At 39.3% G+C, this 142,104-nt stretch overlaps 1 protein-coding gene across 1 annotated transcript; it reads right to left on the reverse strand.

The window, feature by feature from the left end:
• Window positions 1-15,756: 15,756 nt before the first annotated feature.
• LOC123977805 (cadherin-7-like) lies at window positions 15,757-121,396 on the reverse strand. Its single transcript, XM_046060822.1, has 12 exons — window positions 121,192-121,396; window positions 115,917-116,487; window positions 75,146-75,440; window positions 63,232-63,351; window positions 48,124-48,291; window positions 46,133-46,320; window positions 44,226-44,479; window positions 42,914-43,050; window positions 40,870-40,991; window positions 28,769-28,886; window positions 24,427-24,675; window positions 15,757-16,375 (listed from the first exon to the last, which is right to left on the reverse strand). Exons 2-12 carry the CDS (start codon window positions 116,151-116,153, stop codon window positions 15,861-15,863), a joined length of 2,403 nt encoding a protein of 800 aa, XP_045916778.1. The 5' UTR covers window positions 116,154-116,487; window positions 121,192-121,396; the 3' UTR covers window positions 15,757-15,860.
• Window positions 121,397-142,104: the final 20,708 nt, after the last annotated feature.

Below are 142,104 nucleotides of genomic sequence, written 5' to 3' on the forward strand. Positions count from 1 at the left end.
AAAGTTCTATTTTTGTTGTCTGATACGATAGTTGTGGAAAGTAACTAAATTTACTCAAGTACTACACTGTACCGCAATTTTGAGGTACTTGCACTTTACTATATATATTTAATACACAAGATAATAACTAGTGTGCATAAGAGAACAAAAGACTTTTACATGTAACAAAGTACTTTTACTTAAGTAAAGTATTGGAATACTTCTTCCGTCTCTGTCAATAGTATCATTGGGTTTTGGATGACGATCAATTATCAATTATCAATTATCAGTTAATTGAGAAAACAATCTGCAGATTAAACGATGAAGAAAATAATCGCCGGTTGTTGACCCAAATTTTACATAATTATTGTGCTTTATTAGCAGTTTTTCTCTTTGTGTGCTTTTATTTTGAAGGGGGTTTGTTACGTACAGGTGGCTCATGTAGACCAGTCTTTCTTTAGTGTATTTGACCCTGTATTAAACCACAGCATAAGAATATAATGTGTACAGTGTGCACATGTGTGTGTGTGAGCATTTTAGTGTAGTACAAGCAAGCAATTTTGGTAATAACTACCAGGCCGGCCACCAGTCTGTTCTTGTATTTTGGCTGTCTGTGTGTCTCCATTGTGTATGCACATATTGTGAGGAGTGTGAGTCAGAAAAAAAAGCCATCGATGCAGTCCTCAGAAGTAGCACATCATTAATAACGGAGGGACCTTTGAAGATCCTGCATAAATGTCTAATTAGGTTTGGTAACCTTTAGGAAACTCAAGTGGGTGAATACTAAACAGGCCTGGAGATCTTGTACTGCATGGCAAACTAAGCACTCAACATGTGGGAGAGAGCTCTGACATTGAGGAGGTTTGTTCCCCTGCCTGAAAGGGCATGCAATTTAAGCCACATTATAAGCGCGTCTGAACTCATTGGCCAATTTCTAGCCAATTTATCGTACTTAACCATCCTGTGTATACACGTCATCACGGAGGTGGAACAAAAATATGCGCTGTTTTTTTTTGTCCTGCCCTTCAAGCTGTGTGGATCATTGTTCTGCATAACTGTGACGAGCCTGCGTGGCATTTAGAAGACCCTTGAGTCTGAAGAGTCGAGCCACCAGCCATGTTCGGACTTATACAGTGTTAAAAGGAAGTGACTTAGAAAATATTACTGTGAAGAAAGCACTGGGGCTGGTTTACACAATAAATATGATAGATTTTCTCCAAATTTAGCAATGACATGATTCACACGATTGAATATATAAATATTTTCAAATGTAAACATCCATTCATCGTCAACCGCTTATCCTGTGTATAGGGTTGTGGGAGGCTGGAGCCTATCCCAGATGACATCAGGCGAAAGGCAGGGTACACCCTGGACAGGTTGCCAGTACATCGCAGGGCCACATATAGACAAACAACCACTCACGCTCACACCTAAAGTCAATTTAGGGTCACCAATTAATCTAGCACATGTCTTTGGACAGTGGGTGGAAGCTGGAGCACCCAGAGAGAACCCACACAGACACGGGGAGAACATGCAAACTCCACACAGAAAGGCCGGGGCAGTTGGGGTTTGAACCCTCAACCTTCTTGCTGAGAGGCGACAGTGCTAACCACTGTACCACCGTGCCGCACTTTCAAATGTAAATATTTATTTGTAAATATTAAAAAGATATTTCTGTATATAATTTTAGAATTTTGTATACAACGTATATGGTTTGATAATGTAAATATAACAACATGTGATTTAACCCATTGAGTCTTCTGAATGCAAATGACATCAAACCACTTTTTTAAATAGTATATATGTTTAGTAATACTGAGAAGTAATAGCATTTCTGAGCAGCCTAAAAAAATAAAGGCGGTGAAAACAAGCAAAAACAGCTTCTGATTCAAGAGCTTAAAACAACTATATAAACCTTATGTTTTATAATCTATAAAAGATTTATGGTAACACTTACGGCCCACAACATCCAGTATAAACACATTCCCAGATTGTTTCCTCCTTATTCCTTAACTTCACATCTTGTTCCCATGTACCTTCATATGTACTGCACTAGTACACTGTTATTACAAGAAAATACACTGTATATTGGGAAGAGTTATGCTGTATCTTGCGGCTGTGGTCTAAAGCGTTACATATATATAAATATATATATAAATATATCTTTGGAGTCTCCCCACAGATTTCAGGCTGTCCACATTTTCTAAAAATAAACACAGACTTTCCCGGTCGTGACACCTCTATAGCTCTTTGCTATAAAGCAATGTAAACATACACATCCCAAGACATACATCACAGACTTACTCACGCAAACATATTTATTATATGCACCCACAGACACGCATGTGGAGGCAAATACACACACACACACACACACACACACACACACACACAGAGTTGTCAGAGCACAGTGTAAAATCAGAGGGGCTGTTAATGGAGGCGGACAGCTTGGCTGCTGTTTTATCAAAGTGCAGAGGAAATGCAGATCTGTGTCCTGCAGGATGCAGGGAATTGGATCAGCTTCCTTCTGTCTGCTGAATTTGAAACACATACCAGCAGGGATTAGAAAGCCTTTACCGTTGAACAGTGACTTTCTAATGGCCGTCCACGGGAAATATTTACTCACTGTCTCGCACGTGTTGATATGCCCATTAGAAGCCAAAACATGTCCCCTGGCCAGATAGCTTTATTTAGCTGCCAGCTATGTGGCAACCTGGACAATATTTCCCTTATTTGATTGATACAAGCAGCCCAAACTTTTCTTTCTGAGGTATCTGGTTTATGATAATGGCAGTACAATGTAAAAATAATACTACTGGGTCTGTAGCATGTGGCAATGCTTTTCACTAAGGCTAGTTGATATGAGAATACATACAGTGTGAGAAGTCATATCATTACATTGTTTAGACTGAGGTATTTTATCTTCTTCTATTTGGGGGTGCATTAGACTATTATGGACAATGTTGCAATCAATGAGCAGGACTTTTTTTATTGGATCTCTTTATGTAGATGTTTGCATTACTGTCATGGACTATCCTTCCTGTCTGTTTATTTTATCCACAAACAACAACTTTTCAATTTATTTTCCAGACCAATCACATCAGTCACAATATAAAATTACATTTATAATGATCAAAGTTTATCCTTATTGTCCACTCCTTATGTGTACAATTTACCCAATGTTGTATTTGGCTTAATGGCTCATGCTTAACATTGTTTTGTCATACATGAGTATGTAAAGTAACATGATGATGTTGCTTGTGTTTGAAGTTTCATCAACTCTATCTGTAAAACATGGTTAAATACGGTCAGTTTTCATGTGTTGTATACTATAGTTTTATATCTGTCTATATTGGTGTTGACAGTACTTTTTATACAGTACTACCTCTCCCAATTTTGTCTGTTTATATGTAAAAGTTTATTTATAAGAAATCTAACAAGGACTTTCTGTGTGTCAGGTCTAATTGACCCCAAACATAAGTAACGTCACTTTGGAGGATAACATATTGAACTTTTCTTTCTTACATAAACATGAAATATTTTCTTACATATTACATAACACATTACATAACTTTATTGTCCTTTCTATATAGTGACACCTTCATCAAATGTACAAGATAGTAGCATTACCACTTCAATACTATCTTACATATAGTAATTGAATAAGGTTAGAGCAGTGCAACTTTGTAAGGGACAATATAGCAGATTTTTTCATTATCATTTTTACACATAGAGCAGTGGGATGAGTGAGTAAGTAAAGCCAATATCCATAAAACACAAGTGTTAATTGATTAATGGTTCAGTTAAAAAAAATTTTAGAAAACAGTGAAAATTACTAGCCAACAGCCCCCTAACACCAAATATATTCAAAGTAAATCCTGGCATTTACTGTAAGAAGCTGGAAGTAGCAAATGTTTGGCATTTTTAAATAATGAATTCATTTTCTAATTTCACTTACAAAAAATAAAAAATATAAAGTATTTCTCTTCCTCTAAACTCTCTATTAAAAAAACAACCAAAAATTATAAACGACCATTTTAATGCTAATCACAAAATGTTTTTCTTTTATTACCTTCCCACTTCAACTATTTATCCCAGAGTGGAAGAAAAGGCAGAGAGGAAACATTTTTGTTTACAGTCTTACGTTTTGACTGTCAGGTTCAGTTTTTACAATACAAGTGGTAAATGTGAACCTAAATGACAATAATATTGTTATCAACTCTTTTGTGGTATTTTGTGTTTCTCGTATTGTTAATTGAGATTCAAGATTCAAATGTAATCTATCTAATTCTCATATGTCTCAATATGTGCAGTGAAAAACAGTAGGCTATATGATATATGAATGCAACATATAATAATATATACATCATAGCATTAGGATGCTCCTTTGTTTTCCAAGTTATGCTTACTTGGTATTTCAAAAATACAATTGCTGTGTTATGGAAAACCCCAGTATATCCATCTATCAGCCAGAAGCAAAAAGGTCTTTCAAGTTTACTACATATGCAAAATAATACATTGCAATAAAGTAAATGAAACGATGTGAGGATTATTTATGGGTTTATTAATGTGTTTAATTAATGTGTTTATTTACTATTTTCACTAGTACAATAATGAACACAAATAATTATGTGCATGAGAAATGTGAGAAAAAGATGATGGTCATCAACCAAACAGTGACCTTGCAGGCAAATGCACTTTTTTTGAGCCACCGTTCTCCTGTTAGACAGAGTAATTTGTGGCGCTGCATATTTGTATTCAGATTTAATATTAACCTCTAATTACCCTGGAGAAGAACAGCTTCACTTTACAGAAGCTACCTATTTAGGGTGTGAGACAACAACAAAAACAACTTTCATGCCATTATAGATGTCAAAACAAGGTATTTACTAAGACTAAATGCTGGAGCTACAGCAATTCCATCACAGTGCAGGAACAATCTACCAGATGTTTTGTCATTAGGGTATCAAGGCAGCGCAGTCATCTTCACCATTCAACAAGGACAGGGTTTTTACAATAGCATTTAACGAATCACTTTAAGGCTGATGTTATTTTAGGAGAATCCATGTCAGCCCTCGGGAACCATATATGCAATTTTATCACGTTCCACAATCTGTCAGCACCATCTTTTATACTTCAAGGTTAAGGTCAGAAAAAAAGCGCCAGTTATATTCTTTATGAACAGCAAATTATGTTCCACCGACTGCAGCCACAAATACAAAGTTTTACAAATGAATATAATAAAGAACCACCTGAAACACCATCATTACTCCTGCGCTTATTTTCATTTCGCTTTTCTCTCCTGAGAACTACAAAGAGAAGGTGTCAACTGGTTTTGCCATATTGATGGAGCCACGGGGTCTACAGAGACCTCTAATTTTCTGAGTGAACGGTCCCAGAAAGAGCTAATGATATGTTAATGCTGAATGGCAGACATTAGGGAGGCCAAATGACGGCAGTCCCAATTACCTCGGAGGGACATGCCTTGTGTGGTTTTGTCACGCAAACAAACTCAGCAAACACAAATAAAGTGCGGAACATTGGCTGAAAGGACTCAAGGGTGGTTGACAAAATGTCATTGATCTGAGAGAAGAATAGAGGTACTGGGGACCATGCAACTTATACTCCAACAATGATTACGCCTTCGCTCTGAAAAAATTGAAATAATTAACTTCACCTCATCATGAGAGATTTACACCCTTCCTCTTCTATGAGAACAATTATTCCGGTGCACTTTTTGTCTTTCCAAAAATGTCATAAAACTTTGTTTTGATATTCTTTGTTTTGAGTATTCCCTTTGTTTGTCCTTTCGTAACTTTTCTGCCACTGATGCAGACTCGGGTTTGGCAGGAACACGGGAATATCATTATGTTTACTTCAGTAGCAGTAGCTGCGTGGGGTGGAAGCAGTGGGAGGAGGTTAGTTTTGAATGGCACAAGATTTGAACATGCCACAGCAGATTTTGATTTCCCAAGCTTTCCCACTTGTACAATCCCCTTTTTTTGTGGGTTTACCTGTGAATGTATCTGTTAGTATGTATGTGTTCCTGTTTGGCTAGGCTTAGCTGGAGATTGCTTTTCCCCATCCCCTCCTCTAATGTGTCCCCATCCCCTCTTCTAGTGTGTGCAGCATATGGCCATTGTGATGGAGGGTAAAAGGAAATGACAGGCCATTTGAAGATGCTCTAGTTCCTGCATCATGAATAATGCAGAGGGTGCAGCGAGCAGGTTCTCAGCGCAAGCTTCAAAGTTTATCGGCCTCCCCTGTCTCCCTGGGAGAGAGACTACTGTGCTGCAGGGAGATTAGACCGACACCGAGCAGGGACCTGGTCAAACTCAATTAAATACAACCAGGATAATTCCATCCTCTCATTGTGCCATTCGGTTTTATTAGGAAAATAAACCTGGCGTGCTCACACCTTGAAATGACAATAGAAAGGGGGAAAACAGCCAGTGAATTATTAATCAGGAGTCGGCTCCTGGCTTATTTGCTTCATGTAAAAATGTGTAAATTAGTGGATAGCAGAAGACATGATCGATGAATATTTTCATCAATTATGTCAGAAAAACAGTGTAAGATCAGCAGAGAGAGACATGCCAGGAAGCAACTTTCCACAGAGGATTGAGACTCGTGACCATTTACGTCTTGGACTCACAATTTACAAATATCAGCTCAAGGTAGTCTAGATTTAAATACAATGGTAGTACTTAACTGCACAGAAGTGGTGTTAAACCTGTGTTGATGGGCTGTAATGGTCCCTCTGATAGACGATTTATTAGTCATCTTGATTCAAATTTATAATTCAGGTGAAGATGACTAAAAGCCCCCCCCAAACACCTCCAGTAGATCTGTTCCTTCCACAGTTTCCAGAGTTTTTTGAGATCTAATTAGCCCTGAAGCCCCTCCTGGTGGCAGATGTAGTCCTACAGAAACCCCCCTTCCCCTCCCCTCTACTGAGGCTGTTGTAGCATGTAACTATTTTCTGTGTCTACATGATAAACAAACACTTATGCCACCCACACATTCAGCGCTATATCAAGCTTGGCTAATGATGATAAACCTATGTAAAAGTACAAAGTGCTGCTAATTAGGCCTATTTCGATTATGGCTCATTAATGCTGATGTTGCCCTGACATGTTTTGCCAGTCATCACTGGAGAGGACTCCTGTGCATCATTTTCTAATTACTTTAATTCATCATTGTACTGATGCTCTAAGCATGTTCGTATGGGCTCTGTGGTCACATTTTAAATGTGTTTAAATGAGAATTAGGGAAAAAGTGACCCGAAATGAATGAAAACCATGGGTTGTGTGTTGTGCAGAGAGTTGACTGTCCTCTCTTTCTTATTCTATTTTGTATGAGACATTGCTCCAAAAGATTTTCTTTCAACGCATCCAAGCCAAAGACATTTGCTGATGTAATAAGTTTGAAGTTTCTTTCTTTCAAGGGTGAGATTTCAAAGGTTAAAAATGTAAAAAAAAAAAAAAAAAAAAATAGTCAAAGAGGCAGATAGCAAAAAGAGAGAAAGAAAACTAGATTAAACTAAATGTTATTTTTCAAGGATCAAACACAATCCATATCCTTGGAACTGTAGCATATGTCTATGGTGTGTCAAGCTATTAAACGTGCAGTTACATTTTTATGAAGCTGAGTAAACCTTGCCTCTAACATGAGTGAATTTTGAATGAGTTGCCTGTTTTCACAATTATGTTGTTGTTTTGACCTTTCTGAGGCGAGGAAAATGGCAGCCTTTGAAGGCTGGACGATTTGCTCATCCTGATGATCATAGTTCATATTTTCTCTGTCAAATTTTGCTCCACTGGCTAGTTATATACTATACCTCTGGCGCATTCCGTTGGACATGAATGTGTGAATGATGGATCCACCGTGAGTTATTTTCCAGTTATTATCCTAAATTTCTCTTCTTTTACACCCTATTACCCTAATCTTGCCACTTTGACCTACTTCTCGGCTCCTTGCGTTCCCCAGGCATTCAAGGAGCAAGCTGTTGCACTCCTACTCACACACATACCTCCCAAGAGAATTATTTATATAGCCCAGGTCTGGGACCAGTCTAATTTGTGTGGAACTATAGAATACACAAACCTCAGGTCTGACATTTTTTTCTTGCTGAAGGCAAGGCGAACTGTGAGCGCTGCTGAGAAAGACAGAGAATAAAACATGGCGCTGCAATGGCCTTTGATCTTCCTTTCCCCCCTTTTCTCTTTTTCAAAGGACCAGTGAGGAGTCGTCCAGCTGATGCCTGAGCAGGGGCCCCATTGCTCTGCCACCAACAGGCACCCCAGGATGGACGGCCAGCGGATTATTTATTTTTATTTTTGTTCTGTCTGAGAGTGAGAAAACGGAGCCAGACTTTCTTTGGAGTTTTGTTTCATGCTGGGTAATCGCAGAAATAAATATTCACCCGCATGAATAAATATGCGAGGACTAAGTCCCCAGTTGGCTTAAAGTTAAGCTTATATTTCATCTCATTTCTCAGCCTCTGTGCTAGAGAGCAGGGCAACTTATACTTGAGGTAAACGTCTTTAACCCTGACAGAAAGATGTACCTAAAGCACATTTTTTCACCTTAATATCTACAATGTATTCTTCTCATGATTAACTTCCACAAATCAAAATGCTTCTGTTTGTGGTTGTTTAGTTAACACGTTGCAGTCTGGCACAAACACAAACATCACACGTGCTCCTAATCTTTTCTTCCTTAAGGTTTAAAACTACACAGACACATAATTAAAGAAATTATGCTGCTAATCACATAAAGGTGTTAATATTGCTGCTATTCACACTACACTATAAATAGATGAGAGTAATTGCATGATAAATGATCTCAGACACCTGTGCTACACGTGGAACCAAAAAAGCTACTGCAAAAAATTTTTTCTTTAACAGGCAGCCAAGAGGTCAAACTCTATTAGCAATGTTCCAGTAGACAATCTGAGGAAAAGCATGTTCCTCATCTAGTGGAGAGTCTCTGAAAATGGGCACCTCTTTGTCGGGGCAATTTGTTGATGATGCCTGGTTATGATAACAATTGAGTGAAGAGTCTGTAACTGCCCAGGGCCTCCTAAGCCAAGGCGCTGGGCCTACACGTGTAATCAGCCGAGGTGCAGATAGAGCCCCTGATAGCAGATGGTCCCTGATTGCTCATAAGTACCCCCAGGTATCAGGCATTTAAGAGACTTTCTGCTGATTTTGATTGACAGCTGGTCAATCCAAATCATCATCTGGTCGCAGCCGTTATCAGTGCTGGAGTTTACATCAGATGCCTGTGTTCGAGCCACTGTCAATCTACTTAGATATAAGAGATGTGATCTACCAGCTGCTACAATATCATTAAAATATGTATTGGGTTTACAAGTCGAACTTTTTCATAAAACTCAGAAAACAAATGGCTTTGGAGGAAACAGAAGAGAATTTCACTATATTTTTTTTAGTATATAGGTATTGACTATAAGTTTTAAAGTGTTGAACAGTTACGGGTTAATGCTAAATGCTAAATAACCGTTTCAGTCTTTCGCAAAAATGCTAACATAGTGTTACAGTAGCACAAGTAAAGTTTCAGCCTATGGTTTCAGCACTACATATGTAGAATATACGTTTTAAAGCGAGAGTATGTAAAATTAGCGACTACTGTGGCTGCACATGGCAGTTATGGGTTATTGCTAAAGGCTAACAATTGGTCAGTGATTAGCTAAAATCCTAAAGTATTGTTATAGTAGCAAAAGTGGAGTTTCAGCCCAAGATTTTTAAAGCTAGAGTGGATGGACTTTTATAAATGAATGAACATCCGTTACATTGAAGCCCTTGTCAAATGAGTTCACACAATGCATCCTGGCCTCATTCCTAAATGAAAAAAAGTGTCCCAAAACTGTTTTCCAAAACAGCATGTAAAAGTATTGGTAAGTACTAGTCCAGCAACAGGCTTACTGGATCTTTAGTACGTTACTTAAGTCCCGTGACTTGTAGTTTGTTTAGGTTTAGATAACAGAACTACTTGGTTAGGTTTAAGAAAAGATCGTGGTTTAGGTTGAAATGAATCATTACATAAGCCTTGTGTTGTAAGTAGTAAGTCACATGACAAAACACGTTAACTTTGATTATCTTTCAAATGAGAACCTCGTTATCCTTAGTGAAAGTTCTGAGTTTACTTGACCCTCCTTTTCACGCACTATGTCGCTCTACAACATCTTCTGCCACTAGAGGTCACAGCTAAACTCAAAAACTTAAATATGGGTTGTAATAAACAATATAATAATCTTGCGAGGATGGTCTGCACAATGCTGATTAAGCCTATCACCCCCAGGCCAATCAATCTGTATTTGGAGTATAAAATAGTTGTTAAACCTTGAGTCTGTGGTGACATTCTAACCAGAAATGACTGGTTTGCCAGAGCTGAAGGGGGAGCATCCGTAGCAACAGCAGCAACTCAGTATGGCAGAGCCTATAAGCATGTGTCGACAGTGTTGTGTAATTACTATCAGAAAAGGGAGACAAACGTTCTGTACTTTTATTGCAGATGATATGCAGTGGTACATTTCTTTTGATCCTAATGATCTTAACAGACTATTGATTCTCCATGACTGCACTTTAATATTGACAAAACTGAGGTATGAATCATCGCTCCAGCTCACATTGGCAATCAACAATCCTTTGGTTCTAGATGGTTATCTAGTGAGTACCAGTGTGCAAGATTTTAGAATTAGGATTTGACTCCAGTCTATGTTTAAACAGCCACATCACAAAACTGACCCCGACAAGTTTCCTGCAGCTCAGAAATACTGCAAAAATTAGATCCATCATTACACCTCAAGACAAAAAAAAAAGCTCCCGTTTAGACAACTGTAATGTTCTTTTTTCTCAACTTCAACTTACTCCCATTTTAACTTCATTACAGTGGCTCCCAGTTCATTACCCAGTTTGTTTAGAATCAATTTAATTTAATTACCTATAATTTATTACATGATAAAGCCCCAGAATACACTGTAGAACTGTTACTGTTAGTGCCCTTTGCACTATCTGAGGTCATCAGAGCAATGCCATCTTAAAAAACACAATCAATATATTTAAATCTAGTTTGAATTATGGTTTGGCCATTTTGCAGTAATTAATTTTATTGTAATTATTGCACTGATTTTGTATTTAACATTGCCTTTAGCCCTTTTTGTTGTTGTAATGTTGTAATGTAATGTTTTTATGTACTTTTAATTTAATTGTTAAACACTGTGTAAACCTTTGTTTTTGAGAAGTGCTATTCAAATAAATATTCTTTGTAGTACAATGCCCTTTATAAAGTTTGGTAAAATTAACTGCCATAAGATACAGATTATACCAGACCAAGTGAGGTTAAAGCAACAAGCACACAAAAGTGTACTGAATACAGCAATGGTGTTTTATTGTATAGGAATTCAACTTTTTATTCTTGAAAAGGATGTGTTATTTTTACTAATGTATTGAACATTTTACCTTTTTTTCAGGTTTCAAGGTGCTTTAGAATTAAAGTATTATTAAGTATTTACAAGAAATTATTGTATGTTCAAACTTCAACCAACTCTAAATTTCATCCAATTCCACTTCAAGAGTTTTTCATCTTCTGATTACTACAAGAACCCTTCTACTGTCTTTGCTATGTCTAGCTCTTATAAGTGATCTTTGTGGTTTTGAAAACGCTATGCAAGAGGCTATCATATACTGTAACCTGTGAATATGTAAGAAAGAACACTTTCCACATCCCTTCCTGTAGGTTTGTGTGAACTGCATCACAATGAGCACAAACAGTGACCTTGGTTACTCCTGACTCGCACTTAAAAAATCTCAGATGTTTTGTTTTTGCCAGGTTCAAAGCTTTGGAAACTATGTCAATACCTGTAAGGAGACGACATATTTACCAAGCAAAGATGCATAACAAGTTCATTGCAATCTCTTGCATCACTGTGAATTATACTGTCAGTTGTATTCATGAACCTCTGTGTGCTGTCGAGATGCAGCAACAGCTAAGAGACATTAGTTGGCTAACAAATTTACATTGTTGTGGGTCATCACCTGTGTTAGATTTGCACACTTAACTACAGTTATTGCTTGAATTTAAAAGTGACATAATGGAAGAACCAGTGCAAATTGATTTTGGATTTCATATGTACTCTGCAACAGATTTTAGCAGATATATTTTTGATATATTTCCAGATATAAAGGAAATGTATTTACCATCAAAAGATGGATCAAAGCAGGTCATGGTCCAATTTGAGCTCATGATACCATGTCAAGACCAGCAACAACGCAAAAGAAAGGAGACAAAATGTTGTGGGTCTTCCTAACTTTCTCCCAATTTGTAACGTCCAATGCGCTGTGTGGAATACAAACAATACAGTAATCCTTACTGGCTACCTTCCAGTTACAGTAACATGCTGCTGTGGACCATATATTTTGTATGAAAGTTCACTTACAGGAAAACTATGGTATAGTAATTAACAGTTAACCTATATTATATTTACCATGGCAAATCTAAAATATTATTAAAATTTAACCTACTTTTTTGTTCCAGTACGCCTATAGTAAAAAATGTCTTTAGGGCTGGGGGAGTTGCACTGTTGGAATTTGCCCCCTGACACCAGTATTTCTAAAATTCAGGAGATCTCCCTGGTTAATTGGTTGGCTTAAATGGAGACAGTGTATCACCTGCATATGTTGGTGCAGTGGGTGTACCAACACATAATACCCCAAACATTCATTGACAAGGGCCACAATTTTTGCATCCAAAAGCTGAAGTATTACAGCTTCATTTCCAACTTAAATGGTTCCCAAACTGTCTTAGAGGTGTAATAGTCGATTTTGACCCGACTGAAATTAGAGGTACAATTTAAACTGCTGGTTATAGATCTCATCTGGAATCCTCATGTCTTTTCAACATTGCTGTCTTGAATTAATTGACCGGGGTACTCCATAGGCAAGTCTTCTCGTCAGGGCCGTAGGTAGACATGGAGCCCGAGGTGTTGTCTCTTGAATTTTGGGGGCTTTGTGAGGAAGAATTTACATTCTGTTGTTACACATTTTTAAGGCTTATTCAGATATTTCAAATGGGCGGCCATATTCTTGAATTTGCACGCTTCTAGGCCAAAATAAGGTCTTTGAAAACCCTGAGCCTGAAATATGATTGGCCACCCAAGGTTCCACACCATTATCCAAAACTGTGATTGTCTGTGACTGCCTGGTCAGAGGTGGGACATTATTTTGACCCGTTGGGTCTGTAATGAGTATTTTTGATTGTGCATGGTTTTCTTCTGTATATAGCCTACTTTTGTAGGTACACTTTCTCAAAGAATAAAGCATGACAGCTTTAAATAACATTTGTAACGTTGCTGCTCTGTTGTGTAGTGATTGGTAGGTCTATTCATCTTTTAAATAAAATTCGTAACACAGGAATGTAAGATACTGTTATGTTAGCAATTAAAGTACATATGAGAAATGCTAAATTAATGCTATTCCGACGTGTGTGTGTGTGTGTGTGTGTGTGTGTGTGTGTGTGTGTGTGTGCAGACATACCATACGCCATCCCTACATAAGTCAGTGCCCCACTTGGGCCACCCTAGTCAAAAAAGTCTGGACATGTCACGTCATGTTAAAACAACATTTAATATTCTTTAAAGGAGATAACAGTCATAGAAAATACAATGTTAAATAAATATAGAAAATGTAAAAAAAATGACAATATTATGAAAGTTTGTCAGGTGGGTGTAACCATAAGACAGAGAGGACATGTCTTGGTTGTTGTCTGTGGGATTTGGGGGATTTGAATAGCATGAAAGAAGAAGTGTTAACACTTTGCAATTACACAAAAATTACACATGGTGTGTTTTAAAGGCTCATTCAGATAATCTTAAAGAAAATATTCTTAAATGTTGCTATTTAAAGTCCAATATAAATCCTTTGAATCAACATTTAGCACCTTGCAAGGAGATCAAATTTTCAGAATATAAAAAATAAAACTGTTAAATAATAAAATGTGAAAATATAAGAACATTTTATAGACCTTTTTGGTTTGTTAAACATTTCTTAGGTTGTACTGTCATGGAGCCCTGGCTCAAGTCAAATGAAGACAGTGTACACGTGTCTTTGTCAGGTGTCACATTAGGTGCAGTATTTGAATGCACCTTTAAGGGAGCTTACTGTGATTGAAGCAGGCCTGACTAACTTGCACAAGGTTCCTCGGATGGCCGAAGGTGAGCCTCGCAGTCATCACACACGCCTCGGTGGAGCGTCGGTGCTTTGTCTGGATCAGGCCTTTCAACTACAAAAGCCTCATCAAAAATAGTCTCCCCATCGCTATTTAACCCCCGTCTAGTTCCTCGAGCTCATCACATGCACATTGTGAGGCACCATTTCTTTTAAATCATTGATTATTATTGTCAGATGTTGGCTGTTTATTATCAGTCAAATAACCTCTTTTCATTTACTTACTTCTCTCTATTCAGATGGACTGAAAGAAATCATTTAAGTCTTTAAGGAACTGAATGTCTTTTATTTTCAGCAAAAGGATAAAAACATCATTTGCACAATTCTGCCTCTTCAAAATAAATAATAATACATATCGGTTGTACATGTTGACTCCCAATTGTAACATGTAACTTGTTTAAGCTGGATAAACAAAACTGGCACAATGCGGCACATGATTATTATCATACAGTATGTCCTTTCACCATCAATAAACAAACCATGGAAATCAATGATTTCATTTCTGAATGACAATATATGCTGGACTCTGCAAACTACAGAAGCAAAATTCATTTACTTACAAACTGCAACTTCACCCAGTTACGGACTGTCACTTCAGAAACAAGTAATTTTTTCTAGAGTCTAGGTGGCGTGAACCTCGCTATCAAACACAACAAAGACAGATCCTTCAGCAAAGCTTTCTCATGTAGCAAATGTTCCCAGCCCCCCGCCCCCTATACAAAAGCAGAACAACTGAATTATAGCTCAGAAATCATACATATTGGACTTGGCCATAGAAAGGCGGAAGAAAAAACAGACTCAGACAAACACTACATTGCAACATCTGCAAAATGTATTGTTAGAATAAGAGAAATGATATGCTTTCCTGTTTTACCCAGTGGAGACATCAAACTGTCGAGCGTGTCATTCTTTTTATTATTTGCACAACTTATGTCTTCACATCACTTCCTTAGCACATCAACTACTTGTTTATACTGCACTTTTCATATAGTGTTGAAAGGTTTGACAGAGTCCATGAATAATGTTGCTCCGTATTTAAATGTTTATGAAAAACAGCTTCTCAACACCCCCCCTCCCCCGGAACCCCACAAAAAAAAGAGGAAGAAGAAAATAAAAACCCATAGAAATCGGCAAATTTTATATGAACAGTCAAGTGACTGCTGATTAGCCGCCAGGGAGACAGCATTTCATGAGAAACGTTTATGTTTCTTTTAGCACAAAGATAGCAAAGGAATGCATCAAAGCAAGAGTGCTGGGCCCGTGCCCATCGCTGGAATGAAAGGACAGGTGCCTCCCCATAAGAATGCTCCAACATGTATGCATTCTGCAGTCAATAGTTGGACTGAAGCCCAAAATCTGAAACCTTTAATGTCTTTTGCACACAAGGTTTCCTCCTCAGTCAAGCCACTTTTGAAGTCTGTGTCAAAACTCACCATGGCACGCTTTTGAAAATCCATACAAGGAGGTAAACAAACTGAAAACCTTTGAAGTCAAAGTGTTTTTCTTTCAATCTCGCTTGTGTTGTCTTTGAATCTTCCTCCAATGCACTAAGGCAGACAAAATCATTTTCTCTGACAATATATTATTCTTATTTTTTTTATAAGTCCAAGAAATGTTAGGAGAGAAATTTAGGGGCTAAGAGAAGACACTGGTGCCGTCGCTGTTGCCATACAGGTCGGCCAGCTTTTTGAAGCGTGGTCCCCAGCTGCTGAGATAGTCATAGTTCTGATCTGAGTCTGTACTTAGTGACTCCAGTGAGCTTAGCGACTCTGCTACAGAGCCGCTGCCTTCAAACGCATATGTCTGCAGAGAGTCATATGGGGGAGCTGACGGGTCCACATCAGCATCCTTAAGTCGCTCCCAAATAAACTCTCGAAACACCACGTTGTCCGGCAGGGATTTATAGGCCGGGCGAGTGGTTGATGGGTAATGAAAGAAGGTGGGAGTATCTGGTGTGACATCTCGCCGCACGTTGGGGTCTCTGATGACGTTTAGGTTGCGGAGGGCAACCATGTCGAAGGCCTCTGTGTCCTCCTCGCCCCCGCCCTCGTCGTCGTAACGTACGATGTTCTCTCTGATGTCCCTCTCCTCCTCAAGAATCAGAGGCTCCTTCCTCCTCCGACGCATTGTCACAATTAGCAGGACCATGACTGCAGAGAAAGGGAGAGATGTCTGAGTCAATATTGACTGGCAATGTGCATCTTTTCTGTGCAACTCAGCTAAAAAGGTACATGGTACAAGGTAGATTTACTTATACATATATATCAGGGCTGACCCTGAATAATTGAAGATTCGATGGGTTGAGCCTGATTCGACTGTCAATCTCACAGTCGAAGCTTCGCAGTGAAACAAAGATCATGCCATTTTGGCAATATGGGGGTGCTCAACATCTGATTTTACATAGAACTACCAGTTTTCTGACAATAACTTAATAACGTTACAATACACATTTCAACATTTAATGCTGTAAATTAACATGTAAAAAGAAAAATAACTTTCAATAAATGTTTTTAAAGTGCGTGAATAAATCCTAAATTGTAACCCTAACCTTGGGTCTTCAGTGCGCATGTATAGGTATAGCGTGTATGTATGTGTGTAGTGGCAGGAGGAACACTTGCTGAAGAGACCGAGCCTCAACTTCACTGGTGTGCCGAGTTGTCCGCACCTCGCTGGACTTTTGGATAATTTTTCACCACAAAAAGAATATTATATCGTTTTTAAACAGCTGGCTACTTGAAATAGACCCGGGAGGAACCGCAACGTGCATGCAGTTGTTGGTAGGCATGTATGCAAAACTCTGACCGGTGAATGGCAGGCGAGAGAGAGAGAGAAAAGGGTCAATAAGCTTCAGTTTAGCTTCAGCTCGCAATCGCCATGCACAAAAACACACATGATTCCACTATCAGTCAACTACAGGCAGAACTTGATGATTCTGATTCGACTATGTAAATCCTTAGTTGGGGACAGCCCTAATATATACACACACACACACACTTGAAATAGTTAGCTAACAGTAATGGATACATGGTTGAAATGGTTCAGCTTAAAGCAAGGAGGCTTAAACCACCCACACACTGATAGTACAATTGTATGGAAATATTATTGTAGGCTACCAATATCCACTTTTATATAGACGACAGTGTTAAATAACATCCTGTTGAAAATCAGTTCAAATGAATACATTTGAAACATGACAGGTGGTGTCAGTGAAGGGGTGTTTGAGTTCATCTAGCTAAAAAGGTTGGGGCAGGTCTGCACTATGAATCTAATCAGGGTTTACTAAAGTAAACCTGCAATGTAATATGTTGTGCCCCTCCGTGGTTTCCACCACCTACATTTAGTTTTAAGACTTCCACCCAACTGGAATCTGTGGCCCTCTGAGATCTTAACAGAAGCCCTCCTCCAGCCCCCGTTCCCTCTCCCATACATTATTGCTGAAAATAACTCTACGCCCAAGCAAACTGGCAAATGTCTAATGATCCTCTATCCATCAATGTCAAGCTGGTGCCAGTGAAATATCGTTCCGTGGGCCCATATTTCTTTTCCTTCTCTGTGTTGAGCTACTGCAAGCAGCAGAGAAAGAGGCCCAGGAACCAAATTCAAACACCACTTCACAACGTCTAATAAGGGAGCAAATGGAAGAGATGGAAGGGAGGAAAGTGTCACATTGAAAGGCTGCGGGAGATGAATGGGTAGCTCTCTGTTGGGTATTTGGTGACTGCTGGTACCCTACTACAGCAGCACAAGTAACACCACTCAACCATTTTTGTGAAATATTTAGAATTGTCCTCCCAGTCTAATATCCACTACTGATATCCATGACACCTTTTTTAGTGCTTTAAGACAGAATGGCAAATATTTCTGTGGAAGATTGTTTCCCCTGATTTTAGTAACTCAAGTCATTCTAAATTCTATTCGATTCAGTCGTGCTTCTCCAAAGTGAATTGCAAAGTGGCACATTGAAATAGAATATTCTCAGTGCTTTCCAGCAAAGCTCTTTAGGGTTTAATGCCTAGAAGGCAACCACGATGCGTCACAGACTGGAAGCGGGCCAACATCCAATCACGTCCTACTAGGATGAGCAGGTGGGTCGCCGAGCATATAAATAGTCATTGTCAGGAACCAAGGGCCCTGTAAGAAATGATTTCCAGCCCAGACAGTTTAGCAAACACATAACCATAATGCTATAGGAGCCCCACTCTTCATAACACATTTACTGATGATGTACACTAAATGAAAAACAGAGATCAATTTAGTGTTACAAAGGCTTTTGCTGTAATTGAATTGTTTAAATGATCTACCCCGCACAATCGATAGTGAACAAGGTGAGTTTTCTGTGTTGCCCTTTTCTTACCAGCATGCATCAGTGAATGTGCTTTCTCATCAGAGTATTTGTTCCCCCCCATGCGCTGTGTGATTTTGGTGAACTTGGGACTGATTATTCATTAATTTTATCACCCACACACTTCCTATGTCGCTGCTCTACTGCAGTGCAATTTCTAAGAAAGTTATCAATTGGCAACTGAGACATTGTCTGACAAGAAAGGAGGCTTTTTGTTTAATACTAACCAGTGGTAGGAAGATTGTTTATTAAATAAATAAACCATCCTTCCCAAATGTTTAAAGGCCCTGAAAACCTGTTGTTGCTTTTAAACTCTGATCAAACCACATGCACACAGTCTCAGTGAAGCACATTATCTGAGCTTTTCACTGCTAAACTCTTAATAAACAGTACATTTTTTTTAAACTTTGATTGTTGCTTACTTAGTCACAACTATGCATTGATATAAGAAAGACGTTTTTAGCGGTTTTAAAGCATACAGCGCTTGCTGAGGTTGAACAGGATGTCCCCCGATACATTGCTACATCAGTGAAAGTGACTAAAACTCTAAAAATTGTTACTGAAAGAAATGTAAAAATAATAATAATTGAAAAAATTCTGTCTGGACAGAGCATGCTGCCACAGTTTAGCTTCTGATTAAAAGCTTGATTTGACGGGCAATTAATTAACCAGCTGTTCAGTATCCACTGTACATATAAAAACAGCATGGGATATTTTTCATAGCCAATTAGTACACAAAGCTGGACAGAATATTTTAACTCTGAAGGACTTGATATAAATTCTTCTCCCATCTATTCACAGCTATACCCCGCCCACATATTCGGTTTCACTCATAACATAAATAATTAAATAAACACTTTCAATGCCATTGACTGACAATAATAACAATTGAACTTTGTTTTTGTTTTTTTAACAGTGTGTCATTGTTGATTTGAAATGCAGTTCAATTAAAAGACTTAGTTTCATCATTGTGAATAGACTTATGGCCTTTTCACACCCAAAAGTAATATTTTTGTTACATTGTATATGTTTGATCAGGTCAGTTTTGGTTTCACATTGCACTTATCTTGCACACTAAAGAACTATACATGACAAATTTGATTCAACAGATTTATATCGTTGCCACAATATTATTATAGCAGTGCCAACTTCAAGTGTAGTAGATTAGTTGCATCCATCCATCCATCGTCAACCGCTTATCCTGCGTACAGGGTCGTGGGGGGCTGGAGCCAATCCCAGCTATAGATGAACCATGGTTCAGTTTGATCTGTTGACCTCTTTTTGTCAAACCAAGATTCAGCTGTTCATTCCTCTAATTTTGGTTTGGATCAAACTGAAAAGTCCAAAAGTCTTGAACAAACAAGGTAGGTGTGAAAGGACCCTTAGAGATTTCGGGAACACCCCACATTGTTTTTCCTTTCTAAAACACTTTGTAACTACAAGGGCTGCTACAAATGATTAATTTCCTTACCAATTAATCTTGCATTGTTCTGTTTATAAAGTTTTGGGCTGTTTGTCTGACCAACAGCCCAAAACTCAAAGATATTCAGTCTAAAATCACAGAAATGGTGAAAAGCAGCTAATCCTCACAATTGAGAATCTGGAAACAGGAAATGTTAGGCTTTTTTGCTTAAAAATTATTTAATTAATTAATTCTGAAAGATTGTTCTCTGTTGCATTTTAGCTCTAAAACGTATAACTATGAGAATAGTGAAGAAAGCAGGGTTTAGACTCATGAGGAGGTCTCATGCATCCTCATCAACATGACAGATATCACTCTCCTGCATGGATGATATTGCAACAAACGCATTCTGCACCGTGACTTGATGAAGGGCATAGGAACAAACAGAATGAGCCGACACAAAACCTCCATGTTATTGGCTAAGAGTGCTACATTTTATTATTTGTCAGTGCTGCTGTATGTCTGCTGCAACATTCAATAGATTTTATGGTTTCTTTGTTGTTGCTGATGTTATCTATCCCACTTTTTACTGTGTATCTGTCCACAATATATGCCTGTGCTTCTTTACTGTCTTTTCAACATTTCTGTCTTTATTTTGTTCTTTGTATCTTTTTGCAAGCTGTCCCTTACAAGAGTTCTTTTTAGCTTTTGCCAGGCTGTCATTATGGAGACAAATCTGCTGTTAATTGACTTGCTTACTAAAACAAAAAAGAGAGGGGCTGATTTCCATTTCTTCTTTTTTATTTTATTTTTAGCACGTCAACCAGTGTTGTAGTGATGCAAATAATTACACAGATAAAGCACACAAATCTGATGCAGCCAGTTGCAGGTTCCAACGTGCGCAGTCGAGCTTAAAGATCACATCTGAAAAAGAAACTGTTCGCTGTCTGAATAAAGACTTATAAATAGAGACACAGACAGAGGGCTAACAAGGGAGACACACCGTAAAATAGGAGACTGATGAATGGCCACAAAGATTTATAGAATGAGTCTGATAACCAATACTCAGACAGAAATAACTGTCTGGAGATTTGGAGTGCTACGTAATGTCCTAATTGGCCCTCTGGAGGATTGAGCAATACCTGACCTGTGCTGGGAAAAAAGGCACTGGATCTTAACAAGATAATGATCGTCTCAGTAGTTTGGATGTATCATCCAAAAGTGACTGTGTCATAAAAAAAAAGGTTTTTAAATGACATTTACAAAAAACATAGTTGTGCCCTGGCGTTTTCAGGCATATTACTGCAAGGAGTAGAGGACAAGCCCAGTAATTAAATCTAAAAATATCAACCTATGATTAATGACCACTTAGCTTATGAGCACGTTGAGGCACAGCTAATGCACATACAGCTCGGTGTGGCTTAAAGGCAGGCAGGTGGAAACTGCACACTTTGCATCAACTGTTGTGATTGAAGTTATCAGACACAACTCTGAAGAATCCTAGGACAAGGCGTATTAGGAGTGGCCCTCTGAAGGGCTCTCCACGAGCAGCCTGCATTGTAGTTATTAGACATGACAACAAATAACTACAATCAGTGTGTTGCTGGTAGGACTGTGCGTTCCTTTCACCTGATGGGAAAGAGAGAGTTTGATGGTGGAAAGGGAGGAGAGAGGGAAAAAAAGAAGCAGATTTAAGACTGACAGCACCTGAGGATGATGGCAGCGAGATGCAGCTCAGGTCTTATTCCGGCTTGTCTCTCATCCAAAACAACACAATCACACGCAATCACAGCCTCAACTGCTTCCTACAGATTGAAAGAGGTCTTGATGGAAGACTATCAGGGAAGATCAGAATAAAGGACTGGGCAGAGCAGTCGCGCATGGGCTGTTAATAGAAAGGTAAGAAAAAGGGGCTGTGAAGGGGGGGTTATACACAAAGAGGAAACACAGAAGAGAAGAAAAGAGGCTGATCCAATTGAGCAAAAGAGACTGAAGGGGACAGCTAAGACACACACACGCACGCTCACATGCACACACACACACACACACACACACACACACACACAAAAACAGAGACAAGGCGACTTGGAGGTATATTAAACTGGAGGCCATTAGTTCTAAGCCTGTGGCCTGAGGCCATGCTGTGCAGAACAGAGACAGCTTTCATTAGCGATGCCGGGTTCAGGGTTGTGTGGCCACGTATTTCCCCTTGTTGCTCTTTTGAAGTTTTCATTCATCACAAAAAGTATTCTCTCTTGCAATAAGAATAAGGCAAACTTCAAGGGGACTGGAATAAAAAGCAAAGTTTGACCCCATCAAATAAGTCATTTCAGTTATTGTATATGCTGTTTAGATCCTCCTCAGCTTTCAATGAAGATCATCCGAGTGTTAAACTACGACTCTGCCTTGATGGGGTAACACTTTGTCTGTGGGCTTTATGAGCAATAATACAGCCTGGAGGTGATGGCTCAGTGCGGCATTATCTTTAAGGTTATTTTAATGAATTCCCATTTACTAGTATCCCACACTAACATCTTAACTGAAAAAACAGAAGCAAAGGAGTGTCTGTTCTTGAAATGCAGTATTCCATATATATGTATCTGGATGACCTTCATGAAATATTATAATTAAGTTTTAATATATAGAATATATATACTGTATATATATAATACCTGGGGAAAGCTGTCATGAGAGCTCCTCCTCTAAAATCTCATCACAGACTGAGGCTGCCTTCAGGCACTGCCTTCTCACTGAAACTGCACATCATTACATTTTATTTTTTAGTACAGTGTGCTCAAACCATACAGTCTATGGCTCAAATGCAGGAGGAGCACTGTCACATGATTAAAATCATGAAGACCCTTGTGTTAATTTATGTGTCCAATCAAGTGAAATAATCATATTCTCTTACATTTCTAAATGTTTGGACAAACAGAATTAGATGTTTTAAATAAAGTCAAGGTAACAGCCTTGGGTGACCTCATATTCCATCAATTCTTGACTCTGTTTAGCGAATGACTCACATGAATCATTTTACCATCTGATGCAGCTTCACGCTCAGGCCAAATAAAAATACTCCAAAATTCAGCCAAAACCCAGCATACCAGCTCTAGTTAATTGATCCTGTTTCCAGATTTGTGTGGTATCTTACTTACTACTATTCAGAGCTGGCTGACCTAGGTCACATGTATATATACCAAAGAGGAAATATGAGGGGAAGATTACTCCCCCCTGGTTTGACATGTACAAGACCTCAAGATGCAACTCTGTTCTAGCAAAGTTTCTCTCTCACATTCAACTGCCTGAAGAATGCATATCAGCGAAGCAGTGTTTTGATACGCAGCACTGCATATCTACATTAGTTTCACTTAAAGCTGAACTTAAATTTGAACTGCAAGGCTGTTAGCTTAAATATATTTCAGCTGCAACTTAAACAAAGCTAGTTCATGCAATGTGATTCTATATGCTAGAGTCTATTTAAGCTGCCAATGTTCTGCCCACTCTTTTGATTTTCTAAGGGACTGCACAACAATGCCTCCCTTTACCCCCTTTTGCTGAAAGGAGGGTAGTCCGGATTTTATCAGAGAGCAGGGGAGGGTGTTTTAAAAATTTCTCATCCTAAATTAACTCTTCCCTTGTGAGATTTTAAAGAATTAAAGAATTTAAAAGAAAATATAGAAATTATTAGTAACGCTAGGAAGGGTCTTGCTTTTATTTAAAATTAAATCTAAGATTCAGCCCCTTCTCCCCACCCCAATCATTTTCCTAAAGTCCCTATAGTGATGCTGCTTCTGCAATGCTCATTTGCTTCCTATCTGTAACTGTGCTGCAGAAACATTCCGCCATCACCGCTGCAGCTGTTCACACGCTCACATGCAAACAGTCCAACACCAAGAGTTCAAGACAGCTTTGTGGAGCCATAACAGTGTTTACTTTCTGCTGCTACTTTCTGGCATTCAGTGATTTGGTTTTGGTTGTTGTCTGTCATATTAGCCATTATGGCTACTCGACTTGACTATAGTTTTCTTGACGTTCCATTGTTAGAAATTTGAGACTGCAGAGACTGTTATATAAAATTGTTCAAATTTCTTCCAACCACCAATGGAATAAATTAAAATATAACACTGGTGGGGGTCATTTTTTTGCATACTGAGTGCTTTTTGCAGACTGTACATTTACTTAAGTACAGTTATGAATGCAGGAATGCAGAAATTTTCCTTTACAGTGTGGTATTGCTACGGCTTCTAAATACGTCTTCAACAACTGCCAGCAAGGAGCAACTGCAAGCAACACCATGATCAGACAAGCTGGAAACAAACCCTGAGTTTTACGGTTTTCTTCATATCTGATAGGAATCGTGGCAAAAATATCACCACTACAATAATGATAACTCTGAGCTTTCCAGTAGTTGTAACACGGACTTAAAGCTTCTGACACTGAGGTCATGTACATCTTACCCAGAAGTGTGATGATGCAGCCTAAAATAGCCAGGAGGGCGCCAGTGCTCAGGCCGGTCGCAGTGTAGGCCACAGCCCCACAAGATAAGGCAACACCATCAGAGTCACAGTCGCACACACGCACTGAGAGTGTGTTTGTGCTGCTGAGAGCAGGACTTCCACTATCCACAATCAACACAGGCAGCCGATACACAGGTTGCTCCCGTCTCCTGAAACCCCCTCGCTTTGTCAAAATGGATGCTGTGTTGTCTGCAAAATAGAGTAAAAGCATACATCGGTCATTTGAAAGCTGCATTTAATTTGCACATTAAGTTCATTACATTAAATTAACAATGAACTGCATGTATATGACTAGCACATGGCTTCACTTGATTGCTGTGGTTTGGTTGTGCAGTTTAAAATTATTTTACAGTATTAAAAGCAGGAATTTCAACAGATGGTGTCATTAACACAATTCATTATGTGACATGCTGTGGAGTCTCTTCCTGATCTTGACCACCTGTTGGCTAATAACAGCTTTGGTTTGATGGTAAAATCTTATATGAAATATCAGGGTATGACAGAGAAAGAGGCCGCCAGGAGAACAATATGCCATTACACCAGCTAAAAAAAGCCATTTCATGACAACTATTTCAATAGATTGAAATGCACTTTCATATTGAGCAGTCACAATTGAAATGTAGATTTTCGCCTTGAAGGACAACTCTTTTGTTTTTCTGAGCGATATTCAGATTACTCTGCTTTGCTCTCAAGAGTCTTACAACAAGCTAAAAATGAATATAGAGATGGACTGTCTTGTAAATGCCACATTAGTCAAATCAGCTAAATGTTCTCACGGCTGAGGAAAAACACACAGTTGGCTGGTAAAAACGGTTGAAAATAAAACACTTAAATTGTTAAATAAATATGCTCTGGTTCTAAATGTGATACTATAATTTGTCCTCAAGGGACATCTGCATGCAGCAGAGCAGAAAACACATACAAGTAAAAATAAGACGTTGATGTATTAAGCTACATGGCAAAAGTATGTAAGCAGCAGAACGTAACACTTATGTGACTGCTGAATAATTCATTCCAAAACCATGGGCTGCTACAACAGCCTCTATTCTTCTGGTTTCAGGCTTTCCACAAGATAGTGGAACCTGGCTGCAGGGAATTGCTCCCATTCAGCCACATGAACATTAGTGAGGTCAGGTAATGATACTGGCTCAAAGTCTGTGCTCCAGTTCATCCCAAACATATTGGATGGGGTTGAGGTCAGAGCTCAGGTCAGTCAAATTCTACCATAGCAAACTGGGAAAACTGTTTCTTTGTGCTTGGGGGCATTGTTGTGTTTAAACAGGAAAGGGTCCTCCCAATATACAAGCCAAGCATCCAAAGAAATTGTGCTCCAGTTGGATGATTGCGCACAATGCCAGTGCACGAAGTAGTGTGCCCTTTCTGTAGCAAAGCGGAGAGTAAGGGCGCAGAGATAGAGGTGGTGGACAGGTGTGTAGTGTGTCCAACCATCACAGACATGCAATTACTCCTATTCCCAAACGCTAGCCCCAACTCTTCCTATTCCCAAACGCTAGCCCCAACTCTAACTTAAAGGCCTTAAAAATTGATAAAAAACAAGAAACCAAACCAGCTTCTTACAAAAGTGACATGAACAAACTATGATCTTAGTTTTACATTTCTTGTTTTTCTTAGTGGTCAAACCACACCCACACAGGCAAGATGATTGTGAGGGTAAAATTTTTAAGATATATTAGGAAAAGATGTTTTGTTTTTAAACTGTTAGCTTAGCATAAATACTAAGTACTACTCTCAAGCAAAGCTTACTAATTAACATGACATGTTTGTTCCAGCTGTACAACAAAGGAATGTAAAAATTAAGTTTTTGTTTAACAGGAAGTTACCCATTTCTTGGCGAACTACAGTGACTAAGCTAACGTCTCCTGGCTCTAGCTTTGTGCTTAACGGAAAGATATGACAGGAGGATACATCTTCTCTTCTAACTCTTGGCAAGAAAGTATAAGCATGTTTCCCAAAATGTTGAACTATTCCTTTACATCTACCCATGTTTTTTTTTTTTTGTTGAATAACCTTAACCACAGTTTATTTACCATTACCCCAATCTTTCCCTAACCTTAACCATGTTATTGCCATGTGCTAATATTGTAGAAAATATTGGAGTTAAATGATAAAATGACAATCTAACAGAATGTTAGAAAAAAAAAATACATACACTCAACATATTAAAATCAAGGTAAAAACCATTTCACATAGAACCTTTCTTCAACAAAACTAGCAAACACTGTTTTCCAGCCAAACTGCTTGTAATCTTTTGAGAGGTTACCTTAAACATCATGTAATACAGGTCTGCACTCAATTGGATTACTGTGGCACAACTTGGCGGCTGCTTCTTATATGTAACGTGGCAGCCTTAGCCGAGCACCCACACGTGTGAACAAAACACTCAGCACAGGGCATTACCTTCAAGAGCGTGTCAGCTCTGCACATACTTTTTTACAGAAGTGGGTATTCATGTAAGTAACTGATGGTGGCGGTTAACCGCAGTTCTCATTTCTGTAAACCTATATGCAAATGAACATTTATGTTATCCTTTAGGAGAAGCAAAATTCTTCTTTCGCCCACAGCTTTGTTTGTGTAGGTGGTAAGCAAATCATAAAGGCAGTTTTCAGCCTGTGCGTTAAGGTTAAAGTTATTCTCTGATGTAGTACATAGAGACCTTGCACTAAGCAGAACAAGGCTGTGGCATGGTGCATTGTGGCACAAACCGAGTAATCTCAGATGTGCTCCAGTTGCAGCAGAGAGTTTGTTCTTGCATTCAGTTTTGATGAACAATTACAAAAAAGTGGGGGCATTGTCATAGCAGAATTATGGTTTCATTTGGCATGGCTGGGCATGCCGGGAGGCACCAGTTACTCTGTACTTGCAGAGTAGATTGTGTCCAGCCGGAGTGAACAATGGCCAAAGTGTCAATCGCATTGCTGCCAGGCTCAATTCGAAGGAAGTAAGCAGCAAATAGCCCGTACCTAACTTGACCAACACCTTTTACAGACTTCGACGGCCACTGGCAATTTTGTCAAGGGAGTTTTTGATCTAGCAGCGGTATGCAACAGGGTTGATCTGACAATTGGTGCTTAGACAAGGATGCAGACATTTAGTATAAGTTTAAATTGGTGACTGACTTCAGGGTTTCTGTATAGCTCAGAAGTTAAATTTAAGCCTTGTTAAGACCATATAGAATGACAATAGAATTAAATGCCTGTTTTTATGATCATAAGTATGAAAGCACGTTGGGAAACCAGTAGGTATAATAGGAACTATAATTATTTATTAAGCTATATCACTTCAGTATTTCCCAGAGGTTTATACCAATAATTTCTAATTTTTACTTATTAAAGTATGGGTTCACCATTTTTCAAGTATGAACACCATATGAACACCGTGTAATTGTTCCTCCAGTTCATACCGCCCAGTCAAAGATCCCTTCCTTATGAGGTTTCAGTGTAAGTGATGGATTCATCATTTTGTGTAGAATTGTAAGTAAATGTGTCTGTAGCTAATATGAAGCTTCATAAGTGATTCTTAAGTGATATCTTCCAAAGTTACAGTCTTTTCCCCGCTTCATTGATCATATGGGGGATCTTTGAAAAAGTAAAGGGATGTTTTAATGTCTGGTATGAACGGGAGGAATGATTACAGCAAGAAGAATCTGTTTCGATGTCCATATGGGCACCTGACTATTACTTTAAAGACAATTTGTGAATCTTTGCTTTAATGTTATTAAGGCAACCTGGACCGGTAGAAAATGAATGGATGTATTACTCTATGAAGAAACATGTAGCTAAAATTTACCGTTGTGAAACAACAAGCTTCTGTACCTGGTAATAGTGACAGTATTTGCTACAGGTCTGATGGTGCTGATTGAAACTCCACTAAAGAGGATTTAACAGCCTCTTGCACACACAATCAACTGTCAAAACAATCCATTTTCACACACAATCAACTGTCAAAACAATCCATTTTCAGTTTAGGTGTATAACAGCTCCCGACAGCCTGCAACCAGATAAAATAACACTTAATAACTCATGTAACTGGCAGAAGCAGGCAAGAGAAAATATTTAGTACTTTGTTAATTAAATTTAATATGTGTTAATACTTTCTAAGGCCTTTTTTTTGAGGAAACTGAATGCAACGCTTGTTAACACTTGCAGATAACCTGTACATGATTTTTTTTCTACCAGAGAGAAACCTTTCTACATTTTAACCCACAAATAATCCCAAAGTATCAGGGAGCCTAAAGGCAATGTTAAAGAAAATGTTTTCACACCTTTGTTATCTCGCAGGGTGAAGTTGAGGTTGCCGGCAACAGGTGCAGCCAGGGCAAAATAAAAGCGGTGACCGCTCAGAGGCTCGTCCTTATCCACCGCGCTGATGGTCTGGATCACCTGAGGACAACAAGAACACCCCACAAGAAAAAAAAAATAAGCAAAGAAATTCAAGATTAGTTACCTTGCTGATCTTTATCTAATCTCACTGTCTGCTTAGGTGTTAACCAAAGCTATAAATTGTTTAATGTGTGCATGTAGTAAGAGCTCTATGAGGGCATTGTCTTTAAACCTTTGTATGTGCATCTCTTTTCACTCTGTCTGATTTATGTACATGGAGGCATAAATCTTTCTTAAAAGGCCAAGCAACAGTGTGATTGAACTGGGGGAAGTCAGCTTGATTCTGATTGATGGAAAAGATTTGTTTTATAATGTTTGGCTTTGGTTTTGTGTCATTTATCTCTTGAAGTGCAGTAAGTGCTTATTTGGCAAGAGCTTGGCACTGTATTAGGGATGAAGTGTTTTCTTTTGGGAAGTGATTTCTCCAAAGCAAATTGTTGTCCAGCGGCTATTCTCTCAGTCCCAGCACCCAGACCATAACATCCAATGGAAAAAAACAACAATGGAAGTTATTTTTGTGTAATTTTTTGCATTTCAAATCACTTTTTTCAACTGACCACACAGTTTTCAAATTTTGAGCCTCTACCAAACAGTGGAGATGTCCTTTTATGGTAAACATGTATCTCTACCAACCCATTGTGATGTCCAATTACAGTAAAAGTACACTTTTGACTGATCTACATTAATTTGTCTCCAGTTTTGTGAAATAGAAACACGTCTTTTTATGGAGCTTTTCAAAAAAATTCATAAAAAACCCCACAAAATTAAATAATTTGCCGTTCAGTATATGTAGAACTAGCTCAATTTTGGGTGGGCCAACATTACAATGTTTACATAAGTATGTCCTATACACTTCAGTTTGTGCTCACCCTTTGGTAAGGAGTTGTACCACCTCCAGTGATGAGAGAAAAGTTTGTCAATAGCCAACTGTTATTGTGCGTACATTGGGCTTTACGGATCATTATTACCAATATGATCAGTATCAACCTGGATTTATCTTCATTTAAAAAACCCTCAAACAATCATACTAATATGATAACCTCAACAAATGTATAATAAAATAAGAAAACTTTTTCATACTGACATCAGTTTATAGTCAGAAAGAGGTTTCAGTTTTTAAAAAATGATTACAAAACCATCAGACATTTGGGAGTTGTGCATTTACATCCTCTAAAACTAAACTACAGCGAATCGTAAAAATACAATTAGTTATGAAAACCCCAATCAGGATACATGCTAAGAGGGATTTTCCTCGCTGCTAACCTGGAATGAAGTCAGCTGATAAGGTCTGGTTTTAAAAACTGCTGTGCACCTTGGTTTATATTTACATATATCAAGTAAATGCATATGCTATGCAGTCAGCCGTTCCTATTTCATTAGTATGAAAGTGACTCATGATAAGAACTGCTCTTGCTTGAGGCAATACAAGACAAGCATTCATATCTGTGAGTTAAACAAGTGAATGCTATTTGTTTCGGCTCACTTTATTTTGCCTCTGAACCCAAGACTAAACAGAATCTAGCTCCCTTTATTATATAGCAGTGTTGACAACTATAAATAATGCAGGAAATCAAATTACCAAATAAACCAATTTATTTACACCCACCAGCATGTGCTGTAATGATTTTTTTATTCATACAAACGTGGTATCCGAAAATCAAGTTATCTCTTTTCAGCAAAAAAAACCCCACTAAGCTTTCATTTCAGCGCCTTCTGTGCGACTCTTACTCAGTACATGCTGTACAGCAGAAGCATATCACACACAAACATGCCATATGGACGACAAATGATAGCCACCATGACGCCCATCAAAGTGGGTGTTACTGCAGCAGTGTCCTTATAAATTTAGATCAAGCCTCCTGAATCCTTTGTAGCCAATCTAGAAACTCAACCCTTTGACAACTCACACCCATGGACGGGATCCAAGAGATTCTTAAAAGCAATTCTCAGTAAATTATCACATCTCCCAGCCCCAAACAGCTCTACGCCGAACATCAAGACAAAAAACTAAATTAAAGAAAATAAAAAGGGGCGAGGAAGAAGAAAAAAATTACAGCCAATGATCCATCAGTGCTGAGACATGGATTATCAGTTGTCAGCTGTGATTAAATGCTGCTGGTTACAAGCTGTCAGGTATTAGGGGTTGGTGTAGGTGGTAAACGACATCCTGCCAATTATTAAAACTGGCAGGCGGGGTGAAAATTCATGAATATTTTACTGTTTCTAAACAAAATTAAAATAGTTGCTCTTTCATCAGCAAAAGTAATCACAAAGTATGCTTTTTTTTTTTTTTTACTGTTTACTGTTTGGTATTGCAGCGCAAGGGAAATTTATCTGGGAAGCAAGAAATGCAAAAAGGTTATCTGCTCTGGTTCGAGAACATTTGGGATATCTGCATATACAGACAGAAGAGATGTTTGTGTCAGCACCAGATCAGTGACAGGTAGACGCAACAATTGAGCACCTAAACATGCAGTGTATGCATGCTCGGCTGCATATCATGAAAGCTGCCATTGATTCTGGGTTCATAATAACTCACAAGCCTCTCACTCTGTTATGGAAATTTGTGGTTCTTACACCGACACCTCATATACACAATTTGAACCTTTTGATGTCCTTTGAATATTGCAGATGGATTCGGAGCTTATCTCTAGGAAGGTTTCCATTCCTCGCTGCTGAAGGAAACGACTGTAAATCATCCTTAAATCAAACACTTTGTAATGTATAATGCCTTTCATTAGTGTGGCTCTGATGCAAGGCATTCCAGAGAACTCTTGGTGGGGAATTCTCTAATGGGTTGAGTAGCAGACAGGAGGAGAGAGGCATGGATGTCGGCATAAATTCTCACTGAAAGACATTAACAGCAGCGGCAGACTGGTGCCTGTCGCTAGTCAAGACTGAGGAGGCCTATGAATCACAGACTTAAAGGTTTTTTCAGTTTACACATGACTGCACGTCAGATCAAAAAGGATATAAAAGGACAAAGGCGTCTCTATTTGTCGCTTCGCAGGAGTAGGAGAATGTGCAAACAACAGAGGCAGGCATGCACACACATATGCAAACGTTTTCATTGCAAAAAATGTGAGGATAGTTGTCAACTTGCAGTGACTCGCATTCAATTTTCAACTTTAATCTTAAATATAAGGATGTCTGCTGTCTGGGCATAAAGTTCAGGCAAGAAAACAAAACAATTACAAATGGTGAAAAACTTTTGGGGGGCATAAATTGTGTCCTTAAACAATGATTCCGAACATTTTTTACCTGTGGCCCTTTGAAAATGATGCACCGTCCACTCTAGCCCGACCCATACTGGATTATTGATATTTTATGATATCTATTTTCAATATCAAATCTGATAATGATATTTTAGCCGATAGTAATTTTTTATTGTGACCAGGATACACACTGAGCGAAACATTTACAGTTGACAAATATACTAATAAGTGCTCTCTAGTAGAAAAACTATTCTATGGTTTCCAAATTACGTCAAACCTAGTTTGGCATTTCCGTACTGTAGTTTTTGCTGATGCTAATATACTGGTGCATCTCAGAAAAAAATAGGAATATTGTGAAAAAGTTATTTTTTTCCAGTAATCTATCAGTCAAAAAGTTAAACTTTTTTATATTCTAGATTCGTTACACACAAAGTGAAATATTTCAGGCCTTTTTTTGTTTTGACCTTGATGATTTTCCTTACAGCTCACAGAAATCAAAAATCCATATCTGAAAATATTAGAATATTAGAATAAAGAATGTATAATACAGAAATATCAGCCAGAGAAGAGCCATTAATCTCTCAGTCTGGAAAAAAACACTTGTTACACCTTGTTATACCAACGCTGTGATGTAAAATGGTAAACAAATGTACCGTCTACCTCGTACCACCAATTTTGGCTTGGGCTTGAGACTCACTTAACTTTTTAACAGAAAACAAAAGGGCTTGGAATTTGAAAGCAGTATGTATTTAGGAGGAGTGTCTACTGAAATACAGTATTTAGCTGCATTATAGCCACTGTTTATGGAGACAGTCTGACAGTCTGAAGTTGTTTCACCTCATTGTCATCAACTAATATGTAAAATAAAAAGTGACTAAACATCTGAAAAACAGTTAACATTTCTCATCAGAAGTTTAATTACGGCAAATGCCACATTTTTAATGTTGAACCATAGAGATGAATATAAAATTAATGATATGATCATTAAAAAGGAGCATCACAGATATGAGCAGGGCTGGATGGAAATGTATCTGCACCAGCATTCTAGCATCTAAAAAACCTTTCTAAATCAGCCTATATATTAGAGCCTTATTTAGTTTCACATGATGCAATGGGCAGATTTAATAAAAAATGTATGTATATATAAATAAATGTATAAATGTATTTTCTTCACACTAAGGTATTGGTATGACTCAGATATAACCTCAGATATACTGATAAAATTTTTTAAACGATTTCCAGCCCTATGAGTTTCAACCATAATCAAAAAACACACTGTTTTTTAATCCAAAGCCAAATACTGAGTCTGTACTTTTTGATTGAAGACTTGTGATTTAGATGCACATTTCTCCAGACATCGAACCACCCAGGTGATTAAGCTGAACCTTCACAGACCAAATGCTGACTGTTCACCCAGTACTTGCAGTCATTCCACAAATAACATCCTGCAAACCAAAATGTATCTGTTCTCACCAGTGCACAGTTCAAACAATCAAGATTTTATTCTCCCAAACACCTGAAGTATGTTAGTTAACTGCTATGACCATAATTCACTGCTCCTATGACACAAGGCATCTGTGCTCCTTTGAGACGCATTGCTAATTTAGACTCTCACTGCAGACACAGTTAGGACTGTGGCCTGTATAATGAGGAAAGTAATGCCAGCTAATGTAGCATGGCTAGACTGAGAGACTTTGGTGTGTGAAGAAATCTGAGAGATAACAAGCTTCAATAACACTTTCACCCTCTTTCACAACAGCAGAATAAAAATGCATCGCATTTTCAGAATCTACTCCTTCAGCTCTCTAAAATACAAAGTCTAGTCTAAAGTATTATATTGTCTTAAACATCTAATTATCAGATAGTGAACCAGATGAGTCATGTGATAAGATCAAGCCAGCCTCTGAAAGTTGAATTGAGAGTATAAATAAGCATTGCATCAAATTTGTGGCGCTCATTGCCATGGCAATACGACATCACCACGGGAGGAGTGCATCATTTTCAGGTTCATAGTTTAGTATTTAGAGTTTCTTCTGGAAAATGTTTAAATGCTTTTATGTGGCCAACTTCCCCAAGCACAGAAGGGGGGCGGGGCTTAGCGGCACCACGCTGATATAAGGCCTGCTATGTGGGCTCACTGATTACTGTACAAAAAACACAAATTTATTCTCTGGTTTTACTGAAACTGAATCAGAGTTGATGTAGGAAATACTGTGCGGTTTTCCCTCTGATGTCCTCCGGCTGCTCTGCCTCCAATTTTGACGATTTATTTATTTATTTATATGTTACTGGTTACTTTAGCAGCTAACTTTTGCTATCAGCAGCTGCTAGTGCTACTAGCAGTTAGCAGTTAGCTTCTCAGTTAACTGTGCAGCTAACTCTTTTTATTCATCTATGCCAAGGGAAATATTGTTTTCCATTCTACGGCACCTTTAAGGTAAGGACTTGTGCACCATTCATACTTAAGCCCTGTATGTTTTGCATCTACGTGTAACTTCTACGTCTAGTATAGAGCAGGTGTAAGTTGGAAAGTCAGACTATTATACATGGTTACGAAAAAATAATGATCACACAACAAGAAAAAAAAACCACGATGGCAGCACCTCTTGTTTACAGAATATTTACTTTAACTGTTGGGGCTGACAGCTCTATAATGTCAATGCCATTCAATCTTGTAAAAGTGAAGGAATCTTCATCACTGGTGCTGTATATAAAGAGCCTAAGTCTCTCCCTTTCCAGTAGACCACCACGGGACCTGATTTTGGAAAAAAATATGTTTGTCAAAGAAAAGATGATTTTGTATGTAGTTGTATGTGATGTCAATACTTTTTCTGTCATTGACTAAAGCTAACGTCACTGAAGCTAACGTCAAAGAGCTTCCATGTGTAGATGATGTGATGAAAGGAGCAGAAATCGCTAAATTAGACAATAAATCAAACACATCAGGTGAGATCCATTTAGGAACACAGCTAAGTAACCTAGCTATTAGCAACACAATGAAGGTTAGCAAGCATCACAGCGCTAACATGTTGGTGACGTATATTGTGTGAGACGAGAAATGTTGTTCACTGAGCAGCTTCACACAAAACTAAAGGTTTAGTTACTATTTCTTGACATACAAAATTATCTTTAAATTTGACAAACATCATATGTGTGATTCAGGGCACAATTCAAACGGGATCCAAACATTTGTTGACACCATTGACAACCGTACATATTTTTTCCAAAATAAGATCCCATAGGGCAGAAGCAGAAGGGAGGGCTCCCTATAGACATTTTTGGTGAAGGACTTCCCTGTTGGCATGATTTTAAAAGCAGTTGAATCCTTTTTGGCTTTTGATAAAAGCTCTTTCCATTTGTTCTTGAACACATTTGTTGTTGATTGCACTGGTGATTGATTTCCATGCTGTTTTTGTTTGTTTGTGTTTAATTTAGCTGTGAGAACAATTTTATGCTCTACACCTCTATAAGTTTTCTTATTTCTGTCAGTAAAATGTATTTTCCTTTTCTTTTGATTTGCAATATCCAGTTCCTCCAAAGCTTGTTTGAAGCTCCAACCGTGGTCAGTCAAGCTTGGTGCACTCGGTGTAGTTTCAAATCACAAAGTCGGACGTAGCTCAGAAGATTTAAGACCTTTTTTTTTTTTACGCCCATTCTGTTGCACTCCACCCCAGGGATTGAGTTGATGAAGGAAGTGGTGGTCTTGCTTTTTTCACACCCCTCACTCTGCACTGCTCTGCCTTGATTTCCTATGAAATTGACGCCCCAAACATCACCCACATGTGACACCTGCAACTCTGTTCACCGACAGATCAACAGCATCGACTCACACTTCCCACCCGGCTGTCATCACACACACACACACACACACACACACACACACACACTTTTTAATGGCAATCAATATGTACTATACAACAAATGTCATCTTTCAATCTCTTTTCATTTGTTCTTAGCTGGTTCTCTCATTTCACATTGATTATCTGAATCATTTGCTGAGATTTGTCTTGACACAAGGATGTTTGTTGGCATGATCCTGACAAGCCACTGCTTAGGCTAGCGTGATCTCCTGAGATTGAATGTCCTCCAAGTTCCGACTTTTAATAGAACAGACTGTGTGCTGCCACACGCTAACGTTTTCCATGTTCCTTGTGCCTTGACATATCAATGTTCATCTCCCACATTGATGCAACACCTAAAATAAATTGATAATTCAGATGAACAACTTGAGATGTGGAATTGCTTTTGTTAGCTTTTATGATTGATGCGACAGATGAGGCAGCAGTTTATCTATTCCTATGATTATTCTTTGTCTTAGTTTTGTTTTGAGGATAATAATATTCTACGTTTAGACATAAAATGTTGCCGTTGAGTCACTTAAAAGCTACAACTTGAACCCTGAATTTTGAATTTTGGAAAATTGGCACCAGAAAAAGTATGCGGAATTAGCTATTAGCAGTTTGTTTTTGCAATGTACCCATGGTCGTACACATCACTAGATTACTATGATACTGAAGAAAACTTTAAAATGTGTAGACTTAGGCCAGTTCTGGAGTTATGACAACTGTCTTTTAACTATGATCTCTAAGCTAATTTTGGATAAATAAATAAAAAGATGGATGTTTCACAATTAAAATTGGAGATAATGATATCCTAGGGAAGTCTGAGTCACTTATAAAAATATACGTGTACATCATGTGTTCAGATTTGATGGAGTAACATCTTAATGTACTTTTTCAAATTAAATAACGCAATTACAGTTACTGAAATTTAAATGGACTTTTGTCTTGGTAGCAGACTAAAGCACCGTATTTACCATCTAACGTCACCTGACTTTACGGCAACGCAATGTGACGTAAATCAATCAGCATCATTAGACTGCATAAAATGGCTGACAGTCCAGGAAATGTGGACAAGGTCAAAGATAAAAATATAGTGGTCAGCTGTAACTAATTATTAACTTTCAGAGAAGGAGTACAATGTTTGACACAAACTGTGGCAGTGAGGTGCTAAGGGTTTTGTACCTCAATTGCCTCCATACGCTGCAGCTCTACTGCTGACCGTGTTGGTAAATGGCCCAAACTACAATTACTAACTTGCTTTGAGGACATCACAACAGTGTCTCTTTCACCTCACACAGTATCTTTGCCTCATGTCTCTTCCTCCCTGTGCAGAGGCACACCCCACAGTTTGGAAACCTCTGTTCTTCACTGCCCAACATTCACACGTCTCTCGAGGATGCTGAGCCTCCTCTGGGATGCTGCAAGAGTGCAGGGAGGGGCAGGGGAGCAGATTGGGGGCAGCAGAATGCCAAGTCCACTCATGTATGTAATGGTTACACTGAAGTGATTGTACAACCCGACCCCCCTACTACCCACTCTGCCCCCTCAACCCCATCATAATATCAATTAATATTATGGCAGAAGACAGACGCACAGATGATCCGTAACAAGTGGCATCTCTGGAGAGACCCAGTGCCACAAGACGGCCTTAATTAGGCCTGAAAAATGGCAGGTTATTCCATCCCTGCACTCCCTGTTAATCTGTGCTACAGAGCCACAGAGTTGACCCCGGCCCCAACTGGCAAATGTTATTATTTCATCTTTGTCGCAGCTGTGCATACGCCAATGGGTGTGACAGCCAGTGGGCGGCCTAAGATTTTTAACAAAGCTTTACAGGGAAGCAGATGCAGTTAGTACAGCCAACTGTTCACTGCCACGGCCGGACATACAATACACAACAGGAGCATTTTAATTAATTAGGAATCAGGGGGTTGGTGGAGAATACATCTGACAGGTTACGAGTCCACCCAGTCTGTCTGCTAACAGACAGCCGACACCTAGTTGTAATTCAAACAGGGTTCTGCATTCAAATGTCAACCTCTCTCCTTGTCTTTGCTCTGTATGTGTTTTTGGGTGTAAATTTCATCATGAAATTTCCATTTTGCCTGCCTTGATTATTCAGTCTGGAGGTGCAATCCCACTGGTGCACTCAGTATTGCCTAAACAGAAGGCTTTATTTGAATGGGATTGAAAAGAAATTGGAATTAGTGAAAAATACAAACGAGAACAAGCACTTCTTCTCTCTTGTGGTCATTCACTCCAACAATAAGGTGAAGGAGATGAAAGTGAAACACAAATTCACATGTTTATCGTGTGAATTGAAGGGAATGTTTTTGGATATTTCGCACGGTATACATACGCATGATGTTGGCGCATGGGATTTTCAGATAATTCACAGGTGAAATTTAAGAAATCATATGAGACAACAATAATTACACACATACTATCATAATAACACATTAAACATGCCATGGATTCCCATATAGCACGTGTGATGTATGCAATTTATGAAAACATATGAAACAATGTGTCATTACTGTCTTTATTATGTTTAATACGTAGGGAAAAATATTAAATTATATTAATTTTGTATTTGACATTGTCATAAAATGCATATCTTTATTTTTGCTAACCAAATTTTGTACCCAGTCCATCTCTGTATATTATAATCATTCTTAATAGCATGTTACAAGTTTGCATAATACCAACACGTGATTTTCAGGTATTTCACCAGTGAAATGTAAGAAATCATATATAAAAACAACAATTTAATGTGATGAATTCACATAAAGCCATGTGATTTTTTGAAAAACAGAGATCTCACATGTGAAATACATGTCGCATATGAATTTCACTTATGTTTTTGTGCCTCCCCCCCCACACAATGTAATAAAATCAACAGCATGAAAGAAAGACAACTTTGTACCCAGTGCTTGTTCTTATTTTATATAGATTTTTCAGAACTGCATTCCTATCTTACCTTATTTTTGTGCTGTGAGTTGTGATTCCAAGTCAAATAACTAATTAACTTACTTGATAACTTGGTAACTACCAAGCTAGCTAAATGCCAGCATGCAAAACAGTGGGCAAAAGTGGGAAGCAATGTCTCAAAAATAAATCAGCCAAATATTCTTTGGAACAGTTTACTTCAGTTGAATATAAAGCAGATTAACCATTTCAGCACACAACCACAGACACACACAAATACACACTACTTTCAAATGTTGGTAGTACATGTTGAAACTAGCAGCTCAATTTATGACAGTACCACTGTAACACGAAATGGACAGAATTTGAATGTGTCTTCTCCCTGGTTGGACGAGGACGGAGGCCTCCGTCACCAGCAGCTCCTTGCTTCACAGCAGAGTAGCTGCCAGCTACACCTAGGGGGGACCTCACAGCTCAGCTACCACTGGCATTGAGTAAGCAATCTGTCTGCTTCAGCTGAGTAATTACAGATTTGCTGTACCTTTCCTGCTGATGACGCTGTCATGGGCCATGGCTGTTGCTATGTCCTGAGGGCTGGTTTGATTGTTGGGGAATGACTTTGTTTCAGCATTGTCATAGGCTCTTTGCCATTATTTATAAGGCGTTAGCAGGGAGAAACTTACAAGTTACGTGTTGAATTTTAAGTCGGGGTATATTGATGGGCGATAGATCTAAATCTGATATCACTGAGCGAACACAGTCATTTCAGGATAAGTGGCAGCATCATTAACCAAAAATAGACGTTCAGCTCTGGTAGAATGCATTCTTCAATAATGATGGCATCTAATATAGAGGCAATGTTTATTCCAGCAAATACTGCACACCCTAAGGCAAATCTGATTAAATGAATATAGATTTAACAAAATATCTCAAAATACCTCAAGGTAGGTTGAATAATGTGTACTGAACTTCATTTATTTTTTTTGCAATTCTAAGTCTGAGCAAAACAAATAAGAAACAAACACCTAAACTACTACAAACACCTAACTTAACACAGCAACAACAACCATCCGTAAGGCTCTGTAACCTCACTGAAAAAAGAGCTACATTGTGGTCAAGCATCATGCACACAGAGAAAAAAACAAACGTACACATCAAATATACTCTCTCATTTTTGCTAATGAAATCATTTGCTATTTTAGTTTACCCTCCTGTGAGCACAGTGACAAACAACCCCGAAATATGAATGCAAATAACATATTTAAAAGGGCCTAATAGCCATTTCCAATACAATGCATCATTCTGATCAATTGTACGTGTTCAGGTCTACACGCCTCCTTTACCCTTCGCCTCTGATTGTATTTTCCAAATGCCAAGAGCAGACGGATCGCCGCCGCGGACACACAAGTCATTTAGCAACAATGAGGCAAAATGCTAAACACAGAGAAAATGCGATGCATGGCTACAGCTTCTTTTCCTGAACTAACTCTCCAAGGCTTGATATCTTTCTGGGTCCTATTGCGTGATATTTTGATGCATTTCCTGCCTCACTACCCACCGTGGTGATCATCTAATTTCACAGGTCTTCAGAACGGAAAGTCAAACCGCGGCAGAGCACCACTCCATCCCAGCATGAGATATCACATTACAGCGTGATAATATTGTGGATTAAGACCACAGGCAGAGTCAAGCACCGCCATTAATTTAGTTGGCTTTGACAGTATGGAATGAGAGTAACATCTCTAATGAACGATACCACCTACAATACCTGCTATTAAATCTTAAGGATGTGTCTCATACTAATGATGTCATCTCCCTGGAATGACCTCGAGCCGTGAAGTGGATATGTGCACAGTGGACTTGTTTTGAGGAACAAGAAAGAGTTTTAATGGCTTTGAGAGACAGCAGGCTGTCTTTGTGAGTCAAACTTCAAGCGAGTGTGGAGAGAGAAAAAGGAAGGGAAGCTGGACCAACTGCAGAGACGTTTCTGGGTCTTACCTGTCCGGGCATGGCGTTTTCACAGAGGCGAGTTTCATAGTCGATGGCAAAGACCGGGGCATTATCATTTATGTCCAGCACTGTGATGAGAGAGATGCCTTTTCCAATTTGGGTTGGGTCCTCTGAAAAAGAAAGAGAGTAGAGAGCCTCCTGTTCATGTGACAGAATTCAGCAAACTTTCTTTTAAGCTTAACTTTAACTCTGCCTTAACTTTTGCGTTTATGCACTTGGCCAAATTATGGAATATTGATCTTTCTCATTTTCTCTTTTAATTAATCACAAAGGAGGAGGGGGGGGGGAAATGCTGCTGTAATGAAATATGCAGTGTGCGTCCGACAGCTGGCGTCCTTACCTACTCTGCTGTGGATCAGCCGAAGTGATTACACTGGGTGCAGGCTTGTTGTCTCGTGCGGATGAGCCATCTTGCACAGTGGGCTTCACGCCTCGGCCTGCCTGACACACACTGATGCCTAAACGGCTGCGTCTGAGTGCAAGATGATGATTTGGCCTGGCATTGCCGCCATTCCGCCAAAGATGACGCGCTGACATTCGGGCTGGCTGATTTGATGGCGATAAAAAGGACGCGCTGAGCCTCGGGCCACAGACTTCTTGTCATTGGCGTGGTCCGGGCAGAGCGGATGAAATGTGAGTGACTGCAGCTCAAATGCACAACATCCCTCAACCAAAGAGTGCCTGCACTCTTTTCAGTTACAAAGAACCCATTTACTATAAATACTGTCATAAGGTGTCCGGGACAGTGGATTTTGTTGCCAGTCCGTGAACCCAAAGATGTTCTCGGCTGGAAACAGCCCGAGTGTCACTATGTGTCAGAAGCCAGTACCTCATGCATGAAGGACTGTTGTGACATTTCATATGGCTATTATTATATACTGCCTTCTTTGTTGCTATATCAGGCAGGCGCTCACACTCGGGAATCAACCGAGTACTGCGACTGTGTGCTGTTAGATGTAAATAAAAACACATCTTTGAAGCACAGAATGATAAAAAGTTTATGAAAAAAAAAATGAATACCCTTTTTCACACAGTGTTCAGTCTGAGGATGTGAAAGCAGAGGAACTGCCAGGCTGACAGGCTGGTTGTCTTTTTTAACTTATACTGATGTGACACAGCTGTCTAGAGCGCTTGGCGGATAGCGTGCTGATGACTGTTGTCCATTGTATTTGCATGATTGCAGTGGAATGATAGGAAGGCAGGGGAAAAAAAGGCCATTGTGTCCTTCGAGCCATTGAGAGATGAACCAAAAGGCATGCGGCACTTCTTCACATCACATTAACATAGATCATGCGTGGGTGAGATCGCCCACCCTTAGTCAGCATCTCGCTCCCAAGGCTCATGGGCACATGGAGGTCAAAACGACCGTCCGGTGCGTGAATTAAAATCCCACCCGACAGCCCTACGACAATCCCAACAACTGCACTGTCTAAAGCACAGAAGGTTAAGGGACATTATGAACGGGATACAGGATAGCTATAAGGGTCTAAGGTTTCATATGCTATCTCACCGTGACACCAACATTCGCTAAGTCCCGGTGGCAGATTTACCACTCGACATTTTTATTAATTGTTGAAACAATTGGTCCTTGATTTTAAATAGAGGTAAAGGCAGGCTTCTCATTTCTATCCAGAACCATCGATTTTGGAGGCTGAAATGACTGCAGTAGGTAGCCAGCTAATAAAGCTAACGTTAGCTACAGTAGTTGGATGAAAACACTGTCTTCTGACTTCAAAAGTTTATTTTCACTTTTAACATAAGTTAATCTCATGTGCCACGCTTGGGGTTGCTGGAGTATATATTTCCCCAGATCCCAAAAAGACCATGACAGAGGTGCTAAAGTTAGCCTAAACTCTGATAGTTTCCAGAATGTGTTTCGACACAGTGGTGAAACACTAGTCTGAAACCAGCCTTTTTTTAAACCTGCCTAACTCCACAAATTAGCCGAAAGAAATAATCCTTGGCCTTGGAAGTAATGCTTACAACTGCAGCTTAAGTTACAGCAGACTCTTTAATCCATTTCTCAACTTACGGCTCTCAATGGCGAAGATGGTGAGGTTGTGGACTAAGTTGGCCTCTCGGTCCAGAGGCTTGGCTGTGCTGATGACCCCACTTAAGGCGTCCACATTAAAGAAGCGCTCCAAGTCTGTGTTTCTGTCGATGGAGTACCTGGACAAAAATACACAACCATACACACAACGGACACACCTTTAAAAATTGCTTTTGGGCAGTGGTATTGATTTGACATTTTAGTTTCTTCTACTTGTAAGAAAGGATTATGGTAGTTTTCTTGCATCAAACTGCGCAACAACACACTGAAGAGTTCCACTTAATACAAACAGAACTTTAATCAGTCACCGATGAATTGTGTCCACACTTTATAGAACATATAAGATATTTTCCAGTCAGTGTCTAGATGTACAAATAATTAACACAAGCCTGGAGATTACTTTAAATTCAGAAATGCAGGACAAACGTGGAACTTTGTACCATGAGTGAAACAAAACCCTATTAATTTTTTGATAAAAATGAAAGCTGTCTACTTGTCCCTCAGCACACAACAGTGATCAAACCCTTTCAATACACAGCAACTCGAATTTCTAGAGAAAATTACAACTTCAATTAGCCTACATCCAAAGGGTATTATTGCAATGTAATTTGACTCTTGTGGCTGCATTAGTTCCACAATAATTTTAATTTCAACAGATGTAGTGAAATATATTGCAGATGCTGATAGCAGTCACAGGAGCCAAAAGAGGCAATTTACAGCTACAATGGTGCTGTAATTTGATTTTCTGATTAAGATTACTAACAATCCTAACAGGCCAAGCACGAATACCATACAATATTCATTCAATTAATGCAAAATAGGTGGGAATCTCGAGAGTGACACCGCACAGATTGGCAATGTGAGTGTTTGTTTTGAGTCATAAATGCCACAGCACAAGTGTTGAGCCCTGACCCTCTAGCAGGAATGCCCTTCTCTCGTTCAAGATGGCATTTCAGTTTTGCAAATGCTGCTCTTCTTGGCCCTCCTACCATCTGGCATCGTCTTTGTTACAGCCAGACAGGGACTTTCGGGGGTTTATGGGTTCTGGTTTGGAAGTTAATGCGAAGTAGTTGAATGGATTAATCCATTTATGAACAAATTAGTCGTCTTTACTTGATTTGGGAGGGTTATTGGGGTGCTTTGTTATTCATGGGATTTCTTCTTTAACAAACAGCTCTGGAAAATTAGTTTTAACGCTGAATTATGACTGAAGACAGATATCAACTTGTTCAAATGGCTAGGAGATTGGTAGTTTGTAACTTCATTAAACAGCAGGCAGGCAAATTTATAGTACCTGATGGCATTGTTGGAGTTGTCTGGGTCATGGGCAGAGACTCTCCCAATTGAGGTGCCCACTTTGGCATCCTCCGAAACAACCATCTTGTTAAGTGGCGTGGAGAAGACAGGTGGCTCGTTCACATCTTCCACTGTCACCCTGACTGATGTTGTGTCGCTGAATGGGCCCAAGCTCAAGAAGTTGGAGTCAATATTCCTGTTTGTGGCTTCGATTCTCAGAGAAAAGCTGCTCTTTGTTTCAAAGTCTAGAGGCTAAAGGAAACAGACGGACAGAGAAGAATACACTTCATAATGCACAGTATGTGAGAAAATGTCAGTTCTTTGTTGGAAAGACGTCACTGCTAGCCATAACAACTGAACTCTACATTTTCAGCCAGTCAAGGGAAAAGGAAGCGTTTATATATATATATATGTATATGTAAATCTGTAAATCATTCATAAAATGCTGAGATATTGATCACAATTATGCATGTGGATTCTAAAGACCCATTACAATTTAACACGCAGTCTGACTTAAACAAAGTCATTTGCTGATGGATTATAGTTTCTTTGTGCTGAGAGAGCAATAATATTGATTTTTAAAAAGGCACATAACATGGTGAAAAGCATTCTGAAATTAATGCTCTAGAAATATTTTGTCTGGAACTCCCCATTGCAACGTATAATACACTGCAGGAGAACACTGATTTGGCACTTTCATTGTCACTGACTCTCTCCAATGTTGTAACTGTCTGTGTTTGGTGCAAAGCAAACAAAGGATCAAACTGGCCCATCTGACAATACTTGCTAATGTCCAACAATGGCAACAATCTCCCTCTCCTACAAAAGAGCTGTAGCAATGAACTGTCACATCCATGTGGCCTGAGGGGACCACTTCCAGTCCTGAACCCTGAAATGTAAAGTATGAGCTCTGGTGCATCCAAAAGTGAGGCAAGACCGTGCAAGAAATTCCCTGTATGAATGTTTAAGTGGCTTTGTTGCACACTTAACTTGAAACGTTTTATTTATTTATGTAGGTAGATCTCAGTAACATTATTTATAGCATTTTGGTTTCCATGGTGTTAAAATATCTTCTTTGACTCCATCAATCACTACAGCTATCTGAGTGAACTGGTCTTGTAGTAAACCTTCAATTGACCATGGGATGTTTACTTCGATCAAAGGTGTTGGAGATGGTCAATGCTGATTTGTCATTATTGATTATCAGTTAATCCAAAGGTGCAGAATACATTATTAGAGAGAGAAGGGTAAAGAGGAGAAAGGGCCAGTTATTCTAACATCCTTAGGTAAACAAGCATATTCTTAAAGATCACAGTGGATCCAGAGACATGTTTTTTTCTGTTTATTATAACCAAAGAATGCATCACTTCTTGTGCTGCTCTACAAAATCCCATGAAAAGAACAAAACCAACAATGCTTGAGTCTATCTCTTTATAGTCTGCGACTCCCCCGCCCGTCTGTGCACTCAGTCCAGTGTCCATTCATTCCTACCAAATACTGTAAAATCTGAACAGAAATTACACACATATACAGTTTAATTTAAAAAAAAGGCTAAGTAAGTTCCGTAAACAGCAGGGCACTGTAGTTCATAATTGTAGCTTCCGCAGTTAGAGTTGGCATCCAGTAGGAAAGAGAAATGTAGTATTGCAGTATTTCTTGCAGGTTGAAAAAGGAATGGATTGAGTTAACTGTGTAGTCACATGACTCCAATCAATATTCTAAGCAATATTTAATGCCACACCAGCTGCTCACATACATTGCTTCACCCAACAGCCAGGAAATTATGCAATAAAAAAAAAAAATGTGGGACTTACTTTAAGGAGGGAAGGTTTAACCATTTATGGGCTGAGAGTCACTGGTGAATCTCTGATATGTTAAATCAAGCCATGCTTTCATGTGCAGTACCTTCAGAAGGATGATGACCCCATCTTGTGTGTCCTCATCTGTTGTTATGTTGAACATGCCAGGCCCGTCGCCGTCCATGATCCTATAGTCCATCTCTGCGTTGGAGCCTATGTCGGCATCAGCTGCTTTGATTCTGGCCACCACAGATTTCACCGGCAGCGACTCCAGCACTGTGTACTGATAGTTCTCTGGAAAAGGCAGGACAGGAGCAGATGCTCGTAATGGATGTGCTTATTTCACCACCAACTCACCTTCAAGCGGCTCAGCTTTTGTTATACCCCTTCAGCTTTGATTCAGCTGTGTGGCTCCCCAAAAAATTCATGTTGCGTAACACAGACAGACAGCAGTAGTGACACACATAGAATAAGGCACTTTGCTTCCACTTCATACTGCAGCATATGGTTATACAGATGGATGAATATATTGATCAAAATATAAAACTCTTTAAATGATGTCTAATGTAATGGGTTATCCCTTGGACCAAATAAAGGGAAAAGTCAGAAAAAGAAACCCACTCACGCTTAGATCCCTTTAGTACCTTTCACAGGATGAAATGTCCACTTGAAGATTCTATTACTCCGAAACTCTCTATTGTGTTCCCTGAGCTTTTGTCTGACCCTTCGGATTTAAAGTTCCCCTTTAAGAATAAAGAAGGGAATCATATTCATAATCATAATCTCTCCAATCACCATAGCGGAGCTCATTACCAGACCTTTCTGTGTTCCTCACTGTGTCTCCCTCAGCCACCGTCTAAATGCTAATCTGCCTGACATTGTTTGCCGCCATGTAATCTTTGTAATGGCTTTTTAATTTGCCGTGGAATAGCAGCTCTTTAAAAGACCAAAGAATTGCTTTCCTCCCTCCATTTTTGCCCCTGCACCTCCACCAACTCTTTTCCCTTCTGCCCCCCCCACACACACACACAGCCCGTCCTCTTGTGCAGCTAACCTTGGCTTCTTTCCCCTCGTTTCTTCCAAGGACTAGCATTAGCTCCCGACTCCATCAGCTCTGATGTTTCATAATGGTCTATCGATTCTGACCCATGACCCTGTGAGCACGACAGCAGGAGCAAAACCCCCAAACTCCACCAAAGTCTCTTTCTTCTCAGTCTGACAGCGCTGGGTTAAAACGGCATTGATGACTTGTTGTGCAAACTTGAACCTTTCTCTCCCCCCAGGGGCCAGCAAATTGACTCTGCTGCATGGCAGTCCAGTGGTGAGTGCACCAGCCAGACAGTGGTTGGGCTATCAGTGGTAAACCGATTGCCGGCGCTTCGGATTATCATGAGAAGCACTGCATGCCTTTGAATCCTAAAGCTCGGTCTGAAACCCATTAGCGGCCCGTGAAATAGGCTGACAACAAAAAAACCTAGCCTGATTGATCCTGGTATCCGACGCCAGCGCAGCCCCCAGCTCTGATGAAGAAGCAGGGAGGTGCACACCTTGCAGGAAGGCTGTTTTTTTAATTTAGTCATAAAAGTCCAAATGTTTGCTGAAAATACAAATGCAGGAAAGTTACTAACATAAACTGGGAATGGGGTTAGTGGTCATAACTTTAGGAAATGGATGAGATGAAGTTTAATGATGAAGATTTAATGAGTGTGTTTTGCTTTTAAGATTTCTGAGTAATTTCTGTTCAACTTTATTCTATAACACATTATGAGAAAATATTTCTACAGTGTTACAGATAATACAGGAAATTTAATATTTTCCAATGATATCTTTTCAAGTGTGGATTAACCCAGTAGCCCAGTATTTTTGTACCACTGCATTCATTGCATACAGTACAAAGTATTCCCTCATTTGAGTTCAAGTAGTTCTTCAGCGATTATAGATCTTTGAAGCCGCATTCAGTTGGAACAAAAAACACTGCACGTGAAGCAAGGAGATGTGGTTTTATTCTGATTGCTGAGTAGCTGTTGAAAGCATGGCATGTACTGTACATGACAAGCTTAATCAACCCTGTAGGTACAATAAGCAACGTATTCTTACTGTGTGTGAACCGAGGCGGGTTGTCATTGACATCGGTAAGAGTGACAGTGACGGAGGTGGTGCCGGAGAGGCCACCCATCTGGCCGACCATGTCTTTGGCCTGGATGACCAGCACATACTGGTCCCTCGTCTCCCGGTCCATGTTGGGCAGAGCTGTTCTGATGACACCTGAAGAGAGAGAGAGGTAGGGGGAGAAAAAGATGCTTAAAGATTTCAATTTCAATATCCACTTCATCTGCACCACCTGACATGTTCCAAATGTGTTCATTTGAATTGATTTTAAACAGGATGTTATTTAACACTAAATATATAATATCATAATGCAATAATGTCTTCATATATAACCAGCTGAAAATTAACTTCATTTATCATTTATCTGTTACTTTTAGCTATCTATTTGAACTGGGCTTACCCCTATGTTCCCAGGGTGCCATGTTACCAGCATGTGTGTCTCTCAAAATAAACTAACTATCCAAGAAATTGGTAAGTGCTATCTTCACAATTCAAATTGCAAAAGAACAAAGGGAGATAGCCGTTGGAAATATCAGAAAGCTGTTAGAAGGCCAATATGTTTCAGTCATTTATCCATTACTTTTAGGTAAGGTTTATACCTCTCTGTTCACTTGCTAGTTTTCGCACACTTTCACAGTAACACATACTCTTTAGCTATTACAACTGACTATGGACATATATATTTTAAAATTAAACTGCAATTTCTATATTTAATGTTTTTTTGTTAGAGCTCTATCGTCTGTCCACGTTGAGAATGACTGACTTAGGTGACAGGTAGAAAATAAGTTTCATAAATGTTATGTTCCTGTTATTTCCATCTGTATTGTGCCAGTTCTTCTTCCTTCAAGTTGATTGTGGTAAGAACTTTACTCCACTACAGAGCTTTAAATGCCTCAAGTTCACGGCAAGTGTTTTTTAATACAAAAGCATCAAAAAAGCTTCAACAATACCGAACAAAAACTGACTTAATGACATCAACAAAATTACACTGAAGCACTGCAAGGATCTATTCATTTCAAAATGGAAAACGGTCTAAATATATGAATTCAGATTGTGAAAAACTGTTCACATCAAGCCTTGAAGTGGTAATTACAAGAATACATGACTTGAGGTTATTGGGGGATGTCCATAATGGCTGGTAGCTTGTTTACACAACAGCACTGAATTGTGGCTCTTCTTTGTCCTCAAATGTGCTGTCACTCCAAATAGTTTAGTAGTCATATGATGAGGTTAATGTTAAGACGCTGTCAGAAAAGTGAGCACATGCAAAGGGACATTTCAGCTGCCAGGGGATGCATTATCTGTCTGTCCCCCTGTCATGATTGATCTGTATCAGAAAAGGATCAGGGATGTGACAACACTGGCATCAAATGACTGGCATTTGTCTGTAGTCGTCTGTTTGCACCTGAGCCGCTGTGCAAAACAGCTAGTGTTCAGCCAAGATGTGATGCACTAAATACTAAGCAGCATATCATTAATTACATCTTTCGAATCTCAACTCTTATCTCTTGACAACAAAGATAATAATTCCAGAAAAATTAACGCCACGCATTTGAATGCAAAGAAAAGGGTCCTAATCCTTCAAAAGCAATCACTGTTGGTTTCAAAGTTAATGACTTATTACACAACGTGTTTCATTCATTAAATGGCACTTATTAAAGATTCCTACAGAACATGGAAGATTACTCATTAAGAACCCCACAAACCCACAGCACACCATTGCTGAATAACTGAATCATTTTTAGTTGCTTTATCGCACTCACAGCCTGATAAAGCAGATGAAAGGGGGACTCTTGCTTAGAGTTGGCACCTGAAGAATTTTTCATAATCCTTCAAATTACACAGAAATGTGACATGTAATTGAGGCCCACTCTAATGAGGAAGAAAAAAAACACTACTTATTTTGTCATTACATGTACTGGAGAATTCTCAATCAGCTGTGCTCTTGGCGAGGACTGTGTTGTTTCTAGACAAGGAAATATCAAGAATGTTTGCAGATTTCACTGGCTGATTTGTAGTAGATTATACCTGTGTTTGTTTATTTACTCAAAGCTGCGCTAATCCATGTTTTTTATTACAATGGGTTAAAATGAAAGGTGCTGCTCATAGTGAGAGCGAGGTACAGATGGGTGTAACCTGATGTCCAGTCTTTTAAAGTCTTTCAGTTGGCTTAGACTTACTGTTTTGGTAGTTCTTGATAAACCCACATAACAATACCAAACAGCACCAAATTGCAGACGAAGTTAGCAGCTAGCTGGTGAACATAGTGAAGCATTTAGCTTTGCTACAGAGCCAGATATTCTCCTCAGTTGTAAAATATTGAACTTACATTTGTCAGGTCGCCAGAAGCACAATTTGAAATGAACGCTAATGTTGCTCCATGTTAGTTGGATGTGTGATGGATACTTTTGATTCGTTATGTATGTAATATTAATGTATGGTGTATCTAAAGAAGTTATGACATGCACACACACACTGAGGGGAACCATGTCTCAGTTTGGCCTTATGTGACTCAAGGAACTTTGGTAGGACACTTCATACCACATTTTTAGGACATAACATTCGCACACACCTGCAATACACTTCATGATGACACTTTAAGTTATTTCACAGTCTCCAGCCAAAAGATACACACATACAGAGACACATTTAATATTCAGGGCCAGTTACACTTAAACTAGACACATAATATACCCACCAACATCAAAAAACTCTGGTAGGGAATCTAGCCAAACACTTAAGTTTTACTTGATAAAGTGACCCATGCACTTTGCAAAACAAAATTCTGGGAAAAAGTAAGAGTGAATGAATGCTGGTTTCAGCATTGACTGGAAATATGGTGGAGATGATCCTTGATCCCTGATTGATATTGAATCTGCTACAGTTTTTTCTGCAGAAACTGAACTCAGGTCCTTTTTGCATATTTAATAAAGGGGATCTTTAAAAACACAAACTGTCCTTTAAACTATTGATTTTGAATTATTGACTATTCTAAAAAGAAATATAGAGAGAAAGAAGTTTCCATTTCATATGTGTAAAGAAGCAAATGCTTGCTGACACAGTCATCATAAAAACTTTATAAGGGGATAATCTGAAAATGTTATGTTTACAGCTTGTTACAGACAAAAAAAGTAAAGAAGAAATGCACACATTATCGGTCCCTTTCTTACATACCCTTACACCCGATAAACCCTTGACTGTACTTTTCACTGCCTTAATTATCAGGCTCATGGCATATTGACAACATGTCTTAGCCAGGCATGGCCTGTATAGTTATTATCACGATAGGTTGGTTAATCCGAGATATTTATTTGGTATCTCAGAGGTACGTAGAACCATATACAGTGCAGTATATGAGAAAGGTTTTATGCAATTTAAAACTGTTTGGTATTTTTGCTTGAATGTATAAAGTCTTTCTACTTAATAAACAAATATCTGTCTGATGTGGAGAGGTAGGGTAGTTGAGAATGTCAGTCTATGCATTAATACAGTAAAACCAATAATCAAAAATGTAGTGATAGTATAAATGGGGGGAAAGAATGATTTTCATGGATTTTGTCAACCATATTGTTTTATTTCCATTTGAGAAGAAATTGCTCTAAAGTTCCCATCACACTTTGGATGATGTTAACAGGGAGTATAATCTTGGCATGGAATAGTTGGCTATAGGCTGCAGCTGAGCCCAGTCTAAATTTGTTTACATGTTTAACTAAACTGCACCATGAAACGTAGCAATGCATTAGCTACCTGCAGTCCCTGTTTACACTGTAACCATAACAGTTATTATAGGCACTGAAGAAGAAGTCTAAATTTGATGATTGTGAGTTAGGATGTTCTAAATAAAGAGCCAAATGTTTTACATTAAGTCTTAATGAGTTTATCGGTGTATATCTCCAATAGATTTCTAATTAACTGCTATCTCTAGAATGATTAAGGTCCAATTATTTTCTAGCACTGTGTATATTAGGTTTGTGTGTTCTGTTTAGCCTGAGTTTGAATTACTGTGAAAAAGACAGGTGTTGTAGTCCTCATCACTGCATGCCTAACCTGGCCCTCATTCTTGTTTTTGATTCAAGTACAAGCACACACACCCTCACACACATAGTATTTGTAATTAAGCTCAATTTGAGGAACAAAGGTGGAAGGACAAACAAATCAGGAAAAGTGGGTCTTCAAGAGAAAAATGAAGATGCCTTTTGACCATCAACCGTGGCTGTATTTGAAAATAAACAATTCCATTAAGTGTTTAATTTTCTCTCTCTGCCATCCTTTATTAATGTCATTACAGTCCCTCCAGCTGAAAACTGTTATTGGCGGCCTCTAACTAAATGGCTCAGTTAGCTAAATTATAGTGAGCTGTACCACTTCTTTTCTCCAAAGTCCCTGCCAGTGGGCTTTCAGTGGGATGACGGTGGTCAATAAAGCAATAATCTTTTGCTGTTGCTCTACAAAACATGCCATTTCAGTCCTGCATCAAATAATGAACAGTGGGTTGTTGTCATACGGCACTGGGGGAAAACACGGCTGCTTTTCTCTCCTTCGGTTAAGCCTCAACGACAAAGTCAAAATATGTCATCTGGGGTTTTTTTTTTAAAGTCTAGTCCCTTTATGCTGTGAGATTTTAGACATCTATCTCTGTGCTGTGGGTATTCACCCATCTGCATCCGTTCTCCATCCATCCATTCATCACTTCTCTGTTGCTTCTTCCACAGTGTAACCTCGTAGCCAATTAAAGAGCACCACCACTGCTCTGGTGTCTGCCGCAGTGACACCTGTGAACCCTGTTTACTGAGTTGCATCAGAAAGGTTACTTCAAGCCTCCAGTCCAGCAAGGCTCCCTTAATACTAGCTAGAACAGAACAAAACTTTTCTGTTCTCTACTCCATACCACATCACGACAGGGAAAAAAGCATGCATGTCTAGATTTAAAAAGAGGCATCTTTAAACATTCAGGACAAGTAAAGTTCAGGAGGAAACTGGATTATGATTGGATTATAATCACAGCTACAACGGATGGCTTCTAAAAGGTGAAAAAGATGTAAAGTTTGTGCAGCCAGCAGCGAGTCAAATAAATGATCTCACTAAACCATAGATAGGCTTCAACAATTGATATACTTATTTAATATCAGCTTGGTGTGTTGGAGCCTGAGAGATATTGGCTGTGGTTAATGATGCCATGAATCCTTATTCCAGCACGCTTAAAAAAACAAAAAGAAACAGAGACATGTTTCTCCTCCCGCCTGGCCAGAAGCACACATACTTCTCACAGAGCGACACTGCTAATCCACACGGCGATGTTGCGAGGCTGTTGTTTGTCTGCTGGGTGCCAGCCCCCCTCGCTCTCTATCTCTGTTACCCCGTGCGGCGCTGGTGTCATTCCCGGGGAGAGACGATGATTAAAACCCTTCTGTTGCTATCACGGCACGGCCTCGCATTGCGCCGTGACTCCTTGCCTCCGGTGCAAGCCAGACGCATTGTAGCTGTGCATTTATCTAGCTGTCTCCACACCACTGGCGGCAGACGGGTGGGCCATGCTCCCTACTAAAGCCCAGATACCTGACATTTGTCTTGGGTAGAGGAAATAAAAGTGCAGACTTTGGAGGAACCCCCTGGCTCTGCGTGCAGCTATGAGAGGCACTGATGAAGGTGATGAACACTTAAACATGAAGGATGCAGTATGTGATTTGCTGAGCCCTCAGGCGGTCCACTTACAAGGAATAGATCCCATAACACAAAAACAGGCCATACAAACAGGGAATAAAACCTCCAACCCAGGTAGTTTATTACGGAGTGACATTCAAGCATCATGCTCTAATCATGGGTCACTATACCTACCCAGGGATCCACCAGTGTGAAAGGCCCACATGATGCTACAGTACAAAGGACCCACGTGTTATAGAGATATATCATTATGTCAGACATGTTATAAAACACAGGATCCATTCATTTGTACTCTTAGGCTGAGAGGAAGTGTGTTCATCTGCGCACACATTCAGGTGTGTGTGTTGTTTGTGATTAGAATTGAAAAATTGCATCTCGGTACATTACAGGCGGCAGCCAGATTTATATCTAGCCTTCAGCTGTAATGTTCCCAATTTAGTGCAGTCACCACAATTTCGCACAGAGCTACAACAACGTACACTTTTAAAGGAGCGGAAGGAAAGCACAGAAAGGTTTTTAAAAAAGGCCATTCCAATATATTAATGACAGGCTGATCACAGCAAAGCCGTCTCCTCCTGACCTCAGCGTCAGAATTTCACACGTGATGAGCCGGAGTAGCTATAGATTACACATGGATTGGCCCTGGCCTTTTCCTTTATTAGAGCATTTTAAGTTTAATTAGATTCTCAGGCTGAGAAGAGACAAAGCTCAGTCCATCCAGCCATCTCTCACCTGAGTACCTGTCATATTCAGATGTGAAAGTCGTGTCGCTTTAAGAAGGAAGCCATGTCATATCTTAAATACCCCCTTCAGAATGTAATTAATCCTCTCATTCAGACACCTGGCATTTCTACTAACTAAATTCGTCTGTTGTTATTCCAGCCATTGAGGTTTTTAAGTATGCATGCATGCTTAGTACATGAGGATAATTGTCTCTAAAGCCACATTGCCAAGGTGTATGGAGCTGCAGGCAGCTGTTCAAACCTCCTCGATGCCTGCCATCAATTAGAACGTACTCCTTAACAGCATTACAATTTCAGCTTCACCTTCAAACTAAACTCCAACCTATCAAGCAATATATATTACAAAATGCTGTCTTAACTGAGAATCTTTAGGTGCAGCAACTTATGTATTTTGCCCATATTATGCATTGCTGGAAAGTTATTGGAGCTATTCAGGATTAAGTACTTTTCCCAAGGGCACCTTGTAGATTCAATTTGGGATTAAGAACCAGAGTAAAGAGACTTGTTAGAGGAAAGAGAGCCAGGATGCTACCCACCTTACACCGGGTCGCAGCATCCCCCCGCCCCTGACCATTAGCCCTCTGCCACTTAATCGCTAGTGCAGTATTGCAGTGTGGAGCTTAGAGTGTATTGCAGCCCAGGCACTTTGTCAAAGTCACCCTCTGCTATGGCCCAGGCGTGTGCCGCAAATGGGACTAATTAGTAACTTGCAAAGACAGAAGCACAACGCTCATCCCGCGACACTCAATCCTTGGCTGCTGTCTAAAAACTAGTGTCTCACCCCCGGAGTGTATTCTGTAAGATACATGGTATTGACAATATGTTAAAAACTGACAGTTAACACAAACAATGTGGTCCCATTCACGGCCAATACAGAGGGTAGATACAATATGTAACACCTGTAGAATACAATAGCATTTTAAGTGAGACGTAAATCTTGTAAGAAAAAAAATAACACAATACTTCTTTTAGAGATGAGTTTTTCTGCTACAGCCTTCTTGGTCTGAACTTATGGTGGTTAATGTTAGCTAATGTTATGTGCTAGTTTTATTTACTGTGTTGTGTAACTGACATTACTAAGTCAGCTGGCTAAAAGTAGAACAAACTTTAACAGATTAACCCTGCAAGCAACAAGCTACCTTAAGAGGTAGAGGTAGAAGCTATATTAAGAAATGCTGATTTTACAGTTTATAGTGTTTAACATGGATTTATTCTGGATTTTGGGGGTTACTTACACCAACATTGACACTAATTATACAATAAAAGGGGGGTTTGGCTGACCCACAGATGTGTGTCCCTCCCAGGTTTTATTAAACAACTAAACAGCTTCCACTATGGAAACACAAAACAAACAGTGGAGCAAAAAGTCAGTAAACTAATTCAGTAATGTCAGTTACAAAACAATAACAACATTTTGCTAGTATTAACTAATATTATCCACTGAAAGCTACAGGTCATACAAGATCAAGTAACACCGTAGCAGGAAAACCTCTGATAGCATTGATTTCAGTTGTGGTGCATTTTATTGCTCATGAATTTTACTTTTCATTTGAAAAAGGAAGAATTTTAAAAGAAACTGCTGTACAGACAGAGTTTGTGTTGTTGTAATTGACATGTTTCAGCAAAGACTTTTAAACCTATAAACATATTAACCTTACTAAATGCATTTGTGATACAAAATTTTTAAAAAGTAAAATGGTGTCAAAATGCAAACACATGTCTACGTGTACATGAACATGTCTGTTACTCTAAAGATCTAAGGATGCAATGATAAACGCTTTGACAGCTCAAAACGAAACAGTATTTAAGTAGACTGACATTTGATGACATCTCTGCATCGCGTCTCATCCGCCATGTTGTTTCCCAGTATGTGCAGTGTAGAGAATGGCAGAAATTAACTCTCGTTGGAATCACAATCTACTGTAGGAGAACACAGGCCACTTAGAGTAAGCAACCATAACCCATTAAAGCTTTTGAAATATCAACCTTGGGATTTAAAAATCCACTTAGCTTAATGAAAAACAGGTCATCAACTGAGGCTGTGAAAGAATGAGCTCTGGTCATTGAGCTGAATGGGCCTAAGAAAAACATGACATGAGAGTAATGGGGACTTTATGGGGCAGACATGCTGTTTGAACATCACTTAAGTAAATGTCTGCTCTCACTCTAATTAGTATTGGTGTCGTGAAGCCTCACTCGCGACTCATCGATGGGTTCGAGTGTTCTCCCAAACTTTGTGAAAGATCACTGAACAACCAGAGACAAGATGTAAAAAATCAGTCTCGTCCGTGTTTTGGAAATGTCTGCTGGATTTCCTGATCAGAATTTTTAAAGAATGGATTACCAAATTCCAAATATGTATTTCTAAGTAAGATAAGTCGCTTGTGGATGAATTAGTGTGATATTGAAGTGACACTTGTGATACTTGAATGTGCTGTGATTTTTCAAAACTGTCAAATTAATAAACCACAAAAAGACAATTAAATACAAAAGGTGGCAAGTTTATCAAATGTGCTACAGTGTTTAAAGTTGATGACACAACAGGATCTTGTTTTTTACAGAAAACCAGCAGAGCATATTTTAGTAGCATAAATTTTTATTTCCCCAAGGTAGTCCATCTTGAAAGGAAACTAAATTAAGATGAAGACAAAGGTAGCCAAGTGAACATTTCCTAATATTTCTCTCAATTACAGTTGTGTCTCGTACTTTTTCAGGGAGCAATATAGGAGGAAGAATCTAAAAAGAAATCTATCAAAAAACTAATGGAAACCCATAGAGACTTCTGGCCAGCAACGATGCTGCCATAAAAGCCTGCAGGATTTCCCCCTTGACTTACAGGTTACTTCTAACAATACAGCGGGGTTTTTTGTCTGTTTTTCACAAGTTGTTATTGAGGTTACCCCTGTCAAACAAGCAAACATGTCTTCATGCCTCCCTGCATCAACTCCCACATGGAGTCACGTCCCTGACAGCCATCCATGCTATTCAATTCTGACACCAATATTGCATCTCATAACCATGAGATCCAATCATGTTCTACGTGGATGGAAAGACAGCCAAGTATAATCAGTCGTGGTCAGGCAGAGACTCTGGCAGGGGCCCAAGGGCTGTATCTGGGTGCACATTTAGGTGTGTGTGTGTGTTGCTTGTTTGACAGGTTAATAAACCAGCCGTTGTCCTACAGAAAGAGTACCAATGTGGGATTTATCTGTGAGCTGAAAGTTTTAAGCTTCAAGCTCCACTGAGTAACTTTAAACCCAAAAATCACTTTCTTTGCAGACAACTTTTTTTCAAAATGACATACATTGTATCCATGTACACATTGGTAGTGAGTTGGCTGTCAGTGTCTTGCTCAAGGACTATTCAGCATTTGGACAGGAGGAGCCAGGAATTGAACCACCAACCCTACGATAAATGGCCGACCACCTAAGATAGCCTCCTCATTAGCCTGTGTAGTCTCTGCAAAATGGCAGCAGAAAGAAGGCTCAAGCTAACCCACTGAATGCTACATGCCCAGACACAGTCAGCAGCTAGCTGGTGATCATAGGGAAGCATTTAGCAGCTAAAGATCAAGATATATCCCTAGGGAATTGGTAGAGACCAAATCGGTGCTGCCACCCACCAGCAGATTTAAAGGTTCAGTGTGTTTTAGTGGCATCTAGTGGTGAGAGTTGCGAATTGCACCCCCCTCCCCTATCCAAGCGAGTTGTATAGCTACAGTGCCTGAGACAGGACAAAAGATGTCCTCTGTGAGATAGCAGAGAGTTGCCAGTCAAGAATTGAGTTTTCTTTAGATAGATATATTAAGAAATTATATTTTCTTAATTATTCAGTAAAAACATGTGTTTTTATGACAAAACAACAAATCTTACCAAAATGTTTTTTTGTTTTTTAAATACAACTTACCTTCTCAGGAAGGTAAACATTTCTGTCCATGTAGCAAAGCCATAACAGAGCGCTGTAGAATAACTACATTAAAAAGTTTAGCTGGCTGATCTGAGCTTAGATGGTGGAAGCTATGTTTTATTACCTATTAGTGATCAGCTGATTGTCTCAGGAAGCCAAAATAGAGTGCTGGAGAGAGAAAGTTACTACATGAAATTAATCCAACTACATATTTTACACCACAAGCCAAAGCACAGCGCTGGAGAATAACTACATGAAATTAATGCAACTACATGTTTTTCTACCAGAGCAGTAAAAGTTTAGCTGGCTGATCTGAGCTTCGATGCTGGAAGCTAACATTTTATTGCCAATTACTGATCAGCTGATTGTCTCGCTAAGTAACCGGACAAGCCAAACCACAGCGCTGGAGAACAACAAGACTACATGAAATTAATCCAACAAGATCAGACACTAGGAGGGGAAACATGCCACGGCTCTCTTTGATTATGGCCAGCTTCTAGCTAAAGCTATCAAACAACATATTTCATTTGCATCGCTAAAGTCCGACTAACTTAATTACCTGTCCAGCAGAAAATAGACATCAGCTCGGCTTTGAATATATCTTTCCATCCATACATCAAAGCCTTGACTCTGGAAAAATCCACACCGATTATGTCCGTGATATTTTGCCATCATCTGTCTGCATCTGTCGGACTCCTCTGGCTGGTATGGTATGTGGATCTGTATGGTATACAGATCCACAGGCTCTTGTGCTAAATAACACTGTGCTCGTTCATTTGTCCAAATGTCACTTCTCTTCTTACTTCTAATAAACCAGAGGACTACTCAGAGACTGTTTATTATTATCATTATTTCCTCTTCTTCTTCTATGGACACATTTAATGTAGTGACAGCGTCTACACTGACAGAATTAACATGCAGAAGAAGAACACCGTGATGACGAAATGCGCTCTGTAGCGCTGTTTGTCCATTGTCGGCTATAGAAACATGACGACAAAATACTGCAACGTCCATAGGAGGGGGTGCCCGCGGTTATGTAGATAAAAATGGCTCATTCTAAGGCAGAGGTCACTAATAGGCGGACCGCGGTCCGGATCCGGACCCAGCCGCCGTCCTCTCCGGACCGCCGACCTACAGCACATTTATTATTGAGACTTACTACCTCGTGACGGAGCGTTTCTATTTTAACCCACGCAGCTTTTACTGTACTGGTTTAGAGGACCAGGAAACTCACAGACCAATCGCATGTGCTCCAATCGTCTCATGTGACGCAGCTCAGCCAATCAAATCTGTGCATACCGATGCTTGCGAGTCGAGTCCGCAAGATTCACCAGAGACGTTTTGGAAACACACCCGAATTGAGGAGACGAAAGATAAAAGAGATTTCACATGACTTTTAATCAAGAATGTACAGATATTTACATGTACATTCCTCCCACGGGCAGTTCAAAACCAGAATATCTCATAGATCTCCAATATGCTAGCTGGAGCTCACGTTTCTCACTGAACAACAGAAAGTAGGAAAGTGGTAGCTCTGTAAGAGGAAATGAAAGAGAAGAGGAGGCATTACAGCTGTTCATTTGTGTGTTATAAAATTGGTTAAGACTACACTTCATCACTTCAAGCTACACTTTTTATTACATTTTTTCTAAAAATTAGGCACTTTAATTTAGTTTACTTAAATTTAGAATTTATTATTTGAATAGTTATTATTTATTATCCTTCCAGTTTGATGTGAAAACTGACTGAAATATTATTTGATCTGACAGTCCGTTGCTGACTAAAAATATGTGTTGATACAACTATAGGTTATAGTACTGAATGATAACGCAAGTTCGTCGTTTTGATGTTCCGGACCTTTGCTTCAGGAAATTTTCTCTAACTGGACCTCTTTGAAATCTAATTGAATACCCCTGTTCTAAGGTAATAAAAACATAATGGTTCATTATGCAAAGTCTTTACACACCACTGAAAACATAGTTATAGATATTATATTGCATTTCTGTTAATGAATCCTCAGTATTGAGAATCCTCAATATTAGGCTACACACTGAACCTTTAAATCAATTAGAGGCAGAATATCTAATATTTAGTTAAACTGCTGGTTTTAGTTAATAGTTTTGTACTTCACTTAGCTTGTCCTGTCTGAAGACACCAGCACTAAGAATCTGTTGGGAAAATGGGATGCATTAACAATTTATGTCAATGAATATGCTCCTAGCAATGAATGAGTGAAGATAAACAGGTAATTTACTTAGTCTTGGAAGTTTCATTAAAAAGACTATGTAGTATAAGATTACTTGAGGGATTATTCAAGTATACCGGTATGTAATTTATTTTTTATATAATGTAAACATAAACTAAAAAATAGATTATAAATAAATAAAATAGATCTGGACTGATGTGGTTTGACTTGCTAAATTTGGCTTCAATTATGACATAAGAGGACCAACATCTAAAATGTTAGGTGCTTGATCACCAGCTGAATTAGCAGCAAAAGGGAACTGAGGAAAACACTGAAGCAGTAATTCCTAAGTTCCAAACCAAACTTATTTTAAGGAAGGAGACTGCTACATTTGAACACATTAATTAGCCCACAGACGTTTTAGCTTATATGAAAATCAAAGATTTACAGCCTCCGAGAAGTCCCAGTGGAGCTGTTGGAGCTTAAAGATATCCATGAGGAACTTTTTCATTTAGAGTGTATAAAACATATACGTGTTTGCGCCAAAACATGGAAACACTGAAATGTTCCCTAATGAAAGCTTCAGCAGGAGGCTTCATTAGTCGAAGGTCTCTGGAAACTGAAAAACAACATAGAAATTCTGTAATACTGTGCAGACCTCACAGCTAAGTGTGCTGAAATGTTGATGCTCACAACATATTTTCCTCCTCAGACACCACATCCATAATGCCAACACAGTATGAAGTCATTTCCTTTCTTGTAATATACTTTCATTTTTCTTGAATGCTCCATTTTCTTCCAGTGGTTAGGCTTATTGAATGTTTACAGGTCACTGTGGAGTTTTTGTTGTTGAGCATCCCTCTTATTTCTGTGTCTGCCTGAGTGTGAAAAATAAACGACATAAATCCCTGCATTGCAGTGGCTTTCACCAGTTCATGAATTAGAACTACATTCATAAAATCCCAGCATGTGTGTGTGTTGCTCTCGAAGCAGAGGATGAAGCCTAATATTATGGGATGGCCTGTATTTTTCTGTTTTCTTGCAAGAGTGCTTTGCATGAAGTAGCTGAGCCTCGGCAGGGCAGTGGCTAATGAGCCAGCTATGAAGATGTAGTGAGGACTGCCGCTGCACTTCTCAGGATAAAATGGACTACAAGTCAACAAAACTACCACAGAGCTTTTTCTCCCAGTTTATTTTAGCCCTTTACTCAGGCTTTTTAAAAACTGGTTTCTAATTTGTCTGCTGTTATCCTTATTGCACCAAGTGACGGTACTTGATAGACCTTGTTTGTCAGCATTATTCTTTGGAAATCGGTGCTTTCTTTTGTTGATGGCAAAATAAAACAGTCAATGGCATTTTACTGGTGTATTTTCCAGTATAAGCAATGCTTACTGCCACACTATGTACCTTTTCAAATAAAGTGTACAATATTGTTCTTACAAATGAAACAAAATCCTTGCTCATTTCAACACACTGTTTTTTTTCTGCTACATCCCTCAAAGTGCACTTGGTCGGGCATGACCAGTAGCTTACAGTGGCTAATGTTAGCAAACTTTAGATAGATATTGCTGTGTAGCTGACATTACTGACTTTATAGCTCTTCTCTACTTGAGGTAGTGTAACACTATATTTCATCATGTCGCATAGGGCTGTGCAATATGACAATATATATCGTTTGACGATATATATTGTTAAAAATTAATTGTAATAAATCATTTGTTCCGTTGTGTCGCAAATTCAACACTTTACAAGGGGACGATGCTTTGTACCGCGGTGAAGATAGTTTTACATTGGATATTTGACAGACATCTGTTGAATGTCCAATGTAAAACTAATATCCAACTTTAAAACTAACTTCACCTCGATCCGTTCTTCCACACTTCCACCGGTGTTGCAGGGAAGAAATTTGCTTTAAGAATAAACAAACGTGGAAGAAAGTGAATTTTACTCAGAACTGGATGATACTGAACAGGAGGACTCAGACCATGCAAGCAAAAACGAGGGGTTCATAACGTTACCAAAGAGAGAGGTCTGTTGTATGGACGAGCAACGCAACACTATTCCAGCCGTTTCAGCCATGATGTGTGTGTCAGGTAATGTTTAATGGCTTGCCCACGGACATTCAGATAACTTTCTCTCTCTATATCATGGTATTTGTCCTGGTGTTGGATTTCCCCAGAATAGCTTACCCCACCTTTATGATGCAGAGAAAAATCACGAGTTCGTAATATTTCATTGAATTTACAAAATATGTTCTATATTGGGATATGGGATTTTAGTCACATCTCACAGCCCTAATGTCACAGATGGTTTTATCAGTAAGGTAAAACAAGAGACAAACACAGCGTACCCTCACCAGGAGACATGTTAGTTGTTTCTCTCTTGTGATACACTAGAAAAATTCAATATGGTTTTTACTGCCACTTGTGGCCATCGTGGTTACATTACATACATACACAGTTGTGTTTATGTAGGACCACTCATCACTCATAGTAAAAAGCTGAGTGAGAAAATCTATTTTCAGGGCCTTTAAATGACACACTGTGGCCATATCAGTGGATAAAATCAACACCACTTTCATCTGACATGTGTTGTACCTACCCGTTTTGGGTTCCACAGAGAAGTACGGCTGTCCGTGGATGATGCTGTAGACCACCCTGGCACTGTTCCCATATGTTGGGTCATCTGCATCTGTGGCTGCCACTTGCACTACCATGGTTCCTGTGGGCAGACAGCCGTTCATTAGTTTCCAAGACAGCATGCAGAAGCCAAGTCAAACAGAGCTAAATGTGGAAATAGTCATCATATCAACAGAGTGTGTGACCAATTCTACTTGAAAAGGGAGGAAAAGGGAGAAAGCAATGAAAATGTAACTTCTGAGGCGGTAAATAATCTCATTAGACATTAGTTATTACACTGTCTTCTTTTGTTGTGACTGGTGTTTACTTTAGTTTTGTATATTGAGTTTCATTTTTATACAAAACGCCTGACTTTAAAGCAGTTTTTCACAGAAACCTTCAGCAGCACCCAAACATCTGACATGTGCTGTGTACTGGCTTACGGCCTCAAAAGCTGCTAAACAAATAACACTCTCAGTTGTTGCCATCATGTGCAACAATGCTGCAGCAGGATTAAAGTGTAACTCCGAGCCTTCAGAGATCATTTCATTGCCACTGTTTCAATTTGCCTCCTGCAGATCAGTTAGCAACATCTTTTCCGGTAACTTCAATCTGTTGATTCTAATTCAGCAGCCAAATGGGTTCGGCAACCAATCTGTGCTCTGTTAAAGAGGCACTCCACCCCTACCAAAATCACACAGCAAAATTATTATGTATCATATCATACTGATGCCAAAACTAACTTTATTTTAGTTTCAGAAGAGTCAAAGGGTTTGAATTAGTCCTCCAGCAATGTCATAGGAAGACTGTGTGTGCACTAATTAGGGCTCAATAAAACTGTAGATTAAAGAATTTTAAGAAACATTTAGAAAATGTTTTAGCAAGAGACAGTTGGGAAAACATATTCCCCTTTTTTACTCTTAGTATTTTATTTTCCAGTTAAAATCTTTGTTAACATGCACAGATGGTAACCAATCCAAAAACCGATTTATTGTCCACAAACTGCTTCCGGAAGAGGTGTTCATCTGCAGAGGAGAAAACGTAACTTTTAAGGCGAGAGGCAGGGAAACCATTTTGTTGCACATACATTTAAGTGTTGTTTGTTTTGTGCTCTGTCAAATTCTGGTGCTGGTACAAGTGTAAAGCAGATCTTCTGGTTTAACTAAGTACTCAAGTCAGATGGATGAATTGTGCTGCTTCAGCATAACATATTAAAGAGAACCCCTTAAGTTACCACAAATTAATCCTTAATTTAGGCCTGAAAACAGATACTCCAATCAACAACTTAACTGCGGGTAAAGGTATTTGGTTTGATAGCCAGAGCTCCCTTCATTTCTATATAAATGAAATAAAGTGAAAACCAAGAAGCCCTTACTTAACAAACTAAGTATTATTTAAGGGGTAGGCCTATATGGATGTTCCTTTAATTTTTACATTAATTTGAAATATTTGCCACAATATAAACAAATAGGATCATTACATGATCTGTGAGAGTCCCGTGTTTTTGTTTTCACAAACACTAAGGATATCGTTTAAAGAAAAGATTTAAACAGGAATAGATAGCCTAAGCCCCTCCCCTTCCGGTTGACCATAATTTTTTCAGACAACAAAGCTTTTGATGCGTTTGAATTGTGCCCTCAATAACACACACACATAGCACAGCACAGCACCAGTGTCACTGCCAGTTTCCAACCAATGAAGTTGTCATTTTCACGGCCAGCGCCCACATTATGTAAGTAGTAAATGTACTGTGTGTGCCCATAGGGGTGTTGGTTGACCATTAAAATGAACATATATCTTGTCTAAAGTCAATGGGGCAGTATTTCCCAGCTATTTAAAGGGCGCATTATTCAGATAAGAAGATGCGCCTGCAAAGGTGGGTTCCAGGTTGGTTGAAATAGGGTGAATCGTCTCCCCATGTGCACATTTACGCACAAGGTACAACAGCATAACATCATTGATTATTAAAAGCCAGGATCGGTCAGGATGCACTGAAAGCAGCCTCTCTAATCATTAAGGTAAATTGTTCAAAAAAAAAACACATCAATACAACACGCATTAATGAAATCAGCTTGAAGATAGAGATGTGACCCATGACCTGTTCATCATGGTTTATAATAATGCAGCGCAGTGAGGATACAGATGTTTCAAAGTGGAGCAAAGCGTATATAACATGGATCTATGTGTCTGTGATTAATATATTACTATTAACAGAGACTCCGGTCTTCGATGTAATTTATACACTTCACATATAAACTGACAGAACAGTAGAAAGTTTTTCTATCATGTCAACACTTAAGTTCACACTCACACACTCACACACTCATTCGCTTACATGAGCTCTCTCTCTCTCTCTCTCTCTCTCTCTCTGCTGTCAGTCTGCAACACACTTTTTTTCATCCATCCATCCATCCATCGTCAACCGCTTATCCTGCATACAGGGTCGCGGGGGGGCTGGAACACTTTTTTTCATTAATTTGTATTTTATTAATGTTTTTATAATGCCATTAACGCACCATTTAAATAGCCATGCGCAAAGATACAAGTTCACCTGGCTTTTAAAGAGAAAGTGATTGGTTTATTATTGCATGTTGCACCCAAAACACACCCATGATTAATTAAGAGACAACCCTTTTGAACCACCTGGAAAACCAACCAGTTTTTCCGCTTTTAAACTAGCTAAAATGGATTTGGACACGCCCTAAATGCATCTGCACCATGTGCTTCATGCTGTGCACTTATATCGTTAAAATAGGCTACTTTACATATTTTTCATGAAATAAAGTCCAATGGGGCGGAAGCTGAAGGGCCAAACTTAAGTCTGATTTGTACTTTTGTGTCGAGTCTACACCGTAGGCAACGTGTAGCCCCCTACCCTATGCCATAGCCTGACCTGCACCTCCCCAAAAAGCAATGTAGACCACAAAGATTGTTATTGGTCGGGTTGGTAGCATCGCATTTCCACCTACGCATTTCCGGCTTGTACTTCTTCTTCTTCTCCCTCAATATCATTTGGTCTTCAGTGAAGAAGACAAAGAAGAAGAAAACGAACATGGATGAAAGCAAGGAGAGTTTGATCGAGGAAATCAGGAAATACACACATCTGTCTCCTGACAGACTACTCTTTTGCAAATAACAAAGACTGCCTGATGGCAGCCAATTCGTGGAGAGAGATTTTCTCAGTCATTGGTTTGGAGGTGCTGGAATGTGTGAAGAGATGGTAGAACTTGAGAGACAAGTACTTTCGCCTCTGCAAGTAGCTCGTCACAAGAAGTGGGGGCCCAGGCAGGAAAAAAGACTCAGCCTTTTATTTGTTTCTGTCATGGGTGCCACCCCATCTGAAACACTGGGAAACGGAGACAAATTATAATTATATGGTAAATATAGCATGTCCTTAGTGTCATGAACCTCTGTGTTATGCTTAGGGTATCTAAGACTCTCTATACAGAATGAGAAAAATGCTTCCAGCTGCCCATCCCACTTTGCAAAGTGCCACGATTTATTTAAGTTCACAATTGATAGGGTGGGGTGGGGGCAGATAAGGGGGAAATAAACTTAGTACAAATGAAAATTATTAGAAACTTTGACCCAGATGTGTATATGGTTCAAGAAAGTTCCACTGTTGATTAGTTTGCAGTTAAATTGGGATCTGGAAAACATTTCCAACAACGCTAACATCAACAATAAAGCTAGGAGGTAAGATAGTGGTGGAGTTAGCAAGCCACATTTTCAACAACGTTATACACACGTACAGTCTGTTTTATCTGTCTTGTTCTATTTAGCTTCTGTTTTTATCTTGATTCTTTCTTGTTATCTGTTTTAACCTACTGTAGATTTAAAAGCCTAACCAGGCCAGGAAGGAGGCTGTAAATTAGCTTTAGCGCCCTAGATACACTATATCTGTTGTTGTTACAGTCCAGGTTTCTCCTTTCTGTGTTTTCCCTCCCTTGTGCTTGTGTGTGATTGGTGTTTCCCAGGCTTGGAGGCGGTCAGGTGTGTTGGTGGGTGGCAACTGGTTCTCATCTGCTCATCACAGAAGTTATAAGAACTGCAGGCTACCAGTCACTCATCGGCAGATTATTCCTCTCCTTGCACAGTGGAGTGCTTTAGGCTTGATACTAAGTTTCTAGTCTCTAGTTGATTGTAACTTACTTGCACTTTTTGTCTGCCCTTTCCACGATCACTCCTGAAGCCAGTTTTTGGAGGAGAAAATGCTTCACTACCACCTGGTAGGTTTCTGGATTCAACCTACTATCATCAGCCTGACCCCTGCTCTAACCCAGTCTCTCAGCCTGAAACAATTATTTCTTAGTCTTTCTGTCATAAAACCTTTCACTCCGCCTGTCATCTATAGCTGCACCTGGGTCCGCCATTAACGACACGTAACACTTATGTAACAATAAGGTGACCAGACTTCTGAAATGAAAACTGGGGACATTTTTGGTTTGGTGGTCAGTATGTCATTAAAAATTATAATGTTATTATATCTGAAATAAAAAAGGGGGACAATTTCCGATTTATAATCTCTCAAATATAACTCTTCTGAATAAAGTCAAGTCATTTTGAGGCAGAATCTACCTTTCAGTCAATAAGTAGAAGCTGCAATCACTTTCTGGCGAGTGGAATCCTGCATTACATGGGTTGTATTGGCCATTTAAAGGTATTTCAACAGGTAAAAAGGAGCGGATTGGTTGGTACACAGCAAGTTAAATAATGTGGAGTCATAAGGATAATTGCAAAAGAGATCATGTCTTTATTTTATACATAACTAACTCATGTTAATTATAGGCTTGATTCTGTTTTCCAAATATAAACAAGGATATTAGACATAGGCCTCCCAAACACATATTCCATTGGCAACAACAGACTTCTATTATTGCATTTAATCACATAAATGTCATGCCTGGTTACATTATAAACTGCAAACACTTATTTGGCCACAATTGTAATTATTCCGTTATAAGATACGCAAGTATCACAACGACATACATTTGCTATTACCACGGACATAAAGTGATGTTTATTTGCATGTTTGTCTGTTTAGATAAAAGTGGCTTTAAACGTAAAGAGACCGCTTTAACATGCTGGCTGCGCTCACACGGATAGCAGTTTTCAGTTTTCTGCAGACTATCACTTTTTGGCCCGAGGCCTGTGTGCTCTGCTGTCCAGTCTTTCTGGCCACGTAAAATCCATACAGTCTATGGGAAAATCTGTTTTCAGGACTGTTAACACCTTAAACAGTTTATGATTAACACAGTTAAAAATGGGGACATTTCCACTAAATGCACTGTCCCCGGAAAATGGGGACGTCTGGTCACCCTATCTAACAATGTTTATCCATATGTTCCCTGTTTAGTACAAATTAGTTTGTTAGCTATAATACTAACTTAACTAAACAAATCCACTGGCTGTTAGCTAGTAAACCTAGACAGTTAATGACGGTAGCTAAGGTTTATTCTAAAGACAAGTCATAAATGTTTTTCTGTTAGACTGTCATTCAGTTGCCTAAAAATAAATGATTGCCATATAGTAATAAAACCTTAGTCCCAGGAAAAAAAACATCTAGTGAAGTACTGCAGATAAGTTATAAAACCCAAGACATAGTCTGATTTTGTTTTAGTGTCCAGTTTTGCCCTGAAATCCCCAAACTTCCACCCAGCTAACAAGAAGGAAATTTGTTTTCAAACTCGACTGTGAACTGCTGACAACTGACAACTGTTGTTCCTGCGTGCAGCACTGTATTGTCCTCTCCCACTCTTCCTCCAAGGCAGAAAACATCAGACATGACTCCTTGTGCATTTCTCTTTAAATGTACCGACAGAATGCGGTTGATTTGACTTGAGCTGACAGCCCGTAGCTTGGTAGGTAAGGCAGAAAAGCGTTTGAAGATTTCAAACAGAAAACATAATCAGCAGCAATCAGCAACAATCAATTTCAGTAGGTCACTCATTATGGTATAAATGAGCCTTGTTGCTCCAACTGCACTCATTTAGTGGTTAAAAAAGTAGTTTAATGTCAAAGAATTGATAATCATCTGATATTAAGGAGGAGAAGCAATTTAATTGTTAATTATCTCAAACATAATTTATGGTTCAGGCTATTTTTTGCTGTTAGACTGTACATCAGTATTAGTCTTAAAGTTGACGCTTTCCACACACTCAGCAGCTGTGAAATCATTAACAATAGCGATTGTTAAAATAACCTTCAAAATGAAAAATCACCATTTTCCATGAGTGTCCATCTTCCAGCTGGTCATATGAATAGCTGGTTTATGTTCAAATATTTCACTTTAATTGCTAGTTGTGTGTATCTGGCTAAGCTTGAGCCTATATTGTCGCATCTGACAGAAAGTGCTTTCTTACAAGTTGGTGATATTTTACTTTGAGGAAAACATTCTAATAAAAATCTCACTTTCTAACATGAGATGTATTTTACAGGCTTTTACAGAATGAAGTGATCATGGAAATTGAAGATTAGAGTCCTCCATTCTGGCCATAAAGCAGAATTAACAGGCTCTGGCCTTGGATGTGAACAATATAATAGGGAAAAAAACTTGGGGAAGCTGGAGAAGTTATCACCTGGCCGGTTGTAGAAGGACACCTAGATTATATCATCACCTCTTAGTCATGACAGGTTATATTACAGGTAGTTTAAAACACCAAGGTCAAAGGATGCCTGTATGAAAGAGAACTCATGCGATGTCTAAATCTCTATTACAGTTGGATAGTTAAAAACACTTGGCGCTCGGCAGACGAGGCCATAAATTAACATTCAATATGGACTCGGATAGGGCACATCTTTTAAATATATTTTTCTAGCTTCTTCTACAGGTTGCGTGCTCTGTCCAACAAACAACCAGTTCTAACAATATTGTCAGAATGAAAGGCATCACAAGCTGGGTAAGATGGATGTAAAACAAAAACAAAAAAACACACCCTGAATAGATTCTTTCTGCTCCACAAGGCTGTCATCTGCTACTCAATTTGCTCTGTCTGTGTCCCTTCAATATTTGTCCATCTTCATTGATGTGATGGATCCGATCTTCACAGTTTTTATTTATTCCCCCCCGCAGCAAAACAGGTTTCCTAATCAATTCCGCATCTTGGGTGAACAACTGTCATCTGCCAGTAATGAAAATAAATGTGGCATGCTTAATCTGAATGGGAGACAGGTATTCTTCAGCCACTTGCATATACAGACTGCATCTAACTGTCAAGAACAATATGCATTTCCAAGTGCACACTTGCAATACAAATTTGTTTGTTTTGAGGAATGTGACCCAGAATGTGACAAAGAACTTTTTTATATTAATACAAACCGTATATGTTTTCCGATAAAAGGCCATTTACTGCATGTAGAAATGCACATTTGGAACCAAATCTGTGACTAAAAATAGTATTTAAAAAAACACATTAATAATTTAAAAAAAATTCAGTTTAAGCCCGGTGATTTTAGCAGTTCCTTCATGAGTATTCAAAGCTGCCACTGTTGATTAAGTTGATTATAGTCATGCACGTTCACACCTGCTCCCCACTGTTTCAGATAAGCGGGGATTATTACTTAGATTTCAATTCACATTTATTTGCAATTGCCAAGTGAAAATGAATTATAGCACTTTTAAAGAAAGTTATTACTGCCGGCTGTTTTCTATTTGTGCAGTATCAGAACACAACTGTTCTGCAATAAAGCCTGCTTTTATGCTGCCTATAATGTTCATAGAGGTGTTAATTAAATAATATGTTTTAGCACTGAGGTTAGTTAGTAATAATGTTGTAATGGACCGCATTGTATTCAAATATTCTGCTGATCTCATTTATGTAAATAGAAAGTGACAAAAAGTTAGAAACACATCTCAGTATAATGAAGCCCACTGTGACATTACCCACTACCTCATTATTAAACACATAATTTAATTTACACATTTCAGACAATGTCACCAACTATGAGCTTAAAGATAGATGCTATGGCAGAGCTGTTTTATTGTATTGCATTAGAAGTGGCCCTATGAGTGTGTATGTATAACCCACAATGCAAAGAGGGATCAACAAGACACCCAACTGTGATCAAAAACAATCATTTGGATTGGCTCTCCTTAAACCAGAACACCTTTTTTTATTTCCAGAATTAAGTGACTATCCCATCCTTGATCTCCGCTCTCATGAATTAGACAGGAACAATGACAGCTGGATATAGGACTGGTGAGTAGTAAATTCAAGAGCTGTGGCCTTGGGTTGACATTACATTCTCTATGCTTGTAATGAGCCCTCAAACTGCTCCTTTGGTCTCTTCGCTATGCAGCGGGAGAGAGCCAAGCCTCGCGATTGTCACACCTCCTGTCCCCAAGCTCTCCTGTCTTTTATTTGACATCCCTGTCGTGATTAAGACAAAAGCTTTCAGAGATCCTCGGGCCATAAGGTCTCCATGTGTATGGACGGGCACTGCCTCTAATTACTTTAATTAATTAAATTCATGATTTCCTCTAAATTGAACCCATTCATCAGCAGTGCAGATCTGTGACCATTAATGATTTAAAGACATCTATAAAGGAATTATTGAGGACAAGAGGTGCTTGGCCCTTCCCTGTTCTTTACTGCACTGATAATTGCTTTGAGCATATATTTACAAAGAGAGGTAATGTATTATTCTCCTGCTGTTCTCTCAACTTGTGATGAAGACCTTCAAAGGAACTGGCAGAGTAAATAAAGTGGCGAGGTTGACCCCGCTTCTCAGCGCTTTTGGTGTGAACGCATCCTCCTCTGTGGTTGATGTACCAAGTTGCTGTCTTATCTCGGGTTGGACATGAGACTCCAAGCCCTTGTACTCTAATCCTCCGGTTCCTTAAGCCTGAGCTCAGTACCCCCCGTTGACAGTCGGCTGTGTAATCCTTCAGAGATCTCCGTGCCTGTGTAGTAAGCAAAGCATTGCCTCCCTTGGAATGACTCCCACTGCCGTTGTATGCTGGCGAAAATTTCCAGTTTGACTTTGAAGGTTCTAAAAAACACCTTTGTTTTCACTCATTTCCATCTGTATGTTGCCATGCATGTTGGAGGTGTTGAGCTGATACGCACAATGAGCTTTTTCAGTTCTTAGCGTTTATTGGAATGAGGAAGCTTGCAGAGTGCTTTCATTTACCAGGCTGGTAAAAAAGTGTCTATAATCCATTGTGCAGTTCCCCTCAGTGCTACCGAGCATTGTCACATCTTTCAGCTAATTGTTTTGGTTTTCTGGTGCGCAACTGTAATGTCTTGCTTCACTCTCACCAGTCAAAAAGGATTGTTTCCAGTTGCAGCAGGCAGCTATTTTCAGCAGAAAATATCTTAAAAGCCACTGTACGCTACCTTTCCAGCACCAAACTGCAGACAGACACAGTAAGAGACTAGCTGGTGAACATAGCAGAGCCGTCGTGGATGTTGAGCTCACCTAAACTTGCATTAATAGGAATCATATTAGTGACATATACAACCAAAAGTGCTACCAAGAATCTGAATCAGCCGCCTATATTGTTAATGATTGATAAAAATCATCATAGAAATCCATTTTTACTGGTGTGGAGGGGACATTACCTTTTATTGTCTTCGGAAGGGGTGCGTCACAGAAAAAGTTGAAGAACCAATGGTTTAAACACTCCCTCTTCAAATCCAGAGCTCACTACCCCACCACGTCCCCTCACGTCCCCTTCAGCATCATTCAACACTACTATTGTCTGCCGCACACTCTCAGTATAACTTTTTATATTACACTGTATGTAAACTTTTATAAATTCTTGATGAAACCAAAGACTGATTGTTGATTGTGTACCTAATTTTATATAAATTGAATAACTAGTCTACTTCAGCCTCTAATCTTTTCAGCACTGTGAGAGGACTGATTACAAGGTCCCATTCTGATACTGAATTATTATTCAGACGGCAGATTGAAGTGCCAAACAAATCAATGTCTGTTTATGTACAAGTTCAGTAACAAACATCTAGAATGAGATGTTGATAATAAATACATGTCTATTATTAAAAATCAACAAGAGGATCACCTCAAGAGAAAATAAATGTAATTTATCATACACACAATCTCTGGGATGAAAATGATCTCAAACTTTGTGTTTTTTAAATCAATATCACCCTTTTCTGTCAGTTGGCACCCAAATTCATTTCTGTCATAGCTCACTTGTGATTAGACCACAGCTCCCAGCATGCCTGGGAGTGCCTTGGGAACCCCTAGAAGGAGCTGGAGGATGTTAAGGATGCCTGTGCTGCCCTGTTTAATGGATGGATGGAAATGTATTTGTCTGGATCAGACATTTTTCAGACATCAGCGAGAGAGGTACCTGTAAGTACTGGCTAGTATGTACTCTGAGCCCAATTTGTGGAAAACATGCCTGTGGCTATCAAACCTGATTCAGACCTTAAATTTGCTTAAGTCAGTTTTGCATCACTCATCAACATTTTTAAGCCTAGAGGTCTGTGCTAGCATATGCAGGGTGATAAATATGGAAATTAAGGCACAACTAGACTTCACATTACAATACACTTAGTCGGGTTTAAAAACACCATAAAATAGCAAATTGAGAGCATTTTTTGCTCAGCACCATTCATTTCTTGTTGTTGACCAAAATGAAGAATTTTAGCAGCATTATTGTGAAACTGGAACGATCATGCTAAGAAAGAAAAAAACAAAAGCTACTCTCTCTCTCGCTCCAGCTGTGTTTCTCATGCACTTGCTGAGTTGAAAAGCCTCAGGATGTTGTTGTGGCTCATTTGCATTTACTCGCATTTTGAGTTTGAGCGTGACCCGTTCAAAACCTTGGAGGAAATCTTGACCATGCGGCAAGAAGCAGCCACTTAAAGACAGGGTCTGATATGATGGCTTCCTCCAGGACCATATTTAAACCAAACAGATAAAAGAAATATCTGCAGTTATAAATGTTAAAGAGGTCAACGGAATATGAAATACTGAGACCTTACAACAACTACAGCTGTATAATGTTTGAAACAAAACATGCATTGCCTACCCCAACTTTAATGTTTTAAGGCATATATTTTTCTGATTCCCACCCACAATGTGAACCCCTACAGACCTGTCAGGTCATCTGGCAATTGTCTTATTAGTATTTATTTGAAAATACAACATGGAGACGCTGCTTTCAGCTACTGCTCTGTACATATCTGAAACATAAACTTTCAAAAGATTTTTAAATCAAGGCTAAAAACATTGCTAGCAATTAGATTTTGGCTGCTTCGATCACTCACAGATTTTTCTTCATTTCATCTTTTAGTCTTTTCTGATTTCTAATTTGTTTTTTCATTCTGTTATTTTACTGTCAATGTCTTTTGTGAAGGACTTTGAATTTGTAAATGTGCCTCATAAATGAATAGCCTTGCCATGTCCAAAGTTCCACGGGCGTCCTGATAGTTCAGTCTGTCTACATCATATTGATTTCAAAAACTGAATCGAACAGACCTCAAGAGGAGAAAGGCCCATGGTCTAATTTATTAGCACAGTAAAATATTAGTGAAAAGAAAAAAGAAGCCAATTAACCTGTACACTCTGGCTAAGGGATGTCCAAATCCAAGTAGTTTAACTTGGACTACCACTGATGTGGAGCCCATGTAGTAGAGCTTCATTCACTTTAAATTGGGCCCAATGTGATGAACACATTGAGTCTTACAAAGCAAATGTGCTGGATTCAAATTAATATTGCAAACTTCCCGATTCTCCCCCATGACCTTAAATACTGAGAGAGATCAAGACAAATTCAGTGAGGTGGAAAATTATCAAATGCAGATGTTGGAGAGAGGGCAAGTCAAAGAGAAAGTGAGAGTGTGAGAGCGAGTCGAAAAGAATAGAAAATGTAAGAAAAAAGGGGGAACTGGTATGGGATGATATTTAAAACAAAGGCTTACCTAAGGGTGACATCTCTGGTACCCCTGCCATATATGGTCCATCAAGAAACTTTGGCTCATTATCATTGATGTCCTGGACCTTGACCACAAATTCAGACCTGGGCTCTACGGGTAAATTGGTGAGTCGGTCTACAGCTTGAGCTTGGAGGGTATAGTAGGGTTGTGCCTCCCGATCAAGGCGTTTCGTGGCATGGATGTCACCTGTGTTCTCATCAATGGTGAAGATGGAGGTAGCGCCCTCGCCAGACAACACATACTTCACCTTGCCATCTCCTTTGTCCACATCTGAGTGTAGCTGTTGGGAGAAAAAAAGAACATCACAGTAAAGATGGTCATGTAAGCAAGTAAAGAATAATTTAAATAACTTAAAGAGATGGTATTATGCTCATTTTCAGGTTCATAATCTTATTTGGGGGTTGTACCAAAACAGGTTTACATGGTTTCATTTTCAAATAACACCATATTTTTATCACACTGCACATTGCTGCAGCTCCTCTTTTCACCCGGTTGTTGAAGGCTTCATTTTAGCTATGGAGTGATACATCTTGCCTCTACATGATCTTTGTTGGGAGTTGCACATGCGCAGTTCCTAGTTAAGGACTACTAGCCAATCAGAAGCAGGTCATGAGAAGCCAGTAAACACGGTTTCGGTTCAGCTGTACATGTTCCCCTTACCAGCTTATCAACATAGACTGGAGCAAGAGTTTCAGAGTCGTGAGTTATTAATCTGTAACCAAAGTATCTTTCATCCATAAAGTTTTAACTAAGCTCTGTCTCTACATCACAGTAACAACTTTATGTCCATTGAGGAGCCTGGAGGGTAGCTAGTGTGTTCACCGGTGTTTTTGAGGGCGTGTCGGACTAGCCGCTTCATAGCATTATATGACGCGCATTTTGCTTTCATCCCTGTGACGTCAAAGGGATGAAAGCGAAACGGCTGAACTACAAATGAGCTGTTTTTAGACTGTTCAGAGGTTAAAGGATTGTTTAAACTTTATCTATTTAGAGATAACAAGCCAAATTGATGAAATTGAAATTTGGCTGTTTCATCTGTTGTCACTCATCTTACCTAATTCAATATATACATACATATTAAATACTACTAAAATATGTAAATGTTGCATAAAATATAAAATTTTAACACCATGTGTATTTCACTACCGCATCTTTGCTGATAATGTACACCCGACACACACGACACAAGCAAATACAAGTCATGTTCTGTGGACAAACATTCGAATCAGATCAAAAGATCAAAACATGCACCATTTACCCATGAATTAATTATGTTACAAAATCCAATCATGATTTGCATTTTGCTACAAATAATGAATAATAATGAAATGAAATAGTACTTCAATGCCACTGTGGCTTGCTAAGTAATATAATGGTCATCACAAATGATCAAACTATCAATTTTCTGTTAAAGCAATAGCTAGCTCATCCCACATAAAAAATACACTACAGCTATTAAGAAATGTCTTTGAATCTCTGTTTCAACAATGATTAACTGAAAGGACCTTTCTGTTTAATTTTTCTGTCCATTTATTCAAACATTTTTACACAACTACTACAATCTAGTCTTCTGTCCGAGAGGAGTCCCTATTCTGTATATGTGGCATCTTTATTTTGCCCATAGTCAGCAAAGGATCCAATATTCAGACTGCCACTTAAACAGTAGTGACTCAATGCTTTGTTGAGTGAAAGCTGGATATTAATATCAGATATTTTCAACAGTTCTCTCTTGTTGGCATTAAGAGCAGCGGAGTGTAGCTTTAAGTGCATCCACTACTGATAGCAAAATGGATTCTAAAGGTTTTTGTCTTTTGAGAACCAATAGCAGGAGCTGAGGTCATACACCAAGGGCCACGTCCTTTTTAATAAACATGTAAACCATCTTTGTCTGAAACTACTGGCACATCAAATAAGGGTCAAGTTCATATCTTCAAATCAAATCCTTTTCAGCTCAAAGCATGTGGGAAATTCAAGTTTTGTTTCTTGGTGTAGCTGGAATATTAATAGGAGCTGTTATAATGTTGCATAGACAGATAAGACAAGCTACATTTTTATCATTGGACCTGTGTAGTCACTACAACAACCTTCTGCTTATATCAGAGTTTTAATCTCAGAAGAACAAGTCATGAGTGTAAAGATGACTTTAAGACCTCCCCTCAAAGTATGACAAAAAAATCCTTCAATAACTCTAAAAAAAGAACACTTGAAGCTGGTAACCAACCTTGAATAAGCCTGTTTGAAGTCAGAGCTGTCTGATGGCCATCAACCCCTTCAATGTGCTGAACATCAGAGTGATCACAGAAACTGCCATATATTTTACTGAAAGGCCGTTTTTGGTATTCAAAGATGGACAGATGGACCATTTTCAACTGTCAGCATTTAGCAGAGTGCATATTTCTGTCTTTACTCCATCACCTCCAACATTATACAACACCTCAATTAACAGCAAAGCAGGCAGAGTACGCTTTAGTGTTTTTTTTCAGGGAATGTTTTTCCTGATTCTCATATTTGGTGTTAAAAGTGTACAGAATAAAGCTTCAGTTGAATCTGTAATATACAACAGTGTTCTCAGTCTTTCCAGTGTTTTCAACCTCCAAACTAATAAAACCAGGAAGGAAGTAGTATAAGTATATAAAGTGTACTCATGTGTTACTGTTAAAATTGCTCTTTTGGGGTATTTGCTTTCCCTACCTACTCACTAGCCAAGCTCTCTCCAGCACACTGCACTTAGACAAATAGTTTATGTAAAGTATCAAGTACACCGCCAATGATCACATTTTAAACACTACAAATTTAGAAGGGATCTCCATCAATTTAGTATTGCACATTCATTCAGTTAGATTTCCCATAATGCTCTTTCATTAAATTCCCCTGCCTCCTAAATGTCTACTTTGTTCAAACCACATACCTCCGAACTTTATTTATTTAGCCAAAACTGGGATAACACTGATGACATTATAAATCGTCGTCAACTGAACATGTGTCAAATTAGTGGAGTGCCCCTTTAATTCAGTTTAAATAAAATCAATCTTAAACAATAAATTAAAGAGGCACTGTCCTCTACCAAGCTCGGGTGGCTGGCCCTCCCTCCTGTCATTTTAAACTAAACTGCAAAGCACCTCAAGGACTGCTGGATGCCTCATAAAGCCTACAGGACTACATACTCAATGAAGAGAAGAGGTGCAATCCTAAAGGGGCCAGGATATTCCATGAACTGCTTGTCAGATGGTTGAGTAGCTTCAGATACCCCTGTCCCTCACACCTAACTTTGTGAAGCAGACAGTCTGGCATTCACACCAATTTCACGGTGTGAGGTGAGAAAGAAGCCAGGGGTTGAACTTCTCTCTCTAACTCTTGTTTTCATACTTGACACAACTATTATTGTTTTCATGTGAACAGCCAAGTGCAACACTATTCAAGGTACAATGTAGATTTTTTTAAAAACCATTTTAGAACATAGGGTTTTATAATGAGATTAAGTTGTAGTTCCTTACTCATAAAAAAATGTTATATACATAAATTAGATACAGTAGATAAGTCAGAGAGCACAATCTTCACCAAAAATGCTGTTAAATTTCTGCTGGCATGAAAACACAGCTCTTGCATTGGTTTACAACAGGATTTTATGAAAAATCCCATCAATATTTGCAATTTGAAACAAAGAAGGAAATGAAATTAAACGGTGCAACTGCCACTGTCACTTTGCTACAAAAATCAAACTCGCAATTTCCCAACAAAACATATAAATAAATGAAGCCCAGCACAAGTTAAGACTGTCGTTATGCTTCATTCATAACAACTTTCTCTCTCCTATTCTCTCCCTAACAAGTTGACTAAGCCGTGATCTCCATCAGCCAATCACGTGGTCACTCTCAAACTTAAAATCTCCTCTCCTCCACCCCATTCTCCTCCAGTTCATCATATCCAGGCCCAGGTTGAACTCCACTCCTCATCACATCCAGATCTTCGGCATTCTCTTCATCCCACCACCATGATGTCACGTTGGGGTCTAATCACCAAAGACTATTGACATTTTTCATATTCTTAGATCAAATGTCAATAATTTATTCCTTCACTGAGATGAAATCTTCCCTGACTGAACTACTTTTATCTCACATGAACCCCAGCCTCAGCTTATGTTACTGTTAATGTCAATGCTAATGTGAAATTCTTCAAGATTATGTCCCTGAAAATAAGATTTAGAATAGTTTCCTTTATGCTACTCACAAAACAAATGTTACATACAAATTATTTACAGTAGATACAGTAGATAAGTCATAGATAAGTGGTGACAATGCATAATCATCACCAAGAATGCTCTTAAATCACATCTGTAGCCCATACTCCTCCAGGAAGACACTTCAGGGGAAACTAATACAAACCTTCTTCAAGTTTCTGTTTCCTAAAGCACCTAAAGCACCACTTCTGAACTTCAAGTGACACTGAAGAGGCTTGTTTCCACTGACAGCCAGAGCCTTTTGCATCTCTTCCACCCCACAGTAAGCACACAACTGTTGAGCTTTTTGACTATCCTTTGGTATGCTCTGCCAGGGAGATGGGTAAAACTTGGAACGAGTCTGGAGACACGTCCTTGTCTTGGACAGCGTGGCGTTTGGGTTCAGGAGATCTGAGATTTGTGTTCATGATACCTGATTGAGGTCAATACCTAACTATCGCTGATGAAAACAATGGGGGTAAAGACCTGTATTTTTAGGTGTAGAAATAGTTCAGAGATTATATTTGAGCAATTTGTTTTATTTCTATCTTAATGATTATTTTTTACTGTCAAACAGAAAAAAAGGCACATGTCTACAGTGCTTTTCAATTAAGTGCTGGCCACTCAATGATAAAAGCCTATTATCCAGCATTTTGTTTTATATTACAATGTACTCACATAGAATTATTGTTACTCTTCCTTCAATTTATCTGTAAATGTCAACATCTCATTATGGGATAAATAACAATGGTATTTCAGGTTCCAAGCCAGCGCTGCAGGGGTAGAGAATGATTAGGTCAATATTATATTGGTGGCACTGAAGGAGTACATGCTGAACAGAGGATACAACACCAAAGGTCTTTTATTAATGGAATCTATCAGCCCACTGATGGATGCTGCGTTAGGGGCATGATGATTGCATTGGCTGTGTCCTCAAGCCTCAGCATGCATATGCCGCCTCTCTTATAGAGCTCGCTGTGTTTATTCACCATCTCCTGCTGTCAGGAGCCAACTTGAGGTAAATTGTCAGTCGTGGAGAGTCAACATTTAATTTTGAGGAAGCCATGCGTGGTAGTTTCTATCCGGTAAATACCATGGACAAGAAGAACAAAGCTGGCAGACAACAAAGCATGCAAGCCAGGTCAAGGGTCAAGCTCACTATGTGGTCTTTTCAGTGAACTGTTTGGCTTCCTCCATTTCCCACTCTCTGTCTGGCAGTAAAAAGACACACAACAGTGCAGCAACTGGCTCCACATATTCAATCTCTAAATCTCATCAACACTGAGGACCGCATAAAATATGTATAACTTGGCAGGGCTTATTAAAAGTATACCCTGGTCAAATACTTTTCTCTCTCATTAATCTAACCCATTTTTAAACTGTCACTGCTCATTTTGAGGTGGTTTTTGAAGTTTCAACACTTATTACTTTTACTGAGTACCATAGTTGCTTCCCTTGCAAAAATGTAAAGACTCTGGAATTCTTTTCTTTGCTTCCCTTCGAGGTCAGTGTAGCACAGCATGCAGCATGGCGGTGTAGCTCAAAGGCACTCACAGGGATTGTCAAGGAGGGGTGGGATCTGAACAGGAACCCTTCTGAAATCAGTGCTGACACTTATCATCACTTTATATGCAGGCAGTTCTCCAGGGACCAGCCTGTTAGCTTTGTGTTTGCTTGTTTACCTTGTAGCAGAAGAGAACAGTGAAAAGCATAAAAGAACCCGTAACAACCCAGTGATACGTGCTTGTCCTATCACCAGAGCACAATGTGTTCAAATTGTTTTAGCATTTGAAATAGGATTTTTGCCATTCTTTGCTACATGAAAACTGTTGTTGGAGAGTGTGTAATTCTATTTTGTTCCTATTTACGCTCATTTGGCTCGGAAATGTACCACACCGCAAGTAGAAACGGCCTCAGATAAAACAACCAATGGATAAAAATAAAAACTGCTCAAACCCCAAGATGCATGTTTCAAGCTTTGTATTTGGGAGTACTTCAATGGACTGTGCACAATCCAAAAAGGACACAAAAGTCCATACCTACAGGCAACCTGTGAGCAATACTAGATCCAGTACAAAACAGCCTCTGCCGTTGCTCAAGAGCCCTTAATCAAAAATCGCCCTCAAGATATTTCACAGAGCAGATCGAACAGCGGGGCTTAACGGGCTCTCTATGAGCATGGTAGTACAGTACGTTTCACAAACAACCCAAAAATAAACATAGACAACGGTGCACTCTGACATTGTTTCCTGTTGAGAAATTGATATAAAACAAGAAACCTGCACATTCTTCCAACAGTGCAAATCATATACTGTTATTATATTATATCCAGCTGAAATCATGAATCTGCCAGTGAATAAAGGTTATTACTGGACACTTAATATGGACCATACGTAAAGCCAGCAGGGAGTTCAGACTCATTAAATAACACATACATGAAGCTCAAATAAGGAAGGACAGCAGATGGGGGGCAAGAAGGGTCATTCTGCTACAAAAAAGAGCTAAAAATGCAGACAGGGGCTTCAGTGCAGCTGTCACTGACATGAGCTCCCGACATGCTTGGCTTTTCATCTATTCACTCGACCATGTTCGGGTGAGTAGCCATGGTGCTGTGCTCTGAAAGAGGCTCCGTGGCTCAGATTCTCCTCTTTCATTTCAAGTTGGGAGGTAGGGAATTAGCCATTACCATGGAGAAAGTGTTAGCTATCACACATGGGTGTACAGATGCATGGGATCTGTACATATAGGCTTATCCTTATTGACCTTAAATTTAATAAATGATGTCTTTATGTTTCACTTTTCCCTTATCTTTAATGTTCTTTGTGTTCTGTATTGGTCTGTTTGTTTTAAATCTAAAAAAATAAATCATAATGCTTTTGACGGTGTGTCTGGATTGGCTGACTGTAATGGGGCATGAATCAAAATTATTGTTAAATCTAATCAATGATATTCTGTACATGTATGCACTCACATACATACACAAAAACACAAAAATATTGTTTTTACATGCAATTAAGTCATTGAGATAAAGCAGATTCCAGGGTTTAAGACATGCTGTTTATAAAAGCATAACTCTTTGTGCAATTTCTGTGGCAATTTAAGACGTTTACTGTAGCAAAGATAGTTCCACCAAAGTGCTCTCTCTTCAACAAAGCCCCGTGTCTTTTTTGAGCAGCTGTTTTGTTTTCTAAGTAATCTGTTTTCGAAGTAATTTGAAATAAGTCTAGTTCACCAGAATAATTAAGTAAGTTATTTACTTTGCCAGATGGAAACATTCTCAAGCACATAGAAAGTCATAGGACTGGTGGAGGGGACAAAGTGGTCGAAGGAAAGTATTACACTTACCTACAGAGCTAATTAGCAGATATTTTACAACAATAAATAGTTAAAAAGTTGACAATATGGTGTTTATTGCAATAACATGTTCCTGAGTTGCACCATTCAAAGATTTTAAATATGTCACAAAAGAAGACTAAATTGCCTGGAGAGAAAACACTATAAACAAGTTATTATGTGAATTCTTTAAACACTTTACATGAAGTACAGGTAGTGAGGGCAACTGAAACATAAGTTAAGTTAAAGCAGTTAAAGCAACAGACTTTTTGTTTTCCATCACACAAAACTAAATAAGGAGAAAATACATTCTCTGTCCAAAAAAAGCTAATTCAAAATCAATTAGGGTATCTTGTTCTTTTTAGTTTACTCTAATATGTCACTGAAATTAATGTCATCCTAAACACGTTGGAGGCTCCTGTCATTATTAGAGACACATCATCACAGCCTGCTATGCTCAATATTTTGCTTACCCTGAAAAGCAAATTAACAGGTAATTTACAGAAATGGATAGTTAAATTGTTGATAGTAAGATACTTCTGCAGTATGAGTTGCATATGATACAACATTCAAACAATATAAAACTAGATGAGGCTTAATTAAAAAGTGTTTTCTTGTTTACACAACTCATGTATAAACAGTGTAAACAACTTTAAATGCTTTAAAGTGTGAATTATTTGTGTGTGAAATATACAGCAATTGCAGTTGAAGTTAAAGAACTTAAAGCAGTGGTAGTATGAGTTGAAGTTGAAACACTGAAAGCATTTGAAGCGTCACTTGATGACCAAGCGCTGAAAGGAGCTGAGGTGTCAGTTGTACTGTAAGCAATAAAAGCACTTGAAATCAGTGAAAGTTTAATCACTGAGAGCATTTTTTGCTTTGAGTTTAAGCCCTGTAGGCAGTTGAATTGCCTGTTGAAGTGTAAGAAATGAAAGCAGTTGAACTGTCAATTCAAGGTAAAGTGTTAGAACAAACAGTTATAACGTGACAGAAGTTGACATAAGTGTCTCTCTAATCTATCCAAAGAATAACACATTTATTTGGAATCTACTGAACAAAAGTAAATAAAGTGACATTTTTGTTCTTAGTAGGCTGATTCAAAATGAGGCAGTATAATACACTGTTACTCTATACAAATAGATGTGTGTGATGGCTTGACAGCAGGTACAAAGCAAGTGCAGATAGCTTTTTCTAGAGGATGAAATCTGAAAATGCAGAGAGGCAGTTTTCACCAGGGTTCACTGCTCTCTCTGACGTGGCGACTGTTCACATAAAAGAATCAGCTTTCAGTCAAAGTCAAAAATGATTTTCATAAATCTGGCATTTATACACTTTGTCTCTATCAGACAGTGGCAGCTCATATCTGCACCTACTGGCTGAGTCATAACACCAAGGAGATAATGGCTCTGTTTCCATGTGGGGAAAATGAATTTGGATTTTCATAGAAATAGGCCCAATTTTAGTCCGGACCTCAAAAGTGAGAACATTGTGTTAAAGACATGCACAATTAAAAAGCGATTAAACAGAGCGTGAAAGGAAGGTGTGTGTGTGGGAAGGTCAGCACCTCTCATCCGTGTTGAGTTCTGATCTGAGAAGAAATTAAATTAGTCATTCATGTTTCTGTCAGTATTTTCACATTAAATCAAAACTGTGAGTGTCAGTTAAATTTTTTCAAACACTGGACTGAGACATAATGCACTCGTAGCCTATGTGCACAAGAGGCGTCTCTGCTTCTACAAACTGAAACAACCAAATCTGACAGGAAACAAAGGAGCAGCATGTGTATTAGAAGAAATAACTGACATTGTATTGATTAATCATTATTGGCAGTGAGTCTTTGCACAGAGAATTTTACTATGGCAAACCCTAAAAACCTTTTTTAAGATTTGTGGTGCATTTATGACTAGGCAAAACTTTAATTCAAGATATCTCCAATTACATTCTGACTAGTATGGATTAACCATTGAGTTGTAAGGAGAATACAATTAGTGATATCTAGTTTTGACTTGTCAAATCTCTCATAAGATTCCCCACACACGTCCATGCTAAATTCTTACTCATTAAAAATATCTAAAATTTTAATATGATTAATCAAAATTTAATTAGAAATATCTTAAATCAAACTTTTGTTTAAAACGGATTTCTGACTAGTCAAAAGATATCTTTAGATTTCAAATATGACAAATACATTTGATGTTTAGCAATAGTACTAAGGAGCTGTATCAGAGCCAGTAAGAATACTACAATTAGTGTAGTATGTATCCCTGCACCTCTAAAAATATTACACACTATATATATATATACAGACAGATAAATTCACACACAGAAAATACTACTCGTTTTACGGCACAAGATGCATTATCCATCCCAAAAAAGCCGCTTGTCTACTGTCCAACATGAACTTTTAAATACATATCAAATGTGACTGATATATTCCTAATTTACTTTAGCACAATGCGACCATGTTTGGAGTAGCCCTTAACACATACATGTTAATTAAGGACATGCAGGAGTGCTCCCCAGGCCTTTTAATCTGGTGCCCCGCTGCCTTTTCTGTGTCGCCAGCCTTGCCACCATGTCGATTTGTCATCCACATCAATGAAAGTAATCAAGCTAGCAATCAGGGCAAGCTTTCACTTTATTTTTTATTTTGTGTGTGTGTGTGTGTGTGTGTGTGTGTGTGTGGCATTCAGCTGCCCTCATCACAGAGAGGCATATAAATGGAAGACAGGAATAGGCATCCTTTTCAAAGTATTATGGAGGAGGGAATCAAAGCTCTTTTGTCACAAAAAGGCTCCTTAGATGCTATCGTTGTGACGACTGGATTTTATTTCATGTGCAAGTGAGAACAGGCTAGAACTGACAGCCTACTGATGGACCAATATAAATGGAAAAGTGAATAGTGAGGAGAAAACTGTATTTCCATATCAGGTGGTGTCAGTACAAGAAATTATCTTTGCATACTGGACCTGTAATAATGGTTGTTATTCCTCTAGTCTGCAGGTGGAAATGCAGAAAAATAAGATGAGGACACACAAGGAGAGGAAAATAGCAAATATCCAAATGAGGGAAAATATACATTATACTGAATATAAGGTATAAGTTTATAAGTATAAATGTGAATGTAACACCTATTAACTACAAGATGCTGAAAAAGCAAACTGAATTTAACCTTTCAGGCCAAAACTTTTTCTACTACTTCCATGTATCAGCCTCTCACTAGCTTCAAATATGAAATGAAGATGTATTTGATGTGAATATTTGCATTCAAGATTTATGATGGATTATACATGTAGAATTTAGGTTCGCATAGAAGAAATTGCTACAAAATGCATTTTATCAGAGTTTAGAAGTTGTTATACACTAATCCAATTAATTTCTGACATCTGTAAGTTTTTTGGTGAACTAGTGAGAACTATCCACTTACAACAGCCTCGTAATAAATATACTTTGCTAATAAATAAAGTAACACGACAAAGATTTACTCAAAGTAACTTTTGACTAACTAACGAACCTATCTCCTAGATTTATTTAAATACGAAATAATTGAAATAGCTATATTTGCAAAGCAGGCTCCAACATAACAAGATAAATTTATATAGGTGACATTGCTACAGGTATATAAGCCACTTAATGACAAAACTAAACATTACTAGAGCAAATTTTTCAGCCAGGGACAATTCCAGGACGTACCGTACAGTATAAGAAGCTGCAGAGAGCTATAAATATCACTTGACATATTGTTCTGAACCTCTGGTCCCTGGCTCCGACTCTGGCTCATTTGAGTTACAACGCACTGAATTCAGTGAAACTGTGTTTCTATAAAATTCCTATGAAACTGTGGCCCTAGGTCAAGGTGATTTTTTATAAATGTATCCCAATTTTACAGGTTTTATATCAACTTTATAAATCCCTACTGAATATCAGAGTATCACAACACTTTGGTCACTGTATCTGCTTTAAAATGTGCTAGAATAATACATTTAATTAATTGTGCCTTATTGGACCGATGTCTAGCCATTGTGGAAGATTCAAGACTTAAAAGTTTTATTTGTTTATTTAAACAATATGTTTAAAGGAGGCTGTGTGAGGCTACAAATGTAACTTTTGTACATGAGTCTGGTAGACAAGGTAAAAGCAAAATAGAAACTAAAACAAATCTAAATCTCCAAATCTCAATATGCAAATCTATCTACTTTGGGCTGGAGCTGCTGCTCTCAGATTAAGCATAATATCTATGTTCATACAGAAGATGTGTTTCTCATTTATGAAAATAAGCCAAGGAGCCACAATCCTGTTGAAAGCTATAAAATACATAATTAAACCTTAATTTAGCAATTTTGTGTTAATTAGTTTGTGCATATGTCTCTATTTGTGCCTGCTTGTTCTGACAACCTACATTACTGACTATAGACTACAAGGTGACGCGGGTGTGAATTTTCACTTCTGTCTCATCCCTCTCCAACAAAAAATACTCCTGAAAAATTTAAAATATATCCACAGGATTCCCCAAATAATGTCAGCCTCCACTATAGACCAAACTCACTATTCTCCCCTGCATTGTGGATTGCTCTGAATTGATTATTTCCTGAGTCCCACTGAGCTTAAAAAATGCTGCAATTACTTTAGAGCATCTGAATTCATTGAAGGTTAATATGATCAGATCAAATTCTATCTAGAAAGGCAGAGACAATATCAAAGAACAGGGATGTTCAGAAAGGAAAAAAATAGTTTAACACATGTATTTGCCCTCCCACCAGGACAAAATGAAATTATTCAATGGTGCTTTGTGTGTGTATTTTTGTTTCTTGATTTAGAAGAAAATGTTGAAATTTAAGCTTTGACAATAGAAATGTGACACATTGTGCAGATAATAGGAAATAGTTATTCACAAAAGGTGTTCAGCAGTCAAAGAACCAACACAGCTCCACAATGACTTCATAACTCGGACAAACTGCTCTGACATTTCATTGTTATCATATGGTGTCAGCCATGTAAGGCGAGCCTCCAACCTCCACTTCCTCCTTGTGATTAGTCAGCTCACACAAACAGCAGTGTGTCCGCGTCTATAAAGTTAAAATGTTCTACAACTTTAGAAAGCGCTCCACTCTGCCAACAAAAGTGACAGGCCTTTCCAAAGTGGCTGCTTTCCATCTGTCTTGCAGGCACTCCCCATTGGCTGTCATATGAAAAAGGCCCTGGCACTTGTTAAAACTGGAGGCTAAAATGAGAAAGGTAGTTCTACTGTACCATGTAGTGGACTTTACTATACTTTTTGTGTAAATATGTAATTAAAACAACTGCAGTTGTTTTTGAGTTTTTTTGGAATCCAGAAGTACAATGTGAAAGGTAACTGGATTTCAAAGTCACATAACAGGCTTCATCAATTGTATTAACTGATAATGATGGGGAGTTCCCAGACATTTAAACCCAAGCAGGTGCTTTGGGGTCCTTGAGACCACATGATTATCACAAAATTGGGTACAAATCTTCATGGTGCTCAGATGATGTATACTAATTAGATTTTGCTGACTTGCTCCCCTGACTTTTCCTGTAGTGCCACCATAAGGTTGAATTTTTTGTGAGTGTGTGTGCATGAAATATCTCAGCTACTATTGGATGGCTCACCACACATTTGGTACAAATATTAATGGTGCCCGAATGATAAATCCTACTGACTTTGCTGTCCCCTAATGTTTCCTTCAGCACTGCCAGCAGGTCAAAATTTTCACTTATGCTTTGAAATATCTCAATATCTACAGAATGCATTCGCACAACATTTTGTACAGACATTCATGTTCCCCTCAGGTTTTCAAACTGATACACAGATTTTTAGATTCAGCCTGATGAATGATTCCCGAGGACATCATTATCTCCAATGTTGACCGCGGATGCGTCATAACTCTGCTTATAACTCCAGAACTTGCCTGAGAATCATAAAGATTTAAAGTAAACTATAGTATAAAAGTAATAAATAGATAGTTGTCAGTACATCCATGGGTTAGTTGCAAACAGGAACTGTTAATAGCTAATTAGCAATAATTTTAATGGCGCCATTCTGTCCAATTGTGTAGCAGTTTTTGTCTATAATCCTGAATGTGCATGCTTAATGGAACACAGTCAACACGTATAGAAATGTAACTAAATGTGGAAAATGAAAAAACAAAACAAATGCAGTATATTTGTGTCTTTGACAAATAATCTCCAAAGAAAACATCGCCATCAATCAGATCCATCTACTTCCTTGTTTTCTTTGGTGATTTTGACAAACACTGCTTTCACGTCATTCATTCACGTTTTTGAATGCTTGGGGAAGCACAATTTCCTTTGTATGTTACCTCTTGTTTTTCAAATACACTCAAGCTCTCCCAGCAAATAGGCTTTGATGGTCTTCGACACATTATTTTGATTAAAAATCCGTTCAGTGAAGAGCACTCATCACTCCGGGCACTCTGAGCAGACCATATGACCGATGACAGCGACATCAATAATCTCTTCTCAGGCACTACTCACCTACTGTACAATACATGGACGAAATGATTGACAAGGACAATGACCAATCCAAATATTGGACATGTGGATCAGGAGAACGATAACAACCTTATTATTACCCATAAATCACACAGTTTCAGGAACTGGAGGCTGACATTACTTCACCATTTATGACTCTAACAGGCAAAAACTTTATTCTTTTCCTGTTGGCCTAGTAGCTTGAGACATTGGCCATGTACTAACAAAGAGCCTGGTTTGGCCTTGAACATTTATTATATGTCATCTCTCATTGCTATTTCTCCTAAGCCCTCAACTGTGTACTCTCCAATGAAGGCAAAAAAGCCAAAGCATATACTTCTGTTCAAAAATCTGTCCTTCAAACAGACTATTAAAATTATCAATTTGATATGTGTCCTTCTACTAAAATCTGGATTCATTCACCGGTTTTGGAACATCCATCAAATGCTTGCATTAATATTTAGCTACCATTAGTGTAATAAATGTCAATATGGTATTTCCAGTTTGTCCACTGTCATAGTTCTGCTTTGCCGCACAATGCTTTTCATTTTCGCAGTAATGCAAGCGTTGAAGTTGGTGCTCATTTCCTCATATCGTTGTGAAAAAGTCCATATAATAACAATAATAATAATAATCTTTATTTGTAGAGCACTTTTCAAAAACAAGCTACGAAGTGCAGACAACAATACCCAAAGGACAACAATACAAGCAAGAAAACATTGAAAAGACCTAAATACACCTTTACGATATAAATATAAAATAAAGTCAAATAAGATTGGGAAAGGCTCTCCAAGAAAAGAATGTTTTAAGAAGGGACTTAAAAGAGTTCACTGACTCAGCCGACCTGATTTCCTCGGGCAGGCTGTTCCAGAGCCTCGGGGCCCTGACTGCAAACGCTCTATCCCCTTTAGTTTTCGGAGTCGATCAGTAGATTTTTGGGTTAAACAAATGAAAAGGCTGTTGCAATAATACAGGCATCATGAGATGAAGGCGTGTAAAATGGTCTCAGTGTCCTTAAAAGTTAACATAGATCTAATTTTTGCTATATTTCTAAGTTGATAAAAACATGATTGAACAAGCTTTGTGGTGTGCTGCTCGAAATTTAAATTACTATCAAACCAGACACCAAGGTTCTTTGCCACAGGCTTAATGTGGTTTACTAGGGAACCAGCAGATGGCAGTATTTGTTTTGCCATCTGCTGGGACCCAATGACCAGGATTCCTTTTTTGTCTGAGTTCAGCTGGAGGAAATTATTTGACATCCATTTTTTAACTTCACAAAGGCAGTCAGTAAGTAAACTCAGCCTTCCAGGGTCTGTGGATCTGACGGGCAAGTACATTTGTGTGTCATCAGCATAAATATGAAAAGAAATACCATGTTTATGGATAATATGTCCAAGGGGTAGCAGATACAAGGAAAACAAATGGGTCCTAAGACAGACCCCTGAGGCACACCATATTTAACTGGACAGAACGAAGAGACATAGTTGTTTACAGACACGCAAAACTTCCTATTTGACAGGTAGGATGAAAACCATTCTAGGGCAGTACCAGAGATCCCCATCCAGTGCCTCAGTCTGTCATGATGTTGTGATCAATGGTGTCAAAAGCAGCGCTAAGGTACCAGGACTGAGCACATACCTTCATCAGCAGACATTAAAAGGTCATTGGTGACTTTAAGCAGGGCAGTCTCAGTGCTGCGGTACTTTCTGAAACCAGACTGAAACTTATAATTTGTTATTTTCCAGTACAGCGAGCAATTGTTTGGACATAATTCTTTCTAAAATCTTTGCAATAAAAGGCAGTTTTGAAATTGGTCTAAAATTTTGTGGGAGGGAGGGATCTAAACCAGGTTTCTTTAAAAGCGGGTTCACGCAAGCCGTTTTAAAATAATCAGGGACACAACCATCTGCGCTCTGCTTTCCTGCATTCCGTTTTTAGGCTGCGAATGCTGTCATTTATCCAGAGTTGCTTACTAGCTTTAGACGTAGGCCTAACCTTTAGAGGAGCAGTAATATTTAGTGACAACAAGCAGATATGATTGAAGTGATCGACCAGATTGTTGGTGTTGGAATCAGACAGGTGTTGGTTTTGGCTCTGAAAGAACTCTTTGTTCATTAAAGATGCGAGAACACACGGAGCTTGGTGAGGCGGCATGAGTTACAGGTGAATCGCAGCTAAAAACAATACATCTGTGGTCAGATATGGTCAAATGCTGACACCCTGGGTAAAAACCAAGTCCAGTGTATGACCACGGTTATGGGTTTGCCCTTTGACATGTTGTTTTAAGTTAAAAGAAGTGGCCATATTTAAAAAGTCAGTTGCATTTACAATGGTGGGGTCATCAACATGAATATTAAAATCGCCACAAAGAACAATTCTATCATAATTTAAAACCAGAGTAGATAAAAATTCAAGAAGTTCTGATAAAAATCCTCCAGGCGGTTTTGGTAGGTTGCAGCCCTCCAACTTTAAGAGTGAGAACTCAATTCAATTCAATTCAATTTTATTTATATAGCGCCAAATCACAACAACAGTTATCTCACAGCACTTTTCATAAAAGAGCAGGTCTAGACCATACTCTATGATGGTACATAGAACTTCAAAGGAGTTAAATTCATCACAGCGTACTTCATGACATTTAAAATTTTTCCTATACACGCTCACTAGCCCACCACCACGACCACTGACCCTCGGTTGACTAAAACAATCATATTGAGGCGGACACAGTTCAGCTAGCTGGCTATAGTTATTCATTTGCAACCATGATTCAGTTAAAAACATAAAATCTAGATTTGCAGACAACATAAAATCATTTAAGATAAAAGTCTTACTTGACAGCGATCTCACATTTAAGAGAGCCATTTTAAATGAGTTTGTTCTAGGTGCTGGAGTTGGTGCAGTTGTCCTAATCCTTATAAGATTACTATTATTTCTGTGTGGGATGTGCACATTTCGGTTTACTGGTCTATGCGATGCGTGATGATGACAGGAATAGAAGTCTTTGGAACAGCGCTGGGAGCAGACGGCTTTACATACCAGCAGGTGGATACAGTTGTTAGTAGCAGTGAGGCAGAGATCTGTTCAGTGACCGGTGGTGTGTTCAGGTGTGCTGCATGAATGATTAGTCATTCACGTAAATCATGTGTGGACCGCACCACATGCTGTATGTGAGCAGCTAACATTTCTGAGCCCCGTTTGTTTGGGTGAAGTCTGTCTTAAAAAGACACATTCTTTGCCAGAAAATATTAAAGTTATCGACATAACATACACCGTGAGCCCTGCAGGTGGACTGGAGCAGTCGTGGAGGCCAAGGAGTGTACTGAAGCGGCCAGCACCGCGACCAACTGTGGGAATGGGACCAGAGATAAAATTCCTGCTTTTTATCTACACCAGCATTTAACATTGAATAAATACAATTTTTTTTTTTTATATTCATTTATCATATTAAGAAATAAAAAAAAAAATAACAATAAAAATTGTGACATAAGCCATTTCTTAAGCTCAGCTTATTATATGTTGCAGATCATTTTTGTTTTAGCTCATTTAAAATGCCACTTTTCACCACCATGCTTGTGTCTGTGAATAATGGCATACATTATTTTATATTGTCATATATAATAAGTGTCATTAACATAACTGTATTATACATAGTCATATATATTTATATGTAATGATATTGCATATTTATTATTTCACAATGTTTAATTTATGGATTGATTTTACACTTAACTGTGTGGGTCCCCGTCCACTTGATAACAATCAGTAAGTCTACAACGTTTCAATGACTGCTGGTAGTGTATTAATGATATGCTATTAAAAAAACTAATTCTGCTCTTGAACTAATACCAAACATTACCTGTGTAGTATGACAATAAAAATAGATTGGAACATTTTCATATAATTGTTGTATATTTACTTGCCAAGGAATCACGTAGTGTGAAAACCTCATATTCATTTCTGTCCTTTAGTGAGTTTGCTTTTTGAACTGAAGGGAGTACAGAACTGTTCTCATGCAAACGGAGAAGTAGATAACTGCACACTCATAAGTCTGATGCAATCGTTTCATTTTAAATTCTAGGGATCAACATTTTGACGCATCTTTTCCTGCAGCTTTCCCTTCCAGAGCAGCGCTGCACTTTGTAACTGGAGTGAAACAAGTCCTCATCAGTGATGGAATGGGATGGGGAGGGGCTCAACGTTTGGATGAGCGGGACATGAAGTGAAAGGGCAGGCCTCTTCAGTGGTGGGAATAAATATTGTCACCACCAGTGGGAAATGATCCATTTGTTTAATGTGCCATTTCCGAAGTGGAACCCTTGTAATCCTACAGACATGGCAACCTCACCGTGTATATCACCCCTCTGGAATTTGATCAGAGCTAAAACTGTTTACCAATGTTTGGAGCCTGACATTTATTGAAAGTGGCCTTTAGTAAAAGTCATAGCTAAAGCGTGAAGAGGTTTTCTGATGAGCCAGTGAAGTTTCTCCATCTTCTGGGCCAATAAGACCGAAACTGGTGTCCTAATAGAGCAATATATCAGTGACATCTGCTGAGAAACTGGTACCCTCAGAGGGCCCAACACTTACATCTGTATTTACTTAGATGTGCAAATCAGTAGTGAATTTAGAAGGCCACTATTTAAGGCTTGGGATTGCAATTTTTTTTAGAGACATTAGTGATCCCCAAAGGATGATAGAGGTGATGTCCTGACTTTTCATCTAGCACCATCATCAGTTCAACATTTAAGTTTGTCCAATAAATACCAACTATTCTTTAAACAAAAACACGCACAACTGATGACATTCCCATCAGACTTGAAGAGTTAGTAAACTTATGTTTGCATGCTACCACTCTATAATAAGACAGAGAGCATGGTAAAAATTGTACAAAGTCATCAACATAGGAATCTTTCCCATCTCCACCATCCACCCCATCTGATGTGAATGCAGCGTGGCTGTAGGCTCTTGTTTTGTTAGCTAATAAACCAGCAGAGACTGGGGAATTGTAAGGATTACACACATTTACTTCTAATAAAATGTTTTAACTGACTCACCTCATGCAGCCTGCCTTTAGTTTGCAAGAACACTATGGCGTTAAACCTGAAAATTTGGCCACTGAGCAGTGCAGATACACTGGACGTTTAAGCAGTATGTATGTTTTCTTGTAATTGAGGTATTATGGGCTACTGTGTTCCATCTATTGCTCAGATGATATATGGGAATCTCGCTGTCAAGAGCAAGTCAACTTTGATTTTGTCTGCCGGGAAACCAATGTGTTGTTCTTGTCGCCTTGCTGTTGCCTAATGTACCCCAGACAGCGCAAGACTGAGCATGACATCTCCACTGTATGTGCCACCGTCTGCTGAAAAGACCCTGAGGCCAAGAGATGAAGAGTCAGCAAAACTTTGGCCATTTGAACACCGGGATGTCATGATTCCTCGTGGTCCCTGGTTCTAAATCAAACCAGAAATGCATGACTGGGCAACATGTACCTACTTTTCACCTCATCATTTATCTGAAACCAGCAGAATGAAACATTCCCTCTCTACGAACATGACAGACGCCATTTTACTGCAAAAACTTACCCTTTACCATTACCCAGAAAAAAAAACAAATGTTTGCACTTTTCTTAGTTCTTGAGGCACTAACAACAAAAACTATTATTTTCCAAACTGACCACATGTTTTTTTTAGTTTCTACCAAACTGTTTTATATCTTATGTCCATTTGTAGTACATCTCTGACAACAAGTTCTCTCCCCGAATTCCTCACATATCAACTCATGGTCAAGACTCATTGGTGTCAGTTTGTAACACATTGGGGAGACCCTTAGCGTCATAGTTCAACACAGTGGGGAAGCCCTATAGTGTCACGTTTGAACGCTAAAGGTAGGTGTAGGACATTTAACAGAGGAGTCCAATCAAACATTCAACCAGGAGGCTGGCGTTCGTTTCCCATGTAAGGTCAACACTAAATGTTTGTATTTAACTTAATAGGTTAAACGTTATTTAACTGACGTAAGTAACGTTATTTTTAACCCAAACCAACTTCAGCGCGGAGGCCTGAACGTTTAAAACAATGCTTAAGGGTCATCCGGGGCATTAAAAAACAAGGGGTCTTGACCCAGCTTCCATGTGTGACTAAAATGAATAAATAAATAATGTTCATATAAAAACTACAAAAAGTCACATAATCTGCATTGCAATCTTGCCTGCTCATCTATGTGATGGTGCAAAAGCACAAAAGGTTTTTTCAGGGATGTATCCTCTATGTGGATACAGAAGCTTGGGGATCATGTGGTCAATAGCCAAAACTGTTATTGTGCCTAAATTTAACTTTGGAAATTATTACTAGTACAAGCAGTATTATCCTGGAATTCTATGGAAGATTTGATTGGACTTTAATATTTGTAACCCACAGAAAACAATCCACAAATGTGTACTACGATGTGCAAATATTTCACTATCTACAAATATGCATTTTTACATTTGTGATGTGTAAAATCATATCCGCAAAAATACAGAGTGACTTCTACACACAAAACAGTTTTTGCACATTTGCTAATTGCTTTCTGTCAATTTGTGGGTCATTTGTTACATTTGTAACTTCCTTTTTACACATTTGTGGAATTTTGTCCAATGTGTACTGTGGAGATCTGTAAAAAGAATATACACAAATATCTCACTACCCAAAACATGTATTTTTACATTTGTGTTGTGTAAAATAATATCCACAAAACTACAGTACAAATTGCAAATATGTACAATTTACTCTGTACACACATATTTTAATTTCACATACAAAGTGTTATTTATACATTTGTGGATCTATTTTTACACACAAAACAGTTTATGCACATTTGCAGATCATTTCCTGTCAATTTGCAGGTCACATCTGTGACATCCTTTTTACGTATTTGTGGAATTTTGTCCATTCTGTACCACAGAGATCTGTAAACAAAGATCTGTAAATGTGAGAGCAGTTTATTGGCTACACCAGCAGGAGGCAGTAGTGACATTGCCTCTCATGAGTTGTAAGAATATCCATTGCAGTACCCAGGGTCATCTGTAGGAGACAACAACTTCTGCTTCTACTGGACCACTGGAGTCTACTCAGTCTAATTTTTCTGTACAAGTGTATAGTATATTATAGTACAAGTGTATAGTATAATTTAGTATTTAATACTTTACCACTGTCTTTGTTTTACATTTATATTTAAATAAATATGAACCTGAAAATTGTGTTTGTAGTAATATGTTACACCTTCCTGTCTGAACTGTGAAAGAACGCTTTGTAAAAGTATATGAAAAGCAGAGAAGTTCTGTATTCTATAAAGCCCAATCAGGAATACTGCATTTCAATTAAGTTATAACATCTTTTGATGTGAAATTATTAAAAAGATTACTTTTTATTGCTTCTTCTTCCCCACAAAAAAGGTAAAATACAATCATTACAAACAGTGTTAATAAACCAAGTCCATATGGGCAAAAAAGGAGAAAGTTGAAACTGTGTGCAACATACTGACAGGACAAAGCATTAGTTACACAGTAGTATATTTATTCTATATTTATTCTCTTGCCTTGCATTCAGTATTTTTGTGGTTTACACAAATCTTGAGTGTTATTCAAATTTTTCACATCAACCTAAATGACACAACTGACAAATTAGACCAAATATCTCCATTTGAAAAGATTTTGTCCCAGACACTCTTATCAGATAGGATTTTTGCTTTTAGATGTTTTATTACACAAAGTGTATGAAACCCATGACCCAGTCATACGTTCTGTCATTGTGTTACTTATGGATGGAATTATGGTGAAAACTTTTTATTCTTTTAATTTAACTCTTAAGGACTCTTAAGGACCCCTGGTGGTCCAGCAAATGGTTATTAATTTATTAGCTGCAATAGGGCTAGTCTGATAAAGTGAACATTGCCCCTCATCTTGTCTAAGAGGTCCCCCAGTAATGTCAGTCTTGGGTTGGTTGGGAACGGCACCCCAAGATAGATCTCGAGTATTGAGGTGTCATGTAAACCTTACTCATGAGCCTTACAAAAAATACAGTGATAAAGTATTCAATAGTAAACTATATACCCTTAAAAATTTAGACTGAGTTGAGTCCAGTGGTCCAGAAGAAGCAGAAGTTGTTGTCTCCTACAGATGACCCTGGGTACTGCAATGGATATTCTTACAACTCATGAGAGGCAATGTCGCTACCGCCACCTGCTGGTGTAGCTAATAAACTGCTCTCACATTTACAGATCTCTGTTTACAGATCTCTGTGGTACAGAATGGACAAAATTCCACAAATTCGTAAAAAGGAAGTCACAAATGTAACGTGACCTGCAAATTGACAGGAAATGATCCGCAAACGTGCAAAAACTGTTTTGTGTGTAAAAATAGATCCACAAATTGTATGTGAAATTATACATATTTGCAAATTGCACTGCAGTTTTGTGGATATGATTTTACACAACACAAATGTAAATATACATGTTTTGGGTAGTGAGATATTTGTGTATATTCTTTTTACAGATCTCCGCAGTAAACATTGGACAAAATTCCACAAATGTGTAAAAAGGAAGTTACAAATGTAACAAATGACCCACAAATTGACAGAAAGCAATCTGCAAATGTGCAAAAACTTTTTTGTGTGTAGAAGTCACTCTTTATTTTTGTGGATATGATTTTACACATCACAAATGTAAAAATACATATTTGTAGATAGTGAAATATTTGCACATCGTAGTACACATTTGTGGATTGTTTTCTGTGGGTTACAAATATTAAAGTCCAATCAAATCTTCCATAGAATTCGAGGTAAAAGATACAAGGCAGATTAATTTATCATTTTACAACACAGGTCAGTATAATGAGATTAAGTTGTAGTTCCCTTTATGCTACTCCAGACTGAGATCCTCTGGTAGGGCGTTGCTAACTATTCCAAGGTGTAGGCTTTAAACCAAAGGAGACAAAGCTTTTGTTGTCAGGGCCACTACAGTCTGGAACAGTCTACCAGAGGAGATCAGTATTACAAAGAGAGATTTGTATACAAAAAAGCTTTTAATGTGTGATGCGTATTTTATTTCTCCATTATTTGTATATTGACTTGTTTATGTTTTATTTATTGAATTCAAACCATTATGTGATGCATAATTTATTTTTATCTTTCCTTTCGTTGATTTTATTTGACTTCTATGTTCTTTGTTGTGCTCCTGAATGAGCCAGATCTAACATCAGTATTGGTGTATATGTCATCCAATAATTAACAAGAAATTGCCAACACTTGTTTTTCCAGACTCCTAGGGAGGTGGTCAGTATATGAAACAAATATTCTGATTACCTTTGATATTTTTCTGTCGCTAAATTTCTGGAAGGAAGCTAGCAGTGCATCCTGTGAATGTCTTTAGCTGTCACTTCAGCTGAGTGCTAGAGATTGCTTAAATCTTGTTGAAATAAGTACAACTTACTTCCTTATTTCCAGCAAGATATCACAACTCAGAATGTGCACTGAATACTGTGTGGGTGAAGTCAGCATATTATTCTTTACTAAATAAGATGAAATGTGTCTGTAATAAGTTGAATAATATTCTAATTCTGTTTGACACCTACAAATGAATTAGGTCAAAAGTGCAGCAGATTTGTTCATGTTAAGTGGATATAGAGGTCAAACAATAGCTGAGACTCACACAACGTCTATCATCCATTATTAATGTTCAGTGTAAGTGCTGTAAAATGACTTTTTTCCCCATTTAATCTCAGCTGGCTGTGTCTCCTTCTACTTCACTAAATTATTTCTAACATTTCCAAAAATGCACAGACAGCATACCTGAAGCTCTTGTGAGTGAGTGTTGTGTGTAGGTGTAGAAAGCAATAGTGATAGATAGTGTAAATAGATATCTATAGTAAGAGCAAGAGATCAAGTGTTTTGAGACCAAAATTCCTTGTGGGTGCATTTTATTTTTGCCTGTTTCATACAGACTTTTACAGTTCAGGTGTTAGATCTTTAAAAAAAAAAAGGAAATTTGATCTGTAGACTTTAATTTGTAGACTTTTTAAAGTTTCTTAAGGTGGTATTTTAACATTAAATCCTGTCAGTATTAATATCCGTGGAGAGTGTACTTAGAGATTTTCAAGCTCATAACAGATGAACTCATGTGGGAGGTGAAGAAAAATAATTTACATGTAAAAAAAATTATTATTATAAAAATATAATCAGAGTGTGTCTCAGAGAGGACAGAGACACCAAACACTTTTACTTTTACACCAAATATTTTTTAAGATGCTTATCTGCATTTGGCCAGTGTGCCCTATGCTTAAGGTCAATATGCAGATGCTCCAAGAGCTTCTGGCAAGCAGACAGCTTTATGTGATGTACTTTAATTGAAGGGATGTCATGTAAAGTAGATCAGATTATCTATGGGAAAATAAAACAGACACAAATTACCCCACAAAGCATTTACCCAGCTGGGTTACAGTTCACAGTTCATTATAGTGAAAGCCTATATCTCACAACACTGGCTGATGCATGTCTGCACTAGACCAGTGTGTGTACCTGATACTGTATGAGACGTGCAGTGCACTACATCATGCTGTGCTGTCGTTTCTCCACATGTAACGTTGACTAGGCTTAAAAAATGTCAGATGTATTCAAATGTCTTCTTTTGTCCGGCCTACAATCCAAAAGCTAAAGATATCTCAGTGTACAATGATATAAAATGGATAAAAGCAGGAAATCTTTTTATTTACATGTTAATTAAATTACATTTCTAAACCTATGCACATTCAGTGTTGGGCAATGCCGCTGCTGTCAACTGTGAAGAATTTTCAGCTGAGGAGCCCAGTCAAGTTTAATATATGTCCAGAGCCTTTTTCAAATATTTGACACATTGCTCTGCTGCACGTTGGCTGAAGTCACACTGTGCTTGTATCTATGCCAATTTCTCATGTCAGACCGCCATGTGGGAATCTCCCCTCTGTCTGTCTAGTTAGGTGCTTAAAACTGTCCTTTATATGTGTTAAATGTAAAGGAGAACATTTATAGACTGGGGGGGGGGGGGTACTTTTATCACAATATCTTATATTACTGTGATGAAACAATCTAAGATAAAAACACTTTTTGGTGGAACTGCACATAGCTCATTGACCTATATATACTGTGATAAGGGGTAGCAAGTACTTCAAATCATGGGTTCATCTGGTAAAAAAGGGGGGATGGGAACCATTGCTATACACTCCAGAATCAAATCTGTAAGTAGCTTCAGTTTTTGTAACTTCAAAAATGATCATTCTATCAATTGATGGGTGCGATGAAATACTGCTTGAGACGTTGAGTTTCAGCTTTGATTTGGTTCATAAAAGTGGTTCTGAATTTGATTATTTCTTCGCTGACCCTGTTGTGATAGGTGAAGGTTGCCAGCATTCTTCCAGTTGCAGAGATTTGACATGTTCAAGGACTCATGTTACGTGAGTTTCTTTACTTGATCATCTGGAATTTCCTGGACCAACACCGTCTCATGTTTCATGCCACTACTGGGACTGAAGTATATAATAAGAATCCTGAGCCCTGTGACTCAAGCCTTCCTTTAGTCTTTTGGGGACAGAATGAAAAAGCCCACCTGGATTATACAATGTAAACGAAGCCCTGTTCCGATGAGAAAGAAAAGGAAACACAAGGATAATGCCATCTCTTTTACACTACCAACAATGCTGCTGCGATCCAAAGGGATTATAAACAACTCAAACAAGCAGTACTACTTCAAACAATAAAATACCTTATTAAACCCCAACATGAGAGGGCCTTTGGGAAGGAAGACTTTTGATGTGTACACAATCCCTCCAGAAGTGAATATATTTAGTCTTGCACCAACAAAAAGAGCAAATCACTCTCCTGACTCCATTCTTCATTCTAAGGGATATCAGGAGCCAAATTCAATAACAACTTTAGATCATAGCCCAATCCATCTCTGAATCACCCCATAGTCTTTGCATAGCCTTAGCCCTTCGGCATAATTTAACACTGTCAGAATATGAACTCATCTCCTCCATAGAAAATGAATGGGCTGGGTTCCAAGAACAGGATATCTTCACCGAAATATTCAAACTTTTCTGGAGCCACTACATTTAACTGCAAAAACTCAGGCTGTGTCAAAGTGATAGCTACTGGCAGGTCAAAATCGACTTAAACTGAATGGAGTGAAAAATAATTAGTCTTGCACCTTTAGTTTACATTGTACCTAAGCCCTAACCAATGATCAGCTTAAGGCAGAAAGACACATTGACTGGAAGTAAAGTTTAATGCCAGTAGTTCTGAGATTGTTATAAAAGTAGTGACTTATTTACATGTTTACATGGAAAGTTACATTTTCTTAGGAGACTCACATTCATGGAGCAGGAAGAAAATAAAAGGAAAGAAAAAGGAAAAGAAATGAGAGGGAAACATAAGAACAGTTTTTTGGTTAGTTTTGAGCACATGAAAGAAAATCCAAATGACATGCTTAAATTTCACACACAGAAAATGTCCCCGTTTGTTTATGGGCATATAAAAGTCCAGCATGAGAAAGAAAAAAATGACTGCTAAACATTTTCTGCACCACCTAAGATCCACTTATCCCCTGTTGTCCCTGAAAATGAATGAATTCTTCTGGGTAAGAGAATGAAAAGAAGCAGAATTGATTCAGCCACCAGCTCTTTCCAATACAGTTATTGTGGTTATGTTTGTATGAAGTAGCCTTGGGCTCTGAAAATCCAAAATCAGTCGTGGGGAGTCAGTAATGAGGGGGGTTAGTTTTGTTCAGTGAAGTAATTATGCTTTTACAGCCACGCTTGATGTAGGGAGAGAGCGCCAAAGGTCACTCCTTGCATTCTGATTATTTAGTAGATCATTTGGTCGTTAAGCTAAGGCTCTGAATGAAATACCTTTGAATGAAATGTTACAAGCTAGTGTCCCTGGCTTCACTCTCATGATCAGATACCATATAGTTTTCATAGATGTATACATTTTAATTGATGGCAATGTCAGTCTGTCAGTCCACCACTTTAGTCCAGAGTACAGCCTCACAGAGCTGCTAGCATGGCTGTAGAACCAATTTACACCTGGTATGACATGACATGAAAGCACAACCTGTGTCCTATTTGGTCAAGGAAAAAGGCATGTGAATGCAGGTGTAAATGCACAATGTGATCAGAATACGACCGGATCAGTCAGACCACACCTGGTCCACATGGAGGTGGTCAATGTGATTAGATCTCCTAACAATGAGAATCAAGATAAGAGAGCACTTCATACTAGGTGTAAACGTCAAAGTTGGTGGTTCGGATGTCATTATACAGACACGGATCACAAACACCAGGTGTAAATGGTTGCCTTAGTCTTGTTATCAAAGCAACAGACGTGTAGCGGAGGACAGAATACATTTTTTACCAAAAAACACCATCCAAAGATGATGAAAAACCTGTTTTCCAGCACCACATGACTGATAGTGGAGGCCCATTATTAGGAAATAATAAAAGCTTGAATTAAAAGCTGAGAATTTAACATTCTGTGATGCAATTAGTCACTATGCGCAATTAAATCCAAAAAAAAGACTATAATGAATTCAACACAATGATTCAAACATGCGAAACAAAGATAGAAATCATAATTATTCACTTCCCTCTACTGCAACCAAGCGCACTATTTCCTCTCTATCTGTGGCCATTCAAAGCAGAAAAACAAAGTAGGCAATATCTCTGTGCTCTCCTGCTGCCAAGTGTGTGTTTTTTTTTTTTTTACACAATGAATCGGTGACAGTATCTTGGGCTGCAACCAACATGGTCCGCATATGATAAAATACACTTCCAAGAGCAAAGGTGCAGAGGCACCATTGTGAATCACCAGCATTAGTCCAATGACTGGCTCATACAATACCCTAATTGCCTCGTGTTACTATGCACAGATTCGTCTCCACAGAGCAATGAGCCGTTGCACATCGCATTGCTATTCAAGTCACAAAACATTAGCTGAAGCCAGAATACAAAAAGTAAAAAAAAAAAGAACAGAAAAAAGGATTTGACCACATTATTTACAAATACTTGCAAACTGTGACATGACTTGCTGTGAGTCTTTTAAAGCTGCTACCTGATTTTGTTTATCCTGTGCGATATACATAAATAAACAGTACTCGTATGGAAATAAGTCATTTATTTTAAACACAGCACAAAGTGAGGTTTGTGTGTTTGTCATGCTTTCAGAGCGGATGCCCACTAAGAAGGTAGTGGTAGAAAGGCTGTAGTGGAAAGGCTATACTAAGAGCTTTTCCAGAACATGTAGGTCATTTCTCCTCCCTGTGGAAATATAGCCTGTTTTAGGATTAGGGGCTATGATTCATTATGACTGAATTTAATTACAGCGAGAGGTGGCCAATGCATCCCCGGTTTTAGCATATTAGGGTCCCTTCATCCATTGGATGGTAAATGTCTAGAGGAGGCTTTGGGGGTTGGTTTCGATAAAGTGTGTGTGTGTGTGTGTGTGTGTGTGTGTGTGTGTGTGTGTGTGAGTGTGTGTGTGTGTGTGTGTGTGTGTGTGAGAGTGTGTGTGTGTGTGTGTGTGCGTGTGTGTGTGTGTGTGTGTATGGGTGGAGAGGATGGAAGAGGAGAGGAGGTAGAAGGCTTCAGGTTACTTTGGAAGAGCTGCCATTTGAACACGTATACATACACACACAGACACACACACATAAAAGCAGATTACTGAGCATAATCAGGTTAAGGTGAGAAAGTTGGATAACTCATTTATGTATTTCCCTCTAACATTTCCAAAAAATTATGGACATCAGAATCAACCCTCAGTGCACTACTGTAAACAAAGACAGTACATATAAATTATTATTAGGACTCTCTACCATCAATATAAATCACACAAACTACCAGTTTGTTATAGCAGTTAATTACTATCATTAGGAGACGGGGTAGTGCGGTGGTTCCCAGCCTTTTTTGGCTGACGTACCTTCATAGTCTTGTCAAAGAATCAGAATCAGAATCAGTTTTATTGCCAGGTATGTGTACACATACGATGAATTTGAGTCAGGATTGTACATTGCTCACGATGTGCTTAATCATACAAAAATACAATAACACAATAATAAAATAATAATAATATAAAATCAGACACAAACTACAGAATAGACAACACTAATATACACACTATGAACAAAACAATATAGACATATTGACAAATAGTGCAGTGATCAGAGTGCAAAGGATGCAAGAGTAAAGTATTCTCATTATGTACATGTTGAAGGTGGATATGATATACAGGTACACATACACATACATGCATACATGTACACATGTACACAGTGTGATGGAGCATAGTGCAAAGGATGCTGGAAAAAATATATAAGACCTATGACTTTATGACCTGAGGTAGGTGTATTGGTATACAGTATATACAATATGACATAGTATGAACAGCACTGAAATAGAGAATGGTGAATAAATAAATAATAAGTGGAAACCAGTAAAAAGGTGCTGATTAGAGACAGAGTTACTGGGTTATTGCACAGGAATTGTTCCTGACACTGTGAGTCAGAAATCAGCTGTTCATCAGAGTGATGGCTTGTGGGAAGAAACTGCTTCTGTGTCTGTTGGTTTTGGCGTACAGTCCTCTGTACCAGAGGGGGGGAGCTGGAACAGGTTGTGTCCAGGGTGAGATAGATCTGCAGTGATGTTTCCTGCATGTTTCCTGACTCAGGAAATGTATAAGTCCTGAACGTTGTAGTCTGTCCTTGTCCTTTTTGCTGGCAGATCCAAACCAGACAGTGATGGAGGTGCAGAGAACAGACTGGATGATGGCTGTGTAGAACTGGATCAGCAGCTCCTTAGGCAGGTTGAGCTTCCTGACCTGACGCAGGAAGTACATCCTCTGCTGGGCCTTCTTGATGATCATGTAAGTGTTGGGCTCCCACCTCAGGTCCTGGGATATAGTGGAACCCAGAAACCTGAAGGATTCCACAGCAGACACAGGGCTGTTGAGTATGGTGATGGGGGGCAGAGTGGGGGGTGATAGTCCGGGTGCTGGATGTGATGTTCCCCAGCCTCACCTGCTGACTCCTGTCAGTCAGGAAGTCTGTGATCCACTGACAGATGGAGGCTGGCACAGTGAGCTGGGTGAGTTTGGTGCTGAGGATGTCCGGGATGATGGTGTTGAACGCCGAGCTGAAGTCCACAAACAGGATCCTAGCATATGTCCCTGGAGAGTCGAGGTGTTGCAGGATGCGATGCAGACCCAAGTTGACAGCATCATCCACTGACCTGTTAGCCCTGTAGGCAAACTGCAGGGGGTCCAGCAGGGGGTCTGTAATGTCCTTCAAGTGTGCCAACACCAGTCTTTCAAAGGACTTTATGACTACAGATGTCAGGGTGATGGGCCTGTAGTCCATCAGGTAGTCCAGAGATGGAGGGTTTTTTTGGGACCGGGATGACTGCGGAGCATTTGAAGCAGGAGGGAACTTCACACAGCTCCAGTGATCTGTTGAAGATCTGAGTGAAGATGGGGGCCAGCTGGTCCACACAGATTTTCAGGCAAGATGGTGAGACACCGTCAGGTCCAGGAGCCTTTCGGATCTTCTGCCTTCGGAAGAGGTGGCTCACGTCCTCTTCACAGATCTTGAGTGCAGGTGAGAGGTCAGAGGGGGAAGGTGACGTTGGAGTGGGGAAGAGGTGTGACTCTGGGCTTTTCAAACCTACAGCAGAATGGAGCGCCACTACACCTGTATCGACACCAACTGTCATGTTGTTTAACACTATTAATTGCACATTGTTATTATTGTTACAATATTTGCAACCATGCTAGCGGCACAAGGCTGCTAGTGGCTCTGGGGATGGAAATGTTGGTTCTCCACTTTGGTCCAGACTGAAATGTCTCAACAACTATTAGGTGGATTTCCATAAAATTTGGTAATGACATTCATGTGCTCCTCAGGAGGGATTGTAATAACTTTATTGATTTTTCATCTGCCACCATCATCAGGTAAAAACTACCATTCTGAAGCCTCATGTTTGGCATTTTAGCCATCGCCATCTTGTTTTTTTTGAACCAGCGGTGACCATATTTGGACAAGAGGGTGGAGCTGGTCAGGGCTGCACATTGCTATGCCTGACAGGTCAAGCCGTGGTAGCATCTTGTCAATCAAAATGTACACACTCTAAGGCACACCTTAACCTATACACCTATTTTCCTCTAAATGGGACCATAATTTACTAAATGACCATCGTGTTATATTGAAGAAGACTTGAAACTAGCGAGACCATAAACTCATCAGGAAAGCGTTTACTGAGGTTATAAAAGTGAGAAGTAGGGTCATTTTCTTGTAAGCTTACATACAAATAAGCTTACTTACAAATTTTTTGCAACTAGTGGAGTCGCCCCCTGCTGGCCTTTAGAAAAAATGCACGTTCAAGACACTTTCGCATTGGCTTCACTTTTTAGACCCAAAGGTTGCTGCTTGCAGAACACCGGCAAAACTTTTGACATTCCCATCAGCCTCAGCTGTGCTTTATGTGAAGTGCTACTTAGCAAATGTTAGCATGCTAAGATGCAAAACTACAATGTTGAACATGGTAAACATTGTACTTGCTAAACATCAGCATGTTAGTATAGTCATTTGGCTCAAAGCACCACTGTGCTGAAGATAGAGCTGCTAGTAGGGCTATACATTTGAAGTGATAATAATAATAATAATTTATACATTACTTTTGGTAAATGCATCCACCAATTGTACAGTCTTCTTGTAAGCTAGTTTTCACAAACTCTCAATTGCATTCTCCAAAGGAGGTTAAAGTCAAGGGTAACTGGACTTGGTTGAAGATACCAATTGCATTATGTAATCTTAAGGTGTTACAACAGACTCAGATTGGTGGGAAGCCTTTTTTTCAGCGATTTGATTGGTTTCTGTGAAAATAAATATGCTAAAGATCTGCATCACACCACATTTTAAGTCTACTTGAGTTTATTTTTCTCCTAATCACAAATCACAAATATGTAATATTATTCAATACATATGAATATTTTACTAAATCTGAATTACTGCCCAGATTCTCGAATTAGCTAAGTTTTTCTCCACAATCTTTCGATCTACCCCCTGGTTCCTGCATAGTTACCTCCTTGGGTGCAAGCACCTCTAGCTGGGAGTCATTAGTGTATTGTGTTCCTTCAGTGGTATTTTCCAACATGACGTTACATGCAGAAACTCCAAGAAACCCAGATAAGGTTTAGGTTTTATACAACATAATTGGGTTTCACTTTCCCAAACCTAGCTCCATTAATCAAATTATTTGTCCTCCCTTAACGTGAAAAAGGAAATCAGGTTTCTTACTTAGATGGATGTTTCTGAAATGAGACTACAGAAGAAAGTGGGGGAAATCTGATTATTATGGAGCTCCAATGTTTGTAAAATCAATGGCGGTTTCATAGACTTCAAACCTGGGGTCCCATGAGCTACAGAGGGTAATGCATAATGAATCAATCTCAAAACACACTTGACACATTGAGCAACTCTCTGGAGGTATATGTACTAAAGCAAAAATAATAGAGATGAAGAAACTCAATATCTCTGTAATTGTACTTTAAGGAAACATTTGTAATGCCTCAAGTGTCTTATCTGGTGGTGTATCAGACTGTATGAAAGCCAATTTCAGAAAACTGAGATCAAACTGCTTTAATTTCATACAGATAACCATGTGAAATGTAATTAGTCAGTCTGTGAAAAACGAGCGCCGTTCTATCGCACCTCATTACATTTCGAGGAGAATAGTCGAATAGCGTCTGCACGCAGATGCCTGACCAACATCTTTCTCTTTGGCCTCTCTGATCATGTTTTTTTTTGCTTTCCAACCAACTAAATACATTTTATAAGGTAAACGGTCTCGTCTTTAAAGAACAAAAACTTCTAGGAGGAACATGTGGCAGAGATTTAACTACATGAACTGCTTGTATGCAGTTGAGCCCTGCCATGCTTACATTATTCATTGAAATGGAGAAGAATGCTTGATTCTGCCGTTATACCAAATACAAAAGTCTACAGCCCACCTGTTATCCACTTTGTAGAGGAAAAATAGAAAGATCTAAAAACTTAACTTTTCTGTGTATTCATAGTACGTCTACACGCTCAGCACAGGCTGAGGGCCTCTCTTGAATTATTCAAGATCAGACATGTTGGGGATGTCGAAAATTCAATACATCAGCACCAGGAAACTTCAGCAACCCCATATTCAAACAAAATAAAAAGCCCATAAGTCGATTCAAGTCAAGTCAATTTATTTTGAGAGCACATTTAAAGACAACAAACGTTGACCAAAGTGCAAGAGAAATTCAATTACAGGATTTTTCGATTGATGATTACAATCAAACAAAAACACAGGAACGATCAAATAAACACGCAGATATAAATAAGAGGATATGAGTAAATTAACAAAAGCATAAAATATCTTGATAAAATCATACCACAAACAGTATTGCAGAAACAGCAAATGAGATACACCCAAATCCAAACCAGAGTGTGGTCAGACATGTCTCCATAATGACAATACAGACGCTGAGGAAAAGCGATGGGTCTTTAGACTTTAGGGGGAAGATCTAATTGTTAGTGGCAAACTATTCCACAAATTAGGGCACGCAACTTCCAAAGCTCAATCCCCTTTGGTTTTTAAATGGGTACGTGGAATGGAGAGCAGTGATTGGTCATCAGATCTGAGGGGGTGGGACAAGGGATGAGCAGTTCAGAGACGTAACTACTGCCACTCCATGCAGTGTGTTAAAAACAAATAAAAATCAACTCTGTATATCACTGGTAACCAGTAGCAGGGATATATGGTCTCTCTTCCTGGTACCGGCAAGGAGTCTCGCTGCTGCATTTTGAACCAGCTACAGACGAGATAGGGCTGACTGTCTGATTCCCACTTTGTAGCAGCGGAGGCAAGAAGAAATAAACGCACAATCTATAACTGACAAAGAATGATTTTAGCTTGGCACGTGAAGATGGAAGAAGCTAGTGCTGACAACTGAGTTGATTTGTCAAATATCAAATTTAAAACTAAAATCAAAGATAACATGGAGATTTCTTGTGTGGGGGGCATTCAATGACAGAGGCCCAAGGGCAGTGATTGTGGTGGCGGAGTTGTCTGCAGGGCTGAAGATTAGTACCTTAGTTTCATTCTAGTTTAGGTGAAGGAAGCTTTTTGCCATCCAGGATTTTGCATCCTCAATGCAATTTAGAAGGGACGTAACACGGCATAAAAGATGATACAGACACAAAACACAGCGACTTCAAGCCATCTCCCAGCTCCCTCTGCCCAGAATATTCCTTAATATTTAATTAGGTAACAATATTATTAGATGCATGACAGTGTATTTATCTTATACAGTACATCCAGATTGCAAAATGATGTACCTCTGTTTTCACCAAGCCACCATAAATTTGAAGAACCTATCCGCGGGGTGAGACAAGGGTAGAGCTAGTAAATCGAAGCTCTAAATAATAACTTCAGTTTGCCAAAAAGACAAGCGGTTTCTGTAATAAATTCAAACATATGAGAAGTAAATCACTGTATAAGACCTTTTTCAAATAGTGTGGGATGTCTATGTCTCTTGGCTACTTCGATTTGGATGGGTCTTTTTCTAGTGAACATGTGGTTTACAAATGTTTGGATTTACTGTATCTGGAGAACTACATTTTTAATTGACAGACTGATCAAATTCAGGACATGGAGGACATTATGTTTGAGCTACCCACTGGAGCAAATTTGGCTTTAGAGTTTATGGGTTGAAGCAGCTGCAAGCCCCTACAGACCCATAGTACCCACTCAGGCATTTTCATTGATGTTGCCTGATTAGACTTTTCTCAGGGACTGCATGGAAGTGTGTACAAACTGTGCTTGACTGACATCTCCCTGACTCTTCTGGGACCACTTACACCATGATCATTATTATTATACAGTTTGGTGACATCATGTAATTCCCAACATAGTTTAACCCAACTTCCACCTGAGTGGAGATCTAATCAGAAAGGGTAACTGACAACACCCATTTTTTTGTGTTAACACTTGGTAAGACCTGTTTTCAGTTTAACAAAATGCTTTGCTACAACTCAAAACATTTTAAACATAGTTTGGCAGTACTGAACAGAGCTAATCAGGATGATGGGACACAACTAGATCCAACAACTCCTCCATTTGCCAAAACCAGATGCACCTAAACAACACTGTTTCTTTTGGCTAGCCAAGCAAATAATCATATCATACCCATTTTTTCACCAGACTAGTTCTTAGCCAGGCATGGTAACTTTCCAGAGTTCTGCACCCAACCCTCCATAAAAAGGTGAATTGTTGTTTTTACACTTTCTTTTATGTAATAAATAAACAAGATATACGGTGTGAATTAGTGAGCTTTAGAGGTGCTGGTAGGCTGATTTAGTTACATTAAGACAGAGCCACATGCCAGCTGTTTCCCCCTTTCTCCATTCTTTCTGCTAAGCTAAGCGAACTGGCTGCTGGCTGTAACTTCATGCTTAACTGACAGACATGAGAGTGGTATCAATCCCCTAATTTGACTCTCTGCTAGGAAGCGAATAAGAGGATTCCCCAAAATGTTAAATTTTTGCTTTAACTGTGTCAGAAATGAATTCTGGAAAACTGACCCTGGATCTGCCACACATAATACAATCACATCTCAGTGGAAATCTGAAGTGAAATCCCAACCTCTAGTAAACCCTCAGTGACTTCATTTGGCAATTATTAGTTTGATGTTGAAGAGTAGATGACATTCTCTTTAGGCCCATTAAAGAAACTCATATATAGTTTTATGAAAGAAATGTCCAGTTCAGTCTCGATTTACACTGTCTTGACTTTGTCTTGACCTCCTTCTGGACTTTACTGGACCTCATCTAAAAATTGTCCTGCTGATGCTGGCCCTATATGTGAGAGAGAGTGCAAGTGTAAACAATGTTCGTCTTCTGTCCTTTCCACTACCCTGCTGATAGCTACCCTCTAGTCTACTTTACACTGCTGTTTTCATCCTCTTTGATTCCCTGGCTCAGATAAAGGCTTTCCCACCATCCCAGAGGCCCCCAGGATGCCTCATGAGCTCCCCCCTCTGTGAGCTCTTGTCCCTGGGTACCATGTGTATGAGGCCCCCCCACTCCTGTCAGCTTGAATCACCCTCCTCTCTCGCTCAACATGCTGCTCTCACCACTCCCAGCTGCGCTGCTGTGTTTGTGGCACCAGCAAGTGTGAGTAGATGCTATTGAGACTGACCTTTGCAGCAGCGCCCTGTGCTCTATGATTCTAACCCATTTGACAGTGAACGTCTAACAGAATGCTAATGAAGTAGTTTTGCATAGTAAGACGTTATGTTGGCTCCATTGTAATTATCTGAGTTACTATCCCTGATGCCCATGATGCATATTGTTTGATTAATAAACTGAATTACTGTCACGCACAACACCAGGTTCTCTGTAGCAGGTCAGAAATTACTCATGATGCATGCTCATAAAAATGTCTAATGATTGTTGCAATGAATATGATCAAACAGTAACACTTGTTGCAAAAGCACATTTCTTGTTCCCTATATTTGAGGCAAGTCATACCCCCCCCACCCCACACCCCCCACCCCACAGTCTCATTTAAAGATTTGACAGCGAGCCATAAGAGATTCTTCCATCAAGAGATGTTTTCCATTTCCTTGCTCCTCACTGAGGTTCTTTCATTTGTATTGGAAGAAATCATTTTGTGAGTGTAGCAGGGAGAGCCCTGGCTAATGCCTCCTGAATGCAGCCTGAATTATAAGGAAAAAATAAGTCCATCCATTACTCTGATGGTTAGCCAGGCAATTTTGAAGACATGTCTATAGAAAAAAGGCAAGATTCATCATAAGGGCTGTGTCTGTGTGCTTACACCTCCCATGATGTGAAGCAGCACTTAAATTTCTCCAGTCACTTGAACATAAACAGATCTATGAAAAAATGATATGTCCTTAATAGAATGTATGAGTAGCTGTACAAAAGTTATCGAATAGAGGAAAAATATATTACAAAGTGTGAAGCATGGAGAATTGGTGCATTAACAAAACAAATATCTAAAATTTAAATTGTCTCTGTTGAGCGTTACAAAGCGTGCATGCCTGCTAACCCTGCCCATTCAGTAAAAGTTACAGATTGGTATGTTTCAACACTTTAGTCACACGAATACCCTGCAGAAAATGTTAATCACATTATGTTTACCACTAAGTGTTTGTTAAGTGGATGAGTTGCTTCAGCATTCTCGCTTGTTTCAATATGTGCATCGGCAATTTGCGACGGAGACTGTACAGTTTAGGGTTCTTTAATGTATGTTTCCACTGGCTTGATGTGACTGCAGCTGATTCCGGGCCAGTACACTTACCCGAGGCAGAGTGCCAAGGCGTAATGAGACATTTGGTTGTGAAATTCAGAATCTGACAGAATGCATTAAAGCCAAGCAGACTGCAGATGCAAAGGGAGCAGCCAGGCCAAAGTGATGACTTCTCATTTCCCACCAACTGTATCATATTTCCTTTTGCTTCCAGCCAAACAAATGACCAAACTGTGCAGTGACTGTCCCATTGTTTGGACACAGATTCCTATTGGTCGTCACAGTAGATGCATCGGATACATCTGACAAAAGCAATTACTGGTCATGTCACTGGTGTTTTTTGCCGATCACCTGCTGAAAATTTTTGAGCTGAGTATATAAAACTAGCTTTGGCAGCATGTTTTGTTTTGTTTTGTTTTGCAGAAGCTACATAAAGAATTCATTTCTAGTAAGGTCATCTTCTTGACATGGCAGGACCTTCCACGTCGATCACACTGAGTCCCGAGGTCAGGGTGTCCTGCCCAGGCTTTTTACAGCAGCAGCGTGCCCTTGTGATACCAAACAAACACACACTACAGTATGTGACAACTATGATCTTTGGGAACAAATAATGTGACAGCTTCTCAAGCTCCCAGGCAGCCAGCTCTGCCCCGCAGGGAATGAATGAATCTGATTTTTCATGTTTCTGAAATGGTTAGATTGAGCTTGGACAGAAGGTCGGATGTAAAGATGCAGCCAGTTGTTTTTTTTTACATGCCTGCTACAATGCTGTCTTTGCCCTGCTAGTGATACCACTGTAAATGCACAGATACCAAACAACCTAAATGATCAATCAATACATGTATGGAAAAGAATTTAAAAAAACTACCTGTTAGAAAATGGGTTGCAAATGAGGTTGTGTAAATTCCATGTGGATACGTAGATTGCTACACATCTATGAATAAGTGATCAGCCTGTTCACATCCTTCGGGATTTACTAACAAAAAAAACCAATCAGACACAAGCATATGCAAAAGAAAAGAAGCACTCGAAAAATCATGACTACTGTACTGGCCTCTCTCCTGTAAATTTCAAATGGGCAACTCAGGACAAGGACACAACATCTGAATCACAGAACAGATGTTCTCAAGCAAGAAATACTCTCCTCACTATTCAGATATAGTGGATACCTGGGGACACACAGATCAGAATAGAAGGCGTTTTAAAATACGGTGGACGCCTGGTCAAGAAATGACCTTTAGCTGAACTCCAGCAGTGTCACAAATAGGCTCATTCTGATTTAGATGCTTTCCTCCAGCATCCCTCGGGCAAAAATAGAGAGGAAAACAATAGGACAGTCAAATGTATCCTAATTCCAGCTGGAGACGCTAATCCAGTTCAGAGACAGCAAGGAAATGGGCTTGCGAGAGCAGACCCGGCAAATACATGCAGATGAGAATGATTATCCTGCAGATGAGCGGAAAGATGAAAACTAATTTAATAATAAGACCAGAAAATTCTCCAAGATAACAGGGATCTAGAGACCAATCCAAGACCCATCTGGCCTGCACTGCACACACACACACACACACACACACACCAGAGCCATTTCAGACTAGGCAGGAGCTGTCCATTTAAACCGTGGTGCTGAAAGCTGGAGAGCAATGTGAACCAACAATTTTACAGTACAATTGAAAAACTAGAAATTGTTGTATTATGGATGTTAATTAGACTGATTAGTACATTTTAGAGGTACTTGAGAAGCCTGTATATTACTTGAGTATTTTCCTTTTTTCTACTTTCTACTTCCCTTCTACTGCATTTCAGAGGAAATATTGTGCTTTACTTGTTAGTTCCAGTGGTGGTATGTGAGTACATTTAATCAGGTCCATTTTGAGGTACTTGCACCAGTATTTTACTTGAATATTTCCACTATATGTTACTATATATCTCTACTACACTACATTTCAGAAGGAACAATTGTACCTTTCAGTTTTTACATTTGTTTGAGAGCTACGCTAACTGACTACTTCCAGTAGTGGACTGTAACTGAGTACTTTTATTCAGGTTCTGTACTTAAGTATATTTTGAGAAAGTTGTGCCTGTATGTTATTTAAGTATTTCTATATTATCTACTTTCTACTTCTACTTCAATACATTTCTGAGGGAATTAATGGACTTTTTACACTACAACATTATTTGACATCATGCCTAACCAGTTACTTCCAGATGTGGTATGTAACTATGTACATTTATACAGGCGCTGTATTGAAGTGCCTTCTGAGGTACAGTTTAAAATGCTAATTCACTTCCTTAGATTTCAAAGGGAGAAGTTGAACTTTTTACTCCACTACATTATCTGACATCTATACCTTTTAGTTACTTACTAGTTCAGCGCACCAATGTACACTAGTTTGGTGTACTCTGAATCTGAATTTGGCAGACCACACCCAAAACACACCCGCACAGTTCTGATGAAACATATTAACTCTTTGAGTGTTATACTACCTTTAAAATATGCTTACTTTAAACTTTGTGTCCTGACAGTTGTGTCCTGCTATTTATGTAATTAAGCATTTATTAACTGTTTATACACAGTTAAGAATGCTGCATAAAATGATTTATGTTATACAGGAGTGGCTGATAAATAGGACATTGATAAACACCTAAATGGTGAATGTTAATGTGATCCAAACAGAAAATAAGTGTTACCACCATATCTCATAAATGCATGATTAGTCACTTTGTCAGGGTATCCTCACATTAACCACACCATTTGTGTCACTGGGAGGGTTTCAAGCTTATTTATCTTATTTATCTGTCAAAATATGCATTTCTTTCATCTATCTGCTTGTACCTTGGCAGAACACCTACTGTACTAAGACACACTTGAGTAATATATACCTTTTCTGGGGGCGGATTACAAAGCAAATTACCTTGTCACGTCGTACACCGCCCTCTAAACTGAAACTGCACTTTTGTACAAGTATAGACTTCAGCCTGGCAGGAATAAAATACAGAATACCTTCCTACACTGTCTGTGCTTTGTCTTTTCATTTGTTTAACATTTTTTAGGTCATTGGGAATATGTACAACTCTGTAAAACACTGCTGTGTCCCAGATTTTGCAGGTCATTATGGTAAGAGGTTATTGATATGTGTATTACTGTACAGGTGCACTAAACCTGGTGCTAGATCTGCAAAAGAGTGTGAGGATGTGTGTAAAAAAAAAAGTTTATCACAAGTTTTTTTTTTTTTTTTTAACCAGAGATAGACACATTTGAAAGAGTTGTGCATGTAAAAACTCATTGTTAGGTTGTGCTAATGCTGAACCATTAACAGTCACAGATCGCTTACCTTGCCAACGTAGAGTGGTTCATTCCCTGTGTACTCCTCCAACACGAAGAACTGGTTCCATACCCAGCTGCGTTTGTGCCTGTGCAGGGTCTCCCAGGGGTCTGGATCAGAGCGTGGGGACTTCTCCAGATCCCCAGAGCTGGGATTCAGCCCCCAGCAGCCCCTCTCCCACAAGGGAAACAAGAGTGCCAGGAGAGCCAGGGCTCTGCATATGCCTGAGCAGCACCACCCCATCATCTGGGCCCCCTCCAAAAGGCAGTGAGGCCAGAAGAGGAGCAAAAACTAAAAAAAGACAGTAAGGCTGAAATGTCAAAACCCTCAGGGTTTTATCCACACAGTCCTGACCCTTTGTTTCACCAGAAAGCAAGAGCAGTCAGACCCTGAAAAGAGTGCATGGGTTGAATAGAGTCAAGCTCTGCATTTTGCTGTGTTGCGCTCCCTTTTTTCCTGATTGGAGACTAAAAGTGGGGTAATTCCCTCCACTTTGGAGCCAGGGAGTTGACATTAAAGCTGGCTAACAGGGTCAGTGGCAACCGGGCAGGCTTCAACACACAGGCTGTATAATTGGCACCTATCAGGAGAGAGAGAGAGAAAAAAAGACAGAGACAAAGACATAGAGGAGAGAAGAGAGAAAGTACCGTCAGCAAAATTGCCTCTGTGACCGCAGTCACTTTAGACAGCAAGTAATGTGCTTGCTGATGCAATGATAATGACATTTTTCACCAATCATAAAGAAAGTGGTCAAAATGAAAAGACAATAAATATAGTACATAATATCAACATAACGTCCTTCACGAACACACACTCACCTACACACATGCCAAAGAACAACAGGATGAGGTCAAAATGTTAGTAAGGGTAAGACGGAGGGAGAAATTATCTGGCTTTTCAATGCATATAAGCAAAGAGATTTCACAGCAAATGAAACAACAGTGGCTGCGTGGAATAACAATCAAACTCTATTCCGCTGGCTCCCAATTATCTGGGCTTTACCTCACCAAGGTCATTATTTTGTCACATTTTCTTTGTATAAGATCATGGCGTGATGGTGGCGGGGCTCGCCACTCAACACTAACAAGCCACATGATCTGTGTGGTAAGCTCTCATCACCGAGATTAAAAATAAATCTGAGCTGTCAGCAGCATGATGGCCCAAGCGCTCCTGACCTCTACTCCGAGCAGTCTGTTTGCTGGCCTGAGCACATGCAAGAGGGATCTGTCTCCCTGCCGTCGTCATGCCATGACAGATCCCCCAAGATGCCAGAACATGAAGACTTGTCAAAGCAAAGACAAGCATCCGCTCCTGACAGATAATGTTCTTTGTGTCACAACACATCCTGGCAGTCCTGAGTAGTTGAGCAATTACGGAAATTTCGCAGTATCTCTGGTATTATCTGTCTGATTTGACACATAACGATGACTTCAACAAATTCCCTCAATAAATATTTTGAAGGAGGAACACTCCACACATGAATCAGTGAAGCTGTGCAGTGGAGCTCTCTGGCAAATGTATGCAATATCTGGGGGTGATACTGATTCAGAAATGCCTTTAAAACTTCAGGAGGTCTTCTGAAAGCAGACGTTTAGAAAACAGAGAGCTTGACCGCACGTATATTTATTTTCTCTGTGACCTCTCTTTCTCCCTCCTCTACGCTGAGTATTGGCAGGGCCCTGGATGAGGAAGGTAATTGCTTTGGCATAAAGTGACCTCTTTCTTCCCACACAGATTCTCCAGTTCTCATTTCACTTCCTCTCTGCCCCCCCCCAAGCAAATAAAAACTGCACACCACACATCCTCTGGAAGTGATTTGTTGTACTTCGCCACAGCAAAGTCATTATCCAGTGCTAATTATTAAGACAGAAATAGATCATAACAGCTTGATTGCCGCCTCTGCAGACACCTAGATGCTTGTGAGAAGCATCTTCAACGTATGAGGATTTATTTAAAAAATGCCTCACTTTTAAATGTTCAAATTAATAATGGAAGCATCTTGAAATGCTTGCCCCCCGTGCAGAAAGCACACAAGCCCCTACCAGGCGAAACTTTATCCAAGCAGCCAAAAAAGCTGTGGAAACATTCATCCTGATCTGCTTGTGCTTGTAATATGAATTAGAATACAATGACCCTACACATTAAGGCTGTAACACATGAATGTGCACAGAGCAACGCACGCACAAGTCCCTGCCTCTGCATGACAATTTAATGGTAGAGGTGGAAAGTGGAGCAGATCTGACTGCAGGGCAGAACGGGTTGCGAAGGCAGGTTGCAGCAGTGGTATTGTGGCAGAGAGAATCAGCGCAGGGTCAGTTTGAGCCCAGCAGCCAAGTTAATGCTTCTCATTTCACTAAACCCTCAGCACTAGAAGAGATGGGAGTCAGCTATAGACAGGAGATAACACTAATGTAGATGTGGCCTCAGCAGTGTGATCAATAAGGCAGATATTGCCTTGTTATTAAATGAGTTTCTGCTGATTTACTGTCTGGTTGATTGGGCCAAATCATTAAGCAATTCATGCCGCAGAGAAATCAATTGTTTCAATACATTTTAATTGTTAATCATTTTAAAAGCGCATAACTTCAAATCTGGCATGAAATGAAACGCTCTCCTCGCAAATAAAGACACACAAATAGAAAGAGATGGATTCGACAAGTAACTTTTTTCTCATGAGGACTTCCATTTCTTCTTCCTGTTGGTGTCAGGTGATTGACAGTAAGCAGAGCGTAACGAAACGCAGCGATGATATGAAAACACTAAACTCGGGCACAATGAAGTGACATCGAAACAGGATAAAAAAAAAACGCTGGCAAAAACCAAATGAAGGCATCGCGTCGACTGTGATGGATTATCTCACTCGGTGGAAGTTGTTTTTCACACAGAACAGGAGGGGAAACCAGGCCTGATGTTTGCAAGTATGATGGCTGACTGTGGAGCCAAAAAACAGGAAAAATGTCAAGGAGAAGGGTAAACTCGAGGACTGGTATAAATGTGAATAAAGTAGGGGCACTGTGCTTTAACTACAAGATATCAAACTGTCTATTATTCTTCATTTAAAGACAGTTTTACCCTTCTGCCTTAAAGCACTGGCAATGTGTTGGTGCCAAATGTTCTAAATGCTTCACTTGGTTTTCTGCCCCGCAGAGAAAATCAAACTGATGCTTTTTCTTATCATTTCAAAATATTCAAATATCAGCACCACATATCATCTTCTAGCAGACCCAGTGTAGCAATACCACTCTTTTCAAAAGGGTCCACATTTGACTTCCTGTAGAGAGAAGCAGACTCATTGTTGGGCAGTGTTAAAGTGACGAGGCTAAATTAAGCGAAAATGTGAGATAAAGCCGTGAATGTAAAGCCTCCCAGTCATCCCCCGGCTCTGTTTCTCTTACACACAGTGTTCTAATCCCATTTGCCAGTCTGACAACAGGATTACCAGTGCTACACCGCTCAGTAACCAATCACACTCTTCCTCTGATCCATATTCTCCTCAATCACTGTGTACGTTCAGTCTCTTCACTCATGGGCGAGAATACATGACACAAACTGGCTGTTTATAGTGTAATTTGAGTTTGAAGTATAGTCTCCTTCATTTTGAATCATTTGATTAAAAAAACAGCATGTAGATCAGAGTTTTTGATGCGTTTTTAAGAGATTTGAAGTTCTGTTTGTAATATGAAATGGCAACGTATGAGCAGTTTTCATATAATGTGGCACTTCACTGACTCTTCCTGGACCTTCCCTCTTTGTTTGTCTCTTTCCGGGGAAATCAGAGCACGGGGTCAGCTACAGAGAGACAATAACCCCCGCAGCTGGTGGGTCTTCAAGGACACTAACAGTACATTCAGACCTGAGTCTTGCTGACACAGGAGGTTGAATCCGAGTCAGGGGCTTGAAGGGTGGTCGCTCCACTCATAGATTTCTGATACCTCATCTCTTCATTTAAATTCATCTTGCATCCTTCGCTAGTAGATCTGAAGCTGACTGTGTATGTTTTCACATGCTGCATCGGAAGACACATTGCAACATCTGTAAAGAGTTCACTGAGGCATTTATAAGTTTAATACACATGCTGTTTGTTAACAAAGACAGGAATTTGCCTTTTCTTCTGTTAAATCACAGTTGCGTAATAAAGCACGTCTGCCCACCAAACAGCAAAAGGATAACTGATAGATGAAAAAGGCTGAGGTATGACAGTCATTCATTTTAATTCACACATATGTGATAAAAGCAATTTTAGGATTGTGTTTTTAAAAAGTCCTTAAACTGAGACCTTACATTCAACACATGTACATAAATATCCCTTCCTGTCCTCGCAGTGATAATATAATTTATAAATCCTGCTGATGGGTTGTGATCATACTGCACATTTCACTTACTATAGTGACTATAAAGCTTAAAGGCAACAAAAACAGTTTTGCACAGTCAGAGATTTCATATGTGATGCATTTTGCTTAAAAATAAACTTGCACTGCAAGAAAGTCATTTTATTGTGTATTGATCCGTTTGTCATCTTTTTTGTCCTTAAACAAGTGGATCTACCCATTTCTGGGACACGCTTATTCCCTCTGCAGCTATTAGGTCCATGAATTTCCTGGAAACATGTGGAGGTATATTAACCTGAAATAGGGCAGAACTTTAAATAATTTAAATAACTTCATCCCTAATTTGATTAAATATAAGTTCATTTTTTACCCTGCTTGCAGTTTTTTTTTCTCCACAGAAATTACTGACAGATTTGCAGCCCAGTTCGGTAATCTTTGATATGGACTCTTTGCAGTGTAAATCATCAGGTACCCCTGTGCTCTGCTTTGCGCACCGATGTGACCTGACTGCTTCACCCTCCTGTTGGTATCAATCATTGCGCATTAGCTGTCAACACCTGCAGAAAAAGTTCGCAGGACGCACCTGTTCTCGAATCGATAGAATTCGTTTTTCTCAATACAAAAATAACCCGCTTGCATCATTAACACAGATCGATTAAATATCTTAACAACTTCGGGGTCTAGAAAAATAAAACGGAAGAGGATGGTGGCAAATAAACACATGACGGGGACTGAGCAGCACGGAAACACCGTCAGTAAAAATCTCTGTGAGCGACCGCCGCAGGAAACATGTGTCCATGGAATACTAATGACAGCATAAGCGACGGGACAAAAATGCACAGAATACATAAGCAGAGCATAATTGAACTGAAATGCAGTGTGGGACTGAAAAACAAAACTGGGCACACGATTGCAACGGTCCTCGCTGAGCTTTGAAATCTATTGGCAGTACTCACCAGAATAAGACGGAATAACTTCACCGCCGCACAGATGGTGTCTGGTGGTAAAAGTTGTTGGGTTTTTTCTCTCCATGCACCACGAACAGGAAAGCAGCTTATGTCGAAATAAAGAGTTTAAAAGTTTTCATGATGAAATTAGTCCTGATGGCAGAGCAGGGCTGCTGGAGATCGCCCACTGGATCGCGCGTAAATGCTCTCACCCTTGGCTGGGATGTGACAAGTCTGAGCACCCCCCCCTCCCCCTCCCCCTCCCCCCTCTCTCTCGCTCTCTCTCGCTCTCTCTCTCCCCCTCTCTCTCTCTCTGTATCCTGCGCAGTGCCGCCTCTGTGCAGGGAACCCCAGCTGCAGGGTTTTGGGTATGTATCTATCTCTCTCTTACATAGGCAACAGGGGATACGCAGCAGCGAGGAGTCAGAACACCGGACGAGACAGGAAACGCTCTCGTGTGAGCCAAATCCTCGCTGACTAGATTGGAGAGAGCCTATCGAAATAGTTTGACCAAAATAAGTTGGCGAGGAGGGAGCCAGAAACACACGCAGCGTTTTGGCAGTGAGAAAGAAGAACCGAATTTTCAAACCTGCCAAGTTTTTGGCAGCAGATGGCATGTGTCCTGTTAAATGAGTACCTTGCTGGTGAAAAGAAAATCAATACAAAATTCTTGACACCTTCTTCAACCCATGATAGGGATTTAACAGCCCCCCTCCCCTGACACACACACACACCACCACCACCACCACCACCACCTTGAGAATTAATTAAATCCTGCAAGCCTCAAGTAAAATCATTCCTTTTTTTGCAAATAGTTGCATTATGTATATTCTCATTCAAGGTTCAATTGGACATGGTTCCATCACTTTTTTCCCTTGCATAATTCACACTTCCCAAATTGACTTTTAAGTGTACTTCCACATAGTAATCTGGGCTCCTGTTTCTATTTGTTTTTCATCCAATTAGCTCCAAAGTGAGCTCCTGTGGTGACAGAAAAAAAAATGCAGCATGAGGCTGCCATCTCTGAACTACTACACCTCTATAGTCGCAGACCTTTGAAACTAACCAGTATTACTTACATTGCTAATTAGTGGCAGTAAACATACATGCATGCACCAGCATCTCCAGTTAATAACACATGCATTTGCTCAGAATATACGATTTTTCTCCCTTCGAGCCTTGTCAGTGTAACCACCTTGAACCTTTACTACTTTTATACTATATACACCTGTTCTCACATAAGAAAACATTACATTTCACTTTAAAGCCCTGATCATTAGTCACCCAGGGATGATCTCTTTCTGTGTATTTTTCCCCATGCTATTTGCATTTTTGAGACAGAATGCATTACAATTGTGCAGCTCCTTTCATCTCCTCTGCTTTGTCATTTAGGAAAGGGAGCACTGACCCAAACTAATAGAAAGAGCAGCCTCTGTCTGTCATACCTGGAAGAGCAGTTAGCAAAGCTGAAATTAGAGACACGGGACAATGGACAGGTAAAAATAAGATACAGTAAACTAGTGAGCAAAGAGGAAGAATAATGTCAGAGGCAAAGGGAAAGGAGCTAAAGAAAGAGAAGTTAAAGGAAGATAATGTCAATAAGATAAAAGGAAGGAGAGCATAGAAAGCTGGACTAAATAAAGACTCAATTTAAAGGGATATAGAGTACGGAGGGAGAGTGGGTGTGTGATAGCAGAAAGAGAGGTGAAAGGGAGGAGAAGAGGGAGGTGTATTGCAGGAGTAGGGGAGGCTGCAGTTCAGTGGTGAGAGTTATTTAATTGGAGAGTGACATTGGGAGCCCGGCTCGTCAGCTCTTCCCCATCAATCACGCACGGTCAGGAGATGCCTGAGGTGATGTGGCCCGCGCCCCGCTCCCTCCGGATCTCACGGCCGGCCCCGGCATTTAACCGCCATGCCTCCTTTACATCCCCTCCAATCCTTATCCACCACCCCACCCTACCCCCTCATCAGGATGCTCTGACCTCCACTCACCTGGCCTACTGTTATCTGCTCCCCTGTGACACACCGCTTGATGGGTCTCTTTGTTCACAGACTAACAAGAAAGACTGTGAAGGAATAGCGTATGGAACATTCATAAAATATGACCTCCAAGGACAATCGGGTTTGATTTTTGCATAACATTTGCCACTACTGCATCTCAGTAGCTGCATTCTGAACAAGTTGTTGCTAAAATAAGGTCAGATGAACTGAAGTAAAAATTTGCATTTGAACTGATTTTAAACAAGATGTTATTTAACACGATTAAGTAAGCCTACAAAAAAGTTGATATTGTTAGCCTAAAACACTGTTTGCCTACAGTTGAACTGTCAATGTTTTTCCCTGGTTTGGTCAAGTTTGCATACTACCACCTGGAATGGCTGAAGCTGGACTTTAGTTTTAGTTATAGCCTAACTATTTAACCCATTACTTTGAGATAATTAAACTAGCACCACAAGATGCAAACCACTCATCATCAGTAAGATTGAAATTTGCAAAGAAGTACAGAGATGAGCTGCAAAAGTTCTGGAACACAAACTTATGGACTGATGAGACCAAGATTAATCTCTACCAAAGTGATGGAAAGGCCAAAGTGTGGAGAAAGAAAGATACTGCTTCTGATCCGAAACATACAAGCTCATATGTGAAGCATGGTGGAAGTAATGTCATGGCTTGGGTGTGCATGGCTGCTTCTAGAACAGGCTCATTAATATTTATTGATGATGTAACTGATGATGGTAGCAGCAGAATGAATTCATAAGTATACAGAAACATTTTGTCTACCAATTTATGGAGAAATGCATTGAAACTTATCGGGAGGAAGTTTATCATGCAGCAGGACAATGACCCAAAGCACACTGCCAACAAAACAAAAGGACTTCATCAGGGGGAAAAAGTGGAAGGTTTTAGACTGGCCAAGTCAATCACCTGACCTTAACCCAATAGAGCATGCATTTCACCTCCTTAAGAGGAGACTGAAGAGAGAAACACCCCAAAACAAACAAGAACTGAAAGACGCTGCGGTAAAAGCCTGGAATAGCATCACAAATCATCACAAATGTCGATGGGTCGCATGCTTGAGGCAGTTATTGCAGCAAGGGTTACGCCACCAAATATTAAATGTTGTTTACTTTAAGAAAATTTCCATTACTTTTGCTCACCTAAGAAGGCTGTGGTCTAATACAAAGGGTGGTATGTCCTAAGTTGTTCAACACATCTAGATGTGAATACCAGGAAATAAAAGCTGAAATTCTGAACTCTTGTCTCATACTCATCTTTTGATTTTAAACCCAAATGTCTTCAGTGAACACTGTATTTCAAACATTGATCCATTACCTTTAGCTAACAATTTCAACAGTATTGTTTTTTACTTTTGGCAAACAATGTCAACTGTATCCATTACTTTTAGCTAACTATTTTAACACTTTCTTTTAGCTTACAATTTCAACCACCAACAAGTTACTTTTTTTCAATCAAATTGTAATTCCTATTTTTTTTTATTAGTTGAGCTACTCTACAATCTTATACCTCCTGACAACTGTAGACATTGGGCCCAGTACATGGATAATATAGGGATCAATACTAACAATAGTGAAAGAAGTTGATAAATTAATCAGTAATGTTAAGTGTTGTTCAATCTGACCTGCTAAAAGACAGTTGACATTAAAATTCCAGTAACTGCCTTTTACTGCCATTGGAAACAGATGATTGTAAGATTGACTGGCCAATTTCAGGTCTGAACAAGGTATTGATTTCCCCAGTGGACATTTAAAGAAAACATGTTGCTCACAGCTAAAGAGCTGTCATAACATATGTTATCTTTGCACTGCGCAGATAAAGCACTAAACAGACACATGAGTAATAATAACGATGAGAATTGCCACATATGATCTGGTTCTTCTTATTATGCAGATAAGAAAATACACAGTTGAATTAATTTTGATTCAAGTTTTTATGTTTATGAAAATAGAATTCACTACACTGCATCAGCCTTCGCGTTCTTTAGTGCTGGCAGAGCAATGATTCAAAGCAAGTGACCTTTTTCACACCATGATCTTGACAGTGGGCTCCTGATTTATCATCAAACTGAATTCCATTTAGTGGTTGTTTTAATTCATTTCTGTCTCCTTCTCTGCACTATAATTACATGGAGACATTTGCAGACAAGTCAAAATGCCCCCTTAATTGTTTTTTATTTTATTTAAATTCTTTTTGCTGATTGATTTTTCTTTCTGTTGAGCTCAGACACATCAGGAGCAGTCTCAGCGAAGCTCAGCCAGTGTGGGTTTTGCATAGCACACAGTATGTGAACATGCATCTCAGTACATGGTGTTCATAAAACAGCAGAGAGCAGGGATCAAAGGGAGCCAGAGGGGCCTTGATGTTCAAGGGACAAGGCCAGGGAGTTGACGTCCCCCTGACTCCGGCACCATGTCCAAAATACAAAAGCCAGACTTATTTGCATATGCTGCATCAAAACATTCCTGCCCCTTCTTTTTGAGAAGCAGGGATTTGGACTAATCATTCAGCAAGTATTGAGCGATTACATTTTCATCAGATGCAATGTAAGAGGGTCGAAAGATCAAGTGAACTAATGGATGACCTAATCATGGGGGATAGGCTGTATCGATTCAGATGGTCATATCCTCATTGTCTGTCAGGCCACTGAGTCTGAAGGCGGATACAATCCCTCACTGGCTGAAACCACCATATTCAAGAAACCCTCATTCAGATTACACTAATTTAGCCCATACCTCTCCTGTTCCCCTGGGGGTTAAATAGATTACGGGGGAGGAATGGCAATCTTGCTGAGTTGCAGCTTAGAACTTGTCTTCCAGAGGATTAGACTTTAAATAATTTCATGTAACAGGTTTTTATCAACCATACTTTTATATTTTTCTCATATTTCTTCACGAGGAGATTCTGCAGTGTACAATAACTCTGCTTATGCTCTCCATATATAAATTGTTTTGATCCTCACTGATATACAGTGTGTTGAAAATGTTGTCATGCTCGCAGATGCAATTTTGCACGCAAGCAAAATTATGACTTGGTGGTTGGTGACACTGGCTGCCAACACCGCAGAGACAGTCATTCTTCAAGGACAATCTTCTGCATCTGTGTGAATAATCAATGTTACTGAAAGTTTATCATGAACTCATGGCATTTTTCATATATAGCAATATCGCTTCTGCAAAGCGCATCTAGAAGTAAAGTGACATTCATTCTTCCACAAGAAGATTGAGACAGAGAACCCTTAAAAGAGAGAAAAAAAATATAAAGGTAAATACTTGAGATAGATAACAGGAAAGTAGAGAGGTCATTCTCAGCAATTTCCCTCCAGACACGTCACAGCAGGTTCTGAAAGAGAAACGTCTCACTGCAGACAGACATGTTCATTCACCACAGTTTGTGTCGACTGAGACAGAATCCTGATCCGAATCCTAATGACAAACCAACTTACTAGCATTCATTGGTCTGTGTGTCACAGGGCGGGAGAGCAGTGGCAGCTTGGGTTGTGTTCTCAATTCACGCTCAGATCTGCACCTACAAAATTTCTGCCAAAGGGAAATAAGGCTGTTAGAGGAGGTCCCCCTTGTCAACACAGCCAACATGATATACTGTAATATACACTGTATTTGATTCATAGTTGTTTTTCCTTTGACCAAAAAAGGAAATGTTTAAAGCTCCCCACCATGCCTGTCCGTGCAAAGCACAAAATGGAAAAGCGACAAAATCCGTGACTAGCAAGTAGTGAAAGTTAAAGCAGCTAAACAGCCAAACATTTCCCTCAGGAGTTGGTGGAGACCAAAACAAAGCTACAAGAAAACAAAATATTAATTAATTAATATATATAATAATATATGATAATAAATATATTGAACTTAAATTAGCCGAGTGGTCAGAAATACTGCAAGTAAATGCTAAAATTGTCCTCTAGAAGTGTAAATAGGCCAATAGTTGGTAACATTAGCCAATTTATTTAGCTCTCTATTTAAACTGATTGACAGTTTGTCCATTACTTTTTGATTCCATTTCAATCATTTATCCATTCAGCTAATATTTTCAACAGGTGTTTTCACTTTCACTTTCAGTTTTTTTATTTTTAAGCGGCCAAAAAAATTATCTTTGAATGTAGCTTTAAACTTAACTGCAATGTTGTAAATACCATAATGAGTTAGTTTTGTACAGGTAGAACAGATACATCACCCAACATCTATCAAACACGCACCCCTTGTGGTCCATAGCTTGCTCTTTCTTGGAAGGTATTAAGAGCAATTTGTCATGTGTTGCAGAGTAAAAATTTAAAAAAAGGAACATAAAATCCAAACAGGGAAAAATCCAAAACTCAAGGTATTATTCTGTCCAACCACAGAATAATCAAAACAAACAATAATTCGGGCAGGCACGAGAGTTTTCTCCAAAGACTTCAGGTAGGAACAGAATGGGAAGCAAAACTAGACACAGACAGCGAATGCGGACAACTACAAAACAAAACAGGAAACAGGGCACGACACTGAAACATGGACTGAATGGACAAAGCACTCATTGACAAAAACGGCAACCGAACATACTACGTTCAAAATACAGAAGCAGATGAGGACGCAGACAAGACAGACCGACAAACGGACTAAAACAAGAACAAACGACAACAGACCAGGATGAATGAAACCGGAAACAGAATGTAAAATCTAAATGGGAAACAACAAGCTAGTAAACAGATTGTAACTGCAATAACTGACAGCTGCCACTCAACAAACAAACTGGGGCATATTAGCAAGTTTTGAACGTAAAAACATTCATTGTTTTCACTCTGTAACGTTGCCGTGCTAGTTCCAAAACAGTCCACTGCTATTGCACGTAACCTATACTCACATGTCCATTTTGCCCTGCTGGCTTTCGTTGTTTTCTTACAGTTTCTTTTCAGGATATGTGGCCCAAAGCTTTGGTGTAAAACAGAGCAACTCGAGAGCTCTGGGTGCAGGCAACATGGAGGGAGGTTAACCATTGCTCATTAGCATATACTACCCACACTGTAGGCTAATGATACAAAGCTGGTTGAAAATCGGCAAAGTTTCCCTTTTATACACATAATTAATTCAAAAATTAATTTAAGGAAGCTGCTTGTGGTTGCATGTCAGATTGCAATCTGTATTCATCTTGGTTTGTTGCACCTCCAGAGCCAGGGTTTTCAATTAGGATTTCCCTGAAAGCCAAGCTTTTGACAGCAAGCCTTGACTGCATATCATCCTGGTACTTTTCTTTCCATTTTGAAAAAAAGGGAACAATAATGTCACCTTGTGTTATATACAATGAGAAAGAAAATAAGCAATAGCAAAAGAGAGAGCAAGCACAAGCAAGACAGAAATGAGGACAGGATGAGACAGAGACATAGATGAGGAGCAGGAAGGGACAGTAAAAGACAAAAAATAGGCAAAGGCATTGGCTTTGTCATGACAGACTCCTCTCCCATGGCGAGGAAGATGTGTGTTCACATGCTCCAGTAGTCAGGCTGAAAAACCCAGGCCTGTTGCGTTCACTCCAGCAGAGCAATAGCACTCATGGTTGCCTGGTTGGCAAGGAGCTTGTTATCCACACATCCCTTCATCTGCTTGCTCCTCGTCTTTCCACATCCCCTTTTCCCACACCACAAGCATCTGCATTCTGTTTGCTTCAACAAGCCCCTGTGTTTCCCGGCCACCATGTAACAAGGAAACAAGCAGCGCCTTTTTATTCTTCTTGCAAGACACAGGTGAACACAAACAGCACAGCCAACAGCCCAGGTGGCGCTTGCGTCAGGTGAAGCGTCCTGATCCTGAAAATCAAATGCGGTCCTGTCAAGCCAAATCTGGTGCTCCAGCATTGCCTGTACCGTCCTGCTGGTGACAAAAGTGAGTCCCCAATCTAGAGAAAAGGAAATGAACAGTGATAATATAATGGACTCGATCAACCAAGAAGTGTCAAATGGGAATACACAGGCAAGTATGAGGAGCTGGGCTGACTGAATACACTGGGTAATGAATGCTGGTGGAAAACTCAGGTCTTCTTCTTATCGGGCATATTTCAAATTCTTCTCATTAACTCCAGGAGTTTCTCTTCTATCCATTAAAGGTTCTTTCTGTCTTTATGTGAATGAGATTGTATGAGCCAGGAACACTTGCTGAGTCAGTGGGTGGAGGGCAAGCAGAACGAAATACATTAGACTACCAATCTTTTTTTTTTCTTCTTGAACACGGAAAGTGAATTTAAAGTATTGTTTTAGGCAGAAAGTAAAAATAGACCTTACAACGGGAGCAGCTGTTTGCTGTAAACTGTGGAATGCCTCAATGTGTTAAAAGGATGCTGCTTCTTAACGCTGTCTCATAATGAAATAAACTTCAGGAGAAACATTATAATTATAAAACTACCTGTGTCGCTTGAGAATCAAGAATGAAACTGTCAAAACTGTTATTTGCAAATTGTTGATTTCCCTTGTGGCCACTGACTTTACGTGACTATTTATGTAATTATAGGCCTACATTATAGCAGCTGTAACTAGGCAGGACGTGGCTGTCAGGGTTTGGATTTCTCCACTTGTTGAGGTGGTGTGCATGTATTTTTTTTCTGTTTTCAAAACCAAAACACAAGAACAAAAGTATAAGGAATGGATTACTCAATGTGTTTGTCTTTTCTGTACGCTGAAAAATTTTACATACTATACAATAAAAGCCTCATTCAATAACTAATAAATAATAAAACTCGCACATCCACTGTGTAATATTTCTCCACCAAGTGAAAACTGCTGGGTACTAACTAACTAGTGTAGGGTATCATCCTGGTTAAAATCACAGTTAATGTGAATTACGGATGCACCATGCTAACCAGGCTAGCTAGTGCCACTGTCTTATCAAATATCGTCACGTCCGGTGCTGCTGGTTGCAAAAAATCAAGATGGCGACGGTCTATATACCAGGCTTAAAAACGGCAGCACACAAACCAATGGGTGACATCAAGATGACTACAACCACTTCTTTTCTATGGTGTTAACTGCATATATCCCAGGTGCGAACAGAAAGTGGTGAGCCCTAAAAACCATTGTTGCCAACTCCTTAGTAACGAAAGTAGCTATTTGCTGTCCTAAAAATCACTAGAAGACGCTAAATGATATCAAATTACTTTTGCACCTCCAAAAGAGGCAAATACAACAGTTAAGGGTGGTGTTTCTTACCTGTAGTTGTAAATATTAAAATACCTTTTCATATTCATGCCTCAAGAATCTTGAAATACGATTTCAGACACCCCTAAAATGGACCATACAATTTCCTAACCTTGACCTTATTTGAAGATCTTGTCTGCCTGCATCACTCCCAGTGGCTCATTAAAGTTCACTGCATCACACAACAATCTAATAGCAGACACTTTAGGTTAAAGTTAGCTGTCTAGAGTATTGAACAAGCCGGTGTGGGTTTGATTATTTTATATCAAAAAGGATTAATCCAGAATCTCTCTTTGTCTCTCGCGGTGAGATTTCAACCCTCAACAGACAGCAGAAGTACCCCAAAGGAGGGGGTGAAAGGTTTGCTCCATAATAACATACTATGCATGACTATTAACAAAGACGTTAACAATATTAACCTTGTCCAGAGACTAACCTCAACCTGAACCAGGCTGCAAGGACCTCAGCAGCCATGCAGGACAAGCTCTCCCAGCTCAGCGTGCCTGACTCCACCTGCAGGTGGATCACAGACTTCCTGACGGACAGGAAGCAGCACGTGAAGCTGGGAAAACATGTCTCTGATTCCAGGACCATCAGCACCGGTTCCCCTCAAGGCTGCGTTCTTTACCCCCTTCTCTTCTCCCTGTACACCAACAGCTGCACCTCCAGTCACCAGACTGTCAAGCTCCTGAAGTTTGCGGACGACACCACCCTCATTGGGCTCATCTCAGGTGGGGATGAGTCCGACTACAGGTGGAAGATCGAACATCTGGTGACCTGGTGCAGCCAAAACAGTCTGGAGCTCAACGCTCAGAAGACAGTGGAGATGGTCGTGGATTTTAGAGAGAGCCCAGCCCCACCCTCCCCCATCATCCTGTGTGACTCCCCAGTCACCGCTGTGGACTCCTTCTGCTTCCTGGGCACCATCATCTCCCAGGACCTCAAGTGGGAGCTGAGCATCACCTCCATCATCAAAAAGCCCCAGCAGAGGATGTTCTTCCTGCAGCTGAAGAAGTTCAGCCTGCCAAAGACAATGATGGTGCACTTCTACACCGCCATCATTGAGTCCATCTTCACCTCCTCCATCACCATCTGGTACGCATCATTCGCTCTGCAGAGAAGGTGATTGGCTGCAATCTTCCTTCTCTTCTGGACCTGTACTTCTCGAGGACTCTGAGGCATGCAGGAAAGATTGCAGCTGACTCCTCCCACCCTGGACACAAACTGTTTCAGACTCTCCCCTCTGGCAGGAGGCTGCAGTCCATCAGGACCAAAACCTCTCGCCAGAAAAACACCTTCTTCCCGTCTGCAGCTAGCCTCATTACCAAGGTCCGGGTCCCCCCTTGCAAATGATACAAATGTCTCTGCACATGTAATACTGTTTCATCTCGTGTCGGGCACAGACCTGGCACGTTGCACATATTTGTTGTTGATCTTTGTTGTTGTATAATTTTATGTTGTCAGTTTATATATTTATATGTACACAATATTCTCTTCCGTTGCGTTACTTCTGCAAGGCACAGACCCAGAATAATGCACATGTATATATCTGCAACGTTGTTCTTCTGTTCCATATTTATATATTTATACATTTATTTATGTCGACTGTATGTTTGTCTACATGTAGCACCTTATCACTACAGCAAATTCCTTGTATGTGTAAAACACTACTTGGCAATAAAGCTCCGTCTGATTCTGAAACTAAACAACCCCTAAACACTCCCAAGACCAAGAGGGCAGGGTAACCGTGGTAACGAAGTTCCTCTTTCAGATTACCTCAGACATCAAAGACCCCCTTCTTCAGTCTTGATCCCCTACCCCACCAAAGAGCCATTAATTTGGACTCACCCTTTTCACACCCAGTTGTGAAGAAAGCCAGATCCCAGAGAAGGACGCTGCCCCGAATTCCTTGGTGTGGACAATCAATTATTGTCTCCTTATAAACTTTCCTATTACCTTGTTTTAATTAAATGAATATTTAAGATACTTAGTAGTTCTCTCCACTTCAATTGAGTAATTATTACCCTGTTCTTGTTAAAAACTATGTTGGAAAGAAGGAACCACAAATAATAATTTTGTAGTGCTTTTAATCTTCATCAATGATCTCCAACATTTCTGCATTTAATTCATGTTGTAACTAATGCTTTGTTCCCAGGACCGTTATATACTCTCTTAGAAATGATATGATACAGAAATATTATGTGTTAAATAACCAATTTTCCTAGCTCCTGAACCAAGGATTGAGTTAAATATAACTAAATAATCAGAAGATCCTTTGTCCCCTCACGGAACCAGTGCCCCCCCAGAGGACAAAATAGTATTACATGTCATTGTTTTAACGTCTCTCCCGCTGTTTTAATGTACCAATCTGTATTTTATTCTTCGTAATCTGATGCCATGTTCGTATAACTTGCTTATACATTCTCTAAGTAAGAACATTTCACCGCCAATAATATCAAGGAAGTATTTAGTCAAGATGCTCTTTCATCTGCTGTGATCCCTACGAAATGTTTTAACTATTATAATGTTTAATGATCGACTATAACTTCCTTTTATCAAATGATTAAAAACTAAGAATGGTATAACTGTTTATGACATTTAAGGTTTGATTGTGGAAGGTATTTGATTAAAAACACGCAAGCAACACGAAGATTTTGGCCCGGCATTGTCCGTGATATTTTCTTTGTCTTCCAGCAGTACTTAGCCATATTCACACAAACCTTAGTTGAATTTACTTTGTTTTGTTTGTTTGTTAAGAGTTATCAGACTGTAAGCCAAGCAACTTTGAATTCAGGAACAACCAAGTTCCCCTTTTAAGCTTTATTTTAGTCGAATTAACTACTGCTCCCACCGAAGTTCGGACCCAGCCACGTGGGTCTGTTACGCCAGCAGTAATCCAGAGGACATCAAACCAACGAACCAAGCCAGCCTAATGGTCCATCACTGCAAGTTTTCTTCAACCACAAGCCAACCATGATGGACCTCCAGGACAAACCTGCTAGTAAAAAGCCCGTCCTGGCGTGCCAAGCCGCTGAAACTGGACGCCTAGGACCTGAGCGCTAACTAGTCGCGGGGCCGCCCGAACACCATCCGGCTGAGAAACAACAAGCAGTAAGGCTAAAACAAACTACATTCTGCAGTAAAGTTGATTATTAGCTTGAATCCTTCCAATCCCAAAAACACCGGTGGAAAAACACACTGAGCTGCAGCGCACATTGACAAGACGTCCGCCTGCTGCCTCTCCTCTCCCTTCCAAACTTAAGGTACCCTCCAGGATGTCAATGGACATGAAGTTGTTACTGTGATGTAGAGAAAGAGCTCAGTTAAAACTTTATGGATGAAAGATACATTTGCTACAAATTAATAACTCACCACTCTGAACCTCTTGCTCCAGTCCATGTTGCTAAGCTGGTAAGGGGATATACAGCTGAACCGAAGCCGTGTTTACCAGCCTCTCACGGCCCACCCTAGTCTGCTTCTGATTGGCTAGTAGTCCTTAACTTTTTTAATACAGTCTATGGTGCAACTCCCAACAAATATCTTGTAGAGGGAAGATATATCACTCCATAGCTAAAATGAAGTGTTCAACACACAGGGTGAAAAGAGGAGCTGCAGCAATGTTTAGTATAACAAGAATATAGGTTTTTTTGAAAATGAAACTATGTAAACATGTTCTGGTACAATCCCTAAATAAGATTTTGAACCTGAAAATGAGCATAATATGACCTCTTTGAAACATGCTAATGCAGCCTGTATTTTATGAAAGTGTCTTTGGTTCTGGTTCAGCATTGTGTGGGTCTGTGTTTCAGCTGTTGTGGGTCCAGGTCTGACTTGCTGGCAGTTTTGCTCTAGAATACTTGGTGACCCCAAACTACAGAAGTTGTTGTGTGATATAGTGCACCCATGAACTGGTGTAATGAATATGATTTATCATCATCTACAGACTGCAGACATTACAGTAAACAAGCAAGGATATTTTAAGACTTAAGTTCACTGAAGCACGCGTCTGCGCTGTACTGGGTTTCCTTTACGACCTGGAAAAAAAGTTGACCCCCCATGATTGTCTTTGTATAATTCACACTCTGCCTAACAATAGTAGCAAGACAGCTTTCTTTTTCCTCATATACAATGAAGGGTTGTGAAATATCAAGAGCTATATTTGTCAGCTTAAAAGTGAAAGCAACAAATCAAAATGTTCCATATTCCATGCACATAGAGAAAGAAAAAAGAAAGAAAGAAAGAGAAAAAAAAAAGGAGGGTGACAAATGGTGATTAAATCCATTGTCTGAAAAATGGATGCAATCAGTATATGAAATAAGAAAATAAGACTAAGCAACAATGAGCTCTGTTGATGTGACCAGAGAATACACAATAACAAATAACTGAATACAAAATAACTGCTCTCTCTCCGTTCATCATTTCCTACTTTCAAATTTTTCTCTGTTTCTAACTTTTAACACTTTGATTTCTCATGTGAGGACAAACCCACGTTTGAAATGAGAAAAGTTCTCCATTGGAGCGGCAGCACAGCTCAGCCCAGAGTGGCACAAGTTGATTGAGCTGATGGTGTGAGTGTCTGAAGCCCTGCAAGCCTCAATGGGCTCACAGCCCCAATGGGCTGTCCGTGGTTCTGTAGTGTGCCGGGGCCATGTTGGTTTCAGCTGACAGGGCCCCCCTGAGGTCCCAGCAACTGCCAGGATGAAGAGAATACTCTGAGTAGACACACGGTGACAGGAGCTGATGTGGTCGTCCACGTCCGTCACAGCTTTCATTTCCTACGCTATGCCATTGATTCCCTGGTCGGGTGACATTAGTGACACTGTCTTTTAATCTGTTGCAAAGAGCTTGACCTGTGGAGCAGGTCTCCTGGGGATGAGAACAAACTCTTGGTTACTGGAGCCCAAATGGAAACTATCACTTTCTTCATGGCTGTTCAAGGAAAACCTCTCCATAGCGACACTTCTAGATGTGCGGGTTGTTTTTGCTTTCACAAAGAGAGAATCCCAAGGGGGAAATATAAAAGCTGGGCTGCCTGGAAAAGAACGAATGTGAGCAATTTGCAAAAGGGAGTGGACTGAGAGTAGGAGGGGTTATCAGTGATGACTTATTAACAGAAAAGAAATGTTGGAATCCATTATTCTAAGTGAGGCGTTGGCATATAATTTTCTCATGGATATTGAAATCCGAGAGTGACTTCAATTTGAGCTTTGAGACACTCTGCTCTGAAGAACGGTCGGCTTCTTCCATGTGTTGTCAAAGCCGTTTGACATATTGTTCCAGGAGCGGGAACGGGAGGGTGTGCCGGTGTAGACACAAGCCCGCATTTGCGAGTGAAATTAAAGGTCATTTTGAGAAAGTGAAAATTAATGTGAGCTATCAATTTCAGCCTTTAAAAAATGTGACACATTTCAGCCTGACACATTTTAATTAGGCCATCAATAGTATGGCAACAGTGGCTAATGGTGCAGAAGACACAACCAGGATAAGTTGCCTTCACTTTAACTGTTGTGGACACATTTAAATGGCATTTAAAACGATGTGTTGACACAAACAGATACTGTGTATGAAAAATAACTTGATTCATGCTGTCAATATGTGCTGATGCTGTTGGCTCTATTGGTAAAATATGCACATTAATACACCTATAGCCACCTATAGCAGGAATATCAATATCAATGATGATTTGCAATGTAATATCCAGTCTTTGGATTTCATTTTATTCATAGGTCATTGCTAGAGAAAATTGGATGGATCTGCATGGATCTAGGATACTGTACGTGATTTAATTACGTTTCTTTCTTGAAAAGCAAAACAATCTTCCACTTGCAGATTTTTGGTTTAACGAAAGGAGGAACCTTCTTCATTAGCGACACACTCTTTAAACTGTCCTGCTTTTGTCCGCCCCCCCCCTTCTGCCCAGAGAATAAATAAGATAAGGGAGAGCAATGAACGCATCCATCATTCAAAGTGGAAAAGGGTAATTTAGCTTGGCCCTCCTGACAGCTTTACAACTTTGCACGCTATTCTATTTTAATTGGCAATCATGAATTAACTGAATGAAAGCCCTGTTCACTGCCGATGTCTTTCTCATTGCAGCTTTTAATTGGGTTGACTTGATGAGTTCCTGAGATAAAACCAGACAATATATTCTCATGATTGGCAACTCGTTTGTTGCCATATAATTAGGCTGCAGACAAATCAAGCACACGACTGTTTCCTCCTCAGCCAGGCCCCATTCTTTTATCAGACACGTCGTGCTGGATTGAATGAGCCGTACCTACAGTACAGTACAGTGAAGTGTTATGTATGACATGATGGATATTTGGAGCCGAAGTCGGACAGGCATGTTGCTTGTCAGTGTTGTGTCATGTATTCATTTGTCTCAGTCAATTATTGATCCTCCAGAAACCTGCTGGAACTGTCACCTATCTGTTTTATGTATGATCATGCTGGGATTTCATATCTGAATATCCCAGTGTGATGATAATTCGTACAGAAAAACGAAAAGGGAATAATCAAATGCTGAAATAATCTGATTTAAATAATATGTAAGTCCGCTCCAATAGAGCATTGAGCGAGTTCTTTTTTCCCCCACTTTCTGCTGGTTCTTAATGATTAAAACAATCCCTGAGGCTCCATAGACTCACCCTACACTTTTACATATAAGGTCAAATGTTCAAAGCTTTCCTCCATTCTCCCTCCATTTTAAAAATAGGGGGAAAAAGGAATTAAAGTTTAATGGGCTGATGAATAAATATTTTGTGTCTCCAGGACTCAGCACTTTCTCCTGTTCCTGCAGCTGGCTTAATTAAGTCTTCCTCAAGCCTTTTGTAATTTAACACATCTCTTTCAGTGTCCTTCGACATTGTTTTTCTTCTTTTTTCTTCGTTTTTTTCCCAGTCAAATTTTGTTGGACAGCTTTTTTGTGCAGTGATATGCCACACGGAGGGACGCATAATTATTCGACCTTAGAGTCATTATTTTACCTTACAGTGCAGATTTTTCCCTTCAGAGGCGAGTCAGGCCGTTGGCTTGAGGCAACAGTGCACTTGGGATGTTTCTGTACTCTCCAAATAATATGCGAATCACTTCAGAAAATGAGGCTTTCATTTCTGATATTCAGAGTACCGCAGGCCAGGAAGTTGGGCCAGATATTGGACAGTTCAGCATCGACTTCAGGGCTCAGTTTGTCTAGATACTGAAGTCTTATACCTTATGATTATTCCTCTGTATTTTCTCAGTCCTTCTTGTGCAAAGATACAGTCCTACAAGGAGCTCAACATATCTATTACTGAATATTCTCTCCTTTACTTTTCCCACAGGCAAGTGGTTAGGTGGGAGGTACGACATGTTAATGCTTTCATGCTTGGTCCTGAACTGTTAGAGCGGAGGTGAAAACTGTGTATTTAAAAATACTCTAATTTCAACTGCAATTGACCATTCGCTAAGCCCTGAACCCCTTAGTTGTTGTTCTTATGCCTATTAGCTATCCATTCTGGCACAACACATAATGCAGTTTACAATTGCGGTGGCAGATCGACAGTACCACTTCAAATTCTTAGTAAATTGTGAAAGTGGGTCCTTGATTTCAGAATGTGGTAGACAAAAGCAGCTTTTCATTTCTTTTCCTCGACCATCAAAGTTGCAGAAATGACAACTGTCACAAACTGTAACTAGCTAGCTGAATAAGCTATCGTTGTATACGTAGAATTCAGTAGGAGTAAATAAATATGCACTTCATGGCTACATAGATGATACAATGCTTACACACTGAGGATAAAGCTGCATGTTCTAGACAAAAAGGCCAGTAGAAAGACAGAAATAAAGGATTGTTCTTTGCATTGCAGTGTGCATTATATAAATAATGACAACAACATGCAAGATCAGACTAGCTATGTAAGCTAGTCTGATCTTGCATGTCTTGTATATAGCTAGTCTGATCTTGTTTTAATTTTCAGACAATAATTTTTTACGTTTGAAAAGTTGTTAGGAAAACATATCACTATCTGAAAACATTGGTTGGATTTGCTGAGTGTAAACTTCCCCAAATCCAATAAAGAGCAGGACAGAGCGACTGATACGCTAAAACTCTTAGCATCCGGAAGCAGCTTCCATGCAGTGAGGAAATACTGCCCAATGGTTGTGCTAACCACTAATATGGTGGCTTTTTTAACATAACTAGTAACATCACAAAGTAATGTAAGCTAGTTGGGAGCTTCTTGCCATTGGGAGTAATGCTTGGTTACTAGCATATTTAACTAGACTAATGGTTGCAGCTTATTATAAAGCAAATAAACACATAATTTAACCTATTCCTTAGCTTTTTGCTGTAGTACAAACTCTAAAATAATTAAATGCTGAATATCACTCTCACAGGTGAGTTTATCAAATTCTTACATGCACATGTGGAGAAATCCAAAGCTTGATAGGCCTGCCATACCTAGTTATGGTTTGCCAAGCTATGATTGCACAAGTGCTGTTCCTGGGAGGGGTTTAGCGATTTTAGCAGTTAATTGATGTTTTATTGGTAGGACAAAAAAAAAAAGAAGAGAGAAAAAAGGGAGTCTCATGCAGTATAAACCAAGTTTTCACTACCTGGGTTTAAATTTTGTTGCCTCAACATGCAATTCCTGACCATCAGGGCTAAATCTGTTTTTGGTGCTTACAGAAGACATTTCTGCAGTCATTTTGGGGACTTTATCCTGAATTACTCCGACTTTCAGTCAGAGTGCAGCTACGAGTCCTGGCTTAAATTGTTTGTTTTTTGCTTAGGCCTATGCTCACCCCTCAGATTCTGCCCCGTCACTTCTGCCGTGAAGTGATAAATGTGACGTTACTCCATCAGAGGATCATTAAATGTCAGGTCCTGCCGTGACAGCGGAACGTCATGGCAGAAAGTCAATGACGTGGGGGAGGGGTTGTGCGAGTGGAGGAATCGCCTGGTGGAAGAGCCTGCTGGGAAGGATCAATGGCTCATCTAACACCCGCATGCCCACTCCTGAACCAGGCAAGACCACTCACACACTCCCTGCCTGGCAATGAGGCAGTCCAGCTGCTTGAAATGAGAGTGCACAGTGAGTGTGCAACCACTTGTGGTGATTTGTTGATGTATTACAAGGAAAGGTGGTGATAAAATGAGGAAAGTTGACTATACTGTATGCTGTGTTCTCAGATTAAAATGAGCTGTTCAGAAATGTTTTTAGTGAGATAAAGCATCAGATTAAAAGTGTAAAATTCGAGAGGACTAGCAGAGAGATAGTGGTTGGACTGATGAAAACTGGACATACCAGGCTTTAGATATTTTATTTCTCTCATCCCTCTCTTATCCTTTCACATGAAGCAATGCTGTGTGAAGTTTACCACCATCATACTGACTGAATATTGTATTTAAATGGCACCTCTGGCTACCATGTGGAGCCTCAAACATTCAAAGTTGCCATTTTCTTTAAAGTGCTATTTATAACAATTTTTGAAATACAATTATGAAATACAAGGGTGCCAATCATGCTGTCACCATGTGAGAAGAAATTATCTAATGCTGTATTTATCTCACTTGGCTCAGTTCAACCTCCAGTGGTAAAATTAACCACCTTTGTTTAGTTGAAGATGCAGCTGTGTTCAAGGACAGTTGTAGGATATGATTGTGTCAAAAAAGAGAGCAGAAAATACAGGAACTCCACAATATTACTCTTTTCACATATTTTCTATGCATGTTTGTATAAAGATCAACTTTATTGTCCCCTGGGGGAAATTTGTCTTCGGCATCAGTGCCGCATGAGGCTGCATTAAACACCAGTAACACATATGGACTTTACACTCACATACATCATACAATCCACCATACATTTACATTACATTGCACAAGTATCAAGTATCAAGTATCCCTGTGAATCACTGATTACAAGGTAAGTAGAACCTGAGTGATATGAAACCTCAGAATTATTATATTCAATTGCACTTGAGCACATAAAGCAGAAAACAGTATGACAGACGCTAAAAGAACAACCGCCACAATTCTATATTAAAAAAGAGAAACTCATATAAGATCTGGTTGATAAAAAAACATTAGTGCAAGCAATCAAACAATATTAAAATATGCTAAATAAATAAATAAATAAAGGGCCGGAAGTGCTTCAAGCCATCTTGTTCCAAGCAGATTGTTTATTTAGGAGCGCTCTGGAAGTTGGGATGAAGGACAGTTTATAGCAGTTACTTCTGCTAGCTCTAAGGCATTTCCCTGAAGGTAAAACATCGTATTCAGAGTGCAGAATATGGGAAGGGTCCTTCAAAATTTTCTGTGCCTGGGAGACTACCATATTTTCAAAGATGGTCTGAAGGGAAGTGTAGTCTTTCTTTCCCATAACCTTCATCACAGCTTTTATTGGTCTTTCAATTCAAGGATTAACTTTCATGTCAAGAAGCCTCTGAACGAGCAAATGAGGACGGACAGTATCAAAAGCAGAACTAAAATCAGCAAATAAAACACGTGCATAAGCATCAGAGTCTTTTAAGTGCTTCCTTATTAAACGAGACACTGTAATAACTGCATCCACAGTACTACGCCCCTCCCGATATGCAAACTGGAAGGGATCGAGACAAGGAGTTACTTCTTGTCTAAGTAGGTTTAGCATAACTCTCTCAAAGCACTTCATAAGTGCAACAGGTCTAAAGTTTTTGGAACTGAGATTATTGTAGACAGTATGACTGTCTAATGATAGCTGAAAGATAGGGCACCACGCCTCAGACAATTCTGATGAGCACATTTTAAGCACGAAGGCCGGCAAACCATCTGGACCTACAGATTTCTTGTTGCCAACTTTGCTAAAGATTGACTGTACCTGCAAAGTGTCAATTTTATTATAACCTGGAATGGCATTAAAAGAATCTAAGACCTCCACCTTCCCTAGAGAAGAGTCGTTCAGTACATCATATCTTAGAATTAGGTCATTGAAATCATTAGCTCTGACCCCGTCATTCAAAGTGACAAACTGAGTTTTGTTAGAGTTCATGTTAGTGATGTTTTTCATTGAATTCCACATTCTTTTATTTTCCAAGGAGCAAAAGTTCTGTTCAATGGCCTCTCTGTGATTTTCTCTGGCCTTCCTCAGCGTCATGTTTAGTTCCTTTTGTGCTGCAGCCACCCCCAGCCGATCCTTGTTTTTGAAGGCCAGCTTCTTTTTATTAATACAGGCTTTCACCTCCTTTGTGATATATGGCTTATTGTTAGGGAAATGTAAAACATCCTTTTTGGGGACAACATTATCAACACAGAATTTAATATAGTCAGTAAGTGTTTCAGTTGCCTCATTTAACTCCAAAGTATGGAAAATGCTCCAGTCAGTACTAGAGAAACAGCCTCTCACAGTCTCAACAGTCCTCAGTCCACTGCAACACTATCTTATGTTGAAGCTTGCTGGACTTAATAGCAGATCAATATGTGGATATAAGATGGACAGTCGAGTGGTCAGAGTTGGCGAGAGGAGGAAGCGATTTAGCTTTATATGCACTTTTGATGTTGCCAAAACATTTGTCCAAAACTTTGTTATTACGTGTGCCACATTTGACGTATTGATGAAATCCAGGTAAAGCAGACTCTAGCCGACAGTGGTTGAAATCGCCGAGCATAAAGATAGGTGTCCCTGGAGTGCGCTGGAGTTGATTATGCACACATTCAGCTAGGAGATTTGCAGCTCTACCAGCGTTTCCACTGGGGGGGGGGGGGGGGGCAT

Source organism: Micropterus dolomieu, linkage group LG01, assembly GCF_021292245.1.
Source record: "Micropterus dolomieu isolate WLL.071019.BEF.003 ecotype Adirondacks linkage group LG01, ASM2129224v1, whole genome shotgun sequence".
In the NCBI taxonomy this organism is placed as follows: Eukaryota; Metazoa; Chordata; class Actinopteri; order Centrarchiformes; family Centrarchidae; genus Micropterus; species Micropterus dolomieu.

Bases quoted from the DNA above. Each gene is read 5' to 3' on its own strand.
- LOC123977805 (XM_046060822.1), bottom strand. From the start codon at position 116,153: ATGATGGGGTGGTGCTGCTCAGGCATATGCAGAGCCCTGGCTCTCCTG. The intron at 75,441-115,916 runs GTAAGCGATCTG...TTCTCCCAACAG, and splicing joins AACCACTCTACGTTGGCAAG to CTACACTCAGATGTGGACAA. The intron at 16,376-24,426 runs GTAAGATGTACA...CTTTCTCTGCAG, and splicing joins CTGCATCATCACACTTCTGG to TCATGGTCCTGCTAATTGTG.